Source organism: Rhyacophila brunnea, unplaced genomic scaffold, assembly GCF_057557595.1.
Source record: "Rhyacophila brunnea isolate RB1 unplaced genomic scaffold, BYU_Rbru_1.0 scaffold_17, whole genome shotgun sequence".
NCBI classification, from domain to species: Eukaryota; Metazoa; Arthropoda; class Insecta; order Trichoptera; family Rhyacophilidae; genus Rhyacophila; species Rhyacophila brunnea.
In genome coordinates, this window is record NW_028232827.1 from 729,172 (window position 1) to 838,000 (window position 108,829).

The 108,829-nt window shown below is 33.1% G+C and overlaps 2 protein-coding genes across 2 annotated transcripts in view; both read left to right on the plus strand.

Moving 5' to 3' along the window:
* Nucleotides 1–8,800: 8,800 nt before the first annotated feature.
* On the plus strand, nucleotides 8,801–50,128 carry LOC147073522 (serine protease persephone-like). The gene is made up of 10 exons (XM_085944242.1): nucleotides 8,801–9,062; nucleotides 29,642–29,717; nucleotides 30,370–30,467; nucleotides 37,693–37,821; nucleotides 42,335–42,426; nucleotides 43,806–43,921; nucleotides 44,253–44,396; nucleotides 46,365–46,480; nucleotides 47,197–47,357; nucleotides 49,369–50,128. Exons 1-10 carry the CDS (start codon nucleotides 8,972–8,974, stop codon nucleotides 49,525–49,527), a joined length of 1,182 nt encoding a protein of 393 aa, XP_085800368.1. The 5' UTR covers nucleotides 8,801–8,971; the 3' UTR covers nucleotides 49,528–50,128.
* Nucleotides 50,129–98,735: 48,607 nt separating this feature from the next.
* LOC147073523 (serine protease persephone-like) overlaps nucleotides 98,736–108,829 on the plus strand; it is a 25,106-nt gene continuing 15,012 nt past the window's right edge. Inside the window, exons 1-2 of the mRNA XM_085944648.1 lie at nucleotides 98,736–98,822; nucleotides 100,097–100,237. Of these exons, the coding sequence (XP_085800774.1) occupies nucleotides 98,736–98,822; nucleotides 100,097–100,237 (228 nt within the window). The remainder of the gene's footprint in view (nucleotides 98,823–100,096; nucleotides 100,238–108,829) is intronic.

Sequence of the window (108,829 nt, forward strand, 5' to 3'; positions counted from 1 at the left end):
TTCGGTGGATGTACGTAACAGCGAAGAACTAGGGACGGAGAAGACCGGGACGAGTGGATGAAGCCAAGGCATGCCTTCATCCAGCAGTGGATCGACCCTTGCTGATGATGATGCTAATGATATATACTTAAGGCAGACCATCTGATAAATTTTATAAATTTGTGAACCTGCAATTTTTCTACTTGCACAAAAATATGACGCCGGACATGACTCAAATCTACATCTATCGGCTTCCTGCCAATTGCTATAACAATTTAGGCATCGGCGTCCTACTTGATTAGGTACTTTTTTTTAAATTCGAATAATAACTTATTTTCCACTACAGATAAAGTAGATTATGACGTATTATTTATTTCAGCTATAATACGTTTGGGTGATAGATATAAAAAATGCCAAATTAACGTCAGTCAAGTGAATTCTTGGAAACGTATCTAAATTTCTGGGTAAGCAGTTTTTGTTTCCTCATTAAATTTTGTAACATTTTTTCCATTTGATTTAAAATTGGATGTGTTTCTTGGCCACAGGGAACTCAGAAATAATGGGAACTGAAATACATAACGGGTAAAACGATAGCAGGTAACCGACTCGAGTAAGGAAGAATCGGGTTTAACTTACACACGTGTCAATAATACGTTTTACGTCGAATACTGAAAACTGCTCTCGGCTTATGCATTTACGCTCATTTAATGTTGGTGTTTTACACACACCATTGCACGTGCATAATGCGTGCTTCATTTTCGTAGGACACTCACACATTCAAAATCCTGCTTCACCATGCGGCGTATTGAATATGGCCTATTGGTACTCTATTTATTATCTGTTCTGTGCTTGACCACCTCACAAAATGGTTTATTAAAATAATAAAAAATATATGCCATGTCACCCACTCGTTCAACCTCTTACATCCATCGGGGTCTAAAAACACAATATATAAATTTTTGACAATCCCAGCACTCGAGGCCCTCGACTATATTACATAATTATTCCTCAATAGCGATACAGCACGTTATCCTTGATATCTTCAATTTTCTGCCCCCACCAGAGGCAGATTTAGGGCTGACACTACCCCGGTAAATTATTAGGCAATTGAATTAAATTTTAATTATTTATTTAAAAAAAACTTTTTCATAACAACGTGATAAAATTAACGTTATAAAACTGAATGTATAATATTATTATCAAATAATTACAAGATAAAAAGAACCTTTTATATTTATCTTTGATCGAAAAAAATAATAAGAACGTTTTTGTGCCTCATATAAATGAAGGCGTCCCTATAAAAACGGTCAATATACAAAAACAAACATTTTCAGGAGAGATGAAAAACACACCAGCGAAATAAATGCAATACTTTCAATGTTCTCTGTGTATATTGGGTATATACGGGTATAATCATTTTCTTATCTTAAAAATAGAGATACCACGTAATAGAGCAAATAATAGAAATATAAAAATATTTACAAGATAAAAAGAACTTTTTATATTCCACGTTTTTAAATTTTCTGTTGAATCATATAAACTTGGCTTGACTACCTTAAACAATCAAAAAAATTGTACTTGATAGAAATAATACTGAAAATAAATGTCATTTTGACATGTCATATTGATTTCCATAGTAACGCACGTATATATTAATAATTTAGTTGCTAGGACCCCAGACCCCTAGCAACCAATAATAGTAGATTGGATTACGAATTTCTTCCGAAATAACTTTTCATACAAAACAGAATTAACTGAAAATGAATTCAATTCTGCTTAAAGATGGCTAAAAGTATTAAAATAATGCATTGGCATCGTGTTCTAATATATTCTAAAAGTTTCAAATGTCTAGCTAGTCGGGAAGTTAGTTAAAAATCGATTGCAAGATTTGTACTGGACAAAAAAGAATACGAGCTAATAAAAACGTTGTAAAATTAGCCTTTATGGGTGGCATCAATTATGACAAATTGCACAATACGCAGCATCGTGAAATATCACATCCATACTGCGGCTGGGTATCCTGAAGACCGCAGAGCTACGTGTAGGAGGCTAAAAATACCGAGCGACACTGAGCGTATTTTTTTCAGAAATAAATCCCACGCTAACAAGCTAATACCGGACTATCGAAACCTTTTCTTTCGATATGGTTATTGGAACATGAGAATTCATATTTTCCAGTATGAATCCACGAAGAAGTAAAAAGAAATGCATTATAATTTGTGTTTGGCAAAAAAAATGTATTTGGGACTTCTCCCTTGCCAGGCGATACTTGATCCACCAATTGTCTCCAGCTCCAGCTCCTTAACCCATTGGAAACAGGGTGAATTTTTCAGGATCACTTAAAAAGGCACACTGATTACTAAAAATGATATAACTCGTCTACTATTCATTTAATTAAAATAAATCTTTTAAATATTTTTTCATCTTCTTGGTCGCACACTCATGGCTAAGGATCGTGACTTCTTTTTAATTTTGCCATCCATTGAGGGACCAAGACTTTCCATCTTTCTCGATCTTTCGCTTCTCTCAGGGCAGAATCAGCTTCCCAGTCAGCTCTTTCACTTGGTCGCTCCAGCACGCAGACGCCCTTCCTCTGCTTCGCCTTCCCTGGAGGCCACCCAAAACCACCAGTCTATCCAGGTTGTCCGGTCCGTGCCGGACAATATGTCCAAAGAACTGCAAGAATTTGTCTCAGACATATTGTCGAGAGCCGTTCCTTTATCTTCAGTTTCTTGATGATTGATTGGTTCGTCCTGTGCTCCGTCCAAGAAATACGAAGCATTCGGCGCCAACACCACATTTCAAAGGTATCAATTGCCTTCCACTCCCTTGCCTGCAGGGTCCATGACTATAAATATTGACATGATAAATATTAATAGGTATTGAATTCTTCTATTATATATTTATATTTTATGTAAACTTTGTGTATCGGTGAAATGAAAAAAATATGTCAAATATAGTTTTTTGGGTTTTTTTAGCCTTTTTTTAATACAAAATGACATATTATATAAAAAGTCCATGATATAAGTAAATAATAAAAGAAATATAGGTATACATAATTTGGAGCCAAATACAATACTCTTTAAGATATTTAGAAGATGGAGGGCCATTTTATGTTTATTACTGTCTCAAACACCTTATACCTACCGAACTGATCATTATTTTGAAAATTTATATAAAAATAGTTTTTTAATTAACTATTTCTTTTAGCAAGTTCGAGTTAGTTACAACATAAAATATTGGAGAGATCCGTGACGTCGGTAAGTAATTAAAGTAGTAGGTACCTACTTTGATTTAATAAACAAAAACTGATTGCCAACAGTAGCTTGATTTGGAAGAGCGCTGATGAGCAGGTATTATAAAGGCCTATAGTTAAAATTTGTCGTAATTAGTACGTCACCTAGTAGCATAGTGGACAATGCGCACGGGGCGTAACCCCAAGAGATGCAGGTTCGATTTTTTGCCGGGTGTCTTACTTTTTTCAAAAAGATTTTTTTCTATTGGTTATAATATATTTTCTCAGAAGTGTTTTTCAAAATATTGTATGTTCAAAAATAGATTTTATAAATCAAATAATTCTTTAAAAATATACCGGAATGTATATATAACTAATACCATAAAATGGGGAATGGGACGACTGGACTCTGGACAATTGGACGCCGCACTGTCGTAGACACGTATACAGAACGTAGACGAGGTATTTTAATCAGTTTCTATCTACTACTTAGTAGTTTTAATTCATTTTACTCTTAACATAATGTATTATTTATTGCGGATTGAGAATTACCATGCCTAAGGCTTTATATAAAATAAAAACTCTTTTTTCGTTGGAACTTAAACATATGCACGATTAAATCATTATTTACGTCTGCATATTTACATTCTCACCAACTATTAAATCATATTATAATCATTTAAATATAAATAATAATATTACATATTTTTTTAAAGTACCTATAAGTACCTAACGTCTATTTATTTTCGAATTCCGTGGCGTCCAGTTGTCCGGTGCCAAATCGTCATAGACCTTTAAAATGATAGCTACATCTATTAATTATAAAGTAATTTCAACTTTAAAACAAATCAAAATATGATTAAAATTGTTTGATTTTCATCATGTCCAGCATCCTGTAACAGAGGCGCCAAATTGACGCCGATTGGGTCCAATGGGAAATTTTCCTCGCAGTACCTATCTCCCCAGACAAATCTCGGCCTCACAAGATATCACTTTCTCCCTGGCTACACACAGCATTGTGACTATTGTATAAAGAGATTTTGGAAAACAGGTCAATTTATATTTTGACGTTTTGTTTTTATCAAACGATGGCAAACAATTTAATGCAATTGCTCAGACTACAAGAGGCATCTACCAAAAAAATACGTAACTTGCAATTTGAATTGAAAATTTACATTAAAAAGTGTTTTAAATTGTAAATCACATTACATACATCATCATGTTCGATCCTAATAGAATCATATAGACCCCCACGGAGTGGAGGTTGTTTTTTTTTTTTTTTTTTTTTTTTTTAAATATATCTATATATATATTCTTTTTTAAACTAAATAATCGGCCATGTGCCCCAGTGACAGTAGAAAAACAATCATACACATTCAGGCTTTGAGAAAATCGCAAAAAAATATTGTGACCTCACGGGGTATCGAGTCCGGAGCCCCCGGATGAAAGTCCAGCGCCTTACGTACTGGAGTACAAGGGCCGCTAATAACAGGTATTTATGGTTACGAGAAATGGATATTAGCCACCCACAGAATAGATTAGTACCTAAATAGAATTCCGATAGTCTATATCCCAATACACTACATTTTGATGCAGGGTTTTGAATGTGTAAGTGTCATACGAAGATGAACCACGCATTATACACGTGCAATAGTGTGTGTTGCAACCTTCAAATACACCTATCTTTAATGAGCGTCATTACATAAACTGAGAGCAGTTGTCAGTACATATACGACGTATGACGTATTTTTGACACGTGCTTAAGATTATCCCGTATTCTTCCACACTCGAGATCAGTTGCCTGCTTCTCCACAATTGTTAGGTATTTCAGTTCCCATTATTTCTGAGTTCCCTGTAGCCACCTGCTCAACCTATTAAGTCCATACTTTGTGTTCAAATACACATTGAAAAACCATATTAATTTGCCAGACATAAGATTCAAACTCGAGAACCACAGCATTATAAATCGACACTCGGCCATCGTGGGTACACGCCATATTAAGTTAATACGTAACTGAAAAAAAGTTATACTTAAATAAAAAACTTTTATGATTTTTTTACGTAGTGGATACCATTTTATTATTTTATGGTTGTGTTTATCATCAAATAATATTAGTCCAATACGTACGAATATAAAAAAAAAACATTATTTTTTCAAGTTGGTCAAATATAAACTTACAAATGAAAAAACTTATGTAAATTCGTTACATAATAGATCCCATTTTATTAATTTTATGATGGTGTTTATCACCAAAACTTAGTTTATTACCTGTATCATATTATATTATATTATCGCAAATAAATACTTTTTTAATAATGTATCATCATCATCATCATCAGCCTGAATCTATCCATTATTGGAGGCCTCTCCAAGCTGATTCCACTTCTCTCGGTACTGTGAGTTGTGTTGCCACGTACTACCGCAGAACTTAACCAATCCATCGATCCAGCGGCGTCTAGGTCTACTTTGCGGACGTTTTGTTCCTCTCGGGTACCACTAGATTTATCCAGCGATTGTCTCTTCTTCGAGTTATGTGTCCAGCACAGGTTTTTAGCGAACTCTATTACATCGCAAACCCTTCTGTTTTCTTATCCAATTATTCCGCTTTTTTCGCGTTATGCCCAGCATGTACCTCTCCATATCACGCTCTAAGTTTCTGGATCTCTCTTACTTAAAGTTCATGTTTCACACGCATATGTGATTATATGAAGCACACATTAGTAGAACACTGCGCTTTAGGCACAGTGGGAGGTGATTTTTGAAGACATTATTCATAATTATTCATTCTTTTTGGCCGCCTGGATAATATAATATACATTATATATTTTTTATTTAAGAAAATATCGATTTTAAATGAAATGCTTATACATAGGTTGCCGTTTATATTTCGGGAATTGGCAACAATGGTGTTGCTAGGTGAAATTTGACTTCTGTATTTTGAAGTTTGACATTTTTCACAGCAAAAATACTTAGAACGTTTTAACAAACAGACGCTTTTTATTTTTTTTTAATTCATTTGAAAAATTTATCTCGGCCAAAAATGGAATTAACTCGTGAAAATTTTCCTGCGATTATTTTTCACAACTTTCGACATGGATTATCGTGGGAACAGTGCATTGCTGAACTTAGTGATTTATAAGGTGATGAAGCACCATCAAAACCTACGGTATATCGCTGGTTCAGCGAATTTTATCGTGGTCGTCGTTTGCTCACAGACGAGCCGCGTGAAGGTCGTCGAAAATCGGTTGTTTCTCCAGAAAACATCGATACTGTGCGTGAACTGACAATGCAAGATCGTCATGTGACATACTGTAAGATTGACGCATCTCTGAGCATTAGTAACACCAGCGTGTATACGGTCTTGCATGAACATTTAGACGTGAAGAAGCTATGTTCGCGATCGATCCCGCATAATTTGACAATCGCACAAAAAAGGCGCGTGTCGATTACTGCAATGAAATGCTCAAAAAAATACGATCGAGGTGCTTCAAAAAGCGTTTATAAGATTGTTACAGATGACGAATTTTGGATCTATACGTATGAGCCCGAAAGTAAACAGCAGTCGACCGTATGGGTCTTCCAAAATGAGCTTAAACCAACAAAAGTTGCTCGCGCTCAAACACTTCGAAGCAAATGGTCGCCTGTTTTTTCGGTAAAACCGACCATGTCGAAACTGTGCCTTTAGAAAATCGTAGAACAGTCAATTTTGCATGGTACAGAACCATTTTTTTTTGCCAGAAGTTTTTGGTGAAATAAGGAAAAGCAACCATCGGTATCAAATCATCCTTCATCAAGACAATGCGAACTCTCACACATCGTCTCAAAGAAGCGCCTATTTGAGCACTCAAAACATCAAATGGATGAGTCATCCGCCGTACAGCTCCGACTTGGCACCAAATGATTTCTTTTCATTCCAGACAGCCAAAGATAAATTGCGTGGTCAACGATTTTCTACACCAGAAGAGGCGGTTGATGCATTCAAAAACCATGTTTTGGAGTTACCTTCTGCAAAGTGGCTAAAATGCTTTTCAGATTGGTTCAAACGCATGGAAAAGTGTATAAATTATCGTGGAGAATATTTTGAAAAACAATAAGACTGTTTTCATTGATAAAACAATCGTTTTTGTTTGTTGTTATATAAACGGCTACCCTCGTAATTTGACACAAATTTTTTTTTTATGAAGAACAGAAATCGAACTCTGAAACCGAGGTTCCGATTTTGGATTTCTTGGAATGGCATTGATTAGGGATATTGGTATATACTGCCCTGCTAAGTAAAAACACAGTGTTTTTGATTTTAGCGAAAAGAGAACCAAAGTTTTAAATTATCTTATCTCTTATATTATGTAAAGTTGTTGGATTTTTTTGACAAAATCTCTAAATATACATTGTCAGAGTAACTGTTGAGAGTAAATGTTGTTTAAAACTTGGGTTCTCAATTCAAACAAAATAAAAAAACATTGTCTTTGTCATTGTCATTGTCAAATTGTCAAAAACCCGGTGTGGGTCTTGGCCTCCTCCAACAGCTCCCTCCACCTGTCCCTATCCAGTGTGGCCACTTTCCAATTCGGTATTCCCAGAATACTGCAGTTACTGGCAGCTCCATCCAACCAGCGAATCTTTGGCCTGCCTCTTCTTCTACGCCCTATTGGATTGCTGGACATCACTCTCTTTACCGGTTCATTGTCATTCATACGGTGCACATGACCTAACCATCGCACTCTCCCAATCTCAATTGATTGAACTGCGCTGCAATCTTTGTACAGCCCGTAGAGCTCAGCATTATATCTTCTCCTCCAACTGGTGCCGTCCCTGATCGGTCCATATATGCGGCGGAGAATTTTTCTTTCAAAAATGTTCAGGACTCGTTCATTTCGCAGACTTAATATCCAAGTTTCCGATGCGCAGGTGAGAACTGGCTTTACAAGTGTCTTGTAAAGAGTACTTTTAATTCGGCGAGATAGTATGCGGGACTTAAAATGTCTTAACAGGCCAAAGTAGCATTTATTCGCAGACAAGATTCTCTTGTTGATTTCTTCTGTAATATCATTATGTCGAGTTACAAGAGAACTAAGGTATATCAAACTGTCGACCGTATCAAACTTGTATGCACCAATATTTAACTTTGGTGCGCCTTCTCGTGATGTGACATAGACAGGCATATTGTATTTAGTCTTTTTACTAAGCAGAGCAATATATACCTATATACCTAATCAGTGTAATTCCAACAAATCAAAAATCGGAACCTCAGTTTGATTTCAGTCCAAACAACCCTCAAAAAACCCTTCTTAGCAGGGCTGTATAATAATCCGCAAAAATGACAGCACGAAAAAAGAGAACCCGAGTGATGGGAAAATTTATGTTATTATTATCTTTTAAATAACTCACTTGTTTTAAAGTATGACTAAACCAACCGAATCAAAAAACCTAGTTTATTAACAACACTAATATTAAAAGAATTACCTACTACATACTGTAATATATTTTTTAATATTGTAATGTGGTTAGTTATGTTTTCCTGTTGAATGTGCGAAACTGCACCGGTTCGGCTCCTATAAAATACAGCACACTAGCAGAATCTTGTCATTCAAGAATCGTGAGCGTAAATAGCAAAACATTAGTACGAGAAAACCGGTTATAAGAATATTGTATAGTTATATTATCAAGTTAATTAAGTGCGCGTATTAAACAGTGCGATTCTGTCAATCAAAACCATATTGCTTCAAAGTCATTGCAAGTGAAAAATAATCGAGAAAATGCATCCGGCTACCGTATTAAGTCAGCTATGTTTAATAGTAACTGTGTGTTTTATTGGATTTTCAAATGCATATACCAGAGGCGGCAGAGGTATGTCTTACAGACCTACATAATAATTTAATTAATATTCATAATTAATAATCAATAACTTACGAATAGGCAAAACGTGTGAAGAATCATTTGCCCTCGTAAACGAGTCTACTCATAGACAGCTGCGGTCTGCACCCGAGAATTTCTTTTATTTATCACTTAGTAAATTACACCATTATTTCACATCTAACCTAACTTAACTCAACCATATTTTACAATGTTTTTCTTAGCTCGTATTCTCATTTGTCCGGTGGTTTTTTGTCCGGTACAAATCTTGCAATCGATTTTTAACTAACTTCCCGACTAGCTAGACATTTGAAACTTTTAGAATATATCAGAACACGATGCCAATGCATTCTTTTAATACTTTTAGCCATCTTTAAGTAGAATTGAATTCATTTTCAGTTAATTCTGTTTTGTATGAAAAGTTATTTCGGAAGAAATTCGTAATCCAATCCACTATTATTGGTTGCTAGGGGTCTGGGGTCCTAGCAACTAAATTATTAATATATACGTGCGTTACTATAGAAATCAATATGAAATAAAATGACATTTCAAGTATAAATTTTTTTGATCGTTTAAGCTAGTCAAGTCAAGTTTATATGATTCAACAGAAAATTTAAAAACGTTATATTATATAAAAAGTTCTTTTTATCTTGTAAATATTTAAATTTAATAATAAATTAGATTCGCACCAGTGAGTCGCGATCTAGTAGGAATTTAGATTTTATATTCTAATCTGCATTGTTATCCCACTTCGCGGTTTCACTCCAGATTGTGTTTAAACTAGACGCCAAAAAACATAAGCAGTTTTAAACATTTCTGAATATTAACCAAAATGAAAATTCAATTATTTTTATTAATCGATTTAAAATATTATAACAAATTACATTTTTTTCTTTCTATAAAATGCACAAATACGCCCGTGAGCACCTGCTCCCTGGGGAACAGAATTGAGAATCTCTGACTTACAGTATTGACAACGATTATAACTTTACATATATGGCCAAATGTTAATTTGTATTACTCATTCTTGATAAATCCTACCACCGATTCGATCACAGTGAAACACGTGTAGTAAAATATCTTTATTTATTATGTTTTGAAAACTTATTAAAAATGTAATCTTTGCAATGTTAGCCTATTTTACCAATTCCGTTGCAGGCGATCGCTTAAATATTGCAACATACAAGCAAAATGCATTAACTACATTATAAAGCTGAATAAAAAAAAGAATAAAAAATGTCATTTTGACATTTCATATTGATTTCCATGGTTACGCACGTATATATTAATAATTTAGTTGCTAGGACCCCCTTAGCAACCAACAATAATAACTTTCCATACAAAACAGAATTAACTGAAAATGAATCCAATTCTGCTTAAAAATGGATAAAGGTATTAAAAGAATGCAATGTCGTCGTGTTCTGATATATTCTAAAAGTTTCAAATGTCTAGCTAGTCGGGAAGTTAGTTAAAAATCTTCAATCGTCCAATACAAATCTTGGACAAACAAGAAAAAATCTGTACCGGACAAACAAGAATACGAGCTAATAAAAACGTGGTAAAATACGTGTTGTTCGTGATGCATTGTAGATAGTGATGTTCCAATTTTATTAGATTCGATAAGAACACTAATTTGATATTGAGTGGAATGAAATATCTGATAATAATGCTCTCGCTATTCATATTACGAGAATTTTATACAAATTATACAATATTATGATTGTATTTCTAATTTTCTTACCTACCTTTTTTCTTCTGTTTTTCCCTTGTATTCCCGTGTTGTTACGTGTCTTTAAGTGTTTGATTTTGACATTTTTGACACAAGTTCGATATCAATACTTACCTACTATACGGTAATCTATTTCCAATATACCATATCACAGTAATCAAAAATACGACCAACTGAATACGTACGACTTTTGGACACGTCTTTTAATATCTCCTACAATCAATTGTGTAGGCATGTATAACGTGGTTTTGGGTATTAGAAAGTATATATTGTAATCACTGCATTATTGAGATGCTACGTTTTCATTTCGATATATTATGAATAGAGTGTATTGAAATATTTAACCTTTTCTGAGAATTTTACACACTAATTTTTTTCCGAGAAATCTTTCATGTTAATTAATGCTGTTGAATCGGAAAGGCTGTCGACTATGAAATCAATCAGTAGAATTTAATATAATTATTTGTATTATCATTTTGTATATTGTAAGCATGTACCCCACATCCTGACGTGGGCCGCCAAGCCAGGATCGTTGGCGCCCCCCCCCCCCCACCATTCACTTATCGCTTGGGTTAAAGCTAGTGTAATGCTCTACAGAAGTGTTTTCCAAATGGTGTTCCAAGTAAAATTAAGAGTATTCAGTGGATTTTTAAATTCACTAGAATTATGGAGTTGTCGAATATCGACACACAATAATCAAAGATTGCATCACACAGCCACGTATTTTAAAATGTTAATACTCATTACGTAAATTAGCGCCGCATGCGACGATTTATCATTAAAGCAAATTTGCGATGTGTATTTCTTTCACTTATCTGGTTGACCCGCCTCGCTGAGTTCGTCCAGAGCCCTGTCAGCTCCTCTTTGTGGGGGGAACGATTGAATGTTGTTGAAAAAAATAACTCTACAAATAAACTATCGAGATTAATCATTCCAAATTCGCGATATGTCTTCGACATATCCTGCTACCGTGTCCACTTTAATTATCAAATTTTATATGTGAGCGTATGTTCTATTATTGTTTATGTTAATAACATAGTATTACGCCTCATTTTCATGACGTGACTTTTCTCAGAACTACTGATATTAATTTATTCCAATACGTTTTGTTAGTGCGGAAGAAAATCGACATCTGTCTGACATTGTATTATTTATTTAATTATTTACTATGATACAATAATAAACATAAAATGTAAAAATTTATAATATTTTTTAAATGACATAAAATATCTATATTTTCACAAAATTATAAAATGGCAAAAAGAAAATTTTATAAATGAATTACTAATCAAATATATTGTGATTTTACGGGGAGACATCCTCAGCGTAGGTCAAAATGGAGCTTTTATTCTATTTTCAAAGCATGATCCTGGACATTTATTAAACGTTGTAGATAATCTATTCATATTATTTTGAAGCCTTATTATCCTTTATATTAATTTAAACATTTTATGACTGCATAAAGTATTTTTATAACATAAAATAGTATTCTTTTAAACCTCTCGCTCTAATGTTTTAGAATATAGTCATATTTCAGTACATAACTGTGCAGTGGTATTAAGATTTTTTACATTTTTTAATTTTTAAATGCATTTATAAAGCCATCAGTATAATTTATGTCGACATTATTATAGTGAAATATTTACGATAAAAAAATATATTGATAATCTCTGTGATCCCAAATTTGACAAGAATTAGGCATTTTATTATTCAAAAAATGGGCAAGATTAACACATTTGGAGATAATTCTAATGATATTAATTATAAGCTATGTCTTTGACCATTCAAGTGTGATAAATATCCTACGAATAATGATTGCTTTATAATAATTATTGACCTAAGAGTAAGGTAGTGTTTTTTTGAAATACGCCATTTCTTTTGGAATTCCCCAGTGGTTAAGCTACAACATACGGCCGTAGCCATAAATTGGCAAACTATAATTGAAGTAGGGAGTAAAATGATGTTTACGCGCGTGTTTGAACATGTACCTAACTGAATTTTTTTTTAAACGGTACATGTACACAATAACATAAAATTATACATTTCAATGACTGTATTATGAACTTTGTTTTCACAAGAGCAATAAACATTAATAGTATAATTATTGTGGTGTTACAAAACTCCAGATTCACATCACAATACCAAAATGATATGTGAAGAAAAACTTGACTGGAATGACAGATGGTTCAAAAGATTTTTACTATACTTATTGCAAAATTTCCATCAATTTGTATCATTTTAATAACAGAGGTGTTAATAACATAAGCGTGTTAATGTATTAGGTGCACAGACATAATATCAGGTAGGAATATAAGATATATAAAACATTCGAAACAAAATTCATTTTACCTGTTTGATTTTCGAATCGATTCAAACACCTTTGGCAAGTTATTATCATACTGGTTTATTTTATGTTTCATTTTTCGAAGCAATCATGACGCCAATGACAAAACGAACCTAATATTGTTGAAAATGTATACTAAATCAAAGCTTTATTATAATATACTCTTAATTAAATATACATACCAATTTTTACAAGTTGCCACGTGTAAGTAATTTATTATTAATGAGAATATTTATTATAAGTACCTGACTTTTGACCTTTTTCTAGGAACCGAATGTCAATATTCGAGAAATTAATTTATTTAACAAAACAACAAAAAAAAAAACGAAGTAAATTGATGAATCCTAAACTGTTTTGCCATATATTTACACAATATAAGCAAAGTATTGCAAAGTGTGTTAATTGTTTAGTACATATTACTTAATCCAAGTAAAAAAATCTTTTCTCTTTGTGTATGTTTTTAGATAAAATTTAAAATATATATGCGGGAGGTATTTATGTTTTTATTTATTCACAGATAGTAAAACACAGTACCTATCATTGAATTTTAAAAAACTAACCAATACCATCTGCAATGACTGACAAAGTTTAGTTTGCACTATTTATGTCAACTCTCAACAGACTACCTTCACCCTTCGCCACAGACCTAAAATATAGTAAAAATATAATACATACAATAATTATAAAAAAATTACAACAGAGAACATGGATAAAACCAGGGATTCACAACCATTTCGTGGGTGCAAATTATGTATACTTATTATGTATTTATTTTTAAACCTCAATTTATCCCTATCCTGACCACCTGACATGTGTTTGCGCTTGCCGCTCTAGCATCTCTGTTGACATATTTGTCCAACCATCGGAGTATGTACCTGCTAACCGACCCTCGATTCTTGGAAGAGGTTGTACAGCCACAGGTTGTGCCGAATATGCCATTTTTCTCTGATTAGTATTTTTTGACCATATCCGATCCTAATATGTACCATCATATTATTATAGGCTTTCACAGAGTGGAGGTTTATATCAACAGATTTTCGTTTTTACGAGAAATGGATTATTAGTCACTCTTGCTCAATCTATTAGGTCCATAATCTGACTCAAAATACAAATTGAAAAACAATAATGTGTGCATTTTCCAGACCCTGGATTTGAACCTGGAATTTACGATATTATAAGCTGACGCGCAACAAAAGTTAAATGCAACCAGCAGTGCTGCCGCCTATAGGGATAACCCTGTGGATATATTATAATCTATGCATAGATATGCGCAAGTTCGGTTATCACAACACACTGCTATTTTGTGCTTGATTTTTATTATTTTTTCGAGACGTACCCAAAAATTAGTAATCGAACTTAGAAATAGGGAACCTTTAAATTTAACGTAGATGAGGACGAAGCATATTGCTTTTTTAAAATGAAATATAACAAGTGTATTTGCTTATTGTGCTCGCCATTCCATTTTACCACGTTTTTTTAGCTCGTTCTTGTTTGTATGGTGGTTGTTTATCCATTACAAATCTTGCAATCGATTTTAACTAACTTCCCGATAAGCTAAACATTTGAAACTTTTAGAATATATCAGAACACGATAATGCATTCTTTTAATACTTTTAGCCATCTTTAAGTAGAATTGAATTCATTTTCAGTTAATTCTGTTTTGTATGAAAAGTTATTTCGGAAGAAATCCGTAATCAAATCCACTATTATTGGTTGCTAAGGGAGTGGTCCTAGCAACTAAATTATTAATATATACATGCGTTACTATGGAAATGAAAGTGAAATTTCAGTATTCTATATTTGTTTGCTTGTTGCAAAATAGCAAACAAATGATTTGTTGACAATTGCTTTATTTGTCTTAAATTAGTAACACATAGAATTGTCAAGTTTATAGATTCAACAGAAAATTTAAAAACGTGGTATATAAAAAGTTCTTCTTATCTTGTAATTATTTGTCCTTGATTTTCATTATTTTTTCGAGACGTGACCAAAAATGAGTAACCCCCATTAAAAATAATGAACCTTTAAATTTAGATTCGATGGGGACGAAGCATATTGCTTTTTTAAAATGAAATACTTATAACAAATGTATTTGCTTATTGTGCTCGCCATTCCATTTTTACTATAAATATGCTCCTGATGAAAATAAGGTTGGGATCCCCTGTATTAGACAATTAAAAAATACTTAATTACTAATGACAAGACATAATATGCTATCACGTCATCGGCACGTATGAGGTAATGGATAAGTAATAATTGTATTTATGGGGTAATCAAACCAAAACAAGTCCGTTTAATTTTTTTAAATTTATAGTCGTTTCTCATCACCCGATTTAAATAGTGCGAAAGGACCCCAAAAGTCGATTATCTTCATCTCTTTTCTAGCTACCTGAGATTAGTCATGCGAAATGAGTCACTTAAATGTAGACATGAGTCATTGAGTCAATTATATTTGATGACTCGTTCTGAATGATTATGTCATTTAAGTCACGAAGAACAAAACTATTCCTCACCCTTAGGCATAAAGCCCACGAAAAAAGCGCTCGACGCGCTCACTACAGTGTAGGCCCCCTCCCACCCGCGCATTACCCTTCACCTATGTAATAAGGGGCTCAAGCACCACAAAATAATTATTATTATCAGCGTCTCTCATAACAGTCATAACAAAGCAATAAAAATATTATTAAATTTCTCGAGGCTTGTAATTAAAATCGGACACGCAATAAAATTAAACAATGAGTTCTCTGTTATTAAATAATGTATTCTCGCCCGTCGATCGACGACGCTTCCTGAGCGTGATTTTGCTCGCCGCGTTCAATGAATGGACTGCATTGTATTTTCGTTCATACCTATCGCCGAGAAGCCAAAAAACGATGACTCATGGGGCGGGCGCGCATAATGCGTCGTCAAATCAAGTGGGCGCTGGCGTATTTGATTACGTTGTATTTTCGTTGATTTACGCGCCACTTGTGAAATTTTGCGCGAGAGCCACACTTGCTGCGTTAAGTGGGTTTTACGCCTTACAATTCATTTTATAAGTTCCCACCCTTGGTAGTAATCTGAGCCAAAATTATAGTACTGTACTGTAATAATTATTGTACTGTTGAAACATGGATACGCGCATTTATTCTATGCACAAGACTGCTTTCGGCCGCTACGGCAGCTATCTAGGGTAGGTTTGTATCAAAGTATTAGCACTTATTGTAACTATTACAATAAGTGTTATGTTTTAACAGCACATCTTTTGGCTGTAGTAAATTTTAGAGCGAGATATTTAATTTTGACTGTTTAGACGGCTAACTTATTGTAATTGTTACAATAAGTGTTAATACTTCGATACAAACCTACCCTAGATAGGTGCCATAGCGTTCGAAAGCAGTCTTGTGTATAGAATAGATGCGCTGGAATGGCACGGAGAAGACTAATTTTAATTAATATTATTGTATTAGTATTACACAGTGTTTCTTCGGTACGATTTTTAGAAAATGAATAATTATGTGTTGAGTTTTTATTTTAAGTAACATACTCACCTTTTGAGGCTTTTCATTACAAAAAGCTGAAATTTACAAAACCAAGAAGCCGAAAGTTCATTGACATCAAGCGGTCGAAATATCTTAAATTACGTTTTGTTACTTAGTGTTCTTGTTGGACATACGATACATTCGCTCTCAGGTACAGAAGTATTTTTATGAACATAGGTTATTGACGAAAAATATAAAGAATTATTTATATTATATTAAAAATAATTACAAGATAAAAATATTTTTTTAAAATACCACGTTTTTAAATTTTTCTGTTGAATCATATAAACTTGACAATTCTATGTATTAATAAATACTTTTTTTTTGTACTTGATAGAAATACTGAATAAATATAGAATACTGAAATGTCATAATTATTCACATTTCATATTGATTTCCATAGTAACGCACGTATATATTAATAATTTAGTTGCTAGGACCCCCTTAGCAACCAATAATAGTGTTTTACTTTTTACGAATTTTCTCCGAAATAACTTTCCATACAAAACAGAATTAACTGAAAATGAATTCAATTCTGCTTAAAGATGGCTAAACGTATTAAAAGAATGCATTTTCATCGTGTTCTGATATATTCTAAAAGTTAGAAATATATAGAGCTAGTCGGGAAGTTAGTTAAACAAGATTTGTATTGGACAAACAAGAAAAAAATTGTACTGGACTAACAAGGATACCTACGAGCTAATAAAAACGTGGTAATAATAAACACATTATTTATAGCGTAATTAGGTATATGGCAGCAGGTTGGATTTTAGTCGAACGCTCACATTGGAATACGAAATTGAGTCGTATTTTTTTTAAAACGTGTATACATTCAGTTCGAATATTATATTAATTAATTTTGAAAGAGAAACTTTAACCATTCCAATTTTTTAAGATTTTGAGTTAATAATTCCATTCGATGTAGAGAGGTAAATTTTTTTTTTTCAACGGGTAATGAAATACTATAACTGTTTCTGGAATTAATCATTAATTCAATAATTATAAACGAGGATGTCTGGGTTGAATATTGGTTAAACTTTAAAATTGCATTGTGTATGAATTGCTATGTTCGTTTCAATTAAATAAAAAATAAATACATTTACTTTAAAACTTAAGGCTTATTTAAAACTTAAGGCTTAAGGCTTATTAACATTGAAATGGGAAATTATGTATAATTTTTAAGCGCCATTATGTTAGAATGAAGTATTTTGAGTTATTTCCCTATAGAACTAAAGTATCGTTATGTGAAAGTCGTTTTCAAATTAACCGTGACGTTGACGTATCACTTGATTCGCATTGCATTACTCACGGCTTGCAATGGAAGTGAAAGAGAAAATAGGAATCTCCACGCTTTAAACTGATGTGTTGTTTATCCTTACCGTCACGCAGTAGGCTCTTTTAAAGTAGTAGAGTAGTTTAACTGTACATGTAACGAGTGCCCAGAAGAAAACCAAAACTTATAATTTTATACATTTTACATACATATTGTGTTCTTGCATTTGCAACAATTCAGTTTACTCAGTCATAATACGTTTGTTCAAGTTCTGACAATGGGAGAGAAAGAAAGATCACTGCCAGTTTTGATAATAGATAGTAAAAACTTACTTGATGTTGGGCTTACCTGATATAAATTTCAAGTATATTTTAACACATTAATTATTAATCGTCGGAAAGTGTAATATATATATATTTTTAAATTTAAAACAATCAGTCACCTTCATCCACAATGCGGGTGGTATCAATCACAGTCATATTAGGTATAATATTATTAAATAATACAAAAATACCAGGTGTCAGTTATGAGGTTATGACTGTCGAAACTCTTGTTCTATTTAGCTAAGAATATCATCGTATGCAAAGCAATATAGGTTAACGATATTAATAGGTAAATAACGCGACGATTTGAATACTGCGCTTTTATTCTATCCACAATACTGCTATAGGCCGCTATCGGCAGCTATCGAGGGTAGATTTTCATTTTTTGTATCGAAGCCAGTGGCGCACCCAGGGGGGGGGGGGCAAGGGGCCTTGCCTCCCCCCAAAAACATTGAAATTGAAAGCCAATAGATTAGACAAATAAAAACACGGCAAAAAAATGATTTGTAATAATTCTCCAGCACCCTTTTAAAAAAAATTCTTGCATTTTAATACTTAGCACAAAAATTTCGAAACACTAATGTCAGGTTTTTTTAGAAACCCAATACCTAAGGGAACTGTCAAAAAATTCTCGGTGTCCACCCGAATTCCGGAGTGGTGTAGGTCATGGCTGGGGAGGGCTGACAGGGCTCTAGCTAGGGGGCCCGGCGTGTCGTGTTGACCAGATAAGTGAGATAAACCCACATCATAAATTAGCTTTAATAGTAAAAAAGTCGCCTGCGGCGCTATTACACTTCATGGCCATAAATATTTTCAATTACTTATATAATTGTGCAATATATTTTTTGATTATTATGTGTCGATACTCGACAGCTCCATTATTAAAGTAGATGTATTAAAAAATCGCCAATAATTCACTGTATAAGTTCCCTTAATTTGAACTAAAACACAATTTGAAAAACGTTAATGTAGTGTTTCACACTGCATTTAATCTTAGCGGTAGGCAGGGGGCCCGCCAAATATCCTAGCCTGAGGGCCCGTTTCAGGATGTAGAGACCATGGTATAGGTACACCGAGTGCAATAGACAAAAGACCGATAAACGAGAAATTAAGGTGTGAAGAAGAAAAAGACTCTATGGGACTAATTTACATTCTCCTCCTTGGCCCCCCCAATATTAAATCCTGGGTGCGCCACTGATCAAAGCATTAGCACTTATTGTAACAATTGCAAAGTGCTATGTTTTAACAGCACCTCTCATGGCTGTCATAAATTTTTGAGTGAGATATACGGTTTTTACTGTTTAGGCGGCTAACTTATTGTAATTGTTACAATAAGTGCTAATACTTCCATTCAAAAAATGAGAAACTACCCTCGATAGCTGCCGATATCAGTCTTGTGTATAGAATAGATGTGCTGATATAATATATCTATAACTAGCTGACCCGGCGAACTTCGTACCGCCTCAGAATCAATATACTTGTGTTAACTTATTAGCTGAATTATATTCATTTTTTTATTAAGTTAAAATGAATACACAAAATGAATAAGTTCAATAAATGTGCAAAAATCAAATCAAAATGAAAAGTATTTTAATTACATTAAACTGTACACACTGTACACCCACGATGACCGCGTAGATTAAGCGCCTGTCTATAGTGTCGAGGGTCCCAGGTTCGAATCCTGGGTCTGGCAAGTTCACATATTGTTTTTCAATTTGTGCATTAGTCAGAGTATTGCCCTTATACGTTGAGCAAGTGGCTGACATCCATTTTTCGCAAAAATAAAATCAGTTAATACAAACCTCCACTTTGTGGAGGCCCATATGATCTTATTAGGATCGGACATGGTCAAAAGAAAAAAAAAGAATGCAATTGACGTGGCGGCAAGGCTTTGTTGAAGCGAATCGAAATGATTCGCGTAGCATTGTTGCACTACTTTCTGTTAAACTGTTTGCTGGGTGGGTTACACTCAGGTCGATTCCCTTCATTGAAGCACCTTGTGATATACGACATTTTTCGTTTTTTTGTCAGGTGCGAAAACAAATAAAGCAGATGGTTTGCCGACACATGAATATTTTACGTACAATTTATAGATTCAGGCCACAAACACTCAAGGATTGGCCTTGTAATTTATTGATCGTCATGCCGAATGCAAGACGAATTGGAAATTGAATTCAATATTGGTTGGGATCATCGAAATTCTCGGAATGAGAACTTCCTCACCTTTGAACATTCCTTTGATTATCGTCGCGTGAATCAAATTGCCCATGAGTTTTCTCACCACCAAACGCGTTCCGTTACATAGTTTTGGTTGGTTCAGATTTCAAAGCATGATGACTACCGAGCCAACCCTCAGTTGTAAATTGTGCGGTGGGAAGAAAGGCAGATCCAATGAGTTTAAAAATTCAGTTGGATAGTTGGTTGCTTCGTCTTCGTTTGTTACACAGTCGATAGATTTGAAGGAATGCAGTGGACCAACGATTTGATTTTGAATTGTGAAGTTTAAGTGATCCACATCTTTGTTCTTTGCCGCAAGAATGCTCGTTCACTCAACCAATTGTAATTTTTGTGGTTAGCAATGATATTCGGTAACACTTTGTTGATGAGTTCGTCCATAGTTGAGACTAAATTGCAAAAATTCAGCGGAAACGAAATCAATCCGTTCGATTCATCGACAGGAACACGGCCGTTACCGATAGTCAGCAATTGCTTGGAGAAATCTTCGGCAGATGGATCGTTTAGCAATGCAATTCGCATGTTTGTCGTCAGCTGAAGTTTCTTCACATAGCGCTACAGAGTCGATGATTTGAGGCAAGCATTTATTTCATCGGCAGCGGCCGATCTTGGAATGACTGGTAGTGTTTGGCGGAAATCGCCAGATAGTAGAATCATTGCGCCTCCAAAACTTCTTGAGTCGTTACGCAGATCTTTCATAGTTCGATTAAGTGCTTTCAATGCGCGTTTGTGCGCCATTGTGCATTCATCCCAGGTGATGATTTTACTTGCTAACAAAACTTCGGCCATTACTGAGTGTTTCGCAATGTTGCATGTCGGTTTTTCAGTCCTTTGCAGGTTTAAGGGCAATTTCAACTTTAAATTAGGCGTTCGGCATCATTCTAGCAACGTGGCCGCTATCCCAGAAGAAGCATTTGCTACAGCATTTTCAGATCTCGCACTCACAGTATCCAAAATCAATGACATGAGGAATGTCTTCATACTTCCACCGGGCGCCTCGAGGAAAAATAAGCCACCATTTCCATCATTAATTGCCTTCATTAATGTACCGTACACTTCTTTTTGTTGGGGGTTCAACAGTGGTACATTCGTTCGAACTGATTGGTTCAATGCATCTCGATCATAATATTCACATTCACGTTCCAATTCTCGATTGAAAGCGTCGTACATTCCACCATGTGGCGTTGGCATTCCTAACTAACAAAATGCTGCACGTGAGGTAACACGTCATGTATTCGATCAAAAGCAAAGCCTGGTTATGTATCTCCTCAATCGCCTCGAGATCGGGATTCCCTGAACTGACACGAATTCGATGTAAAATGTCTTCTGACATGTCATCCTTGTATTTGTTCTACAGTTCAGGTGGATTCGATGGGAAGCATGTCGAAATAATGATAGTAAATAAAGTGCGTATCTGACTTAGAGATGCAGAAACAATTGCTTCAGCGATTGTCATATCGCAATGAGTATCGTTTTCAAGCAAATTGGGATGTTGACATGAAGCACGAAATGTTGGGCACACTACACCATTGACAGTTAGACATTTCGACTATCATTCTTTCTTTTGTTTGTTTGTTTCTTGTTTATTGTTTCTGTCATGTATCAGAGATGACGTTGTATACGGATTTAAATTTTTTGTGATTTTCTTTTATTTTCGAATGCGCGAATGGTTCATTGTTCAAAATGTCAAAATGTATGAGAAAATTAATTTTATTCATAATTTTCTTTTCCGTGAATTTTTCCAATGTTTCAGTTATTCTGCTATTCGGGGCTCAGACAAATCCAACAAATCAAAGATCGTAAAAATCGGTCCAGCCGTTCTCGAGTTATAAATGGTGTAACTAACCCGACTTTATTTTATATATATATAGATATATAAATATATTATATTTGTAAATTATCTACACATTTTGATAACCCCGTTGAATTTGACGTGTCGACAGTCGCATGAGAGAGCTACCACGCGAGCCCGATTGTTCCATCATTATTACTACCTATGTAGTAGAATAATTCGACAACTCTGGTGAAAAGAGAGTGAATGGTGTGTTTGAGCTGCGCTGAGTTAGAGATAGACTGACAATTAATAGAAGACAATTAATAGGTATTTAATGTAGTTATTGACTATTACAAACATCATCAACCTATTATTTTTTGCCAACGGCTTATCATAATGTTATTTCATTGGAATTCCCCCATAAGTCATCGCGTAATGTCGAAATTAATGTGAATGAACCAAATCGTGTGGTTTGTAGATAAGTCGATGTAAATAGATTCATTCAAAGTAGTCGTCAGAATGAACGTAAAAAAAATGAAAAGCAAATAATCGCCGAGTTCAGTAGTGTCACCTTGTCACCATAGTGGTGTGGTGAAATAAAATAGTGCCACTTGTTTCTAAAGCACATGTAAATATTGCAACGATTAAATAACGAAAAATTCGTAACAACAATGACAACGAGAATCGATAGGAAAAATCGAGGCGACAATATGCTAAAGATTACGATGTCCCATAATCGGTTAGAAATTGAACTGACTAATCGGTTTCCTCATATTTTTACGTCCAGTTTACAGTTTATCGATTGTTTTCATTGATAAAATCTGTGTGTGAAGAAGTGCCAGATTGTCGCCCCGGCGCGGTATATGCCTCGGGCCTCCAAGTCTTTAAAGCCGTATCATTTTTCCACTAGTACATATAGCTTTAACACTCACGCGGGTTTATTTTATACACAAGGCTGCTTTCGGTCCGCTACGGCAGCTAAACATGGAAGGAAAGAACATAATTATTAACACGTATTATAACAATTACAATGATTTAGTTATAATTGTATTGTTTATAATAAATAAGTACTATGTTTTAACAACACCTCTCATGGCTGTGATAAATTTTAGACCGAGATAGACATTTTTGATAGTTCAGACGGCTAACTTATTGTAATTGTTACAATAAGTGTTAATAATCCGATACTTTCCTACCCTATTTAGCTGCTGTAGCGGACCCAAAGCAAGCTTGTGTATAGAATAGACCTGCTGTTACTGTAATGTCACATTTCAGGTTACCCAGCCCATTAAAGTTCAAATATTTCAGTTAATACGCATTACATCATCTTCATATTTCGGCCATTCCTATAATCATTAATATTACATATAATTATTAAGATACAATATCCAGTAAATACGTATAATTGATAAATTATAAATATACATTGTAAACAGAGAGTCGCATTCTATTACGAACAACAGATGTAGATCTTAAAGTAAATGCGACAAAGAGAGACATACACAACTGCGAGAAAGAGATATGAGAGTAAGGGGTCAGTCAGGATAATATTATGACTTGTACTCTGTAAGAACGTATAGTAGTGGCGACGGGTGGATGGAAGTCTGTTAAGATCCTACATAAATAGTGCACACTAAAAGTTGTCAGTTATACGTATTTGTTTTCATTGAACTAAGACTACAATAATTTGTGGATAGTGTGTGTTAGTTTTTAAATTTTAATTAAACATAAAATTATGCTATTAATCTGTACAGAATTTTAGATGATTTATAGATACAAGAATCTTTTTTTATCGATTATGGTTTGGTTAGGCAGGGTTTAATTGAAATTTTAAAACTAACCAGCACCATCTGCAAATTATTGTATTCTTAGTTCAATGAACACAAATAAGTATGACTGACAAAGTTTAGTGTGCTGTATTTATATCAAATACTAACAGCCTACCTCCACCCTTCGTCACTGACTTATAGAAATACTCGTATGATTTTGATTAAGTTTTAATGCCCCTTTGATCATTTTATATATGAAACAAATAGTAAAAAATGATGATGAAACCTTATTAAAGGTATTTGTGTTGTCAAAATAGGCATTTAAAATTTACTTACTGTAGTACCTACTGTCAATCTCGTACGGTTATCCAAGGTGGCATCACTGGACTGGAAGGAATTTATTAGCTTCGTAAAGGGAAGGTTAATGTTATTTATTTGTTAGAAATATGAGCATGTACCTCTCTTCCAATCATAATTTAATATAGAATAAGGGATATTTATTTAAAGAATATAATATACCACACCACTTATTGTTTGCTTAGTAATGGATGATATAATATAATTAATGTGTTTGCAACAATTACTAGTGAAACTTGTTGCATAATAATATTATTAAATTTAATATGAGCAGTCATAAGTTACTCAGCAATAAATTAATTATTGTTTAAAGATGTAATTCTTATCATCAAGGCCATCTTCGCAGTACAGTAATATCAAACACAGTTTAGCTGTTCATCACTAGGGCCCGGATTTGTATGCTACAAAAAACATGGTTATATGCATGCACGTATGCACTTAAAATCAATAAAATATGCACTAAAACCGAAGAAATATGTAGTTAAAAATTGTCATTTTTTGTGGGAAAAAATTGTAAATACCCACTTTACCCAATATTACTGACAAAAAATTTTTCAACATAATACGATATCAGAACAAAAAACACAAACAAAGAATATAAAGTTAATCAATTACAATTTTCAAAATAGTTTTTTCACAAGTACCTACAAATTATTGAATAATAAATGCAATGTAAACCATACATAACTTAAAAAACAAAAACGAATACACACTTAACTATTCCTAAATACTATTTTCTGTTTTTTGCCCGAAAAAAAATTACATCACTTTTTTCAATATTATGCTCTGGCACTAAATTTTTCCGCATAGTCATAGACATATGTCAGTATTTTGTTTATATGCGAAAACTACCTCTCAACCTCCACTTGGGCAAACTTTAAATAATAGTGCCCGAGTTGACTTCACTTTTCCACTGATAAATCCACAGCTCGGAGATGGTATTAAAAATGCAAGTGCATCTAAACTATCTTCCTTCCTAACTTAGTTATATTTCGATAAACTATTTTTAAAAAACTAAAACTATACATTCAAAAGTTCTAAAATATGCATTTATTTATGAAATATGCACTAATGTCTCAAATATGCTCTTACGTCTCAAATATGCATTTATATGCACAATAAAAAAATATTTTTGGATTCTGCGTCTTTCAAAACGGATTTCTGTGCAGCTCTCATAGCTCTGCATACACCCTAACAAAACATGCACTAGCATATAAATCCGGGCCCTATCCATCACCTCTCAGTAATAAATAGTGGCTGTTAGAGGAAGATAAACGAATAAAAGAAACATAAAAAGAATATGTACACACTGTCACTATTATGGCAGGAATATCATCATATGAATTATGTCAATGTAATATTATGTCCATGTAACAGAGAGCTACATGATGTAAACGTTGTACCTACATATAAACCATACCCTCTGGGGTCTAGGACGATTCGGCGCCGGGACAACTGGGCGATACGCGATCGAATGAAATTTGAAAATAAATAGACGTTCGTGAATTATAGGCAGTTTTAAATTATATATTTAATAATATAGGTAATTATTTATATTTAAATTATTACATTATTATTTAATACTTGGTGATAATTTAAATATGCACACGTAAATAATAATTTAATTATGCATATTTATATTTAGGTTCGAACGGGAAGAGTTATTTTATTTTTTAATAATTCTTAATCCGCAATAAAAAATACTATGTTAAGACCAAAATGAATTAAAAATACTAAGTAGTAGATAAATTCCTCGTCTACTTTCTGTATAAAATCGTAACGAACGATATTTCATTCGATAGTGCGACGCCCAACTATCCTGGCATCCAGTTGTCACAGTCCTTCCTCTGAGAATATCAGAAAATGTGTACTAAAGTAGAAAATATGGTCAAGTTAGACCCATCGAGCCGTCCGAATTGGTCGCCAAATAGGCCAACTTTATATGCTTTAAAAAAAACTACGGCGTCTTTCTACGGACGTGAAGATCTCTTCGCGGCATAGTCTTCCTTGTGTGTCAATTTTTGTTGAATAATAGTATTTATTAATTATAGCCATTTATTTTTTGTTGGTCTACTGTGGTCATCTCTCCCGTGGGCACTTTTCATTAGAATGATTCACAATAAAATCAGTCAAAACACACTTGAGTGCATGGCGACCTTAGTCTTAGGTAACCTGCGGTGCGGGCGAGTTTTTGTGTATGTTGGCACTATGATGATAATTTGACATAACTTAATTACAGTTAATTTTTATAAATTTAAAATCTCGCGGTGATTCGTCGCGAAAAAGTTTGAATAGGCGTCGTCCGACCCTAGAAACCTCGTCTTTTTAAGACTAGTCTCTATTCCTATTGAGTAGTGAAATAATGTTAGTATGTTTAGATAAAAATTCATGTTTAAATTATTATATCTATAATTCAATTTAAATATTATATTATAATCAATAAATTTGATGTTTGGCACTATCACCTCTATAATATGATAACTTATTGATAAGTAAACTTTTTAATAAGCAATTAATTACCACACGTGTGAAAAATATTACAATAATATTACGATGTATTGATAAGATATTATCATACAATAAATTATTGAATTTAAGTCAGTACAGACATACCCTCAAGCTATCGCTAGTACAACTATGCTAATTATATCGACATCCTATTATATCAGTAGTTTTCAAACTTTTTATTTGTCAGTTGATAAAGCGAGAGCAGTTATCAGAAGTAAAGACAAGCCTATTCTTTACACGTGTTTAAGTATATCCCATATTCTTCCACACTCGAGATCGATTGCCTGTTTCTTCACATCCGTTAGATATTTCATTTCCTATTATTTCTGAGTTCCCTGCTAGACACAGTTACCCAGTGACATACCTAGGCGAAATACCGCCCTTAAGGCGACTCCTCTACCTACCAGAGGCACCTAGCGGTAAAGTACGAAGCTTGCAATTTGAGACATTTTTTTTAATAATTTACAATAATTTAAACTGTATTATTCAATAAATGTGTATCTGAAAACATTAAAAGGAAAAATAAACTTACAATTAATAAGAAAAAATGTTATAAAACGTGAATTTATTAAAGGGTCCAATCTTATTATTACATATCATTATATGGTCGTTTTTATTATTAAAATTTAATTAATTAAGTTTTCTATTGTATCTATAATAAAGAGATTTTTGACTAGAGTACGAAAATTATAAGTTGAAGTGTCATGGCCACTGTCATGGCGTTGCGATATAATTATGAAAGGATTATCAGTATTTCAGTTAAAAATGTCCCTTTGAGGCGGACGAAACCGGTCCTAATTTATTGATTAAAAATGGAATAAGTACTATAAAAAAACTACGTTTTATTAAATTAAACAACAATATAATGCAGTTCCACCATGAATTGACAGTTAACAAAATAAAAGAGATTCTCAGTATTGTAGTTCTCGAAACGGCCACGCTTCACGTTAAAGTTGCCGCAGCTAATTCATAGTTTTATTATTTATTTTAAAAAACATCGATTTTTATTAAAATATAAATATGTATAAATTGAAATCCTTTTTATTTATCTCAAATTGCAAGCTTTATATTTTTCAGCTAGGTGCCTCTGGTAGGTAGAGGATTCGCCTTCCAGACTAACTATTATCATAAATGTCATAAATTCAGTACGTACTTATTTTTACATTTTATTATTTCGCTACACATTAAATGGATATATTATTATGTAAATATGTTTTAGCTTTGTTAATATTCAGTGCTTCAAAAAAAATGTCAACTCGATAGAATTTATTCTCATTTCTAGTCTCATCACCGTATTAAACTAAACTGCCTTAAATTGTACAAAAACCATATACTTATTAAATTTGTTGTGATACAAATATGTATGTGTTTTTGTATTCATTTGCGGATAGAGGAAAATGATCACGCAATAAACATCGGAGGTACTAACGATCATTTGCAATGAAAAGAGTCTGCGACGCCCCGGGGATTGATCACGACGCCCTAGGGCGCCGCGGCGCATGCTTTGAGTACCTTATCGTATATTTTTACGATTTCGAAGTAAATCAATAAATATTAATTACGATAATAATATAATCATGACTAATTATTATTCTAACATCACAGCCATACTAAAGTATTACTCATTGTAAATCTGAGAAAAATGAACTTAGATAATTAATATAACAATAAAATAATAAATGTCCCTCTATGATAATATCAATATTTTGAGCAACAGTAAAAAATCGATGTGTGTACTTATGTACGCGCGTTAGAAGTTATAGTTCTTTGGTGTAACAAAACAAAATAGGCCGTTACCTGAGTCTATTAATAGTACAGTGGATTAGGTTGATGAAAGCGTATGCGATTCATCTGTGTCTCATAAAGCACATGATAATTGTAATTTAATTATTGTATTGGACCAAAACTCATCTTTGCCATAAAGCGGTTATAATCGATTCAGAAGTGCCCATGATGAATTAATAAAAAAATCAAATTTTAATATATTTTTTGAATTATTTACCAACTCAACATTCACAACATTTATTTATTTATTGATACATAATTTTACTCATAAATACACATAAATATAACCTCAAATCTTGATACACAATCTTTAGAATTAAAAATAGATATACACTCCAATATAAGTAAAGTTTTATGAATATAAATTAACAGTGTAGAATGTTAGTCTCCAGAAATTTGTTTATTAACTTATATATTTATTATGACATAATATTGGTTATATTTACAACACGTGCTTTTTACTTGGTTGTATTGAACGACCAACTAAATGACACCATGCGCATGTACCCTTAAGACCGAAATGAATATAACCATAATAATAATGTATGTGTTACATCAGCGCACGCAACTTCGTCACACGCCAAAAATACACTCTGATCTGTTTTCCCAAACGCGCCAAAAGAAGTATAACTTCAAAAATATTTCAATGCTATACTGATTCCAAAAAGGAGTGTTTCATATTTTTTTGACCATATAGGATCACATGGGCCTCCAAAGAGTAGAGGTTTGTATTAACAAATTTTTGTTATTACGATAAATGGATGTTAGCCACTTTCTCAACATATTATTAGGCCAGTGGCCAACATCCTGTGGAAACCGATATTCTGATCTTCGGATCGGACATGGTCAAAGAAAATATTGTATTTTTTTCCATGCTCGTTTTCTGTCGCCAGATGTCCCATGATATTATTATTACATGAATCTTGTACTTAATTATGTATTTTTCTTGTTTCAGTTGGTAGACATTGTCAAATGCCAGGTGGATCCGATGGTATTTGCAAGCTTGTTCACGATTGCCCAGAAATTATGGAGTAAGTAATTCAAATAATTAATCGTAATCTAAATTTAATTCTAATCTAGCTCATTGATATCTCGTGGCACTGAATATCTGAAAATACAGAGTCCTCAATTGACCTTGGCCCCCACATTGGCCCCCACAAAGAGGGGCCTTGGGGCCCGGTGTTATTATATTAGGTCGACCAGTTACGTGACACAAAAATTTGCTTTAATAGAAAAGAAAATACTTTTAGTGTGTTTCACTAAATGATCCAATATGGCGAAGGGTCGCATGTTACTTGAGCTGATGATGCAATGATGATGAGCGCCGACAATTCAATCGGATTTATTTAAAATTACCAAAAGTCGCTAAAACATTATATATAGAGTAGGTACCCTTTGTTTTACACGGAACTCTAGAGTTCCGCGGAATACCCTTTGGGAAACACTACGTGTAGAGCATTACACTGCCCTTAACCTTAGTGATAGGTTAGTGGGGCTGCCAAACATCGTGGCCTGGTGGCCCGCTTCAGGATGTGGGGGCCATGATCATCATAGTCCAATGTGTACGGCACTGGCTTCTCATAGTGTGGTCCAGATTCTATACTACTAAAGTCATATATTACGGGTAACAATGATTCGCACTTTGAATTAGTAAAAATTACAAAAAGTGTTTTTATTTTACAGTCAACTGAAGGCACGTATCAACCCTGTTCGAGAATCGTGTGGATTCAGAGATACTGTAGAAATCGTATGCTGCTCAAACTCTCAAGACAATAAAATTCGTAAGTTATCCATATTATTATAATACTTAACACCGTTTTCACTAATTTTATATTGTGATATTATGTGATATGATATATGATGTCGCCTCAACGTCAAGAAAACGATCGTGCGGTGCCCAATCCGTTGACATCTTCCCAATTGATGAAGGTGACGTGTTTCGATTTATTAAAAAACTTAAGAATACGCGCTCTTTGGGACCGGATAACGTCCCTACATTTTTTTTAAAAGGGTGTGTTGATTTTGTCAAAGGCCCACTTGCATATATATATAATCTTACAATGGAGACAGGTATCTTTCCGGAATTATGGAAGATGTCGAAGGTGACTCCAATTCATAAGAGTGGTACAGAGTCGTCAGTAGAAAACTACAGGCCGGTAGCTGTTCTCTCTACACCAGCAAAAGTTCTGGAGATGATCATGCACAGCATGATTTCTCCAAAAATTGAGTCATTTATAATGAATGAACAGCATGGATTTAGAGCAGGCCGATCAACGGAAACCAACCTGATGGTATTCACTGATTATGTGTCGTCAGTACTAGATAGAGGCAGCCAGGTTGACTGTTCTTACAATGATTTCTCGAAGGCATTTGACAGAGTCGATCACGATATTCTAATGGAAAAACTCCAACTTATTGGATTGTCGGATCGATTTCTAAAGCTATTCGGGAGTTATTTTAGGAACCGTCAACAATACGTTTCGTACGGCCTTTATCAGTCACAGACCTTTTACACATTTTCTGGTGTCCCCCAGGGCTCAAACTTAGGGCCATTGCTGTTCACGATTTTTATAAATGACATAGCATTGGTAATTAAAAGTGCTATGTTTTTGTTGTTTGCTGACGACTTGAAACTCTTCATGGAAGTTGTCACCTTGGACGATTGTCGTCAACTTCAACTTGATATAGATAATATATTAGATTGGGGCAGGCGTAACAAACTGGACTTCAATATTGATAAATGCAATGTTTTATCGTTTACTAAAGCCTCACGAGTATTGTTTTTCCAGTACTCGATGCATGGCAGAGTTCTCTCGCGAATAGCATCTGTAAGAGATCTTGGAATTACATTTGACGGTAAACTGACGTTTAGTGGTCATATAGATACCATTTGTAAAAAGGCGCTAAAGATGTTGGGCTTTGTCTTGCGTACTTCCCGGGTCTTTTCGGATGTTACGGTATTAAAAATTCTCTATAACTCCTTAGTTAGAAGCAGACTTGAGAGTGGGTCTATCGTTTGGGCCCCGCATCAGTTGAAGTACGGCCTTATGGTGGAGAGAGTCCAAAAGAAATTTTTACGACTCCTTTACTTTCGGTTGTATGGATATTATCCGTGGCTCTATCCGACTGATTTTCTCTTAGGGATGCTTACATACTGTAGCTTAAAATTTAGAAGGGATCTTTATTTAGCTACATATTTTTTCAGACTTATACGCGGCGTAAATGTGAACTCTGCCATTCTTGGTGGTATTGGCTTGTGTGTCTCTGATAATTACCTTAGGAATCGAGGGCATGCGTTGTTTGTTCTCCCACGGTGCAGAACTAACCTGCCATTAGTAATGCCAATTGGGAGGGCAGTAACCATGCTTAATGAAATCGCTTCGGATATTGATATATTCCACTTACGTGAGGGTGAATTTAGGTGGACGTTGTTTTATAAGTTTTTAAGATAGGGTTTATCAAAGTTCACTCTGTGTGCTTCCATCTACTTTTATTTTGTTACTTATTTAATTTATTTTCTTATTTTATTACTTTTTCTCTGTATTTTTTTTTTTTTTTTATTATTAACACTTATTTTATGTCATGTCGTGAACGCTTTGAATTTATAATTTGTTATGTTCATTATATGTAAAATAAATAAATTTGATTTGATTTGATTTGATTTGATGTAAGCGGCTGCTACGGGTAAAAAATATGTAATGTCGTATTTAGTATTGAAAATGTTATCAGACCGATGTTCCCATCCCGAATCACATTTTATTCTTTAAACGAACATTGTCACTTGGCGAAATCTGCCGAAATCACCAGAACAATAATACGGCCACCTCACGCGTACCGCGCTGCATCGACACCCGCATGACTCAATAAACATTTTTTTATCATTTTATACATGCCTACATATTTTCGGTTCGTGTGTTTTCTGTTTTTAGTGGTTGGCACTATGTATTATCTATAAAAATATTGTCTATTATCTATAGTCTGCAAGTTGGTTTCTGTTCAAAATATTATCTATGGATGCAATATTGCAAGTCATTTTAACGTATGCACACTTAGAAACTGTTAAAATCAATTGAAATTAGCGTAAAGAATAATTAAAAATACTAATATACTAGAGTTGGCACTTTCCATCATTGAATTTATAGAGATAGTGATCATTCAAAATATTCTATGAAATGACGAAGCCATAGACTAAATTTGTCGCCTAACAGCATGTGACAGTGCATGACGTAGTCATAATATATTAATTGAACCATAAGATGTCCAGAAATATAGCTGGATATGTGTAATGAAGGACAAAAACTTAATAATTTAATTAAAACTAAATGGGACATGAACACATACTAACAGCGATCGATTACAATATTTAAATGTTTATTTATTTATTATTATATCATAGACACTACGTAATTTATTTAACAAATTTATGTACTATTTATATTGCGTATTTCATTTGTTTTTCCTCGCTTGGATTTTGTATTAGGAAGTAAATAATATTCCTATTGGTAATAACAACATGAATCCATTTTTTTAATCGTATAGAAGTCTTTTAGAGATTTCTTTAGATATAAAAAGGTATGTCATTAATTATTACATATACTATTATACAAAGAATATAGGTAAGAATGTGTAGCAATCACACTACTCAGCATTGAATGAATGACACACTGCAATTTGTAGATTTTATTGTTAAAACAAAACATTAGAGCAATAATAATTGTCAGCATTTCTTCAATCATAACTAGATCAGTAGTATTTGTTTTGATTGGTAATTACGACCATTAATATAAATAAGAAGGACAATCAATAAATTCTCACTCAACACATCGAGTCCGTCACGAGACGTACTACTATTGTCACTAGTCCTTCACTCGACGTAGTAATATCTTAATCATCTCGATCTTACTAGTACATCATTACCACGCAATAATAATCTCACGTTACCATTCTTATTATTGTATTCAGTGTATTCTTGTATCAACCAATAAACTCTCATCCCAAGCAAACAACGACCTTCCGTCTCCCGCCAAAAATGTATCTTTATTTTACTTATTTTCTATTATACTACTTCTTTTGATAAACTTCAAATAAGAATAAAAAGAGGTTCTCAAAAAAACTAATCTGATATAAATTGGGGAGTTATAAAAATTCTAAGCTAAGAAAATCTTCTGGTTTTCATACAATATACCAGTGACGTCAGGTGAATGGTGTACACAATAAATAGCACCCCTTGGGGTTTTATCTTTCATGAAATCTTTTAAAAATATTGACCACTGTAGAAAGACTTGTTACTTATGACTTTGTTTATTTCGGTTATTATCATATTATTACAATACACCAATTTTAAATGTTTTAAAACGTGTTTTATATACCTAAATGGCCTCGTGGATAAAACAACCATCGTAAAAACGTCTAGTTTCCATAGAAACATTGTATCTACATACTAAATCACCAATCAAATAAAAGATTCTGCAAAATAAGCTAGTTTTTTTTTTTTTAATTTTGTAGCTTCAGAATGTAAATTTATTAAATATTGAAATTTATAGACGTAAACATGCTGGAATTTGAAAATGAAAAAAATGTCTGCTATTATTTTTAATGCTTCGTCTTTTCATGACACTATTGTTCCCAATTTATTTTAAATGTATTTTAAATTCTATTTTTATACAATGCTACAAAGAACTAGACATGTAACATGTAGACATATAACATGTAGACATATAAAAAATTCATTGTTTAAAACAGAGGTTGTCCAGTGGGCCTTGTAAAAGATTTTTGCTCACTGGACTCAAAATTTTTACAATCATATTATGACCAAATAATGGAAAACAACTGAAACATTATTAAATGAAATACTAAAAATAGTAGGCTATCGAGACTCTGTTTTCAATCACAAATATTTTATTATTAAAAACAAAATATATTTTCTTTCGAAAGATAGACAGGTATTATAGTTCAGTGTATTAAAACTTTGGACGCGGAAGACGCACACGGCGCGTAATGACCAGGCGGCTGATCGATGTAATTAACGTGCATTTTAAAGGGGGCAATTAAAATCTCATTATCTCTTCAGCAGCGAATGCGTTAAGTATTTTTTAAATTATTTATTTGTTTATTTATCAAATCTTTGAAGGTTATTTTATAACCAATCACAAACGAAGAATCAAAATAATTAAGTAATTTCTTTTATTCAACGAATAATTTACACGACGAAATCAATTATGACATTGGTTTTTAACCGCTTTACCGCGGAACATTTAATTACTATTTAATTACCACATTTAAATAACATGCTAATTATATCTAATGACCACCTAATGAGGACACAACAGCTGTGCCGTCAGCGCTGTAAGGATTAAAAAAATCGCTTCATGCCGCCGTTGTTATCTAAATAATCTTCCAAAACGCCCTGAAAAATATCAATTAGTGAGATGGGCAAACTTATACCCCGTTTACACGTGCATGGATTTATTGCTAACAGTAGAGTTTATTCCACGTAACTTTGCAATTGCATACAGTGACAAGATTTGTGTATAATACGCACTGTGTATTAGTGTACAATTAGTAAATGCCAGGCGCCTGATTGGCTGATTTCATCAAATAATTCAAAATAATTCAAAAAAATCTATTCCAAATTGCAAGGTAACGTGGAGGGTAGTACACCCACGTAATACACGTAAAACACGTATTATCGTGCAAATTGCAATAGTTTATGCATGGATCAAAGAAGATCAAATTCAGAAGCTCCTGAATTTTCACGCTACAATCGGACTGTGCCGATATCTGCGCCTGCACGGTAGAACAATAGTGGCGAACCTGCCGATAAAAAAATGAAATACACCGCGCAGAGACTCATTTTGAGGTTAACCGATTTTCACGACCTGCCAAATAGTACCATACAATGACAACAGCGAAAAATGATATTGGCGAGACAGTCAGCACTTTTACGTGTAAGCAGTTATTATCGCGATAGTTTAAAATACAAACTATTGGTGCATGTGAATCCATGCACGTATACAGGCGCTATTATTCTCAAATTTTTGGATCAATTCGCACCGTACAGATTTATTATTAGCGCCACATGTGAAAATTTTGTCGACTAAAATCTACTTGTATTTTTAGCCACATGGGACATCATTGCTGCTACCCTAATTTCTCTTATTTTTTTAAAGTAGTTTTAAAACCAGTTCCTATTATGAGACCATGTTTGCCATATAAATTGATAACTTGTACTGTGGCTTTACAATAATATACATATAAAAATCGTTGACCTTTGCAACATCAAAACCGGAAAAATTAAATTTGTCGACATAGATACAAAAATATTTATAGCTTCTATATTCGAAAAAATATTATTTCCGAAAAAAGATAGATTCATTATTAATTATTGTTAGTGGGGATAAGGAATATATTGTTGTTATTCTAATTTATTTCCTCGCTAACAATAGGCAATTACTGGCGATTTCATCCGCTGGAAATTCGAAAATAAATAATGGCAAAGCAAATGGAATTTTAAAAAAAGCTAATTCGAAAATTAGATGGTTTGGTTTAGAAGCGTCCTAGAATTTTTAGAAATTCTATGAATTTACAATCAGTTCATTTAGGCGACATGTACATGACCTGGCGTATGACACGGCGCTGCGTGCGTGGCAGAGGCGATGGACCACTTCTTCCAAGGGCAGACAAACGCATTTGTTTTTTTCGTAATATAAAGTGGCGCATGGAGATAACCAGATGGACTCTAGAAGATTGGATTTTTCAGTTATTAACCGGACACAGTGATTTTACCTCCAAGCTCTGTCAGCTTGGCCTAATAGAATCACCGACTTGCTTATGTGGCGAATTGCAGGATGCCGACCACATCCTCTGGGAGTGTCCCCATAAGTCGGTTGAAAGGGAAGAGATTCTCAAGTCGGTCCGACCCTCAGTTGGACCGGTCGGCCATTGCGACTTGGTATCTACGAGGGAAAATTTCTCAGCTTTTTAAAATTTTGCGGCATTATACGGCGAACGAGAAGGTCTTTTCTCATCGAGAATTCACCGTAATACACATACAGTATAATATGGAAGTAGGGATCACGCACACTCTAGTGCACGCCAACCAAGGTCTTGGGAATTTGCTCCTGGGACACTTTCGGCACAAATTTGAACAGCGCCTATCGTTCGTTACGCTACGGTATACGCCTGCATAGCAGGTGTGGAGACGTGGCGGGTGGTGGAGGGAAAAGCAAGTTCATTTAGGCACGCACGTTAGTATCTCGTACGACTAAAAGCTCGATATAAATGCGCACACTTTTACGCGCACCTCACCTCACCACTCCATCGCTACTATATGATTTTTTACGTTATTATTGAGAATTTTTAACTATTAACTTAGGATTTTTTTTAAATATTTTTATCGAGTAGTAATTTTTAGAACGCCGGAATCAATCAATTCTAAATTAAGTTCGAAATATTATCATTTATTTTTACTAATTTTATTACAACACTTATCGACTTTCATTTGTCATAATTCTATTCTCTTTTCTATAAAATTATTTTTTACTTTGTTGTTTTTTCTCTAATCGTTTTACTTGTTCTTTTATTCTAAATGTCATGTTGTGAACGTCCTGAATTGATAATTTGTTATGTACTCTACGTGCCTTTTTTTAAATAAATAAATAACATAATTGTAAGTAGGTATCTCAGATAAGCGTAGAGATTTTAGTAAAAAATATGAATTATTGAGTCAACGACTAAAAGCACTTATCAGAACAGTCAAAAATATGAGTTTATTTGTAATATATAGGTTTTTTAAAATATACATTCTTATACTCCATACTTAATGCAACGTTTTTTAGTCAACGCGATATGTCTTTTTAATTCTGTCGTTTTCAATTTTATTCAAGATCACAGATAGAAAAAAAAAATATTCACAACCTTTAAGTAGGCATGTTGTAATTTTGAAATATTTAGTTTTGGTCAATTATGATTTTTTATAATAATCAAACTATTTAAATTTATTTTCAGCTAAACAAGATAAGGAAAGCAGTCCTTCAACAAGATTCAACCAACCCAACTATCACGACCTGAACAGGCGTCCAGTAATACCTCAACAATACCCAGTGTCAAACAACCATAAGAGAAAATCTGTCAAAGGTAAGATGCATTAAGTATTCAGATATCACATCTATAACTATCAGTTATCTATGATTTTATCTACAAGTTATATAAAAGTATTGTTATTAATAGCAAACCAATGTGTGACCCACTAAATACATATGACGCTCTAATTACAAAAAGCGACAAGTCCACAATTCAATATTTTCGAGAAACAACGTTTTTATGTTTCAAGCTTCAATTATTTGTTTTAACGTGAGATTATTTTTTCCGTTGTATTCTATGTCGAAATTAGAACCAAATGGCAATTTGTTTCAGCCGATAAACTCTCAAATGTAATAAATATAGGCAAAATAAAATTGGACGTAGCGCTATTTGTACCTCACTTTTTAATTTACTCCGCATAAGGCACATATTTCCGTGGCACTGTCATGAGTTTACCAGATACTACAGCATGGGAGACGCCCTTTTCAATATTGAACGTTCCCTTATTGATTGACTTAAACACGCGCGAAAAAAATTAAAATATTTTTTTTCGTAGGGTTATGTCGCGTTTTGGAATTTATAGATCAATACATATTTTGTAAAATTATACAAAGAATACGTGCGTTTTTTTTCTCGATTTTGACCAAATGTGGACTTATCGCTTTTTGGAATTAGACGCCTCATATCCTCAATATAAAAATATAAACCTGGATCAATGATAAATTTGACCAGTCAGCAATTGTATAACCATGTATTTAGCATATTACATAATAATATATACATAAACAATAATACATAATAATAAAATTAACTTAACTTAACAGTATGAGAACTGACACAATAGTTCCATTATATTGGCTATATGCTTAATATATAGGTTGGATCTGGAATACACATTTGTTGTTCAATATATTATTCACACGGGCAACAATTAGGGGAGAGTCCCCCTAATCAATAGATTTTACACAAAAGCATCATAACTATTGACCTCATGATATACATCACAACGTTGTGCGAACATACCTACTCTTTAAAATCACACAAAACATCTAATCTATAATCGGTACTTAATCTAAAAGATATATTGATAGAAAAAACATCCCTTGCAATATAACATATTATTACTGTCGGAATTTGGTTAGTTGACTTACATTAAATCATATTATATAATAATAGTATTGATTCACATCTTATAATATCTACTTAATATTATATTATATCATATTATTATGTTCTCTAAATTATTTCTATGGCATGAAAGTATGGATGCTAAACTTCATGGATAATTTCTTTTATTTTGTTAATTGTCAATTCATGGTGGAACTGCATTGTATTGTTGTTTTTATTAAATAAAAACAATAATTTATGAATAATCTAATAGTGCCGGTTTCAGATTGCTACCGTTTAACAAATAAGATTTTTAGAAGAAATTTAATAGGTATGTATGTTTGTATATTTGGAGTATCAGACCGTCCCCGAATACCGTGTCAGGAAATTTGTACGTATGCAGTTCGCCGTATTACACTTCACCGTGAAAAGTTGTATCGGAGATATATGGCCGTATATTAAAGACTATCCAACCTCCTTGGATCGTATAGTACTGAGATTAAACTCATGTCTAAATAAAACACGGTTCTTGTCAGTTTACACTTTTACAGGAAGCCAGCAGCAAACAAATTTTGAAAACAGCCGATATTCTGGATTATTTGTTAGGTTAGGTTAGGTTTTCATACTTAAATTAATGAATTTTGCCAAAATCAGCCATGAAAATTGAATCAAATAAATTTGTAAACCGTATAGTATACGGTCATCTCTTTCCGATAGAAAGCTCACTGTGCTAGGGTGAAATTTTTTACGTACAATTTACATGTAACTCCCAAATACAACATAGCATTTACTAAACTTGTATAGTTGTGATCAGCGGCGGCTGGTCTAACATCATACAAGTGCACTGCACTGCTTGCATTGCTATGAAACATCGTTCAACATCGTAAATGATATTTTTTCTTCATAGGTTTTTAATATTATCGCTCACTTATTGTAATGCAAACCATAAACCGATGTGCCCACATTCCCAATCGGCGATAATACAGGCACTATGTACCGTATACGTCATCCTCACTGAAATCGTTTGCGCCCCGGCAATATATTTTGTTTACTTAAAATGAACCCAAAGCTTAGTATGAACTAAAGCCATTAAAAAACAACTTAAACCGTGCTAATAGTTTTCGCCATGCGTAAGTTCCAGAATATCGTGCGCCGACCGGGTAAAATGACATAATATTGTTCTGAGTAGAGAGCAATTATGGATTTGAATTATGGTTTGTTATTATAGACGCTGCGACTTACTGTTCACGCTCAAATTATGTTTAGTATAATATTTAGCAATCTCGTGTGTAAAATGCCTGTTAAACTAAATACAATAAAATTCATTATTTTCTAAATTTAAAATGGGTAAGAAATATAATAGAATGTCGGTAAGATATTTTGATTTATGTGTACTGCAAATTAAATCAGTGAAGATAAAAATAATTTTGGTACCTACCGCAATTCTGGAAAAATTAATATTTCATTATCCTGTGTGTTGACTAAGCGCGAAATGATGTCGGTTATTTATAATAGGTATAGAAAATTATTAATTCATGAATTCTAGTGATAAACTAATAAATCTTAATACTATTTCACAAAGTTCAGATTAATAATAATCATTATTCATGCAGTGTACAAATTGCTAAAGATAATGTACTTATATAGAATGAGATGGCTTATATAAAAAGTAAGAGGTATTTATCTACTATAAGAGATGCATTCGTTTCTTAAAACTAATCCAATAAAGATTTAAGTAACTCGCAACATGTTTTATTAAAAATATAAAATATACAGGTAATTTCCCAAATGTCAATAACGTTTTGTCAAATCAAAAATAATGCCGAATTGATTTCATTTTTCAATAAGGTAGGTTTCGAGCGCACCCTCAAAAATTACAATCCAAAAAATTACCGGCCGCCACTGGTTGTGATAGAGAAACATCAGAAAAACGTCACAGCTTATCTTTTATATTATAAAGTATTTTTCATGTTATATTATTGGTTTTCTTTCTTATTTTCTTCTCTGTGGTTTTTTACAATCAATACTATTTATTTCTGACGGAATTCATGAATGAATGGATTTTTAGGTACCTACTGTATATTTTTGATTGTAGCGTGTGAATGCGTAAATTATTAAGGAAACTACTGCATTTTTTTTAGGAAATACTATTGCGGTTAAACGATTACGTGTGTCCCTACCGCATTTTTTTTCTAATAATAATTATATATTATTTAATATTTATTACATAAATAAATTAGTCCAACAATAACAAATAAAATTCCTATTAAATGTAGGTGTATTGAGGTCTGTTTCGTGGAAAATGAAACGATATTCGTAATAAAACAAAGCATTCAATGAATGAAAATATATCATTAAAAAAAATGTCACGAGTATGTTGGGTTGAAAGTTGATTGAACCATCACTGCGATAATGGCACGATTAAATAGAATTTTAATTTATTCACGGTTGGATCATTTGCTACAATTATTAATCTGATTTCATCTTTCAGGACACCACTGAATAAAAATTTACATTACACTTGTCGAACACTTGACCAGTTCTCATACACATTCTAGGACATTCCCAGATTATTTGTATGTATTGTATTGACATATTTATATTGGATGTATGATAATTTTACATCTATAGCAGTGGTTCTCACGTGAAATTTAATTGTGGCTGTACAATTGACATTGACAATTCTATGAAAACGTCTGGTGGCCGCACCAAATTTCACTTTTGTTGTGATTGAAAAAAATATTTACTTAAAAAATGGGTCAACTTCTTTATAGACAAGGCCATTTAATAAAAGACATTTTTGAACATTTGAGTACAGTTCGGTTATGAGGAATACAGCGGAAAACACATTTTGAAAATAGCCGATATACCGAATTATTTGTTAGGTTAACCTAACCTAACCCAACCTAACCTAAACTAACCCAAACTAACAAATAATCCAGTATATCGGGTATTTTCAAAATGTATTTTCCGCTGTATTCCTCATAACCGAACTGTACCCATATTTATTTTAAAATAATGCAAATGGAAATTCCTCAATAAGTACTCCTTTCTTCCAATGCGAGCCGCCGCATGGTTGCTTCTAAGTATACATCAGCTGTCAACTGGCTTCAATATTTGTTTTTTTATGAAGTGCATTACACTGAATGATCTTTCACAGTATACAGTAGTAGAAACAATTGACAATATTAATAAAGCAATAATTATTGTTGCCAATTCTTTGAATTGACTTGATTCTTATTAACATATAACTTCAACCAAAACTTTTCAACTGTGGTATTATTAAAATGGTTTTTAAGTACTTGGCCATGACTCATTTCCAATAACGCATATTTAACGTTAGCCCAGTTAATTTAATTAAATACTGAAAATGATGGTGGCCACAGCAAAATCCTCTGGTGGCCGCACATGAGAACCGCAGATCTATAGTGATAATCATCATATTTTTTTTTCTTTACAGCTTGTGAGGCCTATGCAGAGAATGTACCACTGTCATTAGGCTCCAAAATCTTGGCTGGAAAGGAGGCAGAACCAGGAGAGTTTCCTCACGTGGTAAGCATGCCTTAAAACAATTCTATAGCGATATATTGTAATGTAATATTTCAGAATAATACATAAAGTTCACTTATATACGTTGTCAAATAAGATATATATAATTATTTAATTTAACTCTCAGTAAGTTGATTGTGTCATGACCTGTATGGCATGTTCAACCATCTTGCTGGAACCACATATAGTCTAGATCAAAATTATCTAATTCAGTCTTAAATGCAGCCTGAGAGTTCAAGCAGAAAAGCCGATAATCGCCAGTTTTTCCAGCCAATTGATGACTAAAATGATTGTAGAATTGTTTTGATAGGTCACCAGTGAAACACGTATAGATATTTGATATCTTTTATTTGGTTTGGTTATACAAGATGTCCATTTTTATCAACGTATGAGTTACAACGCAGGACAACTTTGTATGAATAATTGTAAGTGTGCATATTGACTGTGCCGAGCCTCGTCGTGGACTATCTGAGCCGGTGAAGCCGCTTGCCTGAAAACACATTTTTATCTAAGCACGAACAAACATAGTATCGTCGTTCTATATTTGAATACCTTCACATTTTGTATTGAAATATTCAAATATCTATATCTGTGTAAGATTTTTGTATCCTTAACACGTATACTCATTAAAAAAAAAAACAATATACAAAGCCACGTAAATCGTGTCTACACAACAAAATAATTGTTGTCCCTTTACAGAAAAAAATTCGTTGTTTCTACCTATCTATTTTTTTTTAATTTCTAAATATATTTAAAACATCAGTGTCCTTATATTCTCAAAAAATACATTTAATATTTTTGAGGCTTACAAGATAGACTGACTATAAATTATAATATGTATATTTATATATCAACTGATTCAAAAACACTAATAAAGTTGAGGAATCGATGAAATTTACGTATTGTAATAATATAACTCGATGTTGTTTGGGCATAACCTGATAACTGCTTTTTTGGTGATTTTATGTTAGGATTAAAAAATGGCTCACAATAGTATTATCCTATCTACATTCAATTTGAAAATGCTCAAAACTCTACTGTAATTATGATGCTATTACGTAAACAAACATAGCGGTTAGTTTGATCAAAACATGATCAAAGACCTTATCATATTTTGATCACTGATAACTGAAAATATAATTTTTGTCATATTCTTCTTCATTTATTTACTTATTTAAAATTGTATTCTCAGTAGTAGACAAAAAAAATTAAACCGAGATTTATAGGGACAATTCAAAGTTTAAAATTGCTCTCCAGTAAAAATGTAACATTCTGCAATTAACAGTTTAAGCCCAAACAGCACCTAACTATACTTGGTAATATAGAAGTTCCCAGATGTAAAGTTACCATTAGTTTAATCTAATTCACTTTATTTTTGTTAGGTTGCTGTGGGTTACAAAACTGATGATGAAGCTGGTCTTGTATTCGACTGCAGTGGTACTCTAATCACAGAGAAGTTTGTCCTCACTACAGCTCAGTGCGTGATCAGGAAAGGATAGTAAGTATATTTTAACAACATAAGTCAGTCTAAATACCTATTAGTATAAATCTTAATCTCGGTCCGATCAGTAAGCTTCGTGTTAGTCGCCCCCACACAGCATTCTATTCCAACGAGTTCGGACCTCGAAACTGTATCACAAGTATTGTAATATAACTCTCTTGTACCGACTGTTTATGCTGCAAATAAAACTCGCTCCTCCATCTATCGGAGCAAACACCAAATCTCTACTCCTGAGGACTCTCCATCTACACCCCCAATCACATCAGTCTCATCCCTCAAAGCATATATGGAATGGATGTATATATAATACGATTGTTTTTCTTTTCAGTGGCACCCCAAGTCTCGTCAGGGTGAGTGTTGTAAATCTGGATGGAAAATACGACTTGAAGGACGTCGATTATTCAGTTGCACGTGTTATTCCTCATCCGGAGTATAGTCCATCGCAGTACTATAATGACATTGCACTTATTGAGTTAGTATGACATAAGCTTAATTTTACTTAAAGGGGTTGTTTGACTTTAGAAAGGAAAAATGATGTAATCCACACAAATCAAATTTTAAGGCGTCCATATAAAAAGGGTCTATGTAAATATAATACATTGGTATCAAAGGTGATTTTATTGTATTTAAATGGCGTATATATCCAGTATACACAGCATGGGAAATTTTATTTTTATAATATCACACACTAATTATCAAAATTCGCTCGAAAAGGTTGGCTCTTAGAGGGAGGGGTCTACATGCGATGTTCAATTTGATACTTAACCTTGGATTTTTTATATTTTCTCTATTACGTGTTATCTTAAAATATTATTTATTAGATAATCTTTCAAAATATACCCATAGACCATTTAAATCGCTGGTGTGTTTTTCATCGCTCCTGAAAATGTTTGTTTTTGTATATTGACCGTTTTTATAGGGACATCTAGGATACACAAACACGTTCTTGTTATTTTTTCGATCAAAGATAAATGCAAAATAGATATAACCATAAAGTGCATGATAATAATTAATAATTTGATTTTCATATTCCTGATCTGATATTAATTATTATTGAGTTAATTAAAAAATCCAACAAAAATTATGATTAAGTCGTTTTTTCCACGTCACTTCCTTCTTTCTTTTTTTAATTGCTAGCTAAATTTAGATAATAAATCGGCATTCGCAGCTTTAATTCCTTGGACACAACCTGTATTTAGAGCCATGTACAACATTATTATGCAATAAAACCTATTTTGAAAAAACTGGGGGTTACACCCTTTTTCCTTTCGAGAGTCGATATGCATTTATTTATTTATTTATACATCAGAAAAGCATCACTCATTGCTCGTGGCCCGGAATGGGCATTGGTTCACTGGACTCCTCAAGTCATCGGCCCGAGTCCGGTCTATCTTCCATAATCCTCTCCCAATCTAGAATCCAAGCACTATCTCACTGTCATAATTTGAGTGCCCCAACATTCGTCTGCCTCAAAAACATTCCATGCCCATTCGCTGAACGTGACCAATCCGTTTAATTTTAAAGACATTTTGATTGTTTGGATTCTGTTGGATTCCTGAAATTCTTCATGGAGTGATTGATATCCGTGGTTATTATTAGCTCCAAATATAACTTTCATGATCTTGAGCTTGAAAGTAGAAGACCATTTTAGACGTCTTATTACTAATGATCATTGATATACTACTAGATGAGTAGTTCCCATACAAGTGTAATTTTAAAAATGTACCACAAAAGAAGATATTACGAATATCGTCTAATAATATTTCCTTGTAGGTATAATGCGTTAAGACCGTTAACATGGATTCCCGAATTTCACTCGTATTGGCCTGGCTGTAAAACTAAATTTGCGTTCTTGGAATAGTGACCCTAAGGTTGTCTGCAACCCAAAGCTTACAAGCTACCAAAAATTCATGTCTGAGCGGACAGAGCAAGTCGTCATGCGCTGACTATTAGTTAGAGTAAGATGCAAGCTAGATCGGGCTTACTCATAATTATTGCCAGGTCGTTTTCGAGACAAATATTAAGTGAGCTTATATCGAGTTAAGTCCGCTGATATTAAAACAGTAAGTTTTAACACTGGCCGAGTCGTTGAAAATCGGGCGTCATTTTAAGAAGCATATGATTCATCCAGTAGTATATTAATGCTAATGATCCAGTATTATGAACAATAGTGAGGACTGGCCTCAGCAGTATTCTGTATATTTGTATTTTTGTATTCCAATACATCACTTTGTTAAGACGATACCTAATACAAAGTCCATTTGATTTAATTGTTAATCCTTTTGTGAATCGACCAAATGATGTCGGTAAATTTTACATATTACTAGGACAAATATACGAAATATCTACTTTAGCATCTAGGAAGATATACGATCAATTGGATTGAATTGACCAACAATTAATTTATTCAATATTTTAATGTAATATATGTGTATTTCAGGTTAAAGAAATTGGTCGTTTTTAATGGATTTGTTCACCCAGCCTGTCTGAACACAGAACCAAGAGATCCAAGCGGCCCCCTAACCATCACCGGATGGGGTAGCACAAGTAGTGCAAGTAAGTATGATCCCTATTTATCTAGAAACAATATGATTTTTTTTTAATTTATTACCTACTGCAGAATGGCCAATGACTGACTTGCTCAGTTTATATAAACCTTATATAAGCCATATATTATGTATTATTACATTTTAATAAACGTGATTATCGCATTTTCAACTGATGCGGGGCCCAAATAATCGACCCACAATTTACAAATGACAGCCATATGACCACTAAATGTCAGATTATTATCAAACGCAATACCAAGATCACTTACTGATGGTATTCGCATAAGAACTCTGCCATGCACTGAATATTGATATATAAAGTATTAAACGACATTAGTCTCTAATGAGTCTCAAAAATTTCTTTTGCATTCGCTCCAGCGTAATGTCGTATTTCAACTGATGCGGGGCTCAAACAATCAACCCAATCTCAAATATTGTAGGGAGAAATGGTCCAAGGATTGAACAGTATCCAAATTCATCTTACTATATAAAAAGGATCGGCAAGGAAATGTGATAATATTATTGAATCACGTATTTATTAGTCACTTATCGCCCTAGTAACATAATTCTACTTTGACGCCTAAAAACTGCTTAAAAAAACGAATCACCTTCGGTTAAATAAACTGTGGAAAATATCCGATACACTAATGATGCAGGGAACCAAAAATCTTTAGTAACCTCTGGATTATGGTATTGACTAACGTAATATGTTTATTGTTTCAGGAAATTCCAAAAGTCTTTATCTGCTGAAAGCAACGGTGACGAGTGTGCCAATTGCTAAATGTATGTCTTCATTTATGAACTTCTACACAAAGCTTCCATATGGATTGGCAGATTCACAAATGTGTGCCGGTGACAGAAAACATATGGCTGATACCTGTGGGGTAAAAAAACAATTCTTTACTCTTTCTATTTTGGGTAAAACTTCAAAGACACAAATTTAATTTCTTTTTGTATCTATCTCGGTTCTGGTTTGCTATGCAAACTTACAGTTTGAGCAACTGTGTTCAGGACACGGTACGTAGCTGTGAATTTTGATCATATTGAAAAAATGCTAAATAATACGTATGCAATGCAAGTAATAATATAATAATATTAATGGAATAATATTCATTTACTGAGGACTAACAGCTGGTTTTAAGTTAAGAAATAATCAGCATTACTATCGGAACTCGCCATTTAGCGCGGCGACCTGAATATATAGAGATTGTGATCGAGAAATCTCGAGAAACAATCGGAAAGATCAATCTCGAAATTTACGAAATTTTGAAAATTCTTATTTTTCGGGAAATCATCGATGAGATTCTCGAGACATCGAGAAATTATTATGACATATATTTTAGAGTTACATTTCACGACATAGTTACATTATATTATACTATATGCGTGATGATGATTCCGATGATGATGAAAAGATAATATTAGCATTTTATTCTCAATATTGGAGTATATTCCATGGACATCGTGTACAACATTTTCGTTATTATTTGAATATTTTGGGTTGACTTATTAAAGTGAATACTTCATCTACCAGAGCCACCTAGCGGAAAAAATACAAAGCTCGCAATTTGAGACATTTTTACGTGTTTTAATAAAAATAATTACAAGATAAAAAGAACTTTGTATATACCACATTTTTAAATTTTCTGTTGAATCATATAAACCTGACAATTCTATGTATTAACAAATACTTTTTTTTTGTACTTGATAGAAATACTGAATAAATAAAGAATACTGAAATGTTATTTTGACATTTCAGTATTATTTCCATAGTAAAGCACGTATATATTAATAATTTAGTTGCTAGGACTAGACACACAAGAAAAAAATTGTAATGGACAAACAAGAATACGAGTTAATAAACACGTGGTAATAAATACGTATCTAAAAACATTTTTTTATCTAAAGTCAAAGATCCTTTCAATTTAAAAAATGTTATAAAATGATAATTCGTTATATCTAGAATCCCATCTTATTATTTTGTTTTTATGTTTATAATTAAAACGGAGTTCATGAAATTTTCTCTAATGTACAGAAAATAATTTTGATAAATTCGTAGGTTTCAGTTTTTTTAATATTTATTTTAAAAAACATCGTTTTTTATAAATAAAAAAAAAAGTACGTACTTAACATGAAACGCCTTATTTATATTTATATCAAATCAAGCTTCAATATAAATTGTAATCATACTGAAATTAGATAAAGATCAATAGATTTTTAAATGGAATAATAAGTATTAAATAATAATTTGTAAACGAGAACTCACTTCACAGAATATTAAAAAGAGTTCAGTAGAATTTGCAATCATAATATTTAACTTTGAAGACAATTATTCACTCAATACAGTGCACTTGCACTCATTAAATCCTCAGTGTTAAACTCCATCAACTGTATGATAAATAGTGTTAACTAAATATATACTACAGTTTACGTCTGATATACTTGACATAACTGTGTAATCTGTTGTGGTTTGTTTTGAGGTTTAGTTGATAATCGCTTACGTTGGATGTCACTAGATAAGACAGTTAAATTTATTACTTTCAAGGATAGGGAAAAATCTATTAATTACTTCTTGTTTTTTTTTTTTTTTATAATAGACATGATGTTTTGATAGATTGTTTTCGTGTTAATAATTAGCGATCACCGACAATTTCATCCGAGGGAAATACGGATATGAATGAAGAAAAATATACCTATACTATGGTATGGTGCCACTTGTATACCAAGTCATCTAAGGCACCACGGTTGTTTCTGGAACTAAAACCCTCCCCCGTATTTACTTTTCCGCTACTACACTCCCCTCCAACCGTAATTCAGTGTGTGTTCGATATAGCTGGGCAGTATAATGTTAATATAATATTATGTAAATAACCGAGATCATTTTATTATCAACAGGGCGACGGCGGTGGACCTCTTCAAGCCCCCTACGATGACAATATTTACACAATCTTCGGTATCATCTCCTTCGGCCACGAGTGCGGCAGTGGTACTCCATCTGGCTTCACCAGAGTTTCCAGTTACCTGGACTGGATCGAAAGCAAAGTCTGGCCTTGAAAAAATGAATTGCATCTATCATCGGAGTAAATCATAAGTCATATCTAATTTGCTCTCTGTATTAGAAGTGTTTCGATTTAACGGATGTTGCAGTAACTTTTTTCAACACATACTTTATAATGATTAATCAAAACATTTATTCAGATTCAATCATATATTAATTATATAGGTAGATAGTATTATTGTAGTATACCATTATTAGGCATATAAAAAAAATATTTATTATATTTAGTAGATACTTAGTAGTATTTTTGTTGTAAATATAAAGTACGCCGTGTTCAATTGAATTTAATTGCCAATAATAATAAACACGATGTTGACCTTTTGATGACAGAAATAAAATTTAAATAATTACAAGATAAAAAGAACTTTTTATAAATTTTCTGTTGAATCATATAAACTTGACTTGACTAGCTTAAACGATCAAAAAAATTTGTACTTGATAGAAATAATACTGCAATGTCATATTGATTTCCATAGTAACGCACGTATATATTAATATTAATAATTTAGTTGCTAGGACCCACTTAGCAACCAATAATAGTTTTACTTTTTACGGATTTCTTCCGAAATAACTTTTCATACAAAACAAAATTAACTGAAAATTAAAAGAATTCTACTTAAAGATAGCTAAAAGTATTAAAAAAATGCATTGGCATTGTGTTCTGATATATTCCAAAAGTTTCAAGTGTCTAGCTAGTCAGCAAGTTAGTTAAAAATCGATTGCAAGATTTGTACCGGACAAATAAGAATACGAGCTAAGAAAAACGTTGTAAAATAGCGGCTGTCATTAATAAAATGTTTAGTTCCAAAACATAAAATCAAACCAAATACAGTCCTTTATTATTCATGGTTAACAGAAACTTGCTGTTTTATGTTTGGTTTGTTTTTAGGTCTCAAAAAACTATCAATTAGGTACCACAAAGACGATATTAATAAATTATTATAATCTGCATTTGCTTCTACCATCGACAGGTCGAATCGTGTTTGTTACTTATTTATAAAATAAAATTACGTATAAATAGGTAAGTACATAGTTCTTATTTTTCGTCTTATATTGTACAAAATTTATCTGTCTGACAAACTTTATTTTTATTTCTACATATATTATAAAAATATACGTGTACAATGCACATGCACAGCGATACCGTAAAAACGGTGTAATCGTAAATAAATGCACAATTCAATAACAATGTCTATTTTCATGATGGCTTGATTCGGTTGGCACTGCTATTTTGCTGGGTTACATGACGTAACTTGTACGTAAAACATTTCACCGTACCACAGTTCGCCGTCAGCTTTCTATCGGAAAGAGATGACCATATACTATACGGTATCCAATTTTATTAAATTCAATATTAATTCACTTTTCATTGCCAATTCTGGTAAAATTCATGAATTTTATAATTAAAACCTAACCTAACCTAACAAATAATCCATTATATCGTGTATTTTTTAAATTTGTTTGCCAAAACCAACAAGAACCGTGTTTTATTTAGACATGAATTTTAACCTCAGTACTATACGACCCTATTATATTTCCGATACAACATTTCACGGTGAATTTTGATACGGCGAACTGCATACGTACAACTTTTTGAACACGGCTTCGCTAACGTTTCATTTATTATAATCGATAATAACAGTAAAGTGCCACAAATTTGCCTGTAGAATTGATGGGGCAGCCACAATCAAAAACTACCCAATCAAGACTCGCAACTGAACAGAATCTGACAGAAAAAAATATTCAATATGGAGGCATTGTAATTCCATTTTAGTCCGCTCTACAGATAAGTTTTAAATTTCGTCTTCGTTGCGATCCATCTTGTCGGTATATCGTTGTTAATTGGTTGCTATGGTTTTCTGCTCTCATATTTTCCACCTGTCGCCAGTACTGCCATTTCTGATACCAAACTATCACAGGGTCTGTTTAATTTCAATTTCAATTGCAATGCCAATGTCAAATGTACAGATATAGTCTAAGATACAGCTCGTTGTTGTATCTACTTCTCCACCCTCCAAAGATATCACGTACTTCATTCAAAAGCACTCGTTTTGTGTTTGCGCTCATAACTCATGCAGCAAGTTTCAGAGCTACACCCCATGGCAATTTCTCAAATTAGTGTTTTCTACAAGATGCATTTCAAGTGGCAGTTCATGCAATGCCTTGAAACGTAGGACTTTGGAAGCGACACTTAATCAATTAATTGAAATACTTTCCTTGTATTTATACCAACAAAACATTATATAAGAAACGGATATTGAACATTGTGCAATTAATAATATTTCATTATTAATTATTTCATACATCTAAATTTACTTCTCGTCGCGCAATCTTGCCGCTATAAAGATTTTAAACATTATAGCATGCATTATTTTAAATTTTTAACATGGAACATGTTTTACTCGAAAAATAGACGAAGAATAACTATAGACGCGCAGCCCGCCCGCGCCCAGCCCCGATTATTTTCATTTTACGTTCAAGCATTCTGTGCGACGTATTAATTGTTCGTCTGTTATTATTACTTCTTTAGTTTTATTATTGAAATTACATAATTTTCAGAAAAGTAAATTTTTTTGAATCCTTTGGATTCGGTTACTTTGACAAATAAATTTTCTTTCGAATTTGGACAAACAGAATTCAGAGAATCAGTAGGCAAAGCATGTTCCATGTTTAATAATTATAGCCGTCAGGGTTTAAGTAACCATCATATTTATGTCTTTTCTATTAGTCACATTGCTGTAGACTTTAGTAAATTTATATAAGTATAGCTATAATTTCATTTTAGTATTCACTTTGAGATAATATTATAATATAAATCATCGTAAAATATCATTGACATAATATTATATTATATCATGTCAAATACTGAACGTACAATGTTGCTATTTTTCAAAAACGTCTAGTCAATTGCAAAATCCAATTAAAAGTTTACTGAATGCAATGCAATGCAATACTTACCCCAAACTCTTAATTTTAGACCGTTATAGTACAGCACCGGTGGGTCTATTTTATACACAAGGCGGCTATCGGCGGTAGTTTATCATATTTATATATTTAGGTATTACAATTTTATTGTTACAATAAGTTCGCCGTCTAAACTGTCTATCTCGCTTTAAAAGTTAACACAGCCAAGAGAGTGGCTATTAAACATACCACTTTTTGACAGTTTAGAGTAGACAGTTTATTTATTGTAACAATTAACCACCTAAATACATACTTAAATATGATAAACTACTATCGATATCCGCCGATAGCAGCCTTGTGTGTAGAATAGACCCACTGGACCATTAACTATCAAACATAAAAAATATATATAACAAAAAAAATGGTGCCATATGTATCGTATTAAATTTAATTATAATTGAAGAAAAAAATAGTTGAGGGACTTAGGATTAAAGTAGTACAAGCGACATATAAGTAAAAAAAATGATTAAGAGTTGTTTTCACATTATCATAATATATTATATAATATTTATGCGTAAAACAAAATAATTCAAATACATATTATATAATTGCGTTATATGAAAAGAAATAAGTATTTTGTTCCTATCATTGGATTACTGTCTTCTTTGGACTTATATTATATTGTATAGAATTGTGTTATTATGATATATATTTTGAATGCTTTGGTCTGTCAGCAATCACTAAAACTATTAATAACATAAAGAAATAATTCATTTTTTTATAGAATTGTAATAATAAATCATTTTTACAAAACGTGTCTTCGTTTACAGAATATTGAAAACAATTGCATAGAAGTTAGGCCCGTTTCAGACGAGACACTGGTGTCGCGCTCGATATAATATAGGAGGCATTTGTATTATGTTTATGAATACCGCATAGCTAATGAGTCAACGCATAATTTTGCGTTATAAATTAGAACATCAAACTGGCTGCGGTAGTAAAAACAAGTATATCGGCGGCTTGAGAATGTAGCGGCCGATGGAAAAGTGTACCGGACACGCGTTGACTCATTAGCTCCGGAGCGTTCATAAACATAATACAAAGGCCCCTTTATTCGAATACAAAGGCCTCCTATATTATATCGAGCGCGACACCGCTGTCCCGTCTGAAACGGGCTTTACACTCGTATATCGATTTACATAATATAATAGTCACTGAGGGTATTTATTATATAGGTACTTATCTTCAATTGATCGTAAGCTCTTCAATTATGGATTTAGGTTACGACAGAGATCATCATAGTAAAATTAAGTCAATATATTTTGTCAATGAATGGACAATCTAAACTAAATTTAGTATTTTTTAGAACTTTCATTAATCAGACATCAATATCATTGACCATACATAATTTTAAAACACTTCTGAGAAATATAATACAAATAATACAAAAAATATTTTTTGAAAAAAATACGACATCCAGCAGGAATCGAACCTGCATCTCTCGGGATTCGCGCCCATGCGCTTTGACTAGAATAAACTGAACTATTCGTTGACTTCGTAGCATTGACGTTGTGATCAAATTGAATGGAACAAACGAATAAGACACAAGATTTTGAGAATGTAACATTCTATATAATATATTTGAATATACAATTAATAATAATATATATCTCTGAATGTATTGTATTATATTATTTTGTGTTTAAAAAAAGACAAAAATACATTTATATAATTCACAATTGAACAATTCTATAAAAAAACACACAAGAAAAAGAAAAAAAAGTCATTCAAATAATTTAAGTAAGTATATTATGTAGTAAATAATTATAATCGCTTAAAACTTTTAAACTTAAAAATATACTTACTATCAATTTGAGAACTTGGTAACTCATTCAAATCTTAACTATTTAATATAATATAATAATTATGATTTATTTTGGTTATTCTATTTTTTTTTAATAACAACGTGATATTAAATATAATTAATTATGAACCCGAGTAAATAATAGCTATCTAAGGAATTAATTTAAGTAAAATATTTATTAATTCAAGAGTCCGGAAGTGTTGAGTATGACATCTATGTGAATCACCTGTATACCATATTATGTCATACAAACAAATCGTTTGATAAAATAGTGTCAACCACAGATTGGCGGCAGGTGAGTGCACGCAGACCACATTTGAATAACTATGTTATGTACAGGTATCTTTTAACCCTGTTTGCAGATGTATCAAATTAAATTTTATTTATTAATCTATCTCAAACCAAGAATAATATGAGGGTTGACACTGTTCTATCACTGGCGTTTTAATTCTGACAATGTCAGAAGTAGAGATTGTATTGTAAAACAATGTAGTTTAAGAAACAATATGTTTATTTATTTTATATGTATCCTATTTTGAAAACAAAATAAAAAGAAATTATTACACATATTTGTTTTTTTTTTTTTTTAATTTATTGATACTACAAAAAGTTGTCCCTCCGAGAAATTAGTACCCCTATACGTTCAATGCGACCAAAACATCGACATTAATCTCAATGTTCAATCTTGTAGTTGAAAACATGAACGAAATATCAATCACGAAATTCCAATCATGCAGTGGTGAAGGGTGGAGGTAGGCTGTTTAGATCCAACATAAATAATGCACACTAAATTTTGTCAGTCTTATTTATTCGTTTTCATTGAACTAATAATACAAACTTTACTTCAGATGGTATTGGTTAGTTTCTAAAATTCAATTAAGCCTGCCAAAAAACCAAATAATAGAATAATATTATTTTTATCTAATATCTATGATGGGTTTCTTTAGGCAGCGTTTAGTTTAATTCTAAAAACTAACCAATACCATCTGCAATGTGTATTCTTAATTCAATGAAAACAAAGAAGTATGACTGACAAAGTTTAGTTTGCACTATTTATGTCGGATCTCACCAGCCTACCTACACTCTTCACCACTGCAATCGTGAGAGGAAATGATATACTCTGCAAGGGCAATATGGGCTCCACATATCCAAATGGGACCCCCATTTCATTCCTATACAAACTGATAAATCCCATAATAAGGAAACATACGTCCCAACACAAATCATGAAATCTGAAAATATCCTGAACTGATTTCCTTCATTCAAACATCAGCAGATGTAGACTAATATATAGCGAAGTATATATATATATATATATTATATGTATCATTAAAAGACAAATAATAGTACATTTAAATTGTGTAGATTTAAATAATTCCATGTGCATACCACAAAAGTGCTAATATCTCCGTTTTTTTTTCGTGGACTGTCTGCTTTCTGCATAACTACGCTAAATTATTGTCTAATCTACTTAACTAAAACAACAATTTAACTGTCACCCCTGCAGCCATCTACCTGTACGAATGGGAAAAGGTTTTTGAATTTCCATTCAAACATCAAAGAGCAGATTCTCATTATAATATGGTTAAACCTTTCCCATTGAATGAATTAATAATCTTCAACGCACTGACATGCAGAGACAGAAAAACCTGTCTTAAATATTTAGTAACAAATAATATGTGAGTTAGAGTAAGGTGGAATAAATTGAAACGTAAGAGCATAATTACTATGGAGAAACCACTGCATCGGTAATTAGTAAATAAACTGTTTATGATCAGACAAAATATAATATGTTGTGTTCAGCTTAAACATGTTTTTTCCAGAGAAATAATAAATTATGATTATTTATCATTTAATATGCAATTTATAAACATCGAGGTTAGTAGAAGAGTTGAAAAAAATAAAATCGGCATAATGATTTAATAGAGTATATTGCAGTGGCGAAGACTCCGTACTAGGCGATTATTTGAGCCTACCTTCTTAAGAAAAATATTTTTTAATTGCATATTGACTTATTTATATAATCACTTGATTATATATTCTATAGAATAATTTATTTTGTCAACGAGAGATGCCGTATGTGTAGGAATGTATTACACAGATACTGCAAAGGTTTTAAAAATATACCACAGCGCGCCATCTGTCTTGACGTAAATAAAGGTCGGATTATGTTTCAAATAATTCTCAATTTTTTTCATATGGACTTTACGGCACGTAGCCCCGCCCAGTTTATCGAATTGTATGAACTAAAGTAAGCTCCGATCGCAAAGCCTAAAACCGATTTTTTTTCTATGGTGTTTAATCGAATATTAATAAATATAGACTGTTTTTAAAAATAAAAAGAACTTTTACCGAATAATTTTTGATATGTATAAATGTTTTGAAAAAATACGTCATTTAAACTTATCGCTTAATTTTATGTAGTCAGTGAGTTTTTGAAGTTTCATTAAATTAATGTGTCGTTGTCATTAGTGTGTACCTATTCATTAGTAGTAATATCGTATTATCTTCTTATTTCTCGTAAGTATACCGGACAAGTGTGCTCTGTTTATCAGATCTCCACAGCCTACCTCTTTCCAAAAGTCACCCTTCGCTACTGGTATATTCTCAATTAAACAGATTATCGATTATCTGGCTTGCACTATACCAGCGCGATCTTAAAATTTTAGTTGTTGAATGTTTGTTTGACAATGAAATCTGCGTGACAAGGTTTGTCATTTTAAAAAGCAAAACAACAACATAGTAAGTATTATTATTTGTAACAAAGTGCTAACTTAAAAATAATATTATATTATATTCTGTTTATCATACTATTGATAACGTACTTACAAGCGAAGTTTGATATTCTATAACGCATCGGTGAAGGGTGGAGGTAGGCTGATAAGATCCGCCATACACTAAATTATGTCTGTCATAAGTATTTGTTTTCATTGAAATAAGACTACAATTTATAGATGGTGTTGGTTAATTTTTAAATTTCAATCAAACCCTGCCAAAGTCAAAAAATTCTCGTTTATCTATAAAATATCTAAAATTATGCAATTAAATCATACATAACTTTGGATATTTTATGGATAGAATAATATTTTTTTCCATTGTAGTTTGGTTTAGGCAGGGCTTAATGAATTCAAAAAATAAACCAACAATATGTGTAATATTATGTATTATTAATCCAACGAAAATAAATACATAGGTATGAATGAAAAAGTCTGCAAAATTTTGTCGTATCACCCAAAGTATATCAAAACTATTATGGTTTGGCTTATACAGAGTTTTATCGAATTTTTAAAACTAACCAACACTATCTGTTAATAAAATTGTAGTCTTAGTTCAATGAAATTAAATACGTATAACTGACAAAGATTAGTGTGCACTATTTATGTCGGATCTTAACAGCCTACCTTCATCCTTCGCCACCGCATGATAATGTAGACTGAAGAGTATAAGTTATTAGTTATTGTCGTTTTGAACTGACTGTCAAATTTAGGAAGCGGCTTACTGTATTATGATATTATACACAGAATAAGTTTACCTGCTTCATCTAGTTTACCTACTAAATCACATGAACTCCGAGGTCTCCAAGATACATTAAAATAATCAGTTTTTAATGAAATCAATAAAAATGCTCTGACAAGTGAACACGACAAACGCGTCAGTGTAAGCACTATATAGAACAATGATAGGTCCCCCATGGACAGCAGCGGGAGAGGCAGGACTCAGGAGACATAGGACCACGGCCCCCACATCATGAAGCGGGCCCCCAGGCTAGGATGTTTGGCGGCCCCCCCCACCTATCGCTAAGGGTAAAGTCAGTGTAACGCGCTGCAGTAGGGTTATCCATATGGTGTATTTTTAGCGATTTTTTAAATTTTTAATATGTACGAGTACATCCATTTGAATTATGGAGTTGTCGAGTATCGGCACATAGTAAAAAATTGCATCGTACAACCAAATAGTTTTAATTATTAATATTATCGAGCAAAATAGCGACTTTTACTACTTTTTTTACTATTAGAGCAAATTTGTGATCTGTTTTTATCTCACTTATCTGATCGGCTCGCCACGCCGGGCCCTTCCTGAGCCCGGGCCCCCAGGCTAGAGCCCTGTCAGCCCCCCCCCCCCCTTGTGGGGGTCATGCATAGGACCACTCGTTGTCAGCAAGTTTCCGAACTGGTATGGACCGCATTTGGGCGTCTAAATAGTATTTTCAAAAGTGACTTCCCATTGCGTCTTAATGTAATAGAAAGTCAAAATTTACAAGTAGCCCACCGTGTAATAGAAAATGGGCATGACGCGGAAATACCGCAAAGGAAACTGATGGATACGTAGGCAGACAACAGTATGCGATGTGATAGACGTCGATAAGCAGATGAAATGGCAATGGGTTGGAAAATCGCTCGGCGCATGGACAACCGCTAGGCAAATACAGTCTTATGTAAATTAAAATAACTTCCAATGTCTGAAAATGTGGAAAATAGCCTGTTTGACTGAGCAATAGTCACAGGTTTGCTGAGAAAAAAATTCAAAGCAATTCGAATGTTTAGAAAATTATTTAGCGCTAACGACTGCTTAAGGCTATATCTCAGCTGAGGCATGGTCTAAAAAGATCGTGACTAGGCGATGAGCGGAATGCGGGTCGCGGGTGCAAATGACAGAAGCCGAACGAAATATAATTTGTCATAAAAGTTCAACATTTGTCCTTTTTATGTTACGTTTATTATTATATTCGTAATAATAATAGTATATTCATTGACATGTTTTCTTTTTTAAGTACATACGTAAAGTTTTTTAGTCATCTTTACACGATTTAAGAATATTTTCATCCGACGCCATGACAAAACGAATCGACGCGCAGACGCCTCCACTATCGCTCTCCGAATGGCTACGCGGCCGTAATTTCGTTCTACATACAGTTGAAAATTATTTGCCGTTTCACTTATGAACGCTTTTAAACTCGTTCGACGCGGACGACACGGTTACCGTGTCCCCGTTACGCAGCCATTATATGCAATTAGCATGCTATTTAAATGTAGTAATTAAAAATGAATTAAAATTTACGCAGTAATTGTGTTAATCCGCAAACCAGCTAACTGCACTTTTTTTTGACCAAAGATGACATTTTGTTATAAAGCATGTTTTCTATGCTTAACACAACATATCAAACACCTAAACCTATAAATAAAAGCGTTATCGTTCTTCACACAAAACAGCATAACTGCAGGTACCAAATTTCGAATATCGTAAATGGAATAACTCCGATCGGGAAGCTAAGCTAGTATTAGGCGTATTTTAGGAATTGTTATATTCCGCTCGATAGTTAAATTATTAAGTTTTTTCACCATCCTGGATAATTTGCCCAAATTGGGTTAGCTGGTTTGCATATTCTTCTTCTTCCATCTCATCTTCCAGAAATTCTCACATTTACACATTATATAAACTACCTGCCTCAAGATTTTTTGTAGATTTTTAATAATTAATATACTTAATATCGTTTTACTTATATTAGTATAATTTTGAGACCTACATTAGAATATACATATTAAAATGATTGTTGTTAACATTCAGACAATAATTATATTATTTTTTTCTAAATTTAATTAATTCGACTACTATTTCCTATTGGAAAATCTTTTAAAGAGTATTTTCCAATTAATCATTATTTTCAAGAAAATTCTGTGAATTTTTTCTCTCCATTCACTCGGCACGTGGAGGATGAAGAAACGATAAATGTAATGCTGGGAAGAAAACACACATGACAAAGTCGTCTCGATTACATTTTTATTATTCATTCGATCATGGATATTATTAAAATGTATCCAGGGGCGCGCCAAGGGTGGTTGCCGCCTAACACAAAATTACCGCCCTCCCAAAATATAGAAATATTTTAAATTAACTATTTTTTTTATTCAACGAATAATTCACAAGATGTACCATTCTAATTATTATATTTTATGATAATTATACCTGGATCCATATATACCTGGATTCCAGCCGGGCTTTCTTTTTTCAAAAAGATTTTTTCTATTGGTTATAATATATTTTCTCAGAAGTGTTTTTCAAAATTATGTAATTATGTTCAATAAAAATATTTGTTAAATAGAAATATACATTATATTATATTATATAATTAATGGTGCCAAAACGCAAATATATTGACAGAAACCAACAGAAGTTACATAATAATAAAAAAAACCTCTCAAATATTTATAGAATTGTCGCAATGAATTAACATATTTCAAAAAAGAAAACATTCGTTTCAAATATATCCAATTATTATTCTACAACTATTGATCCAATGTTGATAGTACATCCAAAAACGTTGAATTTAAGAGAGATTTTCTTGTACCTAGACTACTAGTACCTAGTACATATTTGTAAAAAGTAGCACTAATAAAATATTATGATCTATCTATACATATTTATAAAGGTCGACGTAATAAATAATGTATGTATGTTCTTTAGCTTGCTATAAAATAGTGTTTTCAATAGATTTTAATAACTATATTTATTGATAGGTACTTTTTTTTTACTATAAATATTTTGAGGAATACCGGTATTCAATAAGAAATACCGGTATTCATATATTCATTCGGTATTGCAATCCCTAGTCAGCACTAAGCATCATAATATTATGGAACACTAATCGCGACAATTTTGTGGTAACAAAGTAACATGCGACCCTTCGCCATATTGGATAAATAACCACTTTTATTAGACAGGAAACAGCACACTAAAACTAATACCCGTGAATTATCATTTAATTATATCAATGTAGCTTGTAGCGTATCAAAATCCACATTTACGGCGACTTTTTTGAGGTTATACTTATTTTAGCGCGTTTGGGAAATCAGATCAGAGTATATTTTTGGCGTGTGATATGTGACACATAATTTATTTTTTCACACGAAAAAAACGCACCGATTGTTCATCTATCAGCCGAACGTACTACCTTTACTCTACAGTATGATACTGCAATCGTGAAGATTATACAGTATAATATTATAGTTTAGAAGTGTTCCGTTGCTTAGACAGCGAATTTGTTATCGTCGGCATTTGCAATTCCTTACGTAAATAAACGATTAAACGTCAGATTGAAAGTTGGTACTTTAAAAATAAAAACAACGAGAAACCATTATATAATTTAGTAATATGTGTATAGAAATAAACCAACGGCGTTCCAATAAGCGGTCCTTTTTCTTGAGTCTGTAATTTAACAAGATAATTAAGAGCTAGTCAAAGAATCTAGTTTATCACAAGTTTTGTTTTTATTTTGTTACGCCAAACAAGTATAACTTCTAACGCGCGTACATAAGTACACGCATCGATTTTTATTTACTATTAGAGTAAATTTGTGGTCTGTGTTTATCTCACTTAACTGAATAACCCACCAAGCTGGGCAATAAAAACAAATACGAATGACTGACAAAGTTTAGTGTGCACTATTTATGGCGGATCTTAACAGCCTACCTCCGCCCTTCGCCACTGAGTGGATGACTATAAGATTTAGATGCTCCGGGTAAAACCCCATTGCTCCACTGCTCCGTGTTCCTGCTCCGAGCTGTGCTCTAACGCTCTGTTATATATGTCGTATATCCACAGCCTACATGCACTCTCCAACGCTGAATGGCATAATTATTGTACTTTCAAGTAATAATCTATGGAGAATCCATTTTATAGGAATATATTTTACTTTGTATTATTTTCTTACTTACTAATATATTTTGGAAATCAATTGTATTACGCTAGCTGTCTTAATACGTAGATCCGCTTAATTCTAAGAAATTATTAATATGTAATAATGTAATATGTATTATAATGGTATGTAGTTCAAACTTTTTTCCTCAAATATTACAAATAAAAATTCTTTTATTACTAATACATATTACTAAGGCTTCTTATCTATCTAAGAATAATCGAAATATATATCAATTCAGCAACCTTTTCATATAGTTAGTTTTTAAATGCAATTAAACCCTGCTTACCCAAACCATAATGTAATATAATACTTATCGAATTGCGTTATAATATTTACATACTATAGTCTGCAATTTAGTTATTAATTTAGCTACGTCTTTTTTTCGACGTATCATCATCATCAGCCTGAATCTATCCACTGCTGGATGAAGGCCTCTTCAAGCTGCTTCCACTTCTCTCGGTCCTGTGAATTGCGTTGCCACGTACTTCCGCAGAACTTTATCATTTCATCGATCCAGCGGCATCTATATCTACCTTGCGGACGTTTTGTACTTCTTGTATACCACTGGATGACTAGATTTGTCCAACGATTGTCTCTTCTTCGAGCTATGTCTCCAGCCCATCTCCATTTAAGGCTTTTAATAAACTCTATTACATCGAAAACCCTTGTCTGCTTCCTTATCCACTCATTCTTCTTTTTGTCCTTTCGCGTTATGCCCATCATGCACCTCTCCATACCACGTTGTGCTACTATAAGTTTCTTGATCTCTCTTTTACTTAGGGTCCATGTTTCACACGCATATGTGATCACGGGAAGCACACACTGGTTGAACACTTTGCGTTTTAGGCACAGTGGAAGGTTACTTTTGAAGATATTATTCAGGCGGCCAAAAGCACTCCAGCCTAGCTTTACTCTGCGAACAATTTCATCGAATATACATCCATCTATAGACAATTGTTGTCCCAGATAGATGTAGCTTTTCATTTCGACGTATACAATGTATAAATGAGAACTCTGCACTTCTAGGCGGTGTTGACCTGTGTGTCCCTGATAACTATCTTAGAAATAGAGAGCATCAGTTGTTTATTCTCCCAAGGTACAAAACCAACCTGCCACTGGTAATGCCAATTAGGAGGGCACTAACTATGTTCAACCAAATTACTTCGGGTGTTGATATATTCCACTTGCGTGAGGGTGAGTTTAGGTGGACACTATTTTATAAATTCTTAAAATAGGGTCCCCTTAGCAAACTCGGTGTACTTTTTTGAAATTCTGTAAATGTATAATTGTATTTTCACTGCTTTTGTATGTTTATATTGTATTGTTTTTTTATATTTTAATTTTTATCCCTTTTTATTATTTTTCTTTTCTTTCTTTTTTGTAATAATGTTTCATGTCATGTTGTGAACGTCTTAAACTTATTATTTATAATATCCACAGTATGTTAAAAAATAAATTGAAATTGAAAATTAAATTGGTTTTAGTAAGTATATTAAATTAAGGCAGGTATCAATAAATTAATTCCTTAATTACTAACCGACGTCGCGGGTTACTCCATAATTTAGTTTTTATAACATACTTAGACTTTCTAATAATTTAATAAGATAATAAGATGACCGTAACTTAATTGGAAAAGCATACGCGAATCCAGCAGATACAGGTTCAAGTCCCGTCGGATGTCGTATTTTTTTTTTACAAAATGATTTTTTCTACTGTGTAGATGTTTTCAAATGATGTTTATTCAAACCATCATGGTTTAGGTATGCTGTGTATAATTTTTTGATATTTTGTAGATAAATCATTATTTTTTTACTATTATCTACTATCAATGGTTTTGATTAGGCAGGGTTTAATTACATTTTAAAAATTGACAAACACTATCTACACATTTTAATCTTAGTTCAATGACAACAATTACGTTTGATTCTCAAAGTTTAGTAGGTATACACTATTTCGTATTATGTCGGATCTTAACTGCTTACATCCACCTTTCGTTACTGATAGAATATTATACTATACCTACATACTATACAGCGTTCCAGATGAAAAATTTTACGAACCGGAGCGGTCAATAATTTTCCGAAAATATTCACATAATATTATACATAGTTACCTAATTTTATGAATATTTTATATAAAATAAATGTGTTAGATTTTTTGTTATATGGCCTACGTAGCTCAAACGGTTAAATTATTTTTTTCACGAGATAGAGCGATAATTTTAGAGATTTCATGAACCGGAAGGCGCTCCTGTGCGTTCCGATCCGTTTCGAGCCCTGATACTATATATGTACATACACGTAACTAGAAAACATATTTGAAAAAATACGACTCCCAAATAGTTTATAAAAAAAACGTTATAACTATAATTCGGAGAGATCGAACAATAAAGTTCTTAAGTACAAATAAAGTTCTCTTACACCAGGAAAACGCACAGTCATAGAGAATGACTATTGCAATTATTGTCGATTAAAAATATAATATATACAAAAAAAAAATATTGTAGATAATTAATTAAATGGAAAACGCTTTTACAAAGATTTTCCAAAGGGAAATTCAAGTAATTTAATATATATTATCTAATGACAACAATCGAGTGATTATAACTTTTTTTTTCGACCATGTCCGATCCTAATACAATCATATGGGCCTCCACAGAGTAGAGGTTTGTATTATTAGATTTTGTTTTTACCGAAAAATGGATGTCAGCCACTTGCTCAACCTATTATCTCCATACCCTGACTCACACAAAAAATTAAAAACAATATGTGTACTTGCCAGACCCAGGATTAGAACCTGGGACCCACGGCGCGATAGTCCAACGCTTAAGCCGCGCGGCCACCGTGGGCGTTATAACTTTACCATAACAATAACTAAATAAATGCTTAAGGCTATACTTCAGCTGGGGCACGGTCTTAAACGATCGTGACTACGCGACGCGAAGATTGTCCGAACGACGCGTGCAGAACAAAACATAATTTGTCATAAAAATTCAACATCCGTCCATTTATTGTTCTATTAGTAACAATAATAATATATTCATTGACATGTTTTCTTTTTCAAGTAAATTGGTAACGTTTTTAGTCATCTTTACACGTTTTAAGAATTAATACCCCCGTCGCCACCACGAAACAAATTGACGTGTTCACAGCTCGAATTTTGCTCTCCGATTGTCAGCGAGTCCAAAATTTCGTCGAACCTATAGTTGAAAATTATTTGCCGTTTCACTGAAGTATGCCGTTAATTCCTCCATCGAAAATCCTTTAACGACAAAATTAGGAAGATAAATATTTAATATGTATATCTTTGAAACGAGACGATCACTGACTGATAACGAAATAATTAATTCCACGAATATTGGAATTATGGCCACCACAAGGAGGGAGGGGGGGGGGGGTGACATCACTCTAGTCTTGGCATGATGGGTCAACGAGCTAAGTGAGATAAACACAGATTATATAGAATTGTGTTTTATAATTATTTTTAGTGTGTTTCCTGATTATAATAAAAAGTTCTGTTTATCCAATACGCTGAGGGGTTGCAAGCCACTTGGCTATCACAAAAGAGGATCGCGACTAGTTCCTCATATTATAATGTCGTGTGTCCACAATAATTTAAGTGGATTTGACATGACATAAAGTACCTAAGTGTTAACATTTTTCAAATAAATAATTACAAAATAAAAATAACTTTTTATATACCTACCACGTTTTTAAATTTTCTGTTGAATCATATAAACTTGACAATTCTATGTATTAATAATTTAGGACAAATAAGTCAACAAATCATTCTTTTGCTATTTTCAACAAACAAACAAATATAGAATACTGAAATCTCAATTTGATTTCCATGGTAACGTACGTATATATTAATAATTTAGTTGCTAGGACCACTCCCTTAGCAACCAATAATAGTGGATTGGATTACGGATTTCTTCCAAAATAACTTTTCATATAAAATAAAATTAACTGAAAATGAATTCAATTCTACTTAAAGATGGCTAAAAGTATTAAAATAATGCATTGACATCGTGTTCTGATATATTCTAAAAGTTTCAAATGTCTAGCTAGTCGGGAAATTAGTTAAAATTGATTGCAAGATTTGTACTGGATAAACAACCACCGGACAAACAAGAATACGAGCTAAGAAAAACGTGGTAAAATACTGAGTAATGTGAGTAAATAATACAATAATAAAATGAGAAAAATAAAAGTACATAGAAGCACACAGAGTCAACAACGTCGATAGACCCTTTTTCTTAAACACTTATAAAACAACGTCCACCTAAATTCACCTTCACGTACGTGGAGTATATCAATATCCGAAGCGATTTGATTAAACATAGTTGTTGCCCTCCCATTACTAATGACAGGTTAGTTCTGCACCTTGGAAGAACAAACAACGGATGCCCCCGATTCCTAAGACCATTATCAGAGACACGCAAGCCAATACCAGCAAAAATGGCAGAATTTCCAAATAAATAATAATAATTACAAGATAAAAAGAAATTTTTATATACAACGTTTTTAAATTTTCTGTTGAATCATATAAACTTGACTTGCTAGCTTAAACGATCAAAAAAAATTGTACTTGATAGAAATACTACTGAAATGTCTTTTTGATTTCCATAGTAACACACGTATATACGAATAATTTAGTTGCTAGGACCCCAGACCCTTCCCCTAGCAACCAATAATAGTGGATTGGATTACGGATTTCTTCCAAAATAACTTTTCATACAAAACAGAATTAACTGAAAATGAATTCAACTCTACTTAAAAAAATGCATTGGCATCGTGTTCTGATATATTCGAAAAGTTTCAAATATCTATCTAGTCGGGAAGTTAGTTAAAATCGATTGCAAGATTTGTACTGGATAAACAACCACTGGACAAATAAGAATACGACATAATAAAAACTTTCTAAAATAGTTAAGTAGGTCGCTAAAAAATTGGCAAACAATCTGTAACTAAAAAAGAAAAGGGATGCCATTCTAAGTGTGACTAAAGACGGCACTTTGCCTAAGGACAATATCACTGACAGTCATACAAATTTAATATATATATATATATATATGTACGTATATATTGTGATTAAGTTGGTATCATGGAAATGATGAAAACGCTGATTAAAAGGAAAATATTACTAAAACACAGACTAATGTTTTATTTATTAGATATTTATTATGTCAGCAGAGATGTGACACACAATATTCAATTGCAAAGATTAATTGCAATATTAAATTGCAGACATACATAGTTAATCAAGTTACAACAGTGACTGATGAACATCTCATAAATATTGAATAATAATTCAAAATTAATACTAATATATGAATGGTTAAACAAATTCAATTATTGACAATCCAGCAATGCCAATGTCGTGAGTAATTCGGATATAGGTTTCTGTATTTGCTGTTTCCTTGTCTGATTCTTTTCAATTAAATATTTAAAAGATATTACAAGGAAAATAACCATTTTGGATAACGACAGTCGTCGTAAAACTGTTGTTTATGTAAACAGGACAATCATGGCCCCTACAGGGGGGGGGGGGGCTGACTGGGCTCTAGCCTAAAGGCCCAGCCCAGGGAACTCAGAAATAATGGGAAATGAAATACATAACGGGTAAGGCGATAGCAGGTAACCGACTCGAGTAAGGAAGAATCCGGATTAAACTTACACACGTGTCAAGAATACGTTTTACGTCGGATACTGAAAACTGCTCTCGGTTTATGCATTTACGCTCATTTAATGTTGGTGTATTACACACACTATTGCACGTGCATAATGTGTGCTTCATTTTCGTAGGACACTCACATATTCAAAACCCTGCATTTATCTTATTATCTGTTCTGTGGCCCAGCCTCAGGGGGGGGGGGGGGGGGGCTGGCGTGGCGAGTCGGCCAGATAAATGAGATTAACACACATCTTAAATTATTGCTATAGTTAAAAAATCGCTAAGGTTATTACCGTTTTAAAATAATATAATATGGTCGATATTTGGTTGTTATGTGTCGATACTCGACAACTCCATAATTCGATGTGTTAAAAAATTGATAAAAATACACTGAATTTTATTTGACCGCCTCAGTAGAGCGTCAAACTGCCTTTAACCTTAGCGATAGGTAGAGGAACCGCCAAATATCCTTGTCTGGGGGCTGCTTCAAGATGTGGCGGCCATTCCATGGCCCCCACAAGTCAGTCAAACGTATTTGTTTTCATTGAAATACGACTATAATTGGTTATATGGTTATGTACTATGGATGGTTAGTTTTTAAAATTCAATTAAAACCTACGAAAACCAAGCCATAATAGATAATAGTCAAAAAATACTCGTCTATCTATAAAATATCATAAATTATGAAATTGAATCATACATAACGTTGAATATTTTATAGATATAATAATATTTTTTATCTATTATAGTTTGGTAAAACAACAATATGTGTAAAATGTATTCTTAATCCAACGAAAAAATGAATGAAAAAGTGTGCACAATTTTGTTGTATCGCCTAAAATATACCAAAACTATTATGGTTTGTTTAGATAGGGTTTAATTGATTTTTAAAAACTAACCAATACAAAAGTGTTTTGTGCACTATTTATGGCGGATCATAACAACCTACCTCCACCCTTCGCTACTAGTATCTTGTTATTTATGTGTCATATCCCTTATCAACATATCTTATAAACACCCACGATGGCCGCACGGCTTAAGCCTTGGCCTTTGGCGTCGTGGGTCCCAGGTTCGAATCCTGGGCCTGGCAAGTACACGTCATATTGTTTTTCAATTTGTGTATGAGCCAGAGTATGGACCTTCTAGGTTGTGCAAATGGCTGACATCCATTTCTCGTAAAAAAACAAAATCTGTTAATACAAACCTTCACTATGTGGAGGCCCATAATATTCGACCGTGTTTAGGAAAAAGGGCGTAACCCTCACAGAATAAATTTTACAGGAGAGGCAAAAAACGTTTCTTGAGAGATTTTAGTTTAATATTTTTAAAAAAATAGGCACAGACATTAGGTGCATGATGATTGATAATTTAGTGTAATATATTTTCTATCTAATAATAATTAAAGAAGTTATTACAGAAAAATCATTAAAATTGAGGATAAATGCTTTTTTCCATAAATTAGAAACTAATTAATCTCAATTAAAACCTGAATTTAGATCATAATTCGGCATTTCCGGCTTACTACCATTTTATAAAACGTGTATTTAGTTGTATACATTGTTAATATATAATAAAAGCACTTTTTGAAAAATCGAGGGTTACGCCTTTTTTCCTAAACACAGTCGAATGATCCTATTAACACAATGCTTACGGGCCCTTTTAATTAATTTTGTAATTAACGTGTTAATTTGCATTTGAAAAGTAATTAGCAAAAACACAATTTTGTGCGGCCCGTAAGCTATGGGTTGATCGGACATCGGTCGGGAAAAAAAAATCCCTTATCAGACATTGGTGAAGGTTTGTTCATATTTTCCTTACCTACCGTTGCTCTAATGCAGTTTGATACAATGACTTTATCCTCATTGTATCTTTGTATCGCTACTTCCTGGTGTAATCCAAAACAATCATTTTCCTTGTATTTTTTTCCTTCAGAACATGCGAGGAAACTTAGTTCTAAATTACTTAGTGTTAGTGAATTGTCAATCAAAATAATCTTAACATACATCCGGAGAAAAACTATGTACACTTAGATTGCGTCAATTGATGTTATAATCGGTTAATGAAATGAATCAGTTATAAAACAAGGATAATCATTGTAGTTATTTGACGTAGCTACCTTCATTCATAACGAATATGTTAATATTATATTCTTCGATTTTAAATTACGAATTATTTTAAATTTCGAGCTTAATTTTTAACGGTGACATATTTCTGCGAATGACAATTATTGACAACACCAATGCGTTAGATTTCTTCTTCTTCGGCCATATATCCGCACCTTAGTTGGATCATATAGACACCACGCGGTGCCTAGAAAAATCCCTGTCGCTCGCCGCTTCGTTCCAGGTCAAACCAGCATCCCGTAGCTGTGTATACACTCTATAGATAGTATTTAGCTGCTATCTAGGACGCCTGAATCCGGTTGGCTTGAAGAACAGGCAAGCCAGGTTGAGGTTCTCTTCTGGCATCCGCAGCACGTGGCCGAGCCAGGTCCAACATCGCCTCTTCACTCTCAGCGTGATGAGAGGCTGCTTGGTATGGTATCTTATCTCCTCGTTGCTCCTCGCACACCCAGTAACCACGCAAACATCTGTTTTCGAAGCTCAGTACTTATACGGTTTCTCTGAGCCTTCGTAATGTGCCATGATTCACTACCGTAAAGTAGCACTGTCAGAATGCAAGCATCGAATATGCGGCATTTGGTTTTGACCGAGTACAATCGACCGGATTCCGTCGTCCCGGAAGGCCGCTAAATACTATCTATAGAGTCTATACGGCAAAGCTAACACTTATGGTTCATTTTTGTTCAGGCCTTGGATCGCACATTTAACCCAAAGACTTGGAGACAGCCGATTTATGAACTATTACCGCGATGCAAAACCATGGGGATGAAATGGTAATAAACACCGTCTAATTTAGTTTGACTTATTTAGACTTATCCTGACCATATTTTCAATGATCTTTAGTAGATTATTATTTTATTACTGTAGAGCTGAGTTGGTGAACTTATGGCGCACATGAAAATTTAGCTGACACGTTAACGATTTGCAAATCCAATTGTTCAGCTGATGGAGCAAACAAGACAAAAGTGCGTATATTTAATTTATTTTAATAAATTCTATTTAACATAAAGAATCGAGCAGCAACAATCTTTTTAATTTATTTGTATAATCCAATGGTTCGCATTCTATAAAAAATCAGGAAACTACTGTTCAATAATATGCATTACGTTTAATGTAAATATATAATTGTATAGGTTGATCCTTAAGCTTTATGCGTCACATATAATATTATCGCACTAACCTCATCAGGCGGCGGGGGTGCCGAGCCGCGAGCCTCTTATCTTGATCGATTCACAGTGCTTGAGGTCACTGTAGAGAGAGAATGTCTCATCTGATCGAAACAATTCTGGTATCAATTTATGCATAAAGAACCAAACTAATAAATACATAACAAACAATTTTATTTCTAGCGACAAAAAATGGCAACTAAGAAATAAAAATTTGGTCAAGCTACTAGTAGTAATTCTGGCAGACAGTTTCGAAACGTATCCGGAAATTTGTACGTAAACAGTTCACTGCAGGACACTTATTCGTGCGCCGCAGTACGTGAAACATGATTTCGTGTAACATTTAACCAAATGACGAGTTCTACGTTGAACATTTCACCGTGGAGTATATTTGTACGTATGCTACAACATGTGGCGAATTTTATGAGATGTCTTTACTGGGTTAGATTAGGTTTGGTTAGGGTTAATCTAATTGGAACAGTACTATTTGCAATTATCGCCGCATTTTGTAAGATACGTACAAATGTATTCCACGGTGAAATGATCAACGAAGAACTCGTCATTTGATAAAATGTTATACAAACTCATGTTTCACGTACTGCGGCGTACGAATAAGTGTCCTACGATGAACTGCATACGTACAACTTACATGTAACCAATAAATACATAACAAAAAGGCGGCTCTCGTGGTGCAGTGCGTAAGGCGCTTGCCTTCCACCCGAGAGTTATGGGTTCGATTCGCGGTGAGGACACAACATTTATGTGTTTTTCTCAAAGTCTGGGTGTTTGTGATTGTTCAAAAATTACTAACAACCACCTTGTACGAAAAACCAGGGACATGGTTATTCTTCTTCTTATTGTGCCATCCCCTAGCGGAGGTCGGCCACCATCAAGGCGATTTTATCTTTGTCATCTGCTACCTGAAACAGTTCAGTGGAGCTGCACTCGTACCAATCACGGAGGTTCTTAAGCCACGAAATGCGGCGCCGTCCTCTGCTACGCTTGCCATTGACCTTTCATTGAATGACAAGTTGGGGAATGCTGTATTTTTGTCCTCTCATAATGTGGCCGAGGTACTGTAGTTTCCTGGTTTTGATACTACGTAGATTCGATTCGATACCATTTGATTGAGAACTTCAACATTTGTCACCCGGTCAGTCCAAGGAATTTTGAGGATGCATCTATTCAGCCACATATTGAAAGCTTCAAGTCTCCGTGACATCTCTTGGTTTAGCGTCCATACTTCCATACCACAGAAAAGAATTGAGAGAACATAACAACGTACCATACGCAGTCTCAGACCTAGGTTAAGATCTCGATTGCTAAGGAGGCGTCTCATTTTGAGAAAGGCGCTCCTTGCGATCTCAATTCTAATGTTTATTTCCTGAGACTGGTCCCATTTTTCATTGACCCATGTACCTAAATATTGATAATGGGTCACACGTTCGATTGGTTCGCTGTTAATGACAAAATTTGTGTTGGTGTCGCTATTTTTGATACTAGTAATAGTTTTGTTTTCTTGAGGTTAATTTTTAAACCATAAGAATTACTGACCTCATTAACCTTTTCTACCAGTTGATGTAAACTCTTTAAACTATCAGCAATCAGCACAGTAGGTACCATCGCCATATCGTATATTGTTAATATGTTTGCCAATAACCATAATACCTACCGATTCACCTTGTAAATAGCTTCTGAGTACATATTAAATAGCAGAGGTGACAATATACACCCCTGTCTTACACCGCGACGAATTTTTACCTCTTTTACCTTCGTTTTCGATCTTAATATTCGCTGTTTGATTCCAATATAAGTTAGCTATCTGATGAATGTCTCTTATATCGATGCCTTTCTCCTGTAAGAGTTCGCGAAGTTTAGGATGCCTAACAGTATCGAATGCTTTCTCGTAATCGATGAAACACATATAAACATCACCATTAACATCTAGGCATCTTTGCACTAGAACATTCAAGCTGAAAAGTGCTTCGCGAGTGCTCAATCTACTTCTGAAGCCAAATTGTGTGTCATCCATGTCTTCTTCGCATTTCCGAAAATTGAATGATTTTTAATAACACTTTTAACATTTGGCTCATCAAACTTATTGTTCTAAACTCGCTGCACTCCTTTGCATTCGCCTTTTTTGGTTGAGTGATGAATGTCGATTTCAACCAATCATCGGGAATTATGCCCGTTTCGTAAATTTTATTAAACAAATCAACGAGAATTTCTAATTGATCTTCTTCTAATAATTTTATCATTTCGTTCTAAATATTATCAGGGCCGACAGCTTTACCATTTTTAGAATTTCGTATTGCGTTTATTATTTCTGCCCTATTTATGCATGTGGCTTATTCACGTTCATTAAAAGTATAGCCAATAGGTCCCCTATCATCATCAAACAGATTTTCAATATATGTCTTCCAAAGTTTTTTTCTATATCTAATATAATACGCCCATCTTCGTCTTTCAAGATAGTTGATGAGGTTCCTCTCGTAATTCCCAATGTTTCCTTTATATTCTTGTGCATATTAAAGGAATCGTATTTTCGTTGGAGATTTTCAATTTCTTTGCATTGGTCGGACATCCATTCTTCTTTAGCTGTACGATTTTTTCTTTTTATGGTATAATGAATTCTCCTATATCGAGTTTCATTTTCATTTTTATTTTTCCATTTTCTTCTTGCGTCCAAAGACAGAATCTCATCTATCATCCGTTTTTGCTTCTTAGCTGTTCTTTTATATTCTAATTGATTATTAGATATGGAAAAGAACACATCTTTTATCCTGTACCACTTATCTGTTATGTGAGAGGATGTAATGACTGAAGTTTTTATTTGTTCTATTTCTATGTTCAGTGCATTTTTACTTGTTGTTTGACTTCGGGATCTTTCAGTGTTGATTAATGTCAACACGTTGGGTTGCGCGTGGTTCACTCAGTAATCTTTTTAATCTAATTTTTACTGTAGTTACAACAGGATTGTGTTCAAGTGAGATGTCAGTACCTGGATAAGTTTTAGTAGATGTTACGCTATTTCTGTAACGATTGCGAATTAATATTATAGTCTATTTGATTTCTTACAATGTTGTTGTCATCATCTTGTGGGGATTTCCATGTATACAATCGCCTTGCTGGAAGTTTGAATAATGTGTTACAAACAACCATACTCTGTTCCTGGCAAAATTGTAGTAATCTTTCTCCTCGATCATTTCTTTGTCCTAGACCAAATTCTCCTACTAACTCTCCACTTTTACCTTTACCAATCTTTGCGCTGAAATCTCCTATAATCAAGGTAACTTCATTACCTTTCTTCGATTTTAGAATTTCATTTATCTGTTCATAGAATTCTTCTATAACATCGTCATTTAGTTAGAGCGTACACCTGTATTATATTAACATTACCCATCCACGATTTGAGTTGTAATAGTATTACTCTGTCAGAGTAGGGAACAAAACTATTGACCGATCTGTTAATTTTATCGGTCACTATGATACCCACTCCATTTCGATGGTAGTTATCATCATTTCCCGAGTAATACAAGGTACCGTTGTCAGTTTTAAATCTGCCGTTTCCCTTCCACTTCACTTCGCTGATACCAAGGATATCTAATTTTAACCGATCCATTTCCATAATAACGTTTTACAATTTTCCACTTTTAAAAATTGATCGCATATTCCAGGTCGCGATCTTCATAGCCGGCCCGGGGATTCTTAGCACCCTTTGACCATTTAAGGGGGATGCTTATACTATCAGAGGCGAAAAGAGGCACCTAACGGAAAAATACGAAGCTCGCAATTTGAGATTTTTTTTGATAATTTACAATTTCAACTGTAGTAATTAATAAATATGTATCTGAAAACAGTAAAAAGATTTTTAATTTTTTTTTAAATTTAAAGATAAACTGGCAATTGTAAAAAAATGTAATAAAATGTGAATTCGTTGCAGGGTCAAATCTTATTATTACATTATATTTTATGGCCATATTTATTATTAAAATTTAGTTTCTTAAGTTTTAGATTTTATGTGGTGTAGATTTTTGACTAATTCATCGTTTTAATATTTTTTATATATATTTTAAAAAACATCGATTTTTTAAAAAATATAAATGTGTATAACTTGAAATCCTTTTTATTTATATCAAATTTTATTTTAGGCATGGTCACAATATTGAAGCTCGAGTTTAAAAAGTTTAAAAAAAAATAAAAAATCTTTTTAATGTTTTCGGATACATATTTATTAAATAATACAGTTGAAATTGTAATTATCAAAAAAAATCTCAAATTGCAAGCTTCGTATATTTCCGCTAGGTTCTCTGCTGGCATGCGTCTCCCCCTTACGGCCTACCGGGGACTGAGGGCCACGTAATTTGATTTTCTAGCCATGATGATTACTAGGGATATAGTTAATGTGAGAGTTTCCCGCTGCTTTCTACATCGCAGTGTCAAAGCCATTAAAGTCGTTGCGACCATGCATTCAGTTATATAAACGTAAGCTGTACCAAAGTCCATCCTCTCCACCTTACATCAGTACTGGTAATTGCTGCTGCCCAATACCAGGGATATTTATTGACTTCCCAGTCTCCCGCTGTGTTCTGCGATACCAGGGTCACCTCTAGGAGGATGTGGTACTGGCACCACGCACAGACGGTCTCGGTAAGGGAGAGGCTAATGATCTGTTTAAGATCTATATTATGCATCCTCTTGCTTTGTAAGACAGAGAGGATCAGTGTCTGGTTTACTCAGAATAAAGGTACTACCTCTGCAGTCCAACTTAACCCTAACCTAACATGGTTATTATTAATTCTAAAAAAAAATACATAACAAACAATTTCATTTCTACCGACAAAAAATGACAAATAAGAAATAAAAAATTAGTCAAGCTAGCAGTAGTAATTCTGGCAGACAGTTTCAAAATTGGTGGACCGAATGACGAATTGAAAAAAGTGATAAAGCTGATGTACTATGTTCTGTGAGTGGTCTCATCATCATTTTTTTCCCCATGAAAAATTGCTCGGCACGTCAGACAGTCGAAAAATAATATTTGGATAATTTTGGCACGCGTACGTAAAAAGGTTCGCCAACCCTGCCGTAGACTAATAACTGCATGAACCACTCGAACCTTCGCGAAAAAATATAAAGTTGCTTGAGTGTTGAACAGAAATCCAAGGGGGTCAGATCTTAATGCGCTGGTACTTTAATCACAAATAACGGCCTTTTTGAAACCGATTTGATGCTCGGAATACGCAGACGAGTCATGCACTGCACTATGATGATTTCGTGAGACGAACGGAAAAATTCCGTATGTGAAATGTGGGCGCTAATGAATATAAGAAACGCCTTGCTAACCCTGACTTTTCAATTTTCATCGGATCCACCCTCTCCACTAGGCAGCTTTTCGACGGTTCGGTACCTTTATTACCACGTTTTTATTAGCTCGTATTCTTGTTTGTCCAGTATAAATTTTTCTTGAGTATCCAGCACAAATCTTTTCTTGTTTGTCCAAGATTTGTATTGGATGGTTGAAGATTTTTAACTAACTTCCCGACTAGCAAGACATTTGAAACTTTTAGAATATATCAGAACACGATTACAATGCACCATATTAATACTTTTAGCCATCTTTAAGCAGAATTGAATTCATTTTCTAAACATTTCGACAGTCGAAAAATATAATTTAGGAAATATTTTGGCACGCGCATGTATAAAGGTTCGCTAACCCTGCTGTAAGGTCCAAGATTTTCCACCACTCTCGATTTTCTGCGTCTCTCAGGGCAGAATGAAGACTGCCACCAGTCAGTTCCTACCGATGATCTTCCTCTGTTTCGCCATTCCTAAAGACTACTCGAAACCACCAGTCTCTCCAGGTTACCTGATCCGCGCCGAAAAATGTGTCCCAAACATATTGTTGAGAGCCGTTCCTTTATCTGTAGTCTCTGAATAATTGACTGGTTTGTCCTGTGCTCACTCCAAGAAATACGAAACATTCGTCGCAAATACCACACTTTGAATGCATCTATCGCAAAGACCACATTTTGAATGCATATATCGCCTTCAATATATAATGTTTGAGGCTTTCACGATTGTTTTTTATCGTAGTAGATTTTTGGGTTTCCATCTTGTGTCCTTCTTTACTCGACGTTTCGGGCTCGTTGCAGAGGCCATTATCAAGAGATGCTATGTTTTATGATGAAAATGTAGTGTAGGTATATTAATGTAAACGTTGCTCAACGAATATCAAAAGGAGTCCGATTAGCTAAGAGCAAACGTTGCTCAGGGTAATGTGTCAATCGTTACGACCAGAGATACCGGCTCGAATATTGGATTTTGCTGATAGTGCCGGAAGCCATGACGTTTTTAACCGTAATCCATCATCTCTATTAATATTTTCAGGGTTTCTATGGATTGCAATGGCCTCCTTTAACAATCGTGCGAAATATCCTTTATTCCGACACAATATCTTGGTTTCAAAGTCAAATTTGTATCCTGTATCCATCGAGTGCTTGGCAATTGCTGACATCGTGTAATGTTTAAGTCGGTATGCCCTCTCGTGTTCACTCACACGCTACTTTACTGTTCTAGAAGTTTGGCCTATATACTTCCTTGGGCATCCGCGATAGCTTAACTGGTATACACCTGCCGAGTCCAAAGGTTGCGAGTCCTTTACTGGTCTTAACATATTATTTCGGACAATATATATTTGTATTGTGCATATAAATTATAATAAAAAAAACATAGAAATCGCCTTGAACCAAATGGAATGAAAACACATATCTTTCAATTGCCCGGAAAGAAGCTACTTAAAATTAATAAATAACAAATTAAGTACCATCTTGAGTATACAACTAAGGAAGATTCTACAAGCTTTGTTTCCTAAGTCAATTTATGGTGTGACACCATGTACTCATCGAAGATCCGACAGGAAAAAATACCTAATATGCAACAAGTTCAAATGAATTATTTATTTTATACCGTCTTATTTATCGTATATATTATCGTATCGTATATATCGCACCCCTAGTTTTAAACTATTACAAGTCAAAAAACTGACATTTTGAGTTAATAATGCAGAAAGGTTGAAAATATCATTATTTATCTGGTCAAAGACTATCACAAGTCTAAATAAATTCTACGGAAATACAGGACAGAAAGAATAGTCTATCATTTTTATAAATAGTATTGTGTGGTATTTAAAGACTATGCTATTTTGAGTTGTTATGGTCTTAAATTAGGATTCAAAATTTTAGCGAGTTTAAGACTATGACATCTTGAATTATCATAGGTCAGGAATGGACAAAGTAAATAAAACTTGTGTTGTGGTCACACTGTTGACTAGCCATTCTGAAAATTGAACAGTAGTTTGTTGATAAATACAATAATAAATAAAACAAACAGTGATGGAATCATAGAAAAGGATCTCAGAGGAACACATGAAAACCATAAGAAAATTGATACCGAATTAAAACAATATTTTAGAGATCACATCAATTGCATTCCTAGGGTAGAATCCCACTTCCTGAAAGCTCCAACTTTCAACCATGTCCGATCTAATAAGATCATAATATGGGCCTCCACGGTGTGGTTTGTATTAACAGATTTTTGTTTTTTTTCGAGATATGGATATCAGCCACTTGCTCAACCTATTAGGTCCATAATCTGACTCATACACAAATTGAAAAACAATATGTGTACTTGCCAGACCCAGGATTTGAACCTATGACCCACGACGCTTACACCAGACTAACTACCAGACAATTTATTGGTGGCTCTTTAAATTTAGCAACACTATAGGCTATACAAAGGAAAGTGTCAACAAAATGATCGACCTTTCGTGAAGTTATCTCAGTATTCTACGATCTTTAATACAGAATTTAATATTGGGCGCTTTCAGTCAAAAAATATCAATGGTCAGCACAGCATATACAAATTTAAATGATACACAAAAAGCAAAACAATTAATTTCGTTCAATGTCATATCCTAAAAATGGCGTGAAAAATGGAGCTATCCCTGATCCAGATATTATTATGATAGTTTCATGTTTCGATTTGCAAGCAGTTCTCTCATAACCTTGTGGTGAAGTCTCAAACTTCTATTACACCAGAAAACTTGCAACATATTTCACCATCTTTGATATTGCTGAGAAAAAGGGTTTTGTTGTATCTGGAACGAAGTGACTGCTAAAAGAGGTTCTAATGAAATTGGTAGTTATATTTACATACCATTACTTGAAAAAAAATCTAAATAATAATGTGCATTTTTGTTCCGATAACTGTGCTAGACAGAATAAGAATAAATATTTAGTTGCGATGTATTTATCATTGGAAACAGAAAATGTAAAGTCTATAAAGCTAAAATATTTGATGGGTCACACCCAAGATCAGTGGATTGCGATGCACTCACTCATTGAAAAATAAAAAAAAGAGAATGCTAAAAGTGCTTCAGTATTCATACCATCTCAATATAGATACCCATTATAGCCATGGCTGAAAAGAATGGTGAACCTTATAGAGTTAATGCAATGGCAACTGATGATATATTTGACCTGAAATTGCTGTCCGATGAGCTGGAACAAAATTATGTTATAACTACCGTAGGTACAAAGGTAACATGGCAAGCAATCAAAGTCATGCATTTGAAAAGAGAATCACCGTATAGTTTTTTCATTAAAACCAATTTTATTGATACTTCCTACGAGTAAATTAATATAAGGCATCGCATGACGGGTCGTCCGGTTCACATGAATATGATAATTTTACAGAAAGCTTATAATGAGCCACCAGGAATAACCATGCAGAAAAGGCAAGATCTGAGATTGATACCGATGATGTACCATAATTTTTACAATAATTTGAAAGTCGCTAGAAGTACTCAAGTGGCAAGAAATGACTTGGTTCACGAAGAGAGTGATGGAAATTACTCTGATTAATTCTAAATTATTTAATAATTTTCATTACGTAATGTGCAAGAATCTTGAATAGGTAATCATAATCTTATACAATTATATATTTTAAAAATTCGGTAGGTATGTGATGGTTTACCTGTTCAGTTATTTTATTTTGAAATAAAAATTTCAAATAACCATTTCGTTTATTATTTTACTTGATATGCATAATATATTGAAGAGATTTTATGTTGTTTCATATTAGTTTGTATTGTGTGCATGATGGGTTATTTCAAAATTTATCAAAATAGTCCAATTTTAGACTATGACATTTCAAAAAAACTACCAAAAATATGTGTTCTGTATAATTTTTCAATATAATAATAAGTCCATACAAAAATATAAGCCCTGATACGCATCGAGCAAGAAAATCAGTTTGGTACATACATTTTTAGATTTAGTTGAGAGGGTTTGAATCTTTGAATCAAATTATCTCAGAATGCTGTTTTTTGACTTGTCATACTTTAAAACTAGGGGTGCTATATATAGTTATCTATACCTACCGTCTGATAGGAAAATACAAACTAGAAAAATGATCTTTTCAAAACCGCATAAATTGATTTATATTCCTCATTTGGTTTACCTATATAAACACTCGATTGCAGAATTCAAGATCATTGCATAACACAAGCGTGTGCAACAGTATCAATTATATTATACCTTCGCTCTAATATCTCCGGCTACATATACAGAAAATATAAACATCATTTTCTTGTTATACACGAGAGCATTAATTTACATATGTTATAAAGATCTTGTTTATATAGTCAAGTGTTTTGTTCTGAGACTAATTAATGTTTTAATTAATTTAATCGGAGTTTCCACAGCATTTAAAAATGTTTAAAATCACATTGATTGTTGTCGTTTCTCTACTGGGATATGCAGCTGCTTACAACGGTGGTAATTATCGTGTTTCTAATAATATTATCTTCCCATATTTAACACAATCACTCCATAATAATCCGTTATAATCGTCATATTAAATTACCAAAATTTAAAGCTGAATGCATAACTATTCTAACTCACATTTTAAATATTTTAGAAGGGAGTTCTTTGAAACAAACTACTTAAATTGTTTGTTATTTGTATAGATAAATAATTAATATACTCGTATCATACTTTAGTGGGACTTTTGATGAAAAGAATGATGCATAAACATGTTTATATAAACAATAAATTACTTCAATAGGATGTTTCAGAGAATACATAAAATCGTCTCTGTTCTGGCAGAACACACTAACTGGAAAATACTAGTTTTTAGTAATTTGACTGTAAAATGTTTGAAATAATAGTCTATCGTGTGAGTTTATTAAGTAATCGTAAAAAAATGACTTTAAAATAAAGACTGTATATTTATTAAGAAGGTTTCCAGACGGTAAAGTTTGAAATAAGGAACATTTTGGTACGAGTATAACTAACTCAATATGTCATTTTGTCGAATTAGTGTTTTCTGCCAGAACAGTGACGAAATGAGAGTTAGAATAATTGTTCTGCATTGTTGATACCAGCGTTGGAAACTAATTACCACGTTTTTATCAGCTCGTAGTCTTGTTTGTCTAGTACATTTTTTTTCTTGTTTGTCCAATATAAATCTTTCAATCGATTTTTAACTAACTTCCCGACTAGCTAGACATTTGAAACTTTTAGAATATATCATAACATTATGACAATGCATTCTTTCAATACTTTTAGCCATCTTTAAGCCGAATTGAATAATTCTGTTTTGTATGAAAGGTTATTTCGGAAAAAAATCGTTGAAAGAAAAACACTATTATTGGTTGCTAAGAGGGTTCTAGCAACTAAATTATTAATATATACGTGCGTTCCTATGGAAATCAAAATGACATTTCAGTATACTATACTTATTCAGTATTTCTATCAAATACAACAAAAAAGTATTTATTAATACATAGAATTGTCAAGTTTATATGATTCAACAGAAAATTTAAAAACAGGGTGTATAAAAAGTTTTTTTTATCTTGTAATTATTATGTTTTTCTTACATTATAAATTGTAAGACTTCTCTTTATTATGATTTATATACGGACACTTTGCTTGTTACAATATCTCACTCTAATCTACCGTAATATATTATATTTATAAACAATGTAACTGTTTGTTTTCTAAGAACTATTATCAAGATAATAAAATAAAATCTTTTTTCATAGATGGAACCTAAATGCATGAAACTGAACACTAAGAAGACCACTAGGACAAAATGAATAATAATTAGTTAACTATAGGTCAATCTTTCAAATTTCCTAGCAACGCACGTATATATTAATAATTTAGTTGCCAGGACCCCAGACCCCTAGCAACCAATAATGGTGCCGAAATAACTTTTCATACAAAACAGAATTGACTGAAAATGAATTCAATTCTACTTAAAGATGGCTAAAAGTATTAAAATAATGCATTGGCATCGTGTTCTGATACATTCTAAAAGTTTCAAATGTCTAGCTAGTCGGGAAGTTAGTTAAAAATCGATTGCAAGATTTGTAAAAAGAACCACCGAACAAATAAGAATACGAGCTAAGAAAAACGTAAAATAGAACGAAATTACATAAGAATAATGCAAAAAACATTTTTATAAAATATACTTACGTATATTATTTGTGATAAGGATTATTAAAATTTATATACATGATTAATCGAAGGTAGGACAGAAAAAGAGAATAACAAGGAAAGAGGTTTCCATCGACTTCATTTATATTTACCAAACCATATTAAGTTTTATTTTAAAATATTTGGCGGTTAAATAATTGTTCGATTATATAATACCGACATCTTATTTCTGGGTTTTTGGAAAAAAAAATCTTACAACTAAACAATTAATAATTATATTATGTACCTACTGCAACTAATCGATTTCATTTTAAATATTATCTAGATTCTAGTCATTACTTTATTGCTTATCCACAATATCTTTAGTTTTAAAAATTTCAAAGATTTTTTGAGTTCACAAAAAGCTGTCTTACTGAAAATTGTGTAGTGCTAATTATATTAATAATTCAAAATATTTTTATTTGAAATATATTTAAATGAAGGTTATCACATACTATCGGCTGGTGTTCATTAAAAAAAGACCTAAATTAAAAAAAAAACAAATAATAAGCAATCATAGCTCATTTTACAATAAACTTTTGTTGTTTTAACACAGTTGAATTTAAGTGTTGGGGCCAAACAACACTGCGAGTTTCCGTATGATTGAGTACATAAGTGCCGTTTGGGCCCCTGCACCGTACGCGCATCGCCCGGCCTCTTGCAGTGCGCTTCACTTAAAAAATAGAGAAAGTCTTCAAATGGTTCCCAAAATATCATGAATACTAAAAGTTTTATTTAATATTTTTCAGTTGGAAGTCCATGTCGCCTGAGAGGCTATACGTGGGGGACATGCGTTTTAGACAGGGACTGTCCCAAAGTCGCTGAGTAAGAATCATTTTTTTTTTAATAATATTAATTATAAAAATATTCGACTACACAAATCCTCCATAAATCAATTATTTACAGTGTCATTTTACTGTATTTTCTTTTTAGAATAAATTACATTCTCACTTTTTTAAAACAGTATTACTTAACTATGTATATTGTTTACCATGGTACCCACAACCTTCAGCGGGTCTCCGGGACGGGATCTTTAGCATCCTCCCCTCCAATCCTCTATCTCGGGGGGGAGCAAACTTTTTGGATGGAGGGCCAAATTCAAGAATTCAAAATGAACGGCGGGCCGCAAGTAAAATACCATTTTTAGATATGCACTATTAATTATCACGAAAAATAAACACTACAAAAAAATTAATGAGAAGAATGAAACTGTTGTACATTTTTTAACATTTTTTTTTAAATTCAGGTGTTAATTTTCTAGTTGATATTCTCAAAACTGTTGTAAATGGGCATCGGACATATTTGATCGTAAAGAATTTTTGTTCACATAAATATAGGTTGATCCAAAAATAACGAACATTTTTCTTGCATAATCTTTAAGTTGGTCGAATTTGTTTGAATTAAGGGCATTGTAAAATTTGGAGATTTCTTCACGACGATGCAATTATCTTAAATCAGTGCCACACTGCAGATCAATAATCTCAAGTTGTAGCTCTGTCGGTACACTATCAATATCTATTGAAAATGGATCGCGTACTATTGCTAAACAATTTTTAATCTATTGTCCATATTTTTTTTTAAATATTCGTAATCAGAAGTACAATTAATGATGGCGGGCCGCAAAAAAATACCCGGCGGGCCGCAGTTTCCCCCCCCCCCCCCTCTCTATCTATTGCTAAGGTTAACGGCATTCCTACACAGCTTCACACTCTACAGTAACATTTTCCACATTTTCAACCTAGTTCCACTTGAATTATTTGGTGGTTGAATATCGACACACAATAAACAAAAATGGCATTGCACAACTTCATATTTTACTATGCTACATAAAGTAAAATAGCGCCCGCATGCGATATTTTTGCCAAGTTTTGTGGTATGTGTTAGCTCACTTATCTGGTCATCTCTATATTGTAGCTTTTGCTCACATCTCATATTGTAAAGATATAATGTATATGTATTTACATATATTGACATAAAATAGAACTAACGATCTTAGTCGATATCAAACCATTCAATCAAGCAGTTCATAAATAATCTCTCAATTGAACAATTCAATAACGGATACTGTGTTTGTCCGCAACAGACATTAAACTATCAAAACAATTAATCCGTACTATCATGTTAATATTAAGAAACAATAAACAACTATTAAAATATTTTTGTGTTTATTAATCAAATATGTATATATATTAAATTAAACTTAGTATTTGGACATCACACCAAATTAAAATACCAAAATACTATAGATGGTGACCCCGACGGAAAATGATGAACAACTACAAATACATGTATTATGTTTAAGGGTGATGCTTCTACCTACTAGAGGCACCTAGCGGAAAAATAAGAAGCTTGCAATGTGAGACATTTTTTTGATAATTTACAATTTCAACTGTATTAATACATAATATGTATCGGAAAACATTAAAGAGAAAAATATTTTTTATTTCAAGTCAAAGATAAACTTATGGCCATATTTTTTATTAAAATTTAGTTTAAGTTTTCAATTTTTCCTCGTAAAGATTTTTGACTAATATTTTTTTATATTTTATTTAAAAAAATATCGATGTTTATATACCTAAATATAAATGTGTATAACTTAAAATCCTTTTTATTTATATGAAATCTTATTTAGGTATGGTCCCATTTTTTTTTTATGTTTTCAGATACATATTTATTATGTAATACAGTTGAAATTGTAAATTATCAAAAAGATGTCTCAAATTGCAAGCTTCGTATTTTTCCGCTAGGTGCCTCTGGTAGGTAGAAGCATCACCCCTTAATAACTCTCCACACAGTTGACATCAATCATAAGATAATGGGGGCCAAAGTTAACCAAAATGGTAGAATTTAATTTCTAGTTTCCCATATTATTATAAGTTGGTTTCTGTATATTTTCAGGCTACTGCGAGCTAGGAAGGGTCACACTAATCCAAGATGTGGTTATGAAGGATATGATGAGGTGGTCTGCTGTTCACAGACATCTTCGGATGCAGGTTAATTATTAACCATATATTTTTTATATTTAAATATACCTCATAATACTTACATACAAATGTAAATTTTATTATGCCACTGTAAGAACATACCAGTAACTTATAAACACATAAAATATTACACATGACTTTGTGAACATTATATCCAGGGAACTCAGAAATAATAGGAACTGAAATAACTAACGGGTGTGGAGTAACATGCAACCGATCTCGAGTGTGGAAGAATATGGGATAAACTTAAACAAAATAATTACAAGATAAAAAGAACTTTTTATATACTTACCACGTTTTAAAATTGTCTGTTTAATCATATAAACTCGACAATTATATGTATAAATAATTTAGGACAAATAAGGCAATTGTCAACAAATCATTTTTTTGCTATTTTGCAACAAACAAACAAATATAGAATACTGAAACGTCATTTTGATTTCCATAGTAACGCACGTATATATTAATAATTTGGTTGCTAGGACCACCCCCTTAGCAACCAATAATAGTTGATTGGATTACGGATTTCTTCCGAAATAACTTTTCATACAAAACAGAAATAACTGAAAATGAATTCCATTCTTATTAAAGATGGCTAAAAGTATTAAAAGAATGCATTGGCATCGTGTTATGATACATTCTAAAAGTTTCAAATGTCTAGCTAGTCGGGAAGTTAGTTAAAAATTGATTGCAAGATTTGTACTGGATAAACAACCACCTGACAAACAAGAATACGAGCTAAGAAAACGTAGTAAAAATACGCTTGTCCCTCATTCAAACAACTGCTCTCGGTTTATGTGCTGACATTCATTCAATATTGGTGTATTTAAAGGTTGCAACACACACTATAATGTGTTGTTCATTTTATAGCCTATCGGAATAAATTATATTTATTATCTATAAGCATACGCTTAGTACGTAACTATTAAATTACTCCGGGCTCGAAATGGACCGGAGCGCCATTCCGGTTCGTGAAATTGGTAAGATTATCACTCCGTCTTGTGGAAAAAATAATTTGACCGTCTGCGCTGGATAGGCTGGCTATACCTATAACAAAAAATCTAACACTTATTTTTTATAAAATAACATAAAATTTATGTTTATGTATGTTACTATCTTCAGAAAATTGTCAAGAGCTCCGGTTCGTAAACTTTTTCATTTCGAGCGCTGAAATTACTTGAAAAAAACAATAAGGCCGTGACTGGCACGATGGTTACATGTACATTGTACGTATTACATTTCACCGTAGCAGAGGTCGCCGTGAGCTGTCTAATCGGAAAGAGTTGACCGTATACTATACGGTAATCTCTATAGCACCGCGATAAAAAATACACGTTGTTCGTGGAGCATTTTAGACAATAATGATCAAATTAAAACCTAACCTAACAAATAATCCAGTATATCGACCATTTTCAAAATTTGTTTACCGCTGGATTCCTGTAAACCGACAAGAACCGTGTTTTATTTAGACATGAATTTTATCTCAGTACTATACAAATAGAAGAGGTCGGACGGTCTTTAATATACGACCATAAATTTTCCGATTCAACATTTAACGGTGAACTGTGATACGGCGAACTTCATACCGTCACTGTTCTGGCAGAAGGCACTAATTCGAAAAAATTACATATTGAGTTAGTTATACCAAAATGTTCCTTATTTCAAACTCTACCGTCTGGAAACCTTCTTAATAAATAAACAGTCTTTATTTTAAAGTCACCTTTATTACCATTACTTAATAAACTCACATGATAGACCATTACAAACATTTTAACAACTTCAAAGTCAAATTACTCAAAACTAGTATTTTCCAGTTAGTGTGTTCTGCCAGAACAGAGACGATACGTAGAAATGTCCGGACACGTGGCATGTTAGCATAGATTGTTATTGTACAAGCTCATTAGACAAAACATTTTTTACTTTACTAGTATATTAGTATATTTCTACAATCACCCATATATGCCGAACTTTAAGTGTTTTATGTATTTTTTTATATCAGGTTATGTAAGCAACATTGAGGTATCTACGGAGACAACTATACCATCAACCACAACCGAAGCAAAGGAAAATCCCTCTAAAGTGATCAGAAAATCAGACAAAGGTAAAACTCAATATTTATATGTATTATTTTTGCTTTCGTTTTGCAGTAAGATAAAATAATAATAGCATAAATGTACATTCAATACATCAGTGGCGAAGGGTGGAGGTAGGCTGTTAAGATCCGCCATAAATAGTGCACACTAAACTTTCTCAGTCATACGTAGGTATTTGTTTTCATTGAAATAAGACTATAATTTACAGGTGGTGTGGGTTAGTTTTTAAAATTCAAATAAACCCTGCAAAAACCATGCCATAATAAATAACAGTCAAAAAATACTCTATAAAATATCTAAAATCACACATAATTTTGGATATTTTATAGATAGAATAATATTTTTCATCTATCATAGTTTGGTGTAGGCAGGGCTAAATGAATTTTAAAAAATTAACTAACAATATGTGTAATATGTATACGAAAATAAATAAGTATGAATGAAAAATTTTGTCGTTTCGCCCAAAGTATACCAAAACTATATTGGCTCGGTTAGGCAGGGCTTAATTGATTTTTAAAAACTAACCAACACCATCTATAAATTGTAGTTTTAGTTCAATAAAAACAAATACGCACGACTAACAAAATAGAATGTGCACTATTTATGGCGGATCTTAACAGCCTAACTCCACCCTTCGCTACTACAATACATAGAATATTACATTTTCAAATCTCAATAAAAGAAATACTTACATAGTTTATTAAATTATAAACAAGTAATAGTACGTTATTGCAAAAATTTGGTGTGATACGGGCGTCGGTTAGTAATTAGAGCACATTGTCATCGTGGTGTTCTTTTCAAAAAAGATTGTTTCTAGTAGTTATATGTCTGAGGTGCTTTAAATTTATGTATATTCGAGAACCTCGATATAACGGACTTCTTATATAACGTACAAAGTACCTATCTGGTCAAATGTGAAAATCGTTAAAAACATTTTAGTCGTAGGTAATGCTGTCTGCTAGTAGACTGAACGTATCACTGACGTTTCCAACGCTGACCGCCAATTCACACAGCTGCACAGCAGTTTAATTTATTTACTCGAGGTGAATGGATGCATTTAATAAGTTTTCAATGGTTAAACGTAGATGAAAGTGACTCTGAGTATCACATCACGACTGATTTTTATAATTTTAGAGAATTAAAGTACAAACAAAAATACTTAAACCGAGTTAACATCGAACATTAACGCCAATTTACAACGAGTGCGTCTGGATATTATCATCCAAAGACGAATAAACAGGATATTATTAGTGTTTTTTATATAACGGACTTTCGGCTTTCTCGGACACCCTCTCATCCGCATTAGTCAGTTATATCGAGGTTATACAGTAATGTTACATTCTCAGATATTTTTGATTATTCGTTGAATAAATACTAATAGAGTCGAAGCTCTTTGCCTATACACCTAAGGCCTTCCGCTCACGGGAATACTCAAAAATGACGAGACTGAAATTAAATTTCCAGCCAAAATCTAGCTGATGTATTTTAATGGCGGCTCGCTCACGGCAAGACTGGAATCTCTCAGTTTCAAAACGTTCGCTATTAAACTGAAGAGACGCGACATGCTAGTCTCGCATAAAACAGTGGTGCCAATATCAGTTGATTAGATAAAAATATAATTTCTTACTAAAATTGTCAGCACTGAACTGAACTGAACAAACAATGACAATTCAAGACGTCAAAAGATGAGCGAATCGATTTTTATTTTAAAATTTGTGGCAGACGTTGATAAAATAAATACTTCTGCCTGTCTAAAGATATTACGGAATAATGTAGGAAAGACAATGGGTTTGACAGTTTGAGGTTATGAGATTATTATTGTGAGTGGGTTTCAGTAGCGCCGTATGCAAAGCATCAGTCATTGGCCAGTTTATGAATTCCATCAGCAACCAGTTCGTCGCATTTTAGTTTCTCCGTGAGCGAAAGGCCTAACTTTGGTCGCATTGTGACGACTGTGAGTGAAATCAGAGAGACTCAAAAAGTCAAACAAAAATATAACCCAAATGAAGAATATTCATAACTCTTCATGACAAAGTTCAAGTTTCGCAATATTATTTTACAGTATTTCTATACATGTAATTTAGTAATATAATATGATTTGTTGTTCTACAGCTTGCGATAAATATGTAAAGGGTAAACCGGCAACTCTAGGCACGACAATCTTTGGCGGGGTTGAAGCAAGCCCTGGAGATTTTCCACACATGGTAAGCATACTGTTTTATCATCACACGGGGTCCTTCCACGATTGGATGAAGGCCTCCCTTAGCTCTCTCTACTTCGGTCCTTAGTTATTTGCTACCACGTACATCGACCAAACTTTATGAGATCGTCCATCCAGCGGGCTTTAGAGCATAACTGGGTATGCCCTAAAACCAATGCCCCAATACCACTGTATGACGACATTTCGAGGGTTTAATGTCAAACAACACTATCTACAAAAGTGCAACTTTACAGGAGAGCCAAAAATCGTTATTTTAGATTCTTGTAACTCAACAAAGGAAATGTTTATTTAAAACCTAATGTTCATATTTTATAATTTACTGTGTATTGTACATTTATCTTGCTTATGATGATGTTAAAATTTATAGGAATAGTTTTTAAAAAAATATATGAAAACAGGGGTAATTTATGTAGTTAACGTTAAACTTTACTGACGATTTAAGGAGAAATTAGAAAAGATTGACATATCGTTGTTTGACTATCATGTAGCCGGAAATGTAAAATAATGTTATCTCAAAAAAAAAAAAATCTTTTTTTGTAGATAACGTGGTTTGACTTTAAACTCTCAATTTGTCCAGCCGAGCAACATGCCAGCACAATGCTATTTATCTGCTAAGCGACTTCTATCACACCGCGTACTCTTGTCGGCCTTCTTGTCCATTGGTTTATCTTGTGATCTCTACGCGTTATGCCCAACAACATATTACAATGTGCCGTAAGCCGCACAGGCATCTATAAATATCTAACAATGTACAAAAATCATCACTTTTTACTTAATTTTTGGATCAAACACGCACAATGAATAAAAATATCTAAATATATTGTAATATCTTCTTTTCTATACATGACTATAGAGCCAACTGCGATTTTCTCTGCTATATATATATACGAATTATCGACCCCTTGTGTATTGATCATAAAATGCGTACCTAGTATATTATATAACATTACCTATAAACCGGGTCGTTCGGGGCCCATTGTGGAACCGGGACAATCCCCGTAAAGTCGGGACATAGTAAACCTAATTTTATAACGCTTTCAAAAAGTGGATGTCTATAGTGGCGGGTGTGTGGACTTGGAAGCCCGAGGTACTGACTGATTTCGAGGCCTAATTCTAACTACCAACGTACCTAGTGAAAAGAACAAGAAAATGACAGTCATGAATAATAATTGTGTTTATGTTTTGTGTACCTACAAGTAAGCTCGTATCTATTTGTGTGAGCGTGTTACACGGTCTTTATTTATGAGAAATGCATGTATTGAACCGTTTCAAGAACCCTTTTAAATCTTCTGACAAATCGATTGTAAGATATCTTCACAACTCTCAAATATTAAGTTTTACTACTAGGTCTATTCTAAATAGTTAACACGGTAACACGTTTCTGTTATTTTTATTGTTCCAAAATTACACGGAAATCACTCGGATCAATTCCACAAATGAGGGTTTTATCTACAATAATTGTTAGCACAGTTATTACTTATTACTTGATTACAAATGCATATCATTAAAATCCACAATTGGAGTCCATTTGAAGCTGTGTCCAACTATATTACGCAACGACATTTGGAAGCTCACGGTTAACGGTCATTGGTGGCCGTGTTAAAAAATATCACGCCTGATAATTAACTGTCTGAATACGACATAATATCACACTTATCACTTTTGATATTGAATTAATTGTGGAGTTACCTGAGAATACGTTAGAATAGCCCTGCAGGGACGAACTGGTATTTATTTTAAGTTATATTTCTTTTGGGGCGAGAGTGAAATTGAGATCTGCGTGCGTACACTTAACGTTATGTAACAGTGTGAAAATAGCTGCGAATCAGTCAGCTGTATACAAACGCAAGTTTGATAGTAGAATTGTTCCTAACGAATTTATTATTGTCGGCCATTTGCAATTCCTTAAACAAACGATTAAACTTCAGAGTAACAGTTGTTACTTTAAAAATAATAATTACAAGATAAAAAGAACTTTTTATATACAACGTTTTTAAATTTTCTGTTGAATCATATAAACTTGACAATTCTGTGTATTAATAATCTAGGACAAATAAGGCAATTGTCAACAAATCATTTTTTTGCTATTTTGCAACAAACAAAACAGAATACTGAAATGTCATTTTGATTTCCATAGTAACGCACGTATATATTAATAATTTAGTTGCTAGGACCACCCCCTTAGCAACCAATAATAGTGGATTGGATTACGGATTTCTTCCGAAATAACTTTTCATGCAAAACAGAATTAACTGATAATGAATTCAATTCTACTTAAAGATGGCTAATGGTATTAAAAGAATGCATTGGCATCGTATTCTGATAATTATTCTAAAAGTTTCAAATGTCTAGCTAGTCGGGAAGTTAGTTATAAGTCGATTGAAAGATTTGTACTGCACTAACAACCACTGGACAAACAAGAATACGAGCTAAGAAAAACGTGGTAAAAAAACGAGAAATAACAAGATAATTAAGAGCCAGTCGAAGAATCTAGGTTATCACAAGTTTTGTTTTTGTTTTGTTACGCCAAAGAAGTATAACTTATAACGCTCGTAGTACACGCACCGATTTTTTTTTTAAATCAATTTTTGGAAATTATTAGGTATATTTAATTGTTTATGTAAACAATGTTTTTAGGTAAGTTTGGCCTACCCAGATGACACTTCCGCGAGTGGCGTCAAGTATGATTGCGGAGGTACGCTCATTTCTCGCACGTACGTTTTGACTGCTGCGCATTGTGTCATACTAAGAGATCGGTAAGAAAGTTTTATTTTTCTATAATAACGAGTAAGAAAGTGACGTAACAGGCGACCAAAGTTAACCTAAAGCGCGAATTATATTATGATGCATGTCGCTGACTATCACGTGACGTCACAGTAAGCTGCCGCTACGGGAAAACAATGTGTAATGTCGTTTTTCATGGTGTTTCTAAATGTTATTAGTAGCATATTTTGAACCTTTAAACTAACATTGTCAGTTGGCAAAATCTACCAAAATCACCAGAACAATAATGAGGTCACCTCACGTTGGACTGCACGAGATGGGAGTATCCGTCTAATAACATTTAGAAACACCAAGAAAAACGACATTACACACTTTTTTCCCGTAGCGGCAGCTTATTGTGATGTCATGTGATAGTACAAAACATGCACCATAATATATCTCGCGCTTTATACTATAATCAGCAAAGAAAAATATGCCAACACTTATCTATGGTTACCTTACAATTTTGAAAATCAAACGTACGTAGTAGAATATTCGCTGTACGTCATGTACTTCCGTCTTCCAGATAGAAATATCCGTCATTCCATCTCAGTTGTGACGATGGACAAACGCTTTAACCATTTAAATTAACCCCGATATGTTTTCATAATGGATAACATTTACCCAGTTGTCATTTCAGTTACAAGGCAATGGTCACTTTCAAATGCTTTCAGTGTGTGCAGAAAGGCCTACTTATAGTCAATCAGTGACAACTGTAAATTTTGATCGTCGTAATGCTAGTTGTACTGATACCTACCGCGAGTGCTTTTTCGTATTTAAATACAAATGGTAATACGATGATTGATTTAAACGAAATATATAATCTTTTTTAGGTAATTGTGCCGCAGAGGTGGCCATGAGCTTTTATATTTTTTTTTTTTACGAAAACAGTTTATTCCATGTAGACAATTATAATAAATAGGCTTTTCGATCCAATAATCGTTAATTGAAAATTTGAAATTTTCATAAATTGTGATACATCATTATCACAAACTAAGATTATATGTGGTAATATTAGGTTGGGGTAGGTTACATTATGTTAGGTTATGTTAGGTTTGGTTTGGTCTAAAAGTAAAGTTGTAAAATCTCATGGCCACCTCTGCAGTACATTTACCCTTTCTTACTGCGAACAGTTTACCGCATTGCAATTTAAAATAATAATAAAAATAATCACTAACTAGCACTACAATTTTATAGTCGGTCTTGGCAAATAAAAAAAAAATCACATTGACAAAACACTTAGCTTTCGATGACGATATTCATTGCCGACTCAAGTAGAAAGCTGATACATTCACAACGACTGGTCTAACTTTTTCTGCCGCTCCCGTTGTTATCTATGGGTGACCTGTCATCGCCTGTCATTGTTCTATAGAGTGCTCATACTGACCCGTCCGTCGTGTTGACACAGGGAATGGTTTGATTTGGATAGATGAGTTACATGATAAATAATACAATAGCATTAACACACCCTCTACAAATGTAATGCATATATCACTACTACATATTTTTTGTAAATCGATATTACCACCGGTTTTTGTATGAAGGATTAGTCTAACTTTGACAACTGGTCAATAACAGGAATGTATATTATTTATAAATAACACTGATAGTTAATATATTTGATTTGAGATTTTTTTATAATTCAATTTGAAACGAGAAAGGGTGAATCAATATGTCAAGCAATCTGGGATCTGATTTTGACAGCTGAAAAGTGGACCACTCGTTGCTTGTGAAAAAGGTTATGCTCAGCTTTTATTAATATAAAGATGGCAGTGCGATATTATAAAATTTGCCGTTTGTTTCAGCGACCCTCCAAATGCGATTCGCATTGGAATTGTGGATTTGGAGAAGCCACGCACCGATTTGACAGATTATTCCATTTCTGAGATTATTCAACACCCCAACTACATACCCAAGTTTGCTTATTTCGACATAGCTCTATTAAGGTATGAATACTGAAACTATGTTTTTTTACTAAAATTTAAAAAAAAAAAAACATAAGTAGTAAAGGTTAAGTGTGAGTAGGGATTGCAATACCGAATGTATATATCAATACCGGTATTTCGGTATTTCTTATTGAATACCGGTATTCGTCAAAACAAATTATAGACACAAGGAAGTAGGTACACTTATCAATAAATATAAGTATTAAAATCTATTTAAAACACCATTTATAGCATCTTGAAGCCTACATTTATTTTGTTAACCTTTGTAAATATGTATAAATCACAGTGGCGAAGGGTGACTTTCGGAAAGAGGTAGGCTGTGGAGATCTGATAAAAAGAGCACACTTGTCAAATATACTTACGAGAATAGTACGATATTTACTACTAATGAATAGGTACACACTAGTAAATGACAACGACACACTAATTCAATTAAACTTCAAAAACTCATTGACGACATAAAAATGAGCGATGTGTTTAAATTACGTATTTTTCAAAACATGTATACCCATCAAAAAACATTAGATAAAATTTATTTTTATTTATAAAAACAATCTATACTTACTTATTTATTAATATTCGATTAAACGCCGTTGAAATTATTTTTTTAATTATCTAATTATTAATGATTTTGGACAAAGTGCGCAGTCGTGACAACATGCGCGAATGTTTTAGGCTCTGCGATAGGAGCTTACCTTATTTCGTACAAATCAGCATACTTGCTGAGGTTACGAGACGTAAAGTCCATACGAAAAAAATTCAGAATTAGTTCACACATAATCGGAGATTTATTTACGTCGAGACGTCGCGGCGTTTATTATTTATTTACGGCGCGCTATGGTATATTTTTTAATACCTTTGGAGTTTTGTAAACTGTGTAATACTGTAATATATTCCTACTTATACGACATCTCTCGTTGGCAAAATAAATTATTTTTATATAACATAAATAATGAAGTGATTAAGTATATAAATATGTCAATATGCAATTTAAAAAAAAATCTTAAGAAGGTAGGCTTTAAATAATTGCCTAGTATGGAGTCTTCGCCACTGATAAATCATAATATTTTACAACATCTGCTAATTTTTACAAAAATCCGTTGGAAACAACGTTGGATCAATAGTACAGAATAATTAGAAATATTTGTCATGAATGTTTTTTTTTCGAAATATGTTAATCTTATACTTAAGTATATTTGAGGAATTTTGTTTTAATGTCATTTAACTTTTCTTGGTTTCAGTCAATATAATATTGCATTTTGGCAGCATAAAACTTATACACTAAATTTAATATGTATACAATTTAAATTCATTTTTGAAAAAAATACGTGTAAGTATGCTTTGTTAAAACCGAAAATACCGGTATTTTGGATTTTTGAAACCGGTATTTCGGTATCAATAGATAATTGAATACCGGTATTGCAATTCCTACATGTGAGACCACAGTCGAACTTGGTTATTACGAGGAAGATGGGACCGACTGAATTTGCTCGTTATAAGCATTACTCGTTATATCGTTATATAACATATTTCGCGACAAGTTCTGTTTAAGCATAGAACATAAAAAATCTGAAAACCATCGTAAAAATCCCCGACGCAAGCATGGCATTCATAGACTACAAAAGAAGTTGTTTATTGTAATGAAGTGCCGAGCCGCCGGCGCTGGTAGGTACTCGTACCTATTGACTTCACAAAGCTTGGATTTTTTACATGAAATTTCAACCATATGCGTGGATACTTTTTCAACGTTGTTGGCAAAAACACCAACTAGTGTCATAAACGTAATCCGATTCTGGCGGCATCTGTCTAGTTAAATGCCCGGTCGGATTTTATTGCTAAAGGTCGAAAACGTTATTTTCAAATGATCGACACATTAAGGTGACGCATCAGTGAAACGCCAAATAATTTTCAACTGTAGGCGCGACGAAATTGTGGACTCGCGCGCATTCAGTGAGAGAACGTCGAGCCAGAAACACGTCACTTTGCTGCGTGATGGCGACGGGTCAATTAATTCTAAAATCGTGTAAAGATGACTAAAAACGTTACCCATTTACTTTAAAAAGAAAACATGTCAATGAATATATTATTATTGTTACTAATAGAACAATAAACAGAACATAAAATGGACGTATGTTGGATTTATATGACAAATAATATTTCGTTTGACAGGCGTCATTTGCACCCGCGACCCTCAATCCGCGCATCGCCTAGCAACGATCTTTTTAGACCGTGCCTCAACTAATGCATGGCCTTAACAGTTCTGCTCGGTATACACGAGAAGTAGCTCGTTGTAAAGTGAATAAATGTATGGAGGAAATCGTAAACTAAGTCAAAGAATGTTTCCTCATTATATCCGAGATCGTAATAACTATGTTTGACTGTATTTTATCTCACGACTCAATCTAAAATCAGTAAGAGTTGTTGTTTCAACGACTACCGTGTGTTGTTGATACTTTTCTATCCAAAGTGTCACCAATCACTGATTGTGCGAAAATAGGATTTATTATATTTTGACCACGACGAAACGATCCAAAATAATATTTCATGATCGAGAGCATTCAGCGAAGACGATCGGCTTGAGAGTCTATTTGTATAATTTGAGCTTTAACACTCATTTCACACTATACAGTTTTAACCGTACGGAAAAAAATCGAACGGTAAAAATCCGAATCGGCAACAAGTTTACGCTTTTTCTCCGTCTAATAAAACTATATAATGTGAAAGCGTGCATTAGGTCACGTATACCACTGAGTCATCGTGGCCGTCCGGGCGCCGTGAATACAGTGGGAATGGACGGCTGCTATACAGCGCCGTTTCGGTTTTTAACCGTCGCCGTGTAATGTGAAAAGGGCCATGCTCTTCTTTACGCCACTAAAAGAATGCCGCCGTACCATTTTTTCCGTACGGTCAAAACCGTATAATGTGAAAGGAGCGTTATTCGATAAATCTTCATAATAGTGTAATATCCACTAAAGATATTTGTCAATTAAAAATACTGTAATCATATTAGCTTATTTTGGAACATATCGATGGCATAAGTGGCAACAATCACATAAGTCAATATTGCATTTTTTTTTATTTCAATATTTTTTTCAAAGAAATCTTTCCCTAATTTTTAAAAATTATCAATTGGAAATAGGTCATTTATTGATGTATGCAACATTTTTTTTTTTTTAAATATGAAATAATATAAAATAAAAAAACGGTGCGTGTACCTACTTATGTACGCGCGTTAGAAGTTATACTTTTTTGGCGTAACAAAAACAAAACTTGTGATAAACTAGATTCTTTGACTAGCTCTTAATTATCTTGTTAAATAACACACTCAAGAAAAAGGACCGCTTATTGGAACGCCGTTGGTTTATTTCTATTCACTTTAACTTATATTACTAAATTATATAATGGTTTCTCGTTGTTTTTATTTTTAAAGTACTAACTGTCACTCTGACGTTTAATCGTTTGTTTACATAAGGAATTGCAAATGGCCGACAATAATAAATTCGCTGCCTAGGCAACGGAAAAATTCTAAACTATAATATTATACTGTATAATCGTCACGATTGCAATATCATACTGTGGCGTTCGACTTATAACCGAACAATCGGTGGTTCGAATCCAATCGAGTGCGTTTTTTTCGAATGAAAAAATAAATTATGTGTTACATGTCACACGTCAAAAATTGACTCTGGTCTGATTTCCCAAACGCGCCAAAAGAAGAATAATTTCAAAAATCTTTAAATTCGACTTATGTGATTGTTCCCCTCGGACATGCCATATTATCTTGTACTTCTTTTGATACATAGTAATAATTATTAATACATACATATATTTTTCTCCACAGGCTAGATAGGCCAGTTTGGTTGTACTCGATGGCTTATCCGGCATGTCTTGGTACTAATACTGAAGATCCTGATGACGTCATGTTCATCAGTGGTTGGGGAAAAACAGATAACACAAAACGTGAGTAGATACAAAATCAAATATTCAAAACAAAAGAATATCGATACAACTGAATTCGAATTTAAATTTTGAATTCAATTTTTCCACCGGTAAAACAAAATGGCTCGCCCGCGTCAATCAGCTGTTCTTGACATATCATTGGATAATGAAATTTAATACCTAATCGTTATTGTTGTGTTGTTTTGTTGCAGAATATAGTAATAGTAGGTTTCTGATGAAAGCAAACGTCACCGCAGTCCCGATTGATAAATGCAATGCCACTTACACGATGAAGAGGGAGACAAAAATTCCCAATGGATTGAACATCAACCATATTTGCGCGGCAGATACTATCAACACCTCCGACACATGCCAGGTACGTTATCTATTACGCTATAAAGTATAAAGTATGTATAAATCTTCTAACAATAGATCGATTTATTATAATAATACTTTATTTAGAAAATATTTACACACATAAGAAAGATGTTATACATTTTTGTTTGATTTACTGACTAGAAATTACAAAAATAAAAACAATCGTTTTTATTTCCATAACCTTCAAAGGCTGAGAGATGATCGCATGTGATCATTGCGTATTATAAGTAAAATCACACCAGTGTGGTCTAAAATATAAACAATTAAATATTTAATATTCTATATTGCTCGCTTTATATAAAAAGAACTTTTTATATACGAGTACCACGTTTTTAAATTTGAATCATATAAACTTCACAATTCTTTGTATTAATAAATACTTTTTTTTGTACTTGATAGAAATACTGAATAAATATAAAATACTGAAATGTCATTTTGACATTTCGTATTGATTTCCATAGTAACGCACGTATATATTAATAATTTAGTTGCTAGGACCCCCTCAGCGACCAATAATAGTGTTTTACTTTTTACGATTTTTTTTCCGAAATAACTTTCCATACAAAACAAAATTAACTGAAAATGAATTCAATTCTGCTTAAAGATGGCTAAAAATATTAAAAGAATGCATTGTCATCGTGTTCTGATATATTCTAAAAGTTTCAAATGTCTATCTAGTCGGCAAGTTAGTTAAAAATCGATTGCAAGATTTGGACAAACAAGAAAAAAAAATACTGGACAAACAAGAATATGCGCTAATAAAAACGTGGTAATACATGAATTCTCTTCTCATTGGAACCTAAACATTATACACAATTTACGCGTGCATATTTAAATTCTCACCAAGTATTAAATAAAAATATAATATATTTTAAAAGTACCTACATATCGCCCATGTGAAAACAATACCTCGTATGCCACAAAACACGAGATGAAGAAAACTCTGTTTAAAAATGTATTTCACTATTAAGATTAATAGTTGAATACGAAAAATACGTGATAAATTTGATGGAATCATAGAGATTATATAGATTTTGTTCATCTCGTGTACAAATAGTGTCATATGGCATACTAGGTATTGTTTTCTCATGAGCGATATAATTCACGAACTTCTATTTATTTTCGAATTTCAGTTGATTGCGTAGGGCCCAGTTGTCCCAGCGCCGAATCGTCCTAGACCCGTGCAAACGTGCCTAATCTATTGTTTTACTTCAAATGTAAATTTGGGAAACACTGGTTTACAGCATCTTAATATTTGTCTTGTCATTTCAGGGAGATTCCGGTGGTCCTCTTCAAATCCAATACATGAACATGCACAAAGTTGTCGGAGTAACGAGTTTCGGCAGGCAGTGTGGTACAGACCCAGGAATCTATACAAGAGTTTCCAGCTATCTAGATTGGATCGAGAGCCACGTTTGGCCAACAGAATCGGTTGACATTTAAAAAAAATACTAGATAGAGTCAAGCGCGACACAAATTGAGTTGCATGTCACGGTGCTTGTCGCCTACTGTCACGGGCTGCCGCAACGGGGAAAAAAGTGTGTAACATCGTTGTTCTTGGTGTTTTAAAAGTTATCAGACTGATACTCCCATCCCGTAGCACATTTTGAACCTTTAAACGAACATTGTCAGTTGGCATAATCTGCCGTAATCACTAAAAAAACAATGAGGGCACTTCACGTTGAACTGCACTGCATCGGCACCTGCATGACGTTTTGAACGTTTTTATCATATAAAACATGACTGCACTTTTCGAATGTCATGTCAAAATCACGTTTTTTTTTTGTTTTTAGCGGTTGGCACTATGTATTTTCTATGAGAATGTTGTATATTATATATGGTCTGCAAGTTGGGTTCTATTAAAAATATTATTTATGGATGTCATGTCAAACGTAACTTTAACGTACGCACACGTAGAAACTGTTAAAATTAATTAAATTAGAATGAATAATTAATAATAATTCAAATTACTAATACATTATAGTAGGCACTCTTCCTCAGAGTTATTCTTCAGTGAATTTACGGAGTCCATCTTCGTTCAAAATATTCGGCAAAATGACGAAACCATAGACTAAATTTTCGCCGCGACAGCGTGACAGTAGGCGACATGCATCACGACATTCACCTCAATGTGGGTTGCGCTTTAACTTCATTATCTGAATGTTGCCTGCTTTGAAGAAACGGCATGATAAAACATAAATAAGATTCTGCTGATGAAAAGTAACTTTTAAGTTTAATTTATTCTTAGACGATATTCGGAACATAAAACCTGTAATTGTTGCTACGAGTACAATAATTAATACAATGTTAGGTATATTAATCATCCTACTGGTAACCCAATAGGTTTTCATCTCAATGATCTGAAAATAATATAGTTATTATATTTTTATTTTAAAACAAAGGCTTTAATAAATTTATTTTTATATTTTAAACATTTTTTTTTTGTTTTAAAATTGGATATTTTTAATATTAGAATTATTCAATTAAAGCTAGTACGCATCAGAGTTGCCAGATAATTATTTTACCAAATCGCGATTTTTACCATGTGAACTAAAAAAAATTGGGATTTAAGACCAAAAAGCAGGACAACCTATAATTCTATAATATCAATCATAAATGATTTTTCTTAAAAAAACTCTTTAACTATATAAATAATAATATTAAACAATATTTTTTACCGACACTCGCCTATTTGTACTTGGCTGAAGATTTTACAACCAGCTGAAGAGATTCTTTCTGCCGCTTAATGTTTTGGTAAAATTCAGCGTATTATGAGTCTCAATTGGAAACTTAATATTTCTTGCATCAGACCATTTTAAATTCATCTAAGAAAATACCCGTTCGGTATAGCAATTAGATGATGGTATGCTTAAAATAAATGAAATTAGTGTATAAACTCGTTTGCAAGCATTCATCGCGTTCTTTTGTCTTTACCTAAACGTCTTATTTGTATTATTTGTTGAATAATTGAGTCGCCTAGAGTCATAACTCACATTTTTCAATTTTGTCATTTTTGAGTTAAATATACGAAGTGATTGTAAAGACATTAATATAAAGAAAATAGTTGGGTATCAAAATTCACTTTAAACTCTATGTACGAGTATGTGAAAATCGTTGACAAAGTTGACTGTTGGTGTCATAACTCACATTCGTCAATGAATAATGTGAGTTTTGTCACCATGGCCTTTCTAACCAATCAGGGAGTCCTATTTCTCATAGTGTGCTGTGTGTCTGCAGCCTTAAGAGTAGTATAAATATATCTATTTTTAAAATGTAAACGACCCACCCATTCATTAATATTCAAGAGAGTGCAATACTTTTCTTCTAATTACAAAAACAGTGCTCTGGTGGTTTTTTTGCGATTATCTCAAAACTCAATTTTTGGAATATGTGAGTTATGACTCTAGGCAACTCAATTGTGAATTTACCTGACCGAGCGGGACAATCGATTTTTGCATAAAAGCGGGACTTCTGGCAATGTTGGTACGTATACAAGCTAACTCAGACATGTCCATTTGTATTATAATATAATAATGAAAATAACTGCAAAAAATGTATATGGTTTTGTATAATATTGATGCCAAACCCCAAACTAACTCCAATAATTATTATTTCTGTCTGGTTTCCATTACTAGTAGCTTATATGGTCCACATACATATCTGAATACCACCATAAACTACTATTACAATATACATCTTGGACATATCTGTTTTTTATTAAAATAGTTATTTTAAAATAATAGAGAACAAGGCTCGACATTATAGTATAGTACATTATATAAGTATGGCGAACTAGCTATTTTTTTCACTATTAATTTGTTCACAAATATAAAATATATATTGATATCAATGTGAAATTAATAATATGTAAGTATAGTTAATAATAACCGTATAAATTATTAAAATAAAATGTATTTTTTCTAACTTCTGTAACTTCTGTACACAATTCGAAATAAAAAAATGGTAAATAAAAACAAAATTAATTTTATTAAACAAATTCTCCGTTATCTCTATCATATTTTTTATATACATTACAACAGAGATTTCCAAACTGGGAGTCGCGGAATTTTGCAAAAGGAGGTGCGAAAAGTTTAACACAATAATTAATGTAGCCACAGGTTTGCAGTTTGCAAATGCATAGTTTATAAAACGGCCGCTAGTTATAAACCACATAAAAACAGTCGTATAAAAGGTTTTTTGCAAACCTGTCTGAAAATATGCAGAAAAATTTTATAATACCTCACTTCTATACTATTAATTGTGAAGCGCGCTGGCTATCTCGTGTAAAAATGAAATAAAAGGGTCAAATCATAATGTTGAAATTTGAAGCAAATTTGTTTAGGAACGATAATTTTGTTATTAAACTTGTCTATTTCGTTGAAATTAAAAAAAAAATGAGTGAATAAATCAATGCAAGGACTACTAATGCATTCACTGATTTAAAAAGGCAAAGTGAAAGCATTCATAAAAAATTGGAGCTTTGGAAATCAAAATTACAAAAAAAATGAAAGTTCGCCATGTTTCCATTTTTAAATGATTTCTGCGACAGACATTATTTTAAATATGTGAGTTGCAATTTGATGTGATACCTAAATGATGATTGATATACTTAAATGATAACTCCCGTGCAATGACATTATTAATGGATAACGCACTCAATACAGTAGCTAGCAAGTAAATTCGCGCATAGCGACATTCGCACATGTATAGGTGGACGTCACGCAATTTCCATTATGCGATATCCGCATCGGGAATTTATAGGAATATGACCTTTATTTTAATGGCGTTAGAACAGTGTTTCTAGGGTCAATGTTCATTTGAGCGAACCCGTTCGAACCGAACCATTCGGCAGACCCGACAAAAAGCATCGGGAATTTATAGGAATATCACCTTTATTGTAATGGCGTTAGAACTGATTATGCCATTCGGCAGACCCGACAAAAAAGTGAGTGTCATTTTTTATCCAGATGCTTCGTCCATATTAATGTCATTGCTCCCGTGTATAATTTAGGAAACACTACATTAGATCACCATACTGCCCTTAACCTCAGCGATAGGTAGGTGGGCCCGCCAAAGATTCTGGGCTGGGGGCCCGCTTGAGGATGTGGGGCCCGTTTGTCAATGAACGATAATGAATTTGGATTGCCTACTATTGAAATTGATTGTGCTAATAAACAAGCACATTCATCGCATAAAAAAACAAATTAATTCAAAAATGAATATAATAATATAAGATATAAGTACCTACTAATAACCTTGTTTATTTAATGAAAAAAGGGGGGAGGCGCCAAGATTAGATTTTTTTAAAGGGAGTTGTAGTAACATAAAGTTTGGAAACCACTGCATTACAATGTGAGGTTTTACTGCTTTGGGACACACTTCCAACAATATTCCCATTAAATAATAATATAATATTTTAACTAATCGTCTCCCTTCACTTACTGTTCTACTTCTGGAAAACCTCCCAACTAAATCATTTAAATCTACATGTCTCCCTGGCGCATCATCATATTAGTGCCACATCGACTACAACACGGTCAACATTTCAACAGTTTAACTTAAATTAAAACAATAAATAAATAGTGAACTACCGGGGGACTGCGTTAATGTAAGCAGTAACGTCCCATATAAATAAAAAGGATTTCAAGTTATGCACATTTATATTTTTTATAAAAATCAATGTTTTTTAAAATAGATATAAAAAATATTAAAACTATGAATTAGTCAAAAATGTAATCGCTGAAAATTTGAAAACTTAATTAACCAAATTTTAAAAGTAAATATAACCATAAAAATAATGTAATAATAATTACAAGATAAAAAGAACTTTTTATATACCACGTTTTTAAATTTTCTGTTGAATCATATAAAGTTGACAATTCTATGTATTAATAATTTAAGACAAATAAGGCAATTGTCGACAAATCATTTTTTTGCTATTTTGCAACAAACAAATAAATATAGAATACTGAAATGTCATTTTGATTTCCACATTAACGCACATAGGACCACCCTCTTAGCAACCAATAATAGTGTATTGGATTACGGATTTCTTCCGAAATAGCTTTTCATACAAAACAGATTAACTAAAAATGAATTCAATTCTCTTTAAAGATGGCTAAAAGTATTAAAAGAATGCATTGGCATCGTGTTCTGATATATTATAAAAGTTTCAAATGTCTAGCTAGTCGGGAAGTTAGTTAAAAACCGATTGCAAGATTTGTACTGGATGAACAACAATCGGACAAACAAGAATATGAGCTAAGAAAAACGTGGTAATAACGTAACCTATGTACCAAATGTGTGACAAATTCACATTTTTTTACAATTGTAAGTTTATCTTTGACTTGAAAAAAAATCTTTTTTATGTTTTCAGATACATATTTATTAATTAATACAGTTAAAATTATAAATTATCAAAAAAAAATCAAATTGCAAGCTTCGTATTTTTCCGCTAGGTTCTCTGTTGCAATATAATATGATCCCCCTTAAGACGCTACATCAGTGAAACGGCAAATAATTTTCAACTATAGACGCGACGAAATTTTGGACTCGCTGGCATTCGGAGAGCGAACGTCGAGGTGTGAATACGTCAATTTTATTTCGTGATGGCGACGGGGGTATTAATTCTTAAATCGTGTAAAGATTACTAAAACGTTACCCATTTACTTGAAAAAGAAAACATGTCAATGAATATATTATTACTGTTACTAATACAACAATAAACAGAACATTAAATTGACGCATGTTGGATTTATATGACAAATTATTTTTCGTTCGGCATGCGTCATTTGTACAATCCGCGCATCGCCTAGCCACGATCTTTTTATACCATGCGTCAACTGAGGTATATAGCCCTGATTCGACATATTGAATACCAGTAAAAACTATAGTAATTTTCTTCGTGTCAGGTTTTTCCTTCTTCGCTATCACGAAATAAAATTGACGTATTCACACCTCGACCTTCGCTCATGCATACAAACGTGCAGTATATAGCCTATAAGGTTTTCGGGAATCTCATGCATACGACCCTATTATATAAATAACAAATGACTTAAGTAGTTTGTTTCGAAGAACTTCCTTCTAAAAGTAAAGAGTCCAAAATTTCGTCGCACCTATAAGTGGAAAATTATTTGCCGTTTCACTGAAGTACCGTCTTAACCATAAATTCTATCACCGCCTGATTAGTGTTTACACTTTAGGAAAACACCAATTAAAAAACACATATGAAAATTGATGATAATAATTATCAATTTATTACCGCAAAAACTGATTTATAATAAATATTCCTTGTTTGATTTACTCATATAAACAATCGCTCGAAGAATTCAGAATCACTACATAATCAAAGCCCGCCTAACAGTGTAAATAATTATATTATCAACTGGCTACATATTACACGGAAAATACAATTTTAGTGTATTAAAAATAACGTAATATTTTTAACAAAAGCATTGTGTATTTAAGTGTTTTACTCGTATCTTAAAAATATCACTTTAATTAAATTTAAATAAAGAATGTTGCAAATAAGGGTGTTTGTTGCTTTTTCGCTTCTAGGATTTGTAGCTGCATATAACGGTGGTAAGTATCGTATTTCTAATAATATACATTTGACATCTCCGAAGCAATCGCGCCTCGATAATAATAAATTCAATATTATTATTCTCATCAATATATTCAATTGTTTTTGTTTTGTCCGATCCTAATAAGATCATTTATGGGCCTCCACAGAGTGTAGGTTTGTATTAAGACGATACATCAGTGAAACGGCAAATAATTTTCAACTATAGGCGCGACGAAATATTGGACTCGCTGGCATTCGGAGAGAGAAAATCGAGCTGGGAACACGTCAATTTGTTTCGTGATGGCGACGGGGGTATTAATTCTTAAATCGTGTAAAGGTGGCTAAAAACGTTACCCATTTACTTGAAAAAGAAAACATGTCAATGAATATATTATTATTGTTACTAATAGAACAATAAACAGAACATTAAATGGACGCATGTTGAATTTATATGACAAATTATATTTCGTTCGGCATGCGTCATTTGCACCCGCAATCCGCGCATCGCCTAGCCACGATCTTTTTAGACCGTGCCTCAACCGAGGTATAGCCTATGTTATATTTTGTTTTTATCGTCAGCCACTTGCTCAACCTATTAGGTCCATACTCTGACTCATACACACATTGAAAAACAATATGTGTACTTGCCAGACCTAGGATTCCAACCTGGGACCCACGATGCTATAGGCCAACGCTTAAGCCACGCGGTCATCGTGGGTGTACACATGATTGTAATACTAGATTACTATTTCATTTACATCATTTTTTATGATCCGTGTTTCGCCTTTTGGTATCTTCGGGCAAGTTTGCGCAATCACAAATGGCGGCACTGAGATAGGGATTCCAATACCGGTATTTCAAAACCGATATTCTAGTATTTATCTATACCGGTTTTGAAAATCCAAAATATCGGAATTTTTGTATTAAGAAAGCACACTCGTTTACGTTTTGAAAATGAATAATTATAAGTTATGTGCTGCTAAAATGCAAGTATATTGAGTGAATCCTATAGAGGTGAAAAATAATAAAACAAATTTCATCAAATATATTTATATAAGTAATTGTCGCGATGAATTATCATAATATTATTTCGAAATAGAAAATACCCGTGACAAAAATGTTCAATTATTCTATAATCGTTGAATTTAAGAAGCTTTTCCTGCAGCCGGACTTATTTGCACTTGATGAACTTTTGAGAGCTTTAGTTAAAATTATCAATATATTCAAATTATTTTAAATAATCACTATTATGATCAATACATATTTTTAAATGGCAACATAATAAATGTAGGTATGTAGGTTTTTGCTATAAAATAATATTTTTAAAAGATTTTAATTTCTATATTTATTGATAAGCACCTACTTCTGTTTTTTAATGATTAAAAAATACCGGTATTCAATAAGAAATACCGAAAACCGGTATTAATATTGTCATTCGGTATTGCAATCCCTACACTGGGACAACTGAACGCCAGGACAAGTGAGGGCCAAATGAAATAAATACACGTTCACTACGATTTGATACAGAAAGTAGACGAGGAATTTTAATAAATGTCTATCTACTACTTTTAGTAGTTTTAATTGATTTTGATCTTAACATAATGTTTTGCGGATTGAGAATTATTATGCCAAATGTATGTAATAGAAGTATGTAATTTAAGGTCAGTAATTCTTATGGTTTAAAAATGAACCTCAAGAAAACAAAACTTTTACTAGTATCAAAAACAGCGACACCAGACACCAACACAAATTTTGTCATTAACAGCGAACCAATCGAACGTGTGACCCATTATAAATATTTAGGTACATGGGTCAATGAGAAATGGGACCAGTCTCAGGAAATAAAAACTAGAATTGACATCGCAAGGAGCGCCTTTCTCAAAATGACACGCCTCTTTAGCAATCGAGATCTTAACCTAGGTCTGTGACTGCTTATGGTATGTTGTTATGTGCTCTCAATTCTTTTCTATGGTATGGAAGTATGGACGCTAAACCAAGAGATGTCACGGAGACTTGAAGCTTTCGAGATGTGGCTGTATAGACGCATCTTCAAAATTCCTTGGACTGACCGGGTGACAAATGTTGAAGTTCTCAATCGAATGGGGAAGGACCGAGAAGTTCTACGTAGTATCAAAACCAGGAAACTACAATACCTCGGTCACATTATGAGAGGACAAAAATACAGCATTCCCCAACTTGTCATTCAAGGAAAGATCAATGGGAAGCGTAGCAGAGGACGGCGCCGCATTTCGTGGCTTAAGAACCTCCGTGATTGGTACGAGTGCAGCTCCACCGAACTGTGCCGGGTAGCAGACGACAAATATAAGATCGCCTTGATGGTGGCCGACCTCCGCTAGGGGATGCCACAATAAGAAGAAGATGTAATAGAATAATATGTTTTAGATAAAATTGATTAGTAATTTAATATGTAGGTATTCATA

Coding starts and splice junctions, on each gene's coding strand:
- LOC147073522 (XM_085944242.1), top strand. CDS start 8,972: ATGCATCCGGCTACCGTATTAAGTCAGCTATGTTTAATAGTAACTGTG. Junction 9,063..29,641: donor ATATACCAGAGGCGGCAGAG/GTATGTCTTACA, acceptor TTCTTGTTTCAG/TTGGTAGACATTGTCAAATG. Junction 37,822..42,334: donor TAAGAGAAAATCTGTCAAAG/GTAAGATGCATT, acceptor TTTTCTTTACAG/CTTGTGAGGCCTATGCAGAG.